The sequence below is a fragment of the Carettochelys insculpta genome, chromosome 11 (assembly GCF_033958435.1).
Source record: "Carettochelys insculpta isolate YL-2023 chromosome 11, ASM3395843v1, whole genome shotgun sequence".
NCBI lineage: Eukaryota > Metazoa > Chordata > Testudines > Carettochelyidae > Carettochelys > Carettochelys insculpta.
Window position 1 is genome coordinate 7,274,362 of NC_134147.1, and position 126,741 is coordinate 7,401,102.

The following is a 126,741-nucleotide window of genomic DNA, read 5'->3' on the forward strand; positions in this document are numbered from 1 at the left end:
TAAAAATCTGTGGATTTATTTCGGGTTTGATCCCTTTTAGGGGGGGGTGGGGCTTGTGCATGTCTGCATTGCTCTCCAGGAGGATGGTAACCCCAACTCTGTACCTTGACAGAGGGAGACCAGAAGATCTGGCTCAGCAGTGATGGGGGACTGCCCCAAAGAGCAAGGTATGCAGCAGTAGTGTAATGGGGAACAACTCCAAGGGGGACTTCTATGACCACACCTCAGCACAGGTTAGTTTTCCCCAAGAGTTTTCTGAATTGTTTTAATCATGCAGTAGATAGCCTGTCTTCATTATATTTTGACCACTTGCAAATGTCAAGTAGTTTCTAGAAGAACTATTTTTTTTAAAATAGTTTATTTTATAAACTCCATACTAACATCTGAAAGTTGGTTTAAAAATCCATCTACAATTTGATATTTTAGTAGATAATATTTACACAAAAGCAACTGAGTTCAAGTTTTCCTCACTTGGGGAAAGAGGAGTAACTGTGTTTGTGATTCTTATACCTCAGGTAAACAGAGCCTTTTAGTCTTCCCATTCCTCTTCATTCTCTGACCCAGTCTCCTCACCTGCAAAAATTAGTTTTAGAGTATACTAGTGACTCATACAGAGACAAAGACTTAGGAACTACTCTATTATAGCTAGTACCTTTAATTTATATTGCAACCTAACTAGACAGGCATGTTTTCCCATTGCCATCTCCCAATACTTAAATTATAGTACACAACTCATCTAGTGATTGCTTATAAACTTAGCGATCCCAGGGGGATCTAGTGCCTTCAGGACTGGACAGGTTTCAAGTTTATCTCCAAATGATTCTTCCTGTCAGCTTGAAAGTCACCAAGTCAGATCACAGTAGAGCTTCATGGATTTAAATGCAATATAGGCATAACTTTACAAGCTAACTCAGTATGCAAATTGCCCATCCAAAAGGCAGGGAGGGAGGATAAAGCAAGCACAAATTGGTATACTAGTTTAGAGAGCCTTCAAGTAGTCTTTCCCCTAGGTCAGAAAAGAAGTTATTCACCGTAGTAATGATGGTTCTTCGAGATGTGTCCCCATGGGTGCTCCACGATAGGTGTCGGGCTCGCCCCGGCGCCGCAGATCGGATCTTTCCAGCAGTTTCTGCCGGACCGCGTATGCACTGGCGCTCGCCGCTCCCTTGCGCGCTCCCGGCCACGTGTGCGATCCGGTCCCCGCCAGTTCCTTGACCAACCAACCGCCTCGGATGCTCCTGAAAAAACACTAAACAGAGATCCGAAGCGGGGAGGATGGGCGGGTGGTGGAGCACCCACGGGAACACATCTCAAAGAATCATCGTTACTACGGTGAGTGACTTCTTTCTTCGAGTGTCCCCGTGGGTGCTCTACAATAGGTGACTACCCAGCAGTAACCCAAGAAAGGAGGTGGGTAATCGGTTTATGTGCAGCTTGCCCCCAAAAGGACTGCTGTCGAGAGGCGGGTATCCTCTTGGAATACCCGGTGTAGGGCATAATGCTTGGCGAAGGTGTCATAGGATGACCACGTCGCCGCTCTGCAGATGTCTGTTAGCGCGATGCCCTTGAAAAAGGCTGTTGATGCCGCCACCGCCCTGGTAGAGTGAGCCCTAGGTGGGGCCAGTAAAGGGGTTTTCTGAAGTTCATAGCACATCTTTATGCAGGACACAATGTGCTTCGAGATTCTCTGTGAAGAGAGACCCTCTCCTTTTGACCTGGGAGCGAGAGAGACTAGGAGTCTGTCCGTTTTCCGGAAGGACTTAGTCCTGTCTATGTAGAAGGCCAACGCCCTCCTCACGTCCAGGAGATTCAGGCGTGCCTCCTTACTGGAGCTGTGAGGCTTCGGGTAAAACGAGGGTAAAACTATTGGTTCGTTAAGATGGAACTCTGAAGAAACTTGGAACAAAGGCTGGGTGCAACCTTAAGGTTACCGCCTCCTGTGAGAATACCATGCAGGGCAGCGTTGCCATCACTGCTGCGAGCTCACTCGCCCTGCGAGCTGATGTGATTTCAAGAAGGAAGGTTGTCTTTATCATAAGGAGACTGAGGGAAACTGTGGCTAAGGGTTCAAATGGTGGTCCCGTTAGCGTGCTGAGCACCAGGTCCAAGCTCCACGATGGTGGAAGCGGTTTCCAAGGGGGGTACAGGTTTACCAGCCCCTTCAGGAACCTGGTAACAATAGGATGGGCAAACACCGTGGGCCCTTCCACCTCGCCGCTATATCGGCTTTTCGGCATGAAGAGGACCTTCAATGAGAATAGGGAGAGCCCTCCTCTCGAGGTCCAGTAAGTATTCTGGTATTACAGGTATAGGCCCATCAAGGGGAGCTAATTGCTTGGTAGAACATCATGCAGTGAATCGAGTCCATTTCTGCTTGTAGGTCTTCCTGGTGGAGGTCCTTCAGCTACTCTCCAGGACTTGTTGTACTCGCTCCGTACATGTACTCTCTAGGGAGCTGAGCCATGGATTAGCCATGCTTGTAGGCGCAGGCCTCGGGGGTGTGGGTGCACTATGGACCCCTGGGCATGAGTGAGCAGGTCCGGCGCCACCGGAAGGGGAAGCGGTGGGTGGTCCGACATGCGCAGAAGCAAGGGAAACCATTGCTGTCTATCCCACGTTGGGACTACTAGGATCAGGTGGGCTCTCTCCCTCCTGGCTTTCTGCAAGACCTTGTGGATGAGCACTGTGGGGGGGGGGGGGGGGGGGAGCGCGTAAAGCAGGGGGCCCTTCCATGAAATCGTGAATGCGTCCCCCAGGGACCTCCGTCCCAGTCCTGCCCTAGAGCAGTATTGGGGGCACTTCTTGTTGTGTTGAGTGGCAAACAGGTCTATCTGGGGAAACCCCCATGCATGAAAGATCAGTCGTAGCAGATCGGAGCGGATCTGCCACTCGTGTGTGAGTGCGAAGCGCCTTCTCAGCTGGTCTGCCTTCACGTTGTGAACGCCTGGTAAGTACGAGGCTTTCAACGTTATATTGTTGGCGATGCACCAGTTCCAGAGCCGGACTGCTTCCGCACATAGGGCACGGGATCAAGCCCCTCCTTGTCGATTTATATAAAACATGGTGGAGGTATTGTCTGTATTGATCCCGACTACTTTGCCTTGTATGTGGTCTCGAAAGTGTTTGCAGGAGTTGAACGCTGCTCTGAGCTCCAGTATATTTATATGCAGTGACTGTTCCGTAGGGGACCACAGTCCTTGCGTCACCTTTACACCAATGTGTGCTCCCCACCCTATGTGGGAGGCATCGGTAGTGAGAAAAAGAGAGATTTGTGGTTGGTGAAAGGGTACCCGTTAGCATGGTCTTGGGGTTTACCCACCATTGTAGGGATCTGCGCACCTCTGTCGTGGGCGACACCACCCTGTGGACGGTGTGGGATGCCGGCTTGTAGACGCTCGCCAGCCAACGTTGCAGGTTACGCATATGCAATCTGGCATTCTGTACCACGAACGTTGCCGCTGCCGTGTGGCCTAGCAGCTGCAAGCACGTTAAAACCGGCACCATGGGGCTGTATGTAATGACTTGCACTAGGGAGCTGATGGCACGAAAGCGAGCGTCGGGTAGATAAACCCTTGCTGTGATAGAGTTTATGCGTGCCCCTATGAACTCTGTGTCTTGTGTGGGGTCGATCTTTGACTTCGCAAGGTTGATGACCAGGCCGAGCGATGAAAACGTGTTTGCTGTTACGCGTATCATGCGTAGCACCTCTGCCTTCGAGGCCCCTTTCAGTAGGCAGTCGTCCAGATATGGGAATATGAATACCCCCGGTCTGTGCAGGTAGGCTGACACCACTGCCAGGGTCTTGGTAAAGACTCTGGGGGCCGAGGAGAGGCCGAATGGCAGAACCTTGTACTGGAAATGTTCTTTGCCGACCATAAACCGGAGAAAGTGTCTGTGCGCCGGGTGGATCGTTATATGAAAATACGCATCTTGTAAGTCGAGGGCTGCAAACCAATCTCCATTGTCCAGTGCCACGAGTATAGAGGCGACTCTGATCATCCGAAAACGTTGCTTGCGCAAGTACCGGTTGAGGCCTCGAAGATCTAAGATGGGCCTCCAGCCTCCTGTTTTCTTCTCTGAGGAAGAATCGTGAATAAAACGCTTTCCCCTGGAGTCGCTCCGGCACTCTTTCGACCGCCCCATAAGCATCAGGTGGTCCACCTCGTGCTTGAGTTTCGCCTCGTGGGAGGCATCCCTGAGATGAGGCCTGGGCGGAGGTCTTGGCGGTGGGAGTGACTGAAAGGGGATCACGTAACCCGTGGCTATGATCTCCAATACCCATTTGTCTGTAGTGATCTTTTGCCATTGTGAGTGGAACGGTCGGAGGTGATGATGGAACATTAATTGTGGATGACATTGTGTGATGGTAGTAATAGTGCAGCCCTCGACCTGTCCGTCAAACTTGCTGCCTTTGGGCCTGCCCCGAGGATGCACGGCCCCGTTGGGAACGTCGCCTAGGAGTTCTATACTGTTGTTGCTGTTGATGCCGCCCTTCGTCGTAGCCCCATTGGTACTGAGCACGCTGAGGTTGGTACGGGTATCGCCTTTGTTGAGGGTAATACTTTTTCCTTTCTGTATGGAGGGGTATAAATACCCAGGGTTCTGAGTGTAGCTCTTGAGTCTTTACTGGAATGAAGGACCGAATCAGTTGACTCTGCAAACAACTTCTGCGTGTCGAAAGGGAGATCGACAATTTTTGCCTGCAGATCCCTCGGGATACCCGATGTCTGGAGCCAGGATTCCCTGTGCATGACCACTGCCGTAGCCGTTGAGTGTGCTGCCATGTCCACTACGTCCAGGGCGATCTGGACTCCTGTCCTCGAAGCTGCATAGCCCTCTTGCATGATGGCCTTCAGCACCGGCTTATCTTCTGGAAGTGAATCCATGAGAGAAGTAAGCCTGGAGTAATCATCGAAATTGTGGTTCGCTAGATGTGCTGCATAATTTGCCACTCTCAGCAGCAGGGTGGAGGAGGAGTACACCTTTCTGCCGAATAGCTCTAGCTTCTTGGCATCTCTGTCTGTTCCCCCCGCTTTGTACTGGGAAGTCTTCGATCTCTGCTGAGACGATTCTACCACCAGTGAATTTGGTTGTGGATGACTAAACAGGAACTCCATGCCCTTTGCTGGGACGAAGTATTTCTTATCCGCTCTCTTGTTTATAGGTGAAGCAGAAGCCGGAGTCTGCCATATGGTGGTAGCAGACGCCATGATTGCTTTGTCGAGCGGGATAGCGATTTTGGACGAGGCCGGAGGCCTCAGATTTTTGAGGAGCTTGTGGTGCTTCTCCTGCACCTCTGCTGTTTGGATGACTTGTGTGAAACCCACCCTTTTTAACAGCTCCTGAAACTGTTTGAGGTCATCCGGGGGGGCAACATCCCCGGGGGCCGTAGCCTTGTCGGGGAAGGACAAGGAGGAACCACTAGGGTAGACCTCCCTTGAACTCTCAGGCTCCTGCTGTCAGTGGTACACCCTCTCACTGGAGGCTTGCAAGGGAAAATCTCGGGCTTCCAAAATCAACTCCCCCTGAGACAACTGTGTTTCTGTCCCCGTCTGTGAGTGCCCACGGGGATACTGGACAGTCGAGGGGGACCTGCCCCTGGGTGTCTGCCTGTGGTGTCTATGCCCAGTGTGATAAGGACAACCGTGGCAGCACGGGCATGGTTCCTGGGATGGAGACCTGGACCACTCTCGAGGTGCATACCCCCGATGTCTGGGGGAGCGAGATCGTCTGGATGACTGAGACAATGGTGAAACTGGTTTGTGATAGTACTCCAGGGGGTCAAATCCCAGAAAGGGCGAGGGTGGCCCGAGCCATGGTGACGTTGGTTGGAGGAACGGAGAAGGAGGCTCTGGGTAGGCTGGGGGAGACCCATGTCTCTTGGTTGGTGTTTGCAGCATAAGGGGAGGTCTTGTTGAGAGCAGCCCTGCCCAGAGAAGGGCTGCGGTGCCAGGTTTTTGCTGCTGCCTTTCCCTCCCCTGCGGGGCTGGCTCTGCCCCTTCCTGTGCCGGGGATCTCGGCCCCGCGCTCAGCACGCTTATCTGCGGTGCCGTGCGGATGGCCTCCTCCGGTGCCTGCAGGCTGTGTGCCTGTTGGCCCTGCACCATTGGCGCCGCGGGGGTCTGTGCCGCTTGCGGCGGTGCCGCCGGTTCTGGCGCTTGCCTGGCCGCCGCTCTGAAGGCTGTGCATGCTGGCTGCTTAGTAATCGGAGGCTCAGCCTCTGCCATGTGCGCTGCTGCTTGTTTGTGAGTGCGGCTGGGGGCTGTGTGCTACGCCCGTCCCGCTCGCTGTGGCCACCGGCAGGGATCGGGCTGGAGAGAGCTTCCTCCGTTTCTGCACCGAATGGGTGAGGGACACCGCCTTCCTTTTATGGAGCCCTGTAGGTCCCTCCGATTGAGGCCTCTCTGGCACGTCTGGCTGGAGGGCCTTATCAAACAAACAGCAGCATTTTCAGCCGCATTTCTCTGTCCTTTCTGGCTCTGGCTGTGAGCTTTGCACAAAAGGAGCATTTCTGGGTAACGTGCGATTCCCCCTGGCACCTAATGCATTGACTATGCCCATCAGAGGCTGGCATAGCTTCGTGGCACGACTCACACTTTTTGAATCCTGAAGAGGACATCGCGGTGAGTCTTTGAGCTGTTAATAGGGTACTTAGCACCTTCTCTATGCCTGTTCCCCTCTCACGGACCCCAGCCTGCTGCGGCAGGAGGCCTACTGGCCTTCATGTCCCTGCGTTGCCTCCGCTCCTCCTTCTCTTTTACTAAGAACTTTCTACATATGTTTTTTTTGTTTTTTGTTTTTTTTTTGCAACAAACAAACTCTGAAACTCTAACAACTCTAAATACACTGACTCTGGCTGCAGCCTGAGCAGATTCCGTCTGCAGCTGATGGCGGTTAAGAAGGGACCGGATCGCGCACGTGGCCGGGAGCACGCAAGGGAGCAGTGCGCGCCGGCGCATGCGCGGTCCAGCAGAAACTGCTGGACAGATCCGATCTGCGGTGCCGGGGCAAGCCCGACACCTATCGTGGAGCACCCACGGGGACACTCGAGGAAGAACCATAGTTTTCAAATATTTGCATTTTGAATCCAGAAAGGCTGGTTCGTGTTTCCCTTCTATAAAGTCAGATTTGTACTTGCAAGACCTCTGCATTCTCAAAGTTAAAAAATAGTAGGGACACTTAAGGACCTAGGTGGAGCCGGTATAGATTATATGCAGGAAGAAAGAATTAAAGAGTTTAAAATTTCTGAAGCCTCTTGGTATTATAAAGTTGTACTTCAATGCTGTGATCACAATGGCAGCCTTGAGGGAATACAATACATAGGCCAAGATGTTCCTGGACCAGAGAGCTGGTGCCACTTGCTTGCCATGGCAGCCCCCTGCAGGGGACCAGGGCCAGACCACTGGCTTGTCCTGGCAGAGTCTCCCCATACCCCTCAGCAGGAAGGAACCAGGGGAGCTGGGGTCAGGGGGCTGGCTAAGGTGGCAAGCCAGGGAGCCACACTTGTATGGCCAGCAAGGCATGGATAGGGCTGTTGGCCTCCCCAGTCCAGCAAAATCCCTTGTTCAGGCCCACTGAGCTCCCGAGGGTGCCAGACCAGGGAAGTACATCTCATAGTTTGACTACAATGTCGTCACTCCTGGAACAAGTTGTTTAGAGCAAAATCTACTGTTTTGCCAAATTTTGATGTTTCCTCTAATACTGGACTACGATGTAAGCTTTTATTTAAAAAATTCTGGTCTATGGGTGATTTCCCAAAGCCACACTAACCTCTGTCAGAGGACAATAAATTGAGATAGTAAACCTTTTCAGAATCAAGCTGAAAGTATTCTAAAAATAGTGCCTTGATGTTTCTCCAGCTACTATACCAATAGGCATTGGTAAAATTTCCTAGTTTAACAGGAAAAGCATCAAAACAAATGTAAGCAAAGAGAAAAGATAAGCATACCTGAAGAGTAAAGGGTTTGATATCTCTTCTGAATAACATCCCTAAGAGCAGCTACTATTCCTCCATCATTAGGTAACTGTGGTGATGTTGGACTTAGAGTCACCTGTTTAAATAAATTAATAGGAGTGATCATTTAGCTTTATAATGGAGCTATGAATTTTGTGATCTGGAATCATAGGATATTATGGACATTGGATGAACATGGACACTCTGGTAAGAGATACTGTATTAGAGATTAGCAATAGGCAAGCCTGCCCTTTCCATCCACACCATGTTCACATTCCTGTCTCCATTTTATAGAATCCTTGATACTGTCCCTGAACAAGGCAAACAAAACCTTAAAAACAGTAGCCCCTGCAACTTCAAACTTTTTGTTGTCCAGTCTCCCCTAATATACTAGGTGCTACTAAGAGTGATCATGAAAGATGTCTATGCAGTCACTGCCTAGTAAAATTAACACATGAACAAATGTTTTTTGCTAAGGGCTTTTTAGGCTAGGGAAAAAATTATTGGGATGAACATTCCAATTGATGAGCACAGTTCTGCCAAAATATTTCACAGGAGTGTATCAGTAAACTAACACTGAGGATTCTGGCTATTAAGTCTAAGAATTCTTTAAACAATCTGTTAAGCATTCCCAGGTCATCCTAGGTGGATAATAAGGATGCCTCATGCCGTGCCCTGTTCGTTGTGCCACAGCTTACCCTCATCCAGTCCTAAATTGAGGTGGAGTCTTACATCTAACCCTTTGCTGGAAAAGACCCTTTTTTTGTAAGCATGGCATATTTGGGGCAAGCAGGACTCCATCCCAGAGGTGGCTCTGCTCATCTCAGAGCCTGATCTGCACTGCCCAAACCACCTGAGGGCATGCAAGGAGAGGGACTGAGAAATTCAAAAGCTGAACCATTTCCCTAGAGATGAAAGCAAGCCAGTGCACCCCAGCAAGAAGCCAGCTGACTGGGGCACTCAGCTGAGGGAGTGGTAGGGGGGTTGCCGTGCTCCCAGTCTGACTCCAGGCTTCCTGCAGGATACCCTGCTCAGCAGCAGGCAGGTGAAAGGGGCTGGCTGAGAGCACCCCCTCTGGGACTGCCCCAGAACCAAACTCCCTGCTTTTCCCCCCACCCCCACCATTTCAGGATGCTGCAGCCCCACATCAGGTTCTCATTTCTTTTCTACTTCCTCTAACTAGGGAGAGAGCAAAGTGTTGCTCTGGGCTGCCCAGAAGAGGGGCAGAGAAATGCAGCCCAGGGTAGAGGAACACATAGGTGGGGCACATTCCCCTCACTCCCCCAGAGTGAGGAAGAAAAGCAACAGGGACCTGGTATGTGTGACTGCAGCCCCCTCACTCTCCCCCCGGCCCATCTCCCTGGAATAGCACTTTTGCCTCCACACACTTATCTAGCCCCATGCCCTGAATCCTGCACCCTCTCCATCCTAGGCCCTCTTCCTACAGGCCTACCCACTGAGCAACCCTCAAATGGTTAAACATGTGAGCTGGATGTGCAATAGGTCTGGCTCCCTGTAGCTGTGCACGTGATGATGTAGAGACAACTGGCTGATGCCATTTTAAAGATCATGGCCACATCAGCTGCGGGAAGTTGGCCACATCCTTCCTGACTGAACTGACATTGTCAGCTCTGGCCTTCCTTCTGACTGGGGCTCCCTCCTTTTCATAAGCCTGTATAATTAGACCTGCCTCTGGTATTTCCCTCACATACATCTGATGAAGCAGGTCTTTGCCCATGACAGCTTAAGCTCCAAAAGTCAGTCTAAGGTGCCACGTGACCTTGTTTTTCGCAGACACAGATTAACACGGCCATCCCTCTGATAAACGCCTCTGCAAACTCATTGCAATCAGAGGTGATCTGTGATGACTGAGGAAAAGACAAATATAGTGTCTTTAACCACCCCCTCTCCCGCACCCCCGAAAAAGGAAGGAGGATCTGGATAACTATAGATTAGTCAGCCTCACCTCAGTCCCTGGAAAAGTCATGGAGCAGATCCTCAGGATAACTTGTAAGAGGACAGTCAGCATAGAATCCCCCCCAAGAGTAAACCACGCCATCTATTGCTGACTGTGGCTATGAGGAACATGGTAGACATGAAATACCTTGACTTTAGAAAGCTCTTCATATTGTCTGCCACAGCATTCTTGCCAGCAAGTTAAAGTAACATGGCCTGGGTGAATGGGCTACATGGGGACCAGATTTAGATTGTCAGGCTCAACCCGTAGTTCAACCAATGGTTCAATGTCTAATTGACAGCTGGTATCAAGCAACATGCCCCAGTTGGTGGTTCTGGGGCTGGTTTTGTTCAACAGCATTAATGAACTGGATGATGGGATGGACTGCACCCCCAGGAAGTTGATGGGTGACATTAAGATGGGGAAGGAAGGGGTTGATATGCTGGAGATTAGAGCTAGGGTCTAGAGTGGCCAGACAAATTAGAGGATTGGGCCAAAAGAAATCTGATTAGGTTCAACAAGAAATATTGAATCCTTCATTTTAGGATTTGAGAACCCCGTGCATTGCTATGGACTTGAGAAAACCTGGCTAAGTAGGAGTTCTGCATGAAAACCTAGGGACTGCAGTAAATGAAAAGCTGGACAGGAGTCAGTGTGCCCTTGTTGCCAAGAAAGCTAACAGCATATTGGGCTGCATTAGTAAGAGAACTGCAAGGAGATTAATCACTTCCCACATATCCCTCTTTGGTACTGGTTAGGTCATATCTGGAGTATTACATCCAGTTTTGGAGCACCCACCACACAAAGGTGGAGGGCAATATGCAGAGAGAATCCAGCAGAGGGCTACAAATTAGGGGGCTGGAGCACATGATTTATGAGCAGAGGCTGACGGAACTGGGTTAGTCTTAAGAGATGACTGAGGGGGATTTTGATAGCAGCCTTCAACAACCTGAAGGTGGGGTTCCAAAGAGGATGTTCTCAGTGGTGACAGACAGAAGGAACAGTGGTCTCAAGTTGCAGTGGGGGGAGGGGGATGTCTAGGATGACTATTAGGGAAACCTACTTCACTACTGGGCTGGAGAAGTACTGGAATGCTTTACCTAGGGAAGTGGTGGAGTCTCCATTCTTAGAGGATTTTAAGGCCTGGCTTGACAAAGCCCTGTCTGAAATGATGTAGTTTGGGTTGGTCCTGCTTTGAGCTGGATGTTTGGACCAGATGACCTCCTAAGGTCTCTTCCAACCCTAACATTTCTAAACGATCCTTCTAAAGTAGCTTACTGAAAGACCACATCATGAATTCTGCATTTAGCGGGGGGGGGGCGGGGCGGGGTGGAAACAACCCACACATCATCTCACAGTTTTGCTGTTAGCCTAGAAAAAGTACTTCTTAAATATGGTTTTAAAATTATGTGCCATTTTACAAGAGGAAGTTTAACATGCTCATACAGACTGGCTAATATGAACCTTGTTTCACCTTCCTAGTCAACCAAGTGTGAAATTGCACCTTACATTCAACACTTCACTTTGCATTACTTGTGATACATTAATAATACTTCATATGCTCATTACTATGAATTAGTATTGGTTAAAAAATGCTTACTGATTTCAGCTGGATTCCCTTTCTGATCTGGCCCATTAGATCATTTTGATTCATAGTGGGGGTCTTTTCAGTCTTTGTTTCATGCAACTGTTGTCTTCTCAGACCAAGAGTCCCTTGCAGACTCACTGGTGATGGCTTCTTAGGAGACAGAGATGGCACTGGAGGTGATGGTGCAATGACAACTGCAGGGACTTTCCATGGCGGTAACAGTACCTTTGATGTAGAGGGAGGTGCTAGTTGAGTTGTTTTGAGTTTATTGTCTGCTCTTAGAGCCGAACTAGAATTTAGTTCAGTACTGGGACTGAAAGTCAACATTTGCTCTGAACAGGACGTGGCATGAAGCAGAGGATGAGAAGTAGATCCTGAAGATGTGGCTGTAGAAAAAGAAGCTATACATTAAACTTAAGAACATATCTGTCTCAGACATATTTCATAGGCAATCACTCTCAGCAACTACCCTCTAGCAGTTTTCAGCTCATCAGAAATCTTGGAGCGAATGAGGCACTTATACCCTATTATGCAAAAGGGTAATGATGAGACATTACACAGCCCAAAAGAAAGGGCCAGATATCCAGCTATTAATACTCTTAAAAATAGCCAGTCTACTCAGGTGCCTAGAGCAACACCAGGATGTTAGCCACCCTGCATTCTTAGGAAGCTCAAATCCAACCTTTGGCTGCATCTACACTAGCAAGTTCTTTCAAAAGGGAGCTATTTTGAACAATCCCACAGAGCGTCTACACACAAAAAGCATTCTTTCAAAAGTAAATCAAAAGCATGCAGTGCTCCTTTTGAAATCGCTCGTCCTTTCCCATTTCAGGAAGGGCACCCCCATTTCCAAAGAAAACGTGTAGATGCACCACAGGCCCTTCCCCCCCCCCCCCCGCAAAAGTAATCCTCATGGGGCCTGATTCTTCCGTTCTTTCCAAAGAGCAGGGTCTGCATAGATGCTCTCTTTTGAGCTGCTTTTGTGTGCGTGGACACGCTCTTTTAAAAGACGTTCTTTGAGAAGAGCTCTTCTGGGAGGGCTTCTGTCAAAAGCTCTCTAGTGTGGACGTAGCCTCTGATACTTGCTTACCCTCACCTCCCTGCATGCTTTCAATGCCTCTAAGTATATTCCCTATTAATATGGAAGAAATCTTCACTTACTTCAGCTTTATCATCCAGGAAGTCTCGTTTTACTTGCTTTTGTAACAAGGCAAAGCTTACAGAGTCTAGTACAAAGAGGGGCAACCTAGGCTAGTAAGTGGGCCTCCATCTCAGCAGAACACAAGATTGTCTCCCAGGACAGTGTAGTTTTGCTAACTGCACTTGGATACCTAGAATTTACAGACTGAAGTATAGCCGCATTTTGGCTGCAGAGGGAGTACAAGGCTCTTCCAATGTTGCATACAAACAGCATGCACCTCACTTCAGGTGCATGTCACTTTAACACCAATAGGAAGAAAATAACTGGGTGAAAGCCAGCAAGATCTGGCAACCCTGTGCATTGACAATGGTAAACAAAGGGTCCCCTGGGCCAAGCACATAATCAACAGGCCACAGGCTGCCCGCCACTGAGTTAGTACCTCTCATCTGAACCTCTTCCCGTAAAGCTTCTATTCCTCCTTTCCTCTCAATTGTTTTAAAGATCTTTTTAGAGGTTCTCTTGTTTTTTAGATGATCCTCTGTTATACCAGCCTGAACAAATAGCTTCTTCAGATCTGAATCCAAGATGGCCTGTAAGATGATCAGTAGAAGTCAAGTTTAGTTCTCTGCTATCACAAGAGTAGCTTCTTTCAAAATTATCTCTCCCCCCTACCCCCACTGAGGGACCTTCAACAGTCCAAGATTAATGTACTTTTGTTTCCCTTCCTGAAGTTTGGGGGCGGGGGGAGGAAGAAGAAGAGTACAGTTTGGAGAAGACAATTTCAGCAACACTGTTTCTTCAAAACTCCAGCAAATGTCTCAAAATTTAAGTTAACAGAAGTTGGCAGCTACCTAGTACAGAACCTGTTTTTCAAACTGAGTATTTCTAATTAGTCTCCAGATTGCATTGAATGCAATACAAGTTGGTTAAAGCTTTCACTAAATAAGATCTGTTTGCATTCTGCTGTCTTATTTTAAGACAACTAAAAAAAAGCATAGCTCCACACTGCATTTTTAATAAGTTCCTGGAAATAGTGGCACTACTTTATCCAATAAAAAGTTTAAATAACTATGTATTCTTGCAGAGTCCTTTATTAAAAGCCATGTATTGGGGGAGGGGGAAAACCACCTTGAAATGTGATGTGTTAGTTCATAATAGCCATCTATTGTTTCTTGTACCTTTCAAATAGGTTCAAAGAGCTAAGTTAAAAGTGATTCACTACCCAATCTAAAGTGGACTGGTTTTCTGTAACAATATGCCCTCAATCCATTTTGGCCACTCTTCAGCAAGACAGAAGATGCCTTTCCATTTATCCCTAGGCCTTTCCTGAGATGTTGGACATGATGATAATGATCAAACTACTGAAGTGTTAATTCTAGATTTTCCAGTTGTTCCCCACAAACAGAAGTATTATCAGTTGATAGTTGTATTGGTTAGCTAAGACAGATAATACTTACAGCAAATCCAGTTTGCCGACTGCATCCCATATGGCCCAAGTGCCTATGTAGAAAATATTTGTTCATGTGAGCACAGAAGTTTTAGTAACAGTTTTAAGTAAATTAAAAACCGCCATATACCTCACTTGAGACATATTGGAAATATACTAGGTGTCAGTTTCACTCCAGTTCTAGTATGTTAAGGGTAATGTATTTGAAATGATCATAGACACTGCACCACATTTCCCATGCATAGAAAATAGGAAGCAGCCTTAGGCAATGTAAAATTGTTGCTTCAGGAACAGTTGTAAGCAGAAGTTGAGATTGTGTGCCTATCCCTACTGCGTTTACTGTACTTTAAGTGGCAAATGCTTTTCCCCCAGAGCCTAACAAGTCATCCCCCCCAGCCACCAACGTTTAAGTAACATACAGGGCTTGTCAAGCAACAGTCGCAAGTTGCAATATGTTTAGTCTTGCTTGGATAACATTCTAGTACAGGTTGAAACTCTTGTACAGCACTCTTTTGTCTAGCAACATCCATAGTCCAGAGAAACCCAGCTGCACAGAGTGTCTGGCTGGTGAACTGCTCCTGGTGCAGGGAACCCTAGGGTAGAGGGGAGCCATGCTGTAATTGGGTAGCCCAGTCACTACCCCTGGTCTAATAGACTATTTCTAGGCTAGGTTGTGGGTGTTAGACATTTTATTACTATTAGCAATCTGCATAAAGTATAAAATTTATAAGGCAAATTCCTAGCCCTTTTCTCAGCTACACAAGACCAGTGCAGAATAAGAAAAGGAATTTTGGGTATTTCTTAGTTGTATAGAAAAAACTGATACCCAGACAATAGTTATTTTTGTTCCACTGGATGCTCTACTGATCACCATAAACCAGCTTAATATTTCAAAACAAACAAACAGATCTTTCTGCACTTACTTGAAGTTGCTCGGATAACTAATATCATCTTTATTTATTTTGTTTCTTTTGTATTGTCCTTTCCCTTTAGTCTTCTCTTTTGTGACTCGAAAAGCATAAATTGGAAGCTGTGAAATTCCAGGGTCAGGAGAAGTTAGATTTGTGTGAGGCACAAGGAATGGTGAAGGCATCTCAAAGATGGACACTGAAAACAATGGAAGAAAAGTTAGCGGATATGTTTTTATGGAATGAGTATTTACCTCTTAAATTCATTAATTTTAACAATCCCTGCTAAGTCTGATATCAGGATGATTGTATCTTATAGCATATTAAGTAGTGTAGACTTACTAAATATTAACAAGTAAAAAAAAAGATTACTTCCACGTTTGAAACACACACTACTACTTGTGTTGGGTTTCAACTCTTTTCATCTACATATTCTTTTAATAAAGTGTAATTATTTATATAATTAGCTCCCTGTTACTAGGTTCAGGGCAGGAAGGGATATCATCTATAATTTTGATAGTAAAAAGGGTTTGTTTTTAAACAGACTACACATTTTTTGTTATGAGAACTTGGCCGGGTGAGGGGGGGGGGGGGGAGTGAACCAGTTACTACCACCATTGATATTTCTATGTTGACAAGTTATTATATCTAATAATAAAACAGAATCCATACATACAGAAGACTAAGTCTAGCACTGCTCACCTCCCTCCCCTCAGTGTTTTTCCCCCCAAATGTTAAAAGGATAAAGATTATCTACTTTTTTTTTTTTAGTATAAGTTTAGTTTACATGCAACCCTTTTTTAGTCTAAATTTAATTTAAATGCAATGCTTATTAGAGATGACAATTACACCACAAGAAAAGAATGCTGGTAGTTCTTAAACATGTTTTTCTTCCACAAACATACAATAAAGTCTTGATTGTAGAATCAGTAAGGAAAGCTACTTTCAAAAACCAAAATATTATATTCCCTCTATTATCAGTTCTCATAGTTAAAAAGACAGAATAATCCATTATCTATTTTCATTACCAGAAAAAGCAATAGTTCTTGAAAAAAGATTATATTTCCCCCCAAACAAAGTCACACTAATAGTCTCTAAACCTCTGATTTTCCTTATTATTTCTTTGCTGTAGTAGATGTCAGGTCCCAGTTTTCATTATATGGGGGTGGGGGGTGGGGGGTGGGGGGGGAAATAAACCACTAAACAAGATAATCTGCCAATTTCCTGTAATAACCAATCTCTGTCCATTACTAATGTAGGCCCTAATCTTGCAATTACTTACAGATGATCTTAACTTTAAGCATGTGAAGAATTCGCAGAAGTCAAAGGGATTACTCACATGCTTAATGCTGAGCATCTGTGTAAGTGTTTGGAGGACTGAAGCCTTTGTGTAACCACATTGGCGTGAATAGTAAAATACACCTATGAGATGAGGTTAACCAATATGTGTAATTGGTGCAAACTACACACACACAAGTGGTTTCCATTTAGAGAATCAGTAAATTAGTGTGATATAAAGTATTAGATGCATGGACAAAATATTGTTCTGTGGGACTTATGACAATCTATTCTTACTTTCAATCACACTTATATAATCCAATCTGAAAGTACTACAATATTCTTCTGTAAAGGTCTATGTGTAAGTTTACTAATATAAATAGGCCTACTGACTTGCATAAATATTTATAGAGAGGTGCTGAATCACACACGTATCTCCAAGTATGGAGATGTCAACCAGTGGTAGATATGGTGAGTATGCCAGGGTTTACCAGATGACGTATGGATTAGTTCAATTTTCAAGCAGGGTCTGAAGCTTCATATCAGTTGCATATGGATCATTTGTTTGACTTCTTAGCAATTTTTATTATTTATTTTACAAAGGGCCATTTCCATGTGCCGTGGTCAGTTTTCCCTGTAAAAGTTTCCATCAATAGGTGGAATAAATTTTGTTGTGTGCACCAAGTCATGTGCAGATGTGCACCACCATAGAAACAGATGCTTCTGGCTGTGAGCACTCTGCTAATCAGTTGAGCGCCCTGAATTTCTTCTGGGCAGCCACCCAAGTGCTCAGCTTACAGGAATACTGGCCATGACACATTAGAACAATACTCTTGAAAAAGCATCCAGAATTACCCCCAACTAGACCCAGTCTTGCAAACTCTTCTGCGCATGAGTAACTTAACTCACAAGAATAATCCCAATTACATCAACAGAAGGACACACATGCGCATAAATATTTGGAAGATCAGGGCCCAAAAGTTCAAAAGAAGCCACTGATCTTGTGATTTGGTTTTTGGGCGCCCAACATGATCTGGCTTATGCCTGATTATGAGAAGTACTGAGAACTGGTAGCTCCCTTTAATTGTAATATAAATGTCTGATCACATATACCTTTCTATATAGCTGCATAGCCTGCACGCAGCATTTACAGCCGCTCAGAGATCAAAGTAAAGAGCTAACCTGTGAAAGTACTCAAATACTTTAGTAAATATGTAAAACAGAGAGGAAAAGACCTGTTTACTGTACAGGAGGAATACAAAACAAGTAAGCCCCTGATTCTACAAACACCTACACGTAGGATTAACTTTAAACATGAGACTAAGTTCTTTGTGCTACAAAAAATCCGGCACCCTGGTTTACATCTCATACAAAAAGTCATTAAGCATTATGGATAACATGAATCTTTTTATTTTAACCCTTTGGGATGACCCAACAGCAGGAGTGATTGTACCCTGTACCTAAAAAGGGGACAGAAAAGCTACTAACATTTTGCAGAAAAAGAAGAAAGAAAATTTTGTTAAGCAGCAAAGACTGTGAAAACTGTCAATGATAGATTGAGAGGCTCACAGCTGGGACTCATTAGAAATAGGGCCTTATAAAAGAAAGTGTTTAAGCCTTTTCTATCCTTTGGTTTCAACAAATTCTAACTTGTATTTGCTGAAAGTTATTGTTATTACAGTTATTGTACTATTATTGTTTAACGAGAAAATTTACAGCTGATTTCTGTAATAGGTACAAAACTCTGTATTTGCTTCATGTTCCATTTTACATTTTTGGTATGAGAATACAAGGGGTATATTCCAAACTCCATCCCATAAATGACTGCTTGTGCTGTTGTTTATGTATAATTTATCAAATGGGGTTAAAAAAAAGTACTCAAAAATACATCATACATAATTTAGTCTAAAGTATCCTAATGCACTAATCAATCAAGCTTCTAGGGTCAGGTAAACAAACTCAGGAAGATTGCTTCCAAAAACGCATTCTGTCTGTTCATGTCTTAACTATTTTTCTTAGTGGTAACTTCTCACTGTTTCCTTTTTACTTGCTGCTGAAAATTATGAAACTGTTTGTGGAAATCCTGCAATAGTTTTTATGTTGTACTACATCCTCTCAGTACTAAGGTTCATGCTACAGCTAATCATGTTTAGCAGAGATGTCAGTTCCCCTTGTGACAGAGGTTTCTATAAATCTCCTAGATTGGTGGTTGGCAATCTGCAGTGCCACATGCAGCTCATTAAGGACTTCTTTGAAAGTACCTGACAGGGGAAGAGATAGCTCAGTAGTTTGTGGACTGGCCTGGTAAACCTGTGGTTGTTAGTTCAAGCCTTAAAGAAATCTGCCTGGGCTAAACAAGCATTTAGAGAAAAAAAAATCCCCTAGGGATGTTGCTTTTCCTTGCCAATAGGGCAGGGAACTAGACTCCATGATATTCCAGCTCAATGAGATGTACGTTATTATTATTACTATTATTATTGCAAAGTTTAAAAACAAAACCTCCTGATTATTTTTGATAAACAGTGAACATCCTGCAGTAAACATGTATCACATTACAAATTGTTGTGTGTGCATTGTACTTAAAATAGGGGTTACAAAAAGTATGGTTTGATGTTATTTGTTAAGGACCATCTTGTATTCACATGCATTGCAGCTCCTGAATTATTGAGGTTTTTACTGAATTATAAAAAGGCTCTTCTTGCTGTTTTTGTTGCTGACCCCATCCTAGACTGTCAGTAAGCGAATGCAAGATTCTATTAAGCCAACGTACTAATATGCAGAGTAATATTATTTTTTTCTAAAATCATCTTGTGATGTATCTTGGAGAGAGCAAAAGATTAATTACTCTTTATATTCCAGAGAGAAAGCTCTTTAAAGACTAACAAAATAATTTATTAGCTGATGAGCTTTCATGGGACAGACCCACTTCTTCAGACCATAGCCATACCAGAACATACTCAATATTTCAGGCACGAAAGCTTATCACCTAATAAATTAATTTGTTAGTCTTTAAAGTGCTACTAGACTGCTTTTTTGTTTTGATAGTACATAGACTAGCACGGCTTTCTCTCTGTTAGTATTCAACATGCAAGGGACTACATTTAGCCGTTTGGAATGGAGATCTATCAACTACATGAAAAAAACACCTCGCCCAGATCCAGACAGACATCATCTTTCTCCCCAAATGCAAGAAAATGGACACGGTGCCCAACAGACTGACAGTGAAAAACCCACTACAATCAACATACTACACAGACTACAGCGAACATCTATGCCACACGCTCTCTAAGAAACTGAGGAACCACTTGATCAAAATCCTTTACAATAAACAAAAGATGATTAAAAATGAACTCTGAACTTGAAATCCTCAACAATAATCTGGCATCCATGCAAGACCCCACAGAACAAGGCTTTACTTTTACTAGACCAGAAATTTACAAAACATACTTCCACTTACTACAAAAGAGAAAAGAGAATAAATTTTCTAAATTACTTCACACCTCAGGATACTACAACTACAACAACAACAGCTCAACTTACAATACTGGTAACCTTTGAAGCTACCAAGTCAGCTCAGCAGAAGAGTCTCTCTTGTCCCACGGTCTTTCCTTCTGCCCCACTTCCTCCACGAATGTAATACAATTCTGTGGTGACCTTGAAGCCTTCTTTCACCGCCTCTGTCTAAAGGAATTCTTCCAACACACCTATGAACAACAGTCTGACTCTCTCGACCCCCCCCAGCCAACACCAAAAGAAGAAGAACTCTGTGTGGACTCCCACTGACGGTCATAGCATAAGTCAGGATTTCTACATACAGTGCTTCCGCAACCATGCTCAGATTGACATTAAACGCAAACAATACCAAATGAGACACAATCTCAACTATGCTGAATGCTATGCTGTCCAGAATCTCAAAAATAACCCAGACATTATAATCAAACCAGCTGATGAAGGGGATGCTGTTGTCATGAATAAGTCAGACTATGAATAGGAGGCAGCCAGACAACTCTCCAACACCAAATTTTACAGACCTCTTACTGCTGATCCCACTTTGGAATTCCAAAAGAAATTACAACTACTACTTAAGGAACTCCCTGCTGCTACGTGGAACCTTATTCACTCAGACACACCATCTGAGCCCTGACCTGGATTATTCTATTTACTTCCCAAAATCCACAAACCTGGAAGCCCCAGACACCCTATCATTTTGGGTATGGGCACCCTTACCACCGGACTATCCAGTTACGTGGACTCCCTCTTCAAACCCTATGCCACCAACACTCCCAGCTATCTCTGAGATATCACTGACTTCCTGAGGAAATTACAAAACATCGGAAAAGTTCCTGACAACACCATCCTTGCCACCATGGATGTAGAGGCTCTGTACACTAATATTCCACAGCAAGACGGATTACAAGTGATCAGGAATACCATCCCTGATGTCACCACAGCCAATTTGGTGTCTGACCTCTAACTTTGTTCTCACCCACAATTATTTCCGTTTTGGGGACAATTTATACCTCCAGATTAGTGGAACTGCTATGGGCACCTGCATCGCCCCACAATATACTAATACATGTATGGCTGACCTGGAACAATGATTCCTCAGCTCTCGTCCCCTATTTCCCCTCCTATCCTTAAGATACATTGATGATTTGGACCCATGGTATAGAGACTCAAGAAGATTTCCACAGAGTCTTTAACAATCTGCACCCCACCATCAACTTATGCCTCGACTACTCCATGCGAGAAATACGTTTCCTGGACATTACAGTACAAATCAAGGATGGCCTGATCGGTACCACACTCTACTGGAAACCCACGGATCGCTGTACTTACACACTTCTAGCTTCCATCCTGCACACACAACCAGATCCATTGTTTACAGTCAAGCCCTTAGGTACAATCGCATTTGCTCTCATCCTACTGACAGAGACTGAAAACTACAAGACCTTTACCAAATATTCATAAACCTGAACTACCCACCAGGAGAAATAAAAAAACAAATCGACAGGGCCAGATGAATACCCAGAGACCAGCTACTCCAAGACAGGCCCCAAAAAGCCAAGAACAAAACACCACTGGTCATTACCCTACAGCCCACAACTCAACCCACTGCAAAGCATTATTAAAGACCTACAATCTATCCTTACTCAGGATGCCACACTCCAGAAGGCCCTAGGTGACATGCCTGTTCTCTCCTACAGACAACCTCCCAACCTTATGAGCATTCTCACCTACAACCACAGTTTATACCGCAGGAACACCAGTCCTGGAACTTTTCCTTGCAACAAAGCCCGTTGCCAACTTTGTCCACATATCTATTCTGGAGATACCATCACTGGACCTAACTGGGTTATTCACAGATCACGGGCACGCTTTCGTGTTCCTCAGAGAAACATTGCTAGTAGATCCAGAGAAGTGATTATTCCTCTTTATTCGGCTTTGGTGAGGCCGCATCTGGAGTACTGTGTCCAGTTCTGGGCCCCCAATTATAGGAAGGATGTGGATACACTGGAGAGGGTCCAGTGGAGGACACCAAAATAATTAGAGGGCTGGAGCATATGACTTATGAGGAAAGGTTGAGGGAATTGGGACTGTTTAGTCTGCAGAAGAGAAGACCGAGAGGGGACTTGATAACAGCCTTCAGCTTACTGAAGGGAGGTTGCAAAGAGGCTGGAGAGAGGCTGTTCACAGTGGTCATGGATGGCAGAACACAGAACAATGGTCTCAAGTTGAGGTTGGAAAGGTCCAGGTTGAACATTAGGAAAAAACTTTTTCACTAGGAGGGTGGTGAAGCATTGGAATGGTCTACCCAGGGAAGTAGTGGAGTCTCCATCCGTGGAGGTGTTTAAGTCTCGCCTCGACAAAGCCCTGGTGGGGCTGATCTGATGGGTTTTGTCCTGCTTAGAGCAGGGGGCTGGACTCGATGGGTTTTTTAGGTCTCTTCCAGCTCTATTGTTCTATGATTCTATGATCATATATGCCACCATGTGCCAACAATGCTCAGATGCTTTGTATATTGGACAGACTTCAAACTCTCTTAGGCAAAGAATTAATGGGCATAAAACAGACATAAAAATACTCCTAATTCACAAACCTGTCAACCCAGCCACACAGGACACTTCTGGAGGCTAATAAATTTGAATTAAGAACAAGATGCTTCCACACTAACCTTGATTCATGATTTTAAATTTGAATTTCATACTAAACCTGTCCCATAATATCAGTATTTTGTAATCAGTACTATGGCTTAATAAATCAAGTTAATAGTATTAACTGTGAAGACAGTCACATTTTAATATCGAGCTAACGCCTTCAAATTCTATTTTATCTCGTAGTTTAGACACAGCCTCAGTGGTTTCTGGAAACTGAAGTACTTTAGTGCTTGTCACACTAGCTACATAACTAGTCTCGAGGAGTAGCCACGTTAGCCTGTAACTTCACAAATAGTAAGCAGTCCTGTAGCACCTCGGAGAGACTAACAAATGGTTATGAGCTTTGTGGGTAAGACCCACTCTTCACATCCACTTTAACTCCAATCATCTGAAGAAGTGGGTCTTACCCATGAAAGCTCATGAGCTAATAAATTTGTTAGTCTCTGAGGTGCTATGGCCTGTAAGCTTTCGTGCTTATTTGTTCTCATAACTGTTTGTCTGGATCTGAATTTTTTCTTTCTCACATGTTCCACTTCTGTCTTAATCCTCGATTCTGCATTCATCTGCCTGAATACTTCACTGTCGTGTAGAAGTCCACTATTCTGGTAGGAACATGTAGCAACCTAAGCTGTGTTTACTTTTCCCAGTTATTTAATGTTTTAGTTCTTAATCTTCCTTTTTTAAATACCATTTTCCTATCTGGGTGGGGTTGTTTCTTTTGCTTTTTGGAAATCTAGTGTTGAGTCCCAAGAATGGCGTTAAATTAAAACATAAGCTGCTGGTTTTTGGTTTCATGTTTCATTACAGGGAAAGTTTGGTTGTGATGTCATCAGAAGTTCAGTGTTCACTTCTACCTTGATTGATGACAATTGACCCAGTTTTGCTCTGTATAAACTATTGCAGGACCTCATGTGCACATCTGCTAACAGAGCTGTAAATAAAGGGGGTGACATAAAGCTTATACTGGGAGCAATTTTATGAACACTGTAGGTGACTGAGTCAGGGTAAATTATTCTATATAAGGTTAATAACATTTCCTAAGTGACTATTGGCCTGTATTGTGGATTTCATGTCCTGTTTTTCCACCAATTTTATTTTTCATAATTAAAAATCATAATGATGGAAGCCAGACTGAATTAAAGGATTCTTTGGGGTGAGGGGAAATTGTAAAGCAGGCAACTGCTACTTTTTTCAATTTCTTCTCTAAGGCTATCTCTAGATTGCAGGGTTTTGTTCCCAAAACCCGTGGAGCATCCAGATTACAAAGTGCATTCGGTCGACAGTAAATCAACAGAACAGAGCACTTTTGTCAATGGCTAAGGTTACGCTGATGTGAACCGCAGGCAACAGTATGCAAATGGACAGTCTCAAAAATGCAAATGGATGCTTATTTGAATATTCACTCACTGGTACATGCTGCCACCGGCACTAAAAAGGCTGTGTGAATGTGATTCTGCCAGCAAACCTGACCCCCTTTGTCGGCAGCCTCTTACACCCTGAAAAAACTCAGGCATAGGAGGCTTCTGACAAAGGGGGTGGGAGGTTTCACTGGCAGAACCACTTTTACGCAGCTTTTTTGTGCTAGCAGCAGTGTCTGCCAGTGAGCGAATATTCAGATGACCCTCCATTTGCATTTTTGAGATTGCCTATTTGCATACCGCTGCCAGCGGTTCTCATCAGTGTGACCTTAGCCAACAGCTGTATACTGCTCACCATGAGGAAGAATACTGCTGTCGACAGAGATCTGTCCACCAACACAGGTCTGGGGGACCTTCTGTCAATGGAAAAGGCCTCTGGGATGCCACCCAGGTGCCCCAGCAGGCACCCTGTCCACAGCAATCAGCGTGCTATGATTACTGCCTCTGGCCTTTCTTAAGGCCACAGGGAGTCCAGGGAACCCAGTGGCAGGAAGCTGAGAGCCTGTGAGCAGCAGAGCTACCATCTGCTGTGTTCAATGCCCTTGCAGCTGCACCTTTCCGACAGCATTGCCCCCATGGCTGAGCAAGAGGGAGCAACCTCAGGGCTCCCAGCACCCTCACCGGGGCTCCAAGAGGTGGGCCCCAATCCTGGTCCAGCCCACTGATCGAGGGCCTCCTAGATCTCTGGGTCAAGGAGGAAACCTCCCAAGACCCCCAGGCCAGGCAGTGAAATGGCAACATTTACAGCTGCACAGCCACTGCCCTGGCTGAACAGGGGCACCCCCGCCACACTCTTCAGGAGGTCAGGGCCAAGGTCCAGGAATTGCAGCAGCGGTATGTGTGGGCCTGGGATGCTGTGTGATGCTTAGGACAGGACCAACTTCCTGCCCCCACTACAGGGAGCTGCACCACGTCTTCGGGTGGGGGGACTTCACCCCTTTACCTCAGCCTTGACATGGGGCTTCAGGCCCCCCCCCCAGCACAGCAGGAGCCCCCAGAGAAGGAGGCGGCAGCCAAGGCTCAGCCCCGACAGAAGCCAGACTCAGAGACCAGCAGCCTCATCCTGGTGCTGGACCCAGCCAGACCACATCCTGGGCATCCTCTGAGCTGGGTGAGGATCCCTCCAGTGAGTACCCTGCACATCACAGAGCCCAGGGCGTGGGAGGCAGGCGCAGAAGGGACATGCTGCAAGTATGGCTCAGCCAGGACCTCACACTGCAGTCCCAACAGGTGAAACCAGGCACAGTGGTAGTTTGTGCCACTCGGACCCAGCAGACCACCCTGGGCCCAGGTGCCATCCTGCTGCCATGCTCATGGGAGACTGGATGAGCCCCAGGAGGAGGGGGCTCCCAGCTCCTTCCACAGCTAGAAGCAGGCTACCCACAAGGATGCCAGCCTGACCCCGGACACACCAATGATCGCAGCACCTGGCACATGGGCACGTCCATGGGCAAGAGGCAGCACCCACTCCTGCGGGCAGCACTGTGAGCACAGCTGTGGGGGGGGGGGCTCAGGGAGGGCTAGGCTGCTCCCTGCTCACCTGCCACCCATGAGAAGGCCCCCTGTGGGGTCTGCCAGTTGGGGTGGGGGCATCACAGTGGTCAGCATGGTCCCAAAGGTACCACAGAGCCACCATGTGGCAGGGCCCACTGTGTAGGCCATGTATGGCTTTGCTCCTGGGACATCCTTGTCTGTTGGCATCGTGGGTGTTGGCTGCTGCTCATGGTGAAGAGGCAGGGTCATTGCGTGAATGACTCACCATCCCTCATTGCCTTCTGTACGGCTGGACCTAAACTATCCAAAGGCTGGGCCATCACCAGGCTGCCCCCAGCATCGGAGGCAAGTCCAGGAAGATCTCATGTGGCAGCACATCACCATCCTCCAAGACATCCACAGGACCATGGCATGCCACCTCAGGGTCAATGTGAAGTGTGGGTTGTGGGCATAGGACCAGTTAACGTCCTGCTGTGACACTGTCACCAGCATCTGGTGGGACATGCTGTCCCAGCCGCCCACATCCACTCCCACCACCCTGCACCGTTCAGCCTGGCACTCTGGACCCCACCTACTCCAATGGGCAATGGCTATGGCCCCTCCCTGCTCCCCAAGGCCCTCCCTGCTCTGCTTGCCCACCCAGACCCTGCTGCAACCACTACCCCCCATGCATACCTTCCCCTGGTCTTGGTCCCAGCCAAGCATCAACAGGGGCCCTGAACCCGTGATGGGAGGGGATTCCAAGGCCGACACTGCTTCGAGTCTGCTTCTCCTTGAGTTTGTGCCCCCGCATCCAAGTTCTGAGGCCTCCTTCCCACTTTTCCAAGCCACCTCCACTGTAAATAGTTATGGTTGCACAGCACTTCTTTGTACATAGTTAGGATTTGCACCGTTTTTGTTTTGCACACCTGTTTCTTTTAAATAGTTTTGAATCACAATGTTTTTGTTTTGTACCATTTTTATTTTATTCATTAAAACCCACTTCATTGTTCGCTGCATGTATGCCCATCCTTATTGTGTTAGGGTCAGGGAAGGGTGAGGGAGCATGGTGGGGATGGGGTAGGGCTGTGGGCCCAATGACCCTGCTGGGAGGGCCTCCTGGATCCACAGCCCATTCTGAAGAGCCTGGTGGATAGCAGCTGTGCCCAGCTGCTTGTAGGCATGCCCCTCATGGCCAACGGCCACCCCCAACCCTGGGAGGAAGGCTTCCTCCTTCCCCTCCACAATGTTGTGCAGGGAAAACAAGCCCCCACAACCTGGTGGATGTTGACTCCCCCATGTCGCAGCAGGTAAGCAGGAACCTGAACCGTGCCTTGAGGTGGCCAAAGGTGCACTCAGTCTGCATCCTGGCACAGCTCAGGTGGGCACTGAATAGTTCCCGGCTAGGGTCCAGGTGGCTAATGTACGGCTTCATGGACCATGGCATGAGTGGGTAGGCCACGTGCCACACGATGCACAGTGGCATCTGTACATCTTCAACGGCCAGCTCATGGCAGGATACATGCCTGCCTCCAGCCACCACCACAGGCTGGAGTTGTGGAACACGGAAACATCATGTGCCCAGCCTGCCTGCCCAATGTAAATGTCTGTGAACTGTCCACAGTGGTCGACCAAGGCCTGCAGCACCATGGAGTAGTAGCCCTTCCAGTTGCTGTACTTGGCTGCACTATGCTCCATGGCATGGAGCAGCACGTGGGTCCTGTCGATGGCCCTGATGCAGTTTGGGAAATCCAGAGTGGCGAATCCGACCATGACCTGGTCAAGGTCTCCTAGATGGATGACCCTCCACAGCAGGATCGTGTTGATGGCCCTCGTGACCTGGAGAAGGAAACAAATAAACATACACAACAGGTTCTGAAGAAGGGAGTAAATGGGCCCTTGGGAGGGGAGACCCCAGCCACTTCCTGTCTGCTGACCCTGAACTCTGACCCCCCTTGAGACCACTCCCCTAGTAGCAGGGCTGTATGAGGGCAGGACAGCACAATCCCCTGGAGACAGGGCTCCCCGCCCCCCACTCCCAGTTCAACCCTCACAACCCTGATTCCTCTTCCCAACGGTCACCCTTTGGCAGGACACCCATCCCCCCCACCACGCAGGGACCACAGACTGACTGTGTTTTGCCTCCATGAGGAGGGCCCTGACAGTGGACCTCCCGACTACAAACTGGTTGCCCACCAAGCAGTAGCTGTCCTGGGATGGTGAGCTTTCGGATGGTGATTGCAACCTGCTTTTCCAGTGGGATGGTGGGCTACAGCTGAGGGTCATGTCTCCAGAGGGCAGAGGCAAGACAGGCATACAGCTCCAAGAAGTTGGCCTTCCTCATGAAGAAGTTTTGGAGCCACTGCTGGTCATCCTACTGCTCAATAACCAGCCGGTCCCACCAGTCTGAACTGGTGTGGTGCCTCCAGAGCCACCTCTGCACAGGGGGAGGGGTGTGCAAGTCCTGCAGTCTGGGTGCCATCTCCAAAGGTGCTCCCAGGCTCACCCTCAGTGAGGAACAGGAAGAAAGCCAGAAAGTTCAGCCCCAGTATGTCCATGTGGCAATGGCAATCCCAGGGGCAGGTCCAGCAACATGGCACCCAGAGACCAGCTGTGTTGCCTGCAAATGCAGGGCACGCATAGTGTTGCTTGGAGAGCTCTGCTATCCCTTCCAAGGGTAAGCGAGCCCACAGCAGGGTTACAGAACGGTTGTCTGGAGTGGTCCCTTATGCATCCATCTCTGCAGGGCTCCAGCACCAGCTCCTAGAAGGAACGGGTGACCTGCAACCCTGATTGACTTTGTTCCAGGTGGTGGTTTCATCAAGAGAGCAGCCGGGCTATCTGGCCACTCCCTGTCAATGGAACAGATTGCTCTTTCAATTTGCTTTGCTGTCTGGACATGCTCTGACAGCAGTTATGGTGCAAGATATTTTCTGACCCGAACTTTGGCTGACAAAACCCTACAATCTAGACATAGCTTGAGAAAGATAAAGATGTGGTTTATATCTTTAAGAGATATCCAGCCTGACTTTAACAAGCTACGTTGTTGATCAAGGCATGTATTTTAATAGACGTTACAAAAGAATTTGCAGTTACTGCATTTAACATAGATGTCTTTTAGTGTGTGTTAAGACCATTTGTTTTTCAGACACTCAGCAGCAGATTGAAAGTAGTCCTCCTGCAACAAAAACACTTCAAAAACAGACTGCAGAGAGAAACTGCAGAACTACAATCATTTGCACATTTAACACTGTTAGTTTAGGACTGAACAAAGACTGGGAGTGGCTGGCCAATTACAAAAGCAATTTCTTTTTTCCTGGTGTTCAAACCTCTACATCATCTGCTGGAAGTGGGCCACATGTTCTCTGACTGGATTGACTTCATTAACTCTGGCCTTCCTCTTGATTGGTATGCCCTTCTTTTCGTGTATCTGTATATTTATACCTGTCTCTGGAATTTCTACTCCAATGCATCTGACGCAGTGGATCTTTGCCCACAAAAGCTTATGTTTCAATACGTTAGCCTATAAAGTGCCACAGCACTTTTTGATGTTTTTGCTGATACAGACTAACATGGTTACCCCTCTGATACTTGTTTTTCAGTGTGACTACCTCACAAAGGCCATGGCTACACTAGCACCCCCATTTCGAAAGGGGGATGCTAATGAGCCATGTTGGCAGATGCTAATGAGGCGCTGCCATGCACATGCAGTGCCTCATTAGCATAATGGCAGCTGTGCGCATTTCGAAAATGCCGCTTTTGAAACACGTGCTGCCCGTGTAGACGGGGGCCTTTTGAAAGGACCCCCAGATTTCAAAAGCTCCTTTTTCCCATTTGGTTTTGGTAAGAAGGGGCTTTTGAAATTCAGGGGGTCCTTTTGAAAGGCCCCCGTTTACATCAGTGGCACGCATTTCAAAAGCGTGACTTTCAAAACACGAGCAGCTGCCATTGTGCTAATGAGGCACTGCATATGCGTGGCAGCACCTCATAAGCATCTGCTGAAGTGGCTCATTAGCATCCCCTTTTCGAAAGGGAGGGGGGAGTGCTAGTGTAGCCACAGCCAAAGTGGCTGAGGTATTTTTAATCCTTCCTAAAAACAGCCAGGGTTGATGCAGCATTTTATTTGCTATCTTATCTGGGCCACATGATTTCTTGATTATGAGGAAAGTGGTGGCCTCTTGTGGGGAAATGTGCAATCCACAGAAATAGAAAAACTGCAGCTGGTATATGCAAACATTTTCCTGACAAGCTCAGGATCATGACTAGTCCAAGCAAAAGGATTCTAATGCTCAATAAATGTGAACAGAGCTCATAAAAATGGCTGCGTTTTTATAGTTATAGGAATAATATACATTATCCCCAAATCTTGCATGATTTCAAAGGTCCAGACATATATACTTCTCCTTGTGAACTGTTAAACTTTTAACTTTCCTCAAGCCTTACTCATTAGTATGCATCACTGACACTGAGCACTAAATGATTATCAACAGTGAAGTGAGACATATTATTTGACTGCTAGCGGCAACAGAAAGTTTAATATCTTCTCTGAAGAAATGGGCACATAACTCTTCTAATCATTTTACATTAATTAGACTTGGCTTAACTATTTAAGCCCTAAGGTGACATTAGTTAAGAATTAAGACTGATCAGTCACGACCAGCGAAACAGTTTTTATGTAACAGAAAATTCTCAATCTTGTATTGAACATACATGACACTGAAATAATAAAATGCTAAGTACTCTAATACATCATCTTACAATGTTTTCATATAGATTTTGTAAAATGTGAAACTTAGAAGTCAGAAGAGCATGAGTTTTTTTCAGAACCTGAGTACATTAGAGTTTTAGTAGTGACCTTTATACCTTTCACCTGTGCATAGGAGGACTTAACAGGATTCTTCCATTCATGGATGTGATCTGACTAAGCTAGTCCCTTAATGGTGAATCTTTCAACTGTCTTATATCCCTATAAGATCTACATTTTGAGGTCCATGCTGAACCAGTCCTGTGAGGTATTGAACTTCCTCCACTTAGATTTGCTTCAGGAAAAAAGTGGTTGTCTAGTGCCTCACAGAATGGGATCCTATACGCTAGATATTGATCTCATACAGTATGTTAAATCAGGATTAATGCCACTAAATTTAAGTTAAGGGCATGTATACAAATGGTTTGAGGACAATCAAGTCCATTGTACGTAAACTGTCTCCTTGATAAAACTAGCAGTTAGGTGGAACTGGGAGATGCTGAGATTCTGGATTTAGACTGAGCCAAAGTGAAGTAGGAAAACACTAAATGGTGGTTCTCAGGATACATGACCACTTATCTGCAGTTGAGGATGGATCTCCTTGAAAAATTGTTTTTCATATGCAGAAATGTATATAATAGTCTAATAAAAGACCCTGGCTGGTCCCTGGAAATACTTGCAGCACCTAGGTCAGCAAGCTGAAAAGACTGAGGGATATAGGACATGAGTCGCCCATTACATAGGGTGTGTCAATTTCTCCTCCCAAGGAGAATCTTAGTACTATTAACACAGGAACCCTGATTTTCTCCAAATGTTTGTTTAAGCCCAATCTATCTTTTGTACTATCCATACGCCATCACACAGTTATCTCAAATTTCAGTTCAGTGTCTTTCCCCCCAAGAACTGTGATATTGTTCCTGTCATAGCAAATGGAGTTGAAATTCAGCTGGATCCTTCCCCACTTGCACATGTCCCTGTTTCTCTGCCTGGCTCCCAGTCAGTTTATCCTCTTGCCTCCATGCAGACTCAAATCTGCATCCCTGCCCCACTTGTTTGTATCAGTCTGCTCTCCCGCCTACTCCACACACTCTCCCTGCTTCACTACGTCCCTATGCAAGGAGCCAAGCAGTTCCTTCCTCTATGCTCTCTACTCTCTTCTGATGCCCAGCCCCATCTTGGCCCCTCTCCCAAAGCAACAATGACAGGGAAAATCCAGTATTGTCCCTATACCCTGAGCTAGAGGGCACCTGTTCAAATCCTCTGTGTGGATAGTAAAAGCATCAGGGAGTCCAGTGACACATGAAAGACTAACCCTTTTATTACGGCATATGCTTTTGAGTTGCAGCCAACTTCATCAGATGCATGGGGTGAAAGAAAAAAAGAGTAGGGGTACAGAAATAGGGGTGTTACATTAGAGCTAATTCACAAGGGGAGCATATGTAAAGTGGAAAATTACTTATTTTAATGACAGCCATTCCTACCCTATTCAAACACATTGTGATGATGTCAAATTTGCATATGAATTCCAGCTCAGTAGTTTCACTTTGCAATCTGTCTTTGAAATAAGAATGGCAACTTTCAGGTTGTAACTGTGTCCCCGGAGGATAAAACGTTCTCCCACTGTTTTCTGTACATTATCATTTCTAAGGTCTGATTTGTGTCCATTTATTCTGTTGCATAGAAACCGTCCAGTTTGTCCAATGTACATGACAGAGGGCCATTACATGATGGTATATATCATATTAGGAGACGTGCAGGTGTATGAGCCTCTCATGTGGTTAGGTCTTATGGTATCAATAGGACAGATGTGTGGGCAAGGGTTTGTTACAGAGGTTCGCGCCTGAGTTAGTACTTCTGCTGTGGGGCGTGTGCTTCAGATTTGGCGGGTGGGGGGCTGTCTCTAAGGGAGGACTGCCCTGCCTCCAAAAGTCTATGAGAGTGAGGATAGTAATCAAAGATAGGTTGTAAATCATTGACATGGATATATATATATATATATATATATATATATATATATATATATATATATATCATAGAGCTGAAAGAGACCTCAAGAGGTCATCAAGTCCAGTCCCCTGCCCTCAGCAGGACCAAGCACCATGACTGACCCATTCTTTTAATCTATTTCCCCCAGGCCCCTAAATGGCTCCCTCAAGGGCTGAGCTCACAACACTGGGTTTACAAAGCCAATGCTCAAACCACTGAACTATCCCTGTATAGGAGAGGCTTTAGGTGGGGACTGTCGGTAATGGCCATTAGTGTTTTGTTGCTTTCTTTGTGGAGTATGTCCTGCAGTAAGTGACTTCTGAGTAACTGCCTGGCTCTGTTAGTCTGTTTCTTCACTTCTCCAGGTGGGCGTAGTTTTAAGAATGCTTGGTAGCAATCCTGTATGCCATACATCAGACATCAAGAATGATGTGACATGCTGAGAGAGCAGAGTGAGCTGGAGCTGTGTTACTCCACCTCCTCCACCACTGCCAGTGAGTGAAGGGGGGGATAGACCTCTGCTATGAGTGCCAGCTTCCCTTCCCTCCTGATACTTCCCTCTGCAGACCCTCAGGGTCTCTGGCCCCTCAAGCTGCTGACTGGCCCCTTCCACCAACAGCATCCAGTGGGGCATGTGCCCCCCACGTCACCCCTTCTGCCTATAGTGGAAAGCCATGTTTTCAGTTTCACAAGATGCAGTAAAGAAGTGCAAGAACAGGTAAGTTCTGGTTAAAATATTTCAAGTAAGCTTTCATAATTTGGCTTTATTTATAACTCAAATGGCCCACTGCTCACACAATACAGTGGGAAGATGACAAAAGCTATACAGCAAGTAAGATGTGTCAGACTCAGTGTTCCCTCTATGTTTTTCCATCCCAGGATGGAATAAACTTTGTTGTGTGACAAAGCATGCGTGGCTGTGCACCACCAAAAGAAACATATGTTGCCCACTTTAGGTGGGTGTGGGTGCTCTGCTAATCAGCTGAGCAGCATCTTAATCTCTCCTGGATGGCTGCCTGAGCTTTCAGCATACAGGGAACACTGATCAGATTGACCATTGCCTTGCACATCTCTTATTCTGTAACAGAACTGTAAAACTATGCTACCAGATGAGAATGGTAATGTTACACTCACTTTGTTCAGATGTAAATGAATTCATACAGCGCTAGACAGTGCAGAATAAGTTCCTACAGGAACAAACTTCACTGTAACGTACTCTGTACTGGACAAATTAAATCAATCATGTTCCATGGGGTCTTTGGATTTGTATATTGAAACTAAGCCACTGAAGTTGTTGGGGGCTGGAAAGTATATACTGTTACAACAAGAAGTCCTGAGGCACCTTATAGCCTAACGTATTTTGGAGTATAAGCTTTTGTGGGCAAAGACCCACTTCGTCAGATGCCCACGAAAGCTTATGCTCCAAAATATACGTTAGTCTATAAGGTGCCACAGGACTTCTTGTTCTCAAAGATACAGACTAACATGGCTACCTCTCTAATATACATACTGTTACATGTATTTTACCATAACTTACTACTGTTGATTTTTTCACCTTCGATTAGTAAAGGTTGTATAATGCTTTACATTTGCAAACATCCACGCATGCATCTTGACTTTCGTGTTATATACCCTCACTCAGCACATGAGGAGAATGACTTTGCGAGGATGACAGCTAGCTTTGTAAGTACTGTACATAAAAATGGCCATAGTGGTTGACACCAATGGTCTATCTAACTCAGTATCCTGCCTTGAAAAGGGACAGTACCAGGGTGTTTAAAGGGAGTTAACAGGACAGGCCAACTATTGAGTGTACTCGTTCAGTTCATAATCACAGTCAAAAGTACAGTAGTGCCTTAATTTCCATGAGGGTTATGTTCCCACACACCCTCATGTAACTCGAATTTCATGTAAGTCACGGGGAGGGGGGTGTTTTCCCCAGCATAACACACATTCTGAAGCCAAGGAAGCAGCAGGAGCACCTGGAACTCCTTTTGAGAGGTAAGTCCTGGGGTTGGGGGGGCAGTTGGGCAGGGTTAAGCCCAACGGTGGGTTGGGGCTGTGGGGTTGGGCAGTTAAGCCTGGGTTGGGTTAGCGATGCAGGAGGGAGCGGGGTATGGAATTGAGCCAAAGTCATATGTAGAGGTGCGGGGAGCAGTTGAGCTAGAGCCAAGTGTGGGGGTGGTGAGCTGGCCGTGGGGAGTTTGAATTGGAGCTGGGGAGAGGGTGAGCTGGAGCCATGTGTGTGGCGGGGGGGTTAAACCTGGGCAGGAGAGGGGGTTTGGGCCAGAGCCATGCTCAGGTGCTGAGCCAGGCCACAGCAGGGTTTGAACCAGGGGTGGCGGAGGTTGAGCTGCAGCCACACGTGAGGCGTGGTGAACTGGAGCCAAAGTCGGGTGCAGCGTGAGCTAGAGCCATGTGCGGATGGTGAGCGGGGCTGAGAGGAATTCAACTGCAGCTCCACAGGGCCGGGGCGGTTGAGCCAGGGCCAGGGGGAGCAGGATTTGAGTTGCACTTAACTTGCCTTAATACGAGTTAAGCACAACTTGAAATTGCACATTTTGAGGGTTTACTGTATAGAGGTATTCAGTGAATGGGGTTGCATCCTGGCCCATCTTCACTTATAGGCTCCATGAATTTTTTCTCGTTTGTACTTTATGGGCTTCACAACACCTCGTGACAACAAGTAAAACAGGCTAATGGTGGATTGTGGGAAGAAGTGCTTATTAAGGTTTATTTTGAACCTGCTACCTAATAATGTTCTTGAGTGTGACGCCTGGTTCTTGTTATGTAAATGATATATAAAAGTTCCTTATTCACTTTTCCCACACCATTATTTTGCAGACTTCTGTTTTTGTCCCCCTACCCACCCTTGTTCATCTTAAAAAAGAGATTAACAGTCCCAGTCTTTTTAATCTCTTTTCAAATGGCAAATGTTCCATATTTCAGTCATTTCTGGGAGGCAGGCCCTGCTCAGAGTATCTGGCAATAACAGGGTTGATACTGCAGAAACACACATTTCAGAAGGGTGGTACCAGAATACCCTGTAAGGAAACATATTGGTACCAACATACTCTGCACAGACAACAGGAACACACTGACCCAGGTTCAGAATATGGTCAGGATGACAGCATGATGGATAGTGGTATTTTGATCAAACCACCATGTAGATGGTAATGAGTGGAGTCTGGGTACATCAGAGTAGCACCCTAATATGTCAGGAGTGATGTGTAATTTGTATCTGTGGATAAAAATGTATCTTAAAGGGTCTGTGTTTGTTAGGCCTAGGAGGGAATGGAAAATCCAGCCACTGACTGAGCTCGTCCATTGCTACTAGCATATATGCGTTTGTGTAACTGTAACCATTGAGCTAGACACTAGGCCCATGCTTTGTTGACAATAAACTTGACCTGTACCTTATCCGATTTTTGTGATGGTTGGAGGTTTCTCAGAGTCTGCTGTGTGGGCTACCTCTGCAGCACTGGGCAGCACACAGAGTGAACACGTGCATGCAACCGAACAGGTCTCAACATATGACAGAGCAAGATGTCTTCAGATGCTTTTTCCGCCCCCTGTACATCCACTGGAAATCTATTACACTTGCTGGAATCCTGCACCATTTCAGAGACCCACTTTAACTATTCAGTTGCTCTCCTTATGAGAGAAGTGGCACAGCTATTGTTTCACTGCTAGTTCAGAGAGATGGTTGGCTGAAGGTTGATGCATGCTCTATCCTTGTTTGAGCAGAGTTTCCAGTGATATCTAGGAAATTCTGTAGAAATACTCAATGGAGAATAAGGGACACTATTGCCTCAGCATGCAATCAACTACGCTCAGACCCATTAGCACCAGTGGAATTGCATACTGAGGCCCAAATCAGGCCCCAGTACCAGTTGCTGAAGGGAGTAGTGGAGCGGACATTGAATCTGAAACCCAAATGTGTTAATTACTTTGTACTCTGCTGGGCTTCATCAATGCCATAAGTACCTGTATCGATTTTTGTATGGTTCCCTCTTGCTCCCATGTATATTTAACAATTCTATATCTAACAAGAAAAGCCAATGAAATTCCATGTTCTCTAGTACACCAGACTTCTGGCAGCCTAAAATCAGCCTGTAATGCCTGCAAAGATCCTTTGGCTGCCATTGTGATGGCACATGTTCTGAGACCAAGCATGTTTCATCATCATCATCAATAACCGTGGGCTCAGCGCCCGTTGGTGTCTGATGTCTCTCTCACTATTTCCTTCCATCTTTCCCTATCCAGTGCAGAGTGGCTTAGTTTCTGTAGACTAGCTCCACACTAATCTACTACATCACCTGTCCATTCTCTGTGGGGTCTGCCTCTCCTATTCGAACCATCCATTATGCCAAATACAAGGGTCTTGATTTTTCCATGTTTCCCCACTATTATATCAATGAGTTCTAGTGGACTAACAGTTTAGACATGAAGCTGTCCTGTGGCATCTTGGACTAACAAATGTATTAAGTCATGAGGTTTTGTAGGTAAAACCCATTTCAGAAACTCATGGCCTAATACATTTGTTAGTCTCTAAGGTGCCACAGGATTGCTTGTTTACTGAAGTTACAGAAGTCAAGACAGCTTAGACAGGGAGAACGGCTACACTGGTTCAACAAATCCTTCCAGTGACATGCCTGAAAACTCCTATCCACTCTTCAGGCACTACTTTATAACTTACAATTGCTTGATTACCTGTCAAGCTGGCTGCATATAGGCCTAAGATACTGGTGGTAGTTCACATCTGCAGCCTCCCAACAATGTTCATGACAGGTCTGAGTGTTGCCCAACTGTCAGGTTGAAGACAGCTGCCTTTTGCAGCTGTCTCATCCTTCCCTGATACCTCAGTCTTTAAAAACAATAAACTCTCTGAAACAAGCATAATAAAGCATAGTTTGAACACCTACCTTTTAAAAACATTACAAATTTCTTTTTCTTTGAGAGTTAATCAAAAAAAAAGACAAATCAATAGCTGGTTAGCAAACCATATGGCCACTTACCTCATGCATTCACTTCACTGGGATGGCTGTAGCTGTCTAGGCCTTGCCTCAGCAGTGTCTCACTTCTGAAATCTGAAAGAACACAGCAGCACTGTCATCATCAAACATGGTATAAAATCACTTACATTTACCCTACTGCCCCACTTTCCTCTTCAGAGACAGTACATTCTCTGTTGCTCTATTGCACTATGTGGTGAAGGAGACAGCAACACACTAGTTTAGCTAGGGACATGGATCATTATCACCTGCAATCAGAGTATTAGTCGTCTTCCTGCACCCGCAAAAGAGAAACACTGGAAAAATATCAGAGGGGTAGTCATGTTAGTCTATATCCGCAAATACAATGAGAAGTCCTGTGGCACCTGACAGACTAACAGATTTTTTGGACCTTTCCTGGGCAAAGACCCACTTCATCAGATGCGTGCCACAAGACTACTGGAAAAATAAACCTCTGGTACAGCAACAAAATAAAGCACAAGCTTCTCTTCAAATAAAATAAAAGCCAGTTATTTTTTGTGAGGGAAGAAATAAATGAAATCAAGTGCTGCACTTCGAGAACCAAGCCAAAATTGTCAGTGCTGACAATGATGCACACTGGACCTCATGTCCCACAGGCAATCTAGCAAGTACTCTAGAGGGAGCTGACGAGCCTTTTCCATGGCATCTGCTCTGCTGTGTATTTATGTTTGCATCGCTGTTTGTGGTGACACATGCACTTTTTTGTTTCCAGGAAAGAACTGACATGTTCAGTGTGTAATGCTGACAGACGTGGGTATTCAGCAAAAGGGATTGAACCTGCAAGCATAGGGGCTAAAACCCTATACTCTACCACCTTGGGCTAAAGGATAGCTGTCCCTCTGCCACGCTGTAGAGCCCAGACTTCACTCTCCCTAGCACATGATCTCAGTGCCTCTGGGGTTACGTACTTCCCTCAGATGAGGAAGCACATCCCAAGCTTCTGAGATCTTCCAGCAGGTCACCTCAGCCAAGCCCCCACTTGTAACACTGACAACCCCAGGTCATCAGCAGAGGGGATTAAACTTGTAACCCTAGGGGCTAAATCCTTGTGTGTTACCACATGAGCTAAAGGCCAGCTAGCCGTCAGCAAAGGCTGTAGAGCAAAGACTTAATTCACAAATGTAAAAAGCAATGGTCAAAAGGTCTAAATAAAAGAAACTATAAATCTGAGGATTTCTTCCCATTATGTAGCAAATTGAAACCACAGTATTCTTCATAAAGGAAATATGTATCTTAAGTAACTAATTCAGTTAGCTTTCCTGATCAATAGGACAGGGTATAAACAGAGCAACAGCTGACATCACATCAGTGTTTCCTACTACACAGGTGGCTAGGGACCTGAAAGTTCTGAGAAACGGCAGCAGGAATTGAAACCTCCCAAACCACAACTTCAGCGAGGTTCAGACAGGGAATAAAGAGCTTTCTTTTTTAGAAATACAACTACGAAAAGAAAAGGGCATTTGAAGCTGCTGCCACACTCTTCTCTTCTAGAGGCATAAACACTAGCCTGCTAAACTCAGGGTTGTGAGGTCAAGCCTTGAGGAGGCCATTTAGGGGTCTGGGGCAAATATACTAACAAAAAAAAAAATCTGTCAGGGATGGTGCTTGGTCCTGCCAAGAGGGCAAGGGACTGGACTCACTGACCTCCAGAGGTCCCTTCCAGTTCTATGAGATGTGTAAAAGAGGAACAAAAACACAGATGGCCTGGCGGAAGGGAAAAACTCTCTCTGCACACTGTGCCTACAAGGTGTGCAATGACTAAGTCAGTCTTAAATCTGTCTCTAAAATCACAACACCCTGTTCCAAGTCACTGCAAACTAGTAAATGATATATGCATCTTTTTAGAAACAAGCCAATTAATGCCCATTCAGTATTTTGGAAACTACTGAAATTAATCTACAAAATGGGTCATTTGAAAAAATCAATATACATTTGTTAAATATTAAAATAAGCAAATCATGGCATTAAAAACTTTGCAGTTGTAAAGAACACCAATAGAATTGTTAAATTCACCAGCCATATAGAAGCAGGCACTGCAGACACTCGTGGCAAACTAAATTAGAATTTGGGGATTTAAGGTTAGCCCAGAGGCTGTGCAACAGGAAGACAGCCTGAGTACAGGCTGATCATCTCTAATCTGGAATTCTCTCATCCAGCAACATCTATAATCTGGCATTATTTTAGTTAGCCGGATGACCACTCATCATGGGTGTGGCTAAATTTCCTGTGATCCCGTAAATTTGTTTACAGACACCAGTCCAAGATCTCACAGTTCTGTGCTGTTACTTAGCTTTAATTTACCCCAAATGTCTTCTAAGAGCCCAGTGAGCAGTGAAAGTGGTGGTAATGTGCTAGACAATATTCACCTCCCATAGCCCAGCAAATTCACTTGCCCAGCAACAGTCAGGTCCCAAAGGTGCCAGATGAGAGAGGTTCAACCTGTATTAGAAGTCTGATTTAAGGCAGAACCTGCTTATAGAATTTTGAAAAAAAAAAACCAAAAAAAAAAACCACAGGGCTGATACTGCAGAAATACACCTTGCTAAGAAGTGTTTACAAAACACCTTCCAATATTAAATGGTACCAGAATATTCCAATATCAAGGCTGGTACAAAAACATTCCTTAAGGATAACAGAAATATGCGAATACATCTTAAAAGAAAAGGTCAGAATGACAGAATATAATAAACTTTTACTTAATCCAACACATGCAAGGCAATAAGTAATAATCCATCACCTCAAGAGGTAGTAATTATATCAGAGGCACAGCATTAACTTTTGCATACTGAGGTGTAAAAATACTCCTTGGAGAGATTATCGTTGTCTGGCCTAGGGAGGAATGGAAAGATCCACAGTTCAGAGCTGGCTTGTTGATTTGGGCATATGCGTATGAGCGGTCTGATGAAGTCTGCGGAATACAGCTGTGGCCACACTTGTCCAAAATTTCAAAATGGCCAAATTGGAGGATACTAATGAGGAGCTGAAATGAATATTCAGCACCTCATTAGCATGCTGCCGGCCACGGCACTTCAAAAATGCCACTTTCGGACACGCGTGGCTCGGATATGCGGGGGTCCTTTCAAAAAGGACCCCTGTGTAGCCGAGCCACGCACCATCAAAAGCAGCACTTTTGAAGTGCCGCAGCTGGCAGCATAGTAATGAGGCGCTAAATATTCATTTCAGCACCTCATTAGTATCCTCCAATTTGGCCATTAGCATAGCTATTGCAAAGGTTTGGCCAGGTGTGGCCACAGCTTACTAGTACAGTACGTTGTCACCAATAAACCTGGCCAGGTGCTTTTGTCCCTTAATGGAGCTTAGTGGTCATTGGCCAGTTCAATTGAGGTCTGCTGTGCTACTGTCTGTGCAGTGCTGGGGCAGCACACAAAGAGAACACACACATGCAGCGCCCCCCCGCCCACCCCAAAAAAAAAAATCTATCAACATCTAACCCTGTGATTCTCGAACTTTTTTTTCCATGGACCACTTGAAAATTGCTGAGGGTCTCAGCAGACCACTTGATGTTTCCAAATGTACTGTTAGCTAACTATTGTAAAGCACTTTGGGTAAAAGTGTTATATAAAAAATCTCATCTGGACAAGTGATTTCCATTAAGTTTTAGCAGTCTTTTGGGGAGAGACTGAAGGAGCTACCAACCTGTGGCTGGAAGAAGAGCTGTCTCAGCGCTACTGGGGAGGAAGCTGGACAGGGAGGCTGGTGGAGGAACAGGTGGAAGGGGCAGTGGTGCAGCTCACCAGAGCCGTGGAGCGGGAGGCAAAGCAGGAGGTCTGAGGGGGCAGGGGTCTGGGCCCACCAGAGCCAGAGGAAGTCAGAGCAAGGGGGAGGCCAGGGGTTGCAGGGGCTGGGAGTAGGGGGAATGGGTTGGGGGAATTGGGCTGCAGGAGCAGGGGAGAGGATGTGTCTGCCTGAAGCAGCACTGTCCTCTAGCCGCATTAAGCACACCCACACACAGCATAGGGCACTACTTAATTTGGGGGCAAAGTGATGCCCCAAATTTAGTACTTCCCTACACAACTGCATACTTCGCCTAGGAATGGCCCTGATGGGGAACCCGTGGCCCACAGACTGGTTCAGGCCCCCAGCTTCTGTAGATCCGGCCCTGCAGGCTGTTGTTTTCCCCAACACTCCCAGGCAGGGCAACTGCAGAACAGAGAAGCTAGCGTATGGGCCTGCGGAGTTTTTCTCCACTGCTCCCATTGGCCTGAAATTGCAGCCAATGGGAACAACTGGGGCGGGGGTTTACCTGCAAGCGCAGGGCTGCATGGACTTACGTTTTTCCCCCCACTGCCTGAGCACTGTGCCAAGTAAGTGCCACAGTCCCCTGCCCTCTCCTTTGCCTAAGGTGACCGTATTTCCCTAGGCCAAATACGGAACACCTGGGGGTGGGGGAGGATGACGCCTTCCTGGCACCTGAAATACGGACTATCCTGACCAAAACAGGACAGATGCTCACGCTACTTATAAAACAATGACAATTATATCAGAGTCCTGTTTGGCTGTTGCTCTTCAGTTCCCACCCATATGTTATCACACTTTCCTCTCCATTTCACTAGAATAAGTAGCATCCCTTGCATAAATCCCTCTTTAACAGCTATCCCTGTCCAAATCCCGTGCTCCTGCACACCTGTCAGCTTTCCCCGCTGCCCCTAGCTTAAAAACTCCCTTGTGATATTATCAATGTTACCTACTACCCATCTGGATCCATTTTGGTTGAGGTGGAGCCCATGCTTTCTGTAAAGACGCTTCTTTCTCAAAAGATTCCCAGTTCCAAATAAATCCCTCCTCAAGCATCCATACAAGGAGAAACTGCAGTCCTGCCTGTCTTCATTTCAGAGAATACTAAAGTAACTTTATAACTGAAGGAAAACAAGGTTGAAATGGGCCTTTTTTTGTAATAAGGCAGCTAAAACAGAGGCCCAATTGGTTATTTATGTAAGCAAAGGCTGCATGAATATACCAGTAATAATCTGGGGAATTCCACAAATTTATAAGAAAAGAAATTCCTATCGATTCTGATAAATTCTGTGATTTCTAGTTTATATAAATGTACCATTTAAACTTCTGTAAATATTCAACATGATAAATGTGAAGTACTCTTAAACACATCTGTCCTAATGTATTGTAATTCAGGACCAACTAGATCCCTACTATAAAAGAATCATAAATTACCTTCAGTTTTACTACTGAATTTTGCAGAATGAAGCATTGATTTGCACAACCTTTCTGCTGCATTGTACACCTGGTGCCTGCCTTATGCTCACCTCCTGCTGCCCAGTGTATCTGCACACAATTTGCTTTCAAAATACAACACTTCTTCACATTTTGATTTCCACTATGATTCCTTTTAAAATCTTTACAATGCCAGTTAACAAAAAGCAGTGAGCACAGAAAAGTGACAGCATGTTTCCCATGCATTTCCAGGTTTATGGTGACTCAAAAATGTTCTCACTCTTGTCACCCAGATCCCCGGTTCTTTACAATACAGGCCTTAGGGGAATTAAGGAGTCATAGAAATAAATTATTTTGCAAGTGAAAAGAATGAATGCTTTCCGTGTTCTTTCATAGGGGTTTCCTAAAATAATAACTGCAATGCCAGCTCATAATATTAAAGCCTCCTAACCCTGAAAAATATCCTCTCAAAGTTTTAAAAAATTACTCGCAGGATATTTATTACTTGCTTACTAATATTCATACCAAATATTCACACCAAACTGTTGGATATTACCAGAATTTATAGTAAATAAAACAGGACACAAAATCATTTGACCAGACACTCCTTGGTCTATATCATTCCAGACAAAAACATGATTGTCCCATCTGGAAAAGCTTCAGTAATTGCAAGTTGCCATAAAACACACGTTAAAACTGAAGTCTTTTTAGTAGACAGCTATTAAGATAAAAAGCTTTTCCAGATGCTCCGCGGCTCAGTAGGAGGCTACCCTGTGGGGGCTGCCACCCTGTGGACAGGGTGTGAGTGTGTGCTCCCTGGCTTGAGGGGGGGTGGCGGCTGCAGCTCAGCTACCCCATATGCCTCAGGGCATATGCCTGACAGGTTTTTTGGGCCACAAATCCAAACAAGGTTCCCCAGCCCCAGGTTAGAGAGAAATTGTTCTCTCTCCATTTTTTTCTTGTGAACTGTAATTTTCTACACACAACCCAGAGAGACAGTCAACTAATCTTGTTTGGTCAAGGTGAAGAAGAGGGTAATTCCAACTAAAGAACACATTTACCTTTAACATGACAGCTTAGGTGAAATATCACTTTTCAAAATGAAACTCCTTGCTTACATAAACTAATAAATCAATAATTGCTACAGGCAGTGGGAGAATGGGGGCCCTACTTCAATATCTAGGGCTGTGTCTACATTACCACCCTCCTTCGAAGGAAGGATAGTAAGTAGGGTGTTGGGAGTTTACTGATGAAGTGCTGCCGTGCATATGCAGCACTTCATTAAGCAAATCCCCGCCCCCGCAGCAACTTTGAAGTTTTAAACTTCAAAGTACCAGTACGCGTCTAGCCACGGCTCACCCGCCGGTACTTCGAAGTGCCGGAGCAACTTCAAAGTCTCTTTCCTCCTCCTTAAAACTTTGAAGTTGCCGCGGTGGGAAATTTGCTTAATGAAGTGCTGCATATGCAGCGCACGACTACATTAGTAAACTCCCAACACCCGACTTACCATCCTTCCTTTGAAGGAGGGTGGTAGTGTAGACAAGCCCTAGTATGAATGTAAGATGGCAAGCCAGAACCTCCTTCCCACTGGTTCTGACAATGACTCCACATTGAGTACTAATCACCTGAGCCTTCTGCCTTATTTCCCCTATCAAAATAGTTCACAATTAAGCACATCATACAGCTGCTCAGAGGACTAGTACATTTTCCAGAGTGTTTGAGGGTCATCTTTGTTTTTCGCATTTCTCTCAATAGAAAAAGAAGTCTGGCTTTTTTTTTTTTAACCTTGAAGAAATAGGCACTCAAAGGCTAGATCGATACTACTGCAGAACATGGACCTGCTCAGAATTGATCTTCTGGGGTTTTATTTCATGCATGCACAAAACGGCACGTTCCAAAGTCAAAGTCAATCCCAGAACTCCTCGCAAGTGGAGACAATTAAGGAAGGTCAATGGGAGAAATGCTCCTGTCGATCTTTTTCCGCACAGACAGTGAAGTCAACCACTGATGAGTCGATATTAGCTATGCAATTGGCATAGCTAAAATTGCATATGAGCTGTGAACTTCTATGCCTAGTCTACAGAACAACAAGAAGTCTTGGGGCACGAAATATCTGGTAGTCTATAAGGTGCCACAAGACTTCTTGTTGTTCTCGAAGCTACTGACTAACACGGCTACCTCTCTGATAGTATGTCTAGCATAGACATAGCCTATGGCACCTAGCTAGAGTATAAGTGGATCGTGGTTGAGAATCACCCATAGTAGGCATCCTTCAGTCTGCATAGACTATGGATCGCGCCCTTTAAAGTTTCAATTGAGGACTTCATTTACAGCGTCTGTTGTGACTATAAAGACCCACACGAGAGTGACAGTCCTTGCTGCATCTCTTGCAGATGTAGTGGGTGTCTGGCAAGTCCTTATTGTGCTTTCTGTGCACTCGCTTCTCCTCTGCTAGCTGTCTGATCTTCATCTCGCCCTTCTGAAGGCCCTTGTGTAACCCCTGCCTCCATCTGCTGCGGTCGTCTGCTAGATCTTCCCAGTTGTCCAGCTCGATGTCTACCTCTCTGAGGTCTCTCTTGCAGACATCTTTGTAACGCAACCGGGGGCGTCCGGGAGGTCTTTTGCCAGAGGCTAGCTCACCATACAGGATGTCTTTTGGAATCCTTCCATCGTTCATCCTGTGGACGTGGCCAAGCCAGCGGAGTCGACGCTGCCTGAGGAGGGTGTGCATGGTTGGGATTCCAGCTTGCTCGAGGAGGGCAGTGTTGGTCACTCTGTCCTTCCATGATATTCCAAGGATGCGCCTGAGGCAGCGCAAGTGGAAGACGTTCAGCCTCTTTTCCTGGCGGGCATACAGGGTCCAAGTCTCGCTGCCATAAAGGAGGGTGCTGAGGATGCAGGCTCTGTAGACTTGCATTTTGGTGTGAGTGTACTGCTGGATCGGTTCTCCAAAGCGTGCAAGGACTTTGGGCTTACCATCAGCCTAAAGAAGACGAACGTACTCAGTCAGGATGTTGCTGAATCCCCATCAATCAGCAGTGACAACTATACGTTAGAGGTTGTCCACGAGTTCGTTTACCTAGGGTCCACCATCACTGACACCCTGTCGTTGGACACTGAGCTAAATAGGAGGATCGGAAAAGCAGCCACAACTCTGTCCAGACTCAGCAAGAGAGTGTGGAATAACAACAAGCTGTACACTCACACCAAAATGCAAGTCTACAGAGCCTGCATCCTCAGCACCCTCCTTTATGGTAGCGAGACTTGGACCCTGTATGCCCACCAGGAAAAGAGGCTGAACGTCTTCCACTTGCGCTGCCTCAGGTGCATCCTTGGAATATGGAAGGACAGAGTGACCAACACTGCCCTCCTCGAGCAAGCTGGAATCCCAACCATGCACACCCTCCTCAGGCAGCGTCGACTCCGCTGGCTTGGCCACTTCCACAGGATGAACGATGGAAGGATTCCAAAAGACATCCTGTATGGTGAGCTAGCCTCTGGCAAAAGACCTCCCGGACGCCCCCGGTTGCGTTACAAAGATGTCTGCAAGAGAGACCTCAGAGAGGTAGACATCGAGCTGGACAACTGGGAAGATCTAGCAGACGACCGCAGCAGATGGAGGCAGGGGTTACACAAGGGCCTTCAGAAGGGCGAGATGAAGATCAGACAGCTAGCAGAGGAGACGCGAGCGCACAGAAAGCACAATAAGGACTTGCCAGGCACCCACTACATCTGCAAGAGATGCAGCAAGGACTGTCACTCTCGTGTGGGTCTTTATAGTCACAACAGACGCTGTAAATGAAGTCCTCAATTGAAACTTTAAAGGGCGCGATCCATAGTCTATGCAGACTGAAGGATGCCTACTATGGGTGATTCTCAACCACGATCCACTTATACTCTAGCTAGGTGCTAAATATCATTTGCTTTGTTTCCACAAGGTGAGAAAGTCTCTGTTTTCCAAGGCCAGTTTCATTGCTGGCCCCGTCTTGCTTTCCCAGTGCTCAACCTGGCATCAGATCTGTGAGCTTAGTCTGCAGATACTTATCTGCCCCATTGACCCATCTTTACTTGCTTTCTAAGCTAAAATGCCTGCTAAATAATAAAACCAGCCTGGGCAGGACAGCTCTCCTCATCACAGGGAAAACGAAAAGAAAAATTAGAAAAATTGCTTTTACGTGTGGGTGCTGACGGGGGGGGGGGTGGAGTGTGTGTGAAGCGGTTACCATTTATATACAGCATTTCCAGTTTGATTTCATAGCTCTCAGCACCCCCAATACACAAACTGTCCCCACATACCTGCTGCTCTCCCTGGAATCCTGCACCCACCAGCCCCAGGACGGAAAAGGCACTAAGAGGCAGTGCTCTGTGGGGTCCCCACGCCTGTGGGACTGGAGCCCCTGGCAGAGGCAGGGTCCTGTTCCTTCCTGCTCTAATACGAGCAGACATACTGGTCAAAACAAAGGTCCATTCAGCCCAGTATCCTCTCTGCTGACCATGGCCAATGCCAGCTGCCCCGGAAGGCGTGAACAGACCAGATAATCATCAAGTGATCCCTCTTCTGTCACCCACGTCCAGCTTCGGACAGAGGCACGGGGGGCGGGGGCATCGTTCACACCCCGCATCGCTGACAGCCAATGATGGCCCTAAACCACCATGAATTCATCTAGTTCTTTTCTGAACCCCGTTAACGGCCCGGACTCCCCAGCCTCCTCCAGCCACGAGTTCCCGGGAAGAAAAATTTCCTTGTGCCGCTGTTGGAGCTGCTGCCCCTTTAATTTCACTTGCTGACCCCAGGCCTCGGGTTCTGGGAACAAGTCGGTCTCGCTCCCTTAGTGACTCTTCCCGCCAGCCGCGATCTGCGCGCCTCGCTCGCTCCTCCCTACGCTGACAAGTCCCAGGCTCCTAACTGGCCCTTCCTGTCTATCTCTCTGCTCCCTCCAATGCGGCCGGCGGGCGTCCTCCGCCTCCAGCGACCTCCGCCAAACACTAACGCGCCCTCGGGCCGGCTGCCAGGCGAAGGTGGCTTCGGCGGGGGCCCCAGGGCCCGGGCTGAGGCGGGAGGAACCCAGGCATCCTGGCGCCCACTTCAGCCCTCCCCCCATCAGGCCAGGCGGGGTGGGGCGGGGCTGCCCGCGGCGCCTCACGCTGGGGGGCGAGGGGGGGAGCCGCCGTCACAAGGGGCGGTGAAGGGGGCGCGGCTCCTCCTCCCCTCAGGCTCCGGCGGCCAAAGGCCGGGGCGGTGGGGCGGGTACGAGGCGCAGGGGGCGTTTCCCCGCCCGGTAGGGAAAAGGAGTCTCCAACCCTCGGCTGCCGCTGCTCCCGCAGGGAGGCTCCATGGCTCCCGCCGGCGGACGCGGCCTCCTGGCCCTAGGCGCCCTGCTGCTGCTGGGGGGCGGTAAGTGGCGTGGCGGCCGGGCGCGCCGGGCGGGGGCAGCGCCGGGCTGGACACCCCGCACGGGGGAGGGAGCGCAGGAGGCCCCCCTCAGATGGGGCGTTGTCGTCTCCCCGCCTTGGGAAGCCCCCTTTGAAACGTCAGCGCCCCTCCCCACCACCACCTCGCGCCCGGGCGCGGTGAGCTCGTGCCAGGGCTGCTGGGCCTCGGGCTCGCTGTGGCCTCCCCCGCCGGGCTCTGCCCTGCGAGCCGGTGTATTGCCCGACAAGGCCGCCCGCCGGCATGTGCTCTGGTGGGGTGTTGTGACGTGCGAGCACGCCGGGCATTGCTGTCTTTCAGAGTTGGCGGCCCCTGCACCGCGAGCTGATCCGCGTCGGTGGGGGCTTCCCTTCGTCGTCGGGAGAGCTTGTTCTGAGGCTGGGGGATCACCTGTCGGATCTGACTCCCTGGCAACCTCTCCTTGGCTCGGGGGCGGGCATGTCTCATCCTCTGGTCCAGGGGGAGCTGTTATCTGAGGCTGAGGCTCAAATTTGACTCCCTCAGAGCCTCTCCTTTGTCCTGGAGACAGTGCTCCTGTCCAGTGCCCCACCTTCACACACGCTAGACCTGCACATACAGGGCAACCAGCGCTTACAAACACCTGCTTCTTGGTACAGCACCACTACTGTTCACACCCTCGCCAGACACTCAATGCCACCAGCATCTGCATCTGCACGTGCACACTGCCCATAGGCACAGCACCAGCATACACACCCTACCTTTATACTCCTTTCACACGACATTAACACCTCCACACACACCCTTAGCCCTATACACTGCACCACCTCCCACATTACTATCTTGGCTCTGCACCCAGTGCTGTCAACACACCCACTCACCTCCTGCCCTTCCCCATTTCCTTTGTGGCCTCACTAACCCTCACTGCAAGCATCTGCTAGGGGCACAGTCCCAGTTGAGGCAGGAGAGACAAGGGTATGGTGGGTACACCCCATACAGCCTGCCCAGCCCCCTCTCCCCTGCCAGTAAGCCTGGGGAGGAACCAGACACAGCCCCCCCCGCAGCCAGCATAAGCAGTGTGGTGTTATTGTGATTGCTATTTATATATTTTCCATTTTTCTACAAACTATTATGACTATATGAGGGGGTGCAATTTTTACATTCTTGCCTCAGGTGCAAAATTATGTAGTTAGGGTACTGTTGCTTGTCACAGAACCTGCTACTGTAGATAGGAGGAAGAATTTTTATTCTGGAATAAAAATGAGTTTCTTCTGCTCTAAGCACATCAGCACAGAGCGCTCACCTGAAATAGAGGTTTTGTTCAATTTCCCTCAGTAGACAAGCCCTGGATGTCATCTCTTTACTGTTCAAGTTAATTAGCTGTGTGCGCTTAATCATCTGTACCCACCTCTCTATCAGTGCCCTGCTGCTGACCCAGGGAGAGGTAGATCTGCACAGTAACAGGCCGGGCTTTGCTTTTTCTGCACTGCAATGTTATATTTGTGATCTAAGGGATAGGCAGCTGCCATTTTGTGATACACAAGTGATGCAGCCTATGGCAGGCAATACACACTGCTCTGTCTCCCCTCCCACCCATAAGAATTAGTTATTTATTTTTGCTTGTTTGGCTTACATCTCAAAGAACCGGAGGGGTAGTTGTGTTAGTCTGGATCTGTAACAGTAACAAAGGGTCCTGTGGCACCTTATAGACTAACAGAAAAGTTTTGAGCATGAGCTTTCGTGAGCACAGACTCACTTCATCTTGCAGCATCTGATGAAGTGAGTCTGTGCTCATGAAAGCTCATGCTCAAAACTTTTCTGTTAGTCTATAAGGTGCCACAGGACCCTTCGTTGCTATCTCACAGAAGTCATTCACTCTTGAAAGTGGAGGATCATTCTTCATATTTGGAGAACCATGGCTGGCCCTGGTCTTTGTGAAGGCAGGACTTCTATCTTTGGGGTTCTCAGGCTGGTCGATTGCATAAGCACTAAAGTCACAGTGAAATATGCATTAAAAGAGAGGATGATGATGACTTGAGGTGAGGAAGGGAGCAGACCCCAGGAGAAGATAAGTGCCAAAGAATTAAAAACACCATTTTTGTACAAACAAAAAGCTGACCTGATAAACTCTCTCTCTCCCACACATATTACCAAAACCCCACATTCCCAGTGTGAATGCATGTCCTTTGGACAGCGATCAGGGCCTGGCATGTCTTAGACCAGTTGTCCCCAACCTTTTTACTAATACAGCACACTTCAATGAGTCAAACAATTCAATGGCATGCCCTCTCTTTTTCAGCTGACTCGGTTGGTGATAGATGTCACCCCTCCCCGCCAGCCCATTGAAGCATGATGCCTGTATTTAAATGACATCCCACTTCGAGTAGGCTCCCTCCTTCACCCCTTGCCACAGCAGTTGCAGGGGGCCAGCACCTCACCTGCCCATTCAGGCCAGAAAGCAGCATTTCAGATGCCTCCTGGCATGAACAGGCTCAGCATTTTCCCTCGCGGTGGCTGTGCAAAGAGCCACTGGTGAGGAGGAAACTGATCAATCCCATGCCAGCTGGGATTCAGGCAGCCTGGCTTAGGGTCATCGATTTCCACCCCTCCCCCGCCCCATGGTGGCCTTGCGAAGAGCCACAGCAAGGGGAAAATGAGGAAATCTCATGGCACAGTGGTTGGAAACCATGGTCTTAGGCCTTCCCAATATACATGAGCTATGAGCAGCTGGGAGACAGACTGCAGCCAGGGTACAAGCCAACTCTCCAGGAGCATTGACATGCCAGGATGAGTTGGGTGATGGGTGTCAGAGTCCAGAAAAGAATATGTCCCGCAGTGCCCGGGCGTGGCAGAAATCATCCAAGTTATGAGGGTTATGCTGGCACACACTGGGATGGCAGGACTGCTGGCCTGGGCTTGAGAAGAGTCCCTTGGAAGCAAGCCACTGGAATGCCACTAGGATGGATGGCTCTAGCGACCTGTAAACAAGCTGAGATCTGCGGAGAGCAGGAGTTAAACTTCTGATTGTCAGCTCCAAGAAGTGAGAGCAGAGGAACTGACCATAAATATTCAAATTCAAACACAAATGTTCATTGAAGCAACACCAATGAGACAGTCCCCTGCTGCCACCCCTGGTGCTCAAATGGGTTTGGCTTGGGGAGAGGGGCAAGCCGCTCCTTATAAGGACCCACAGGGCAGCTCTGTCAGGGAAATATTGTTGTGCACACAATTTGCAAGGAAGGATGGCACTCCAGCCCAGACCCTCCTCTGCCAGTGGAACAGGTTGCGGCTTGAGGAAAGAAATCACATGCTCCACCATCGGAGGAAGCTTCCTTCTTTACCTTCTGATGTCCAATGAGGGTTGAAAATAAAAGATTAACCACCCTCAGCTGAGCACTAGCCCAGGCTGGGAAAGGGGCCAGGACTCTCTTGTCAGCTCACTGTACCCTCCCAGCCCATCAACAGGAGGCAAATCAAAGACAGTGTCCAAACTCTCCTGAACGCTCGGCTGGGCTAGCGAGCAGGAGTGACACCTGGCTGCTATGCCACGCCAGGGCCAGCGAAGATGTTTGATTCCTGTCCTGCAAGATCAAAATTAATCTGTGGGCTAAGCAGGTGGATCTCCATTGGCTTCTGTGGAGTTGCACTTGCTTAGACCAGGTTGGGATTCAGGTTGTCATGTACAGTGTTCCATGTAAGATGAGTGCTTGGGCTGCCACCCAGGAGAGATTTAGGTGCTGCCCTGCCGATTCGTAGAGTGCCCAAAGGTTTCTTTCTTCTGGTGGTGCACAGACATTGGCGCACATAAAATAATTCTGCACATGGATGGAACAGATTAGAGGGAATAGTGGCCAACACCTAAGGGAACAGAGGTGATTTTCTGCTGTTGCAATAGTTTTGCAGCAGAGAGCTTAAATAGTGTGTCTAGAGATTATTATGCTTGCTGGTTACCCTCCTGTGATCCTCAGCTGTCTGTGGGAAAGGGCTGGATGGCAAAAGAATAAGAATCCAGGTTGGTGTCATAAAGAGATTGGCGGGACCTAGAGACCTCTCTTGGGGAGGTGCAAAAACCATGGTTGATTTGATTCAGCGCCCAGTGCAAACCCCCTGCAGAATTGTGTATCTGCTTGTGAGTCCACATGAACAAACCAAATGCATCTAGCAAACACACAAATGTATTGTACATTTATCTATAAGCTGTATGAGGAAATGCAGCCCAGGCAAGAAATAGGAGTACTAAGTTCTATTTCCAGCTCTGCCACTGACTCTCTGAGGGGCCTCTAGCAAGTCATTTATCCTTTGTGTCTCAATGGCTATGTCTACACTAGCCCCAAACTTCGAAATGGCCTAGCAAATGGCCATTTCGAAGTTTACTAATGAAGCGCAGAAATGCATATTCAGCGCTTCATTAGCATGCGGGCGGCCGCGGCGCTTCGAAATTGACGCGCCTCGCCGCCACGCGGCTGATCCCGACGGGGCTACTTTTCGAAAGGACCCCGCCTACTCCGAAGTCCCCTTATGGGGACGAGCCGCGCGGTGGCGAGACGCGTCAATTTGGAAGCGCCGCAGCCGCCCGCATGCTAATGAAGCGCTGAATATGCATTTCAGCGCTTCATTAGTAAACTTCGAAATGGCCATTTGCTAGGCCATTTCGAAGTTTGGGGCTAGTGTAGACACGGCCAATGTGTTCTTTCGTAACTATTTTCATTTTTTCCCCCCCCAGCTGGCTGTGTCCGTAGTGCATGGTGTGATCCCGAGCCACAGGAAAGTCCCTGCCCCGGAAAGGTGCCAGGCTAAGAAACAGACAGGCATAGGGTAAAATAATTAAGGTGGTTAATTAACCATGGTAGGTAATGTATTACTTCATACAGGCTGAACCTCTTTAACCCAGGACAGTCTGATCCATCAACATCTGTGGGCTGGCAGAACAATGGATGTTTCTGGACCAGAGAGCCGCAGCAGGAGGCAGTGCTCCCTGTAGGCTGAGTGATTGGGCAGCTGCACAGGAGAGATTCACGTGCCACCAAGCCGATTTGCAGAGCTCCTGCAGCCACCCTTAGTGGGCAGCATGTGTTTCTGTTGGTTTCAGGGCTTGTTTAGGTGTCATTATCATGCTCCACCCAGCTCTTCTGCTGGAGAATGGGCAGGGCATGAGGGCTTCCCTGCCACCCCACCAGTTCAGTTAGGGCTGTGGTGGAAGGAAGAGCACTTACCAGAATGAGTCGCTGTGTTGCACTGAAGCTGCAGCAGTGATGAAAAGGCCTTAAATAATTGTCAGTGAGATGAATATCCCAAGTATTAAATCCCTGTGGCACAGGTGTTGTAATGGATTGAGTCCAAGGGTTTGATTTCAGTGATGGTTAGAAGTAAGGATGTTAGATCTCACGTAATCAACTAATTCAGCACACTAGAACCCCAGTGTACACGGTGGGTGAGCACCTGGCCCCTCTGTGGAGCTGGTGGGGGTTGTAACCCCACGACTCAACTAGCATGAAATTTGACTTACCTGTGGTTTCATAGAAATGTGACCAGCACGTCAGTTGGAGTTTCAGAGTAATAGCAGTTGAGTGACATGAGGACCATCAATTGTAGGGTAAACGTTCTATTATAATGTCACATGAAAAAAATTAAGAACAGAATTCCTTGCCTTCCAAAGCAAACTTGCTTGCAAAGCGATGGAGGGTCAATTTGCCCAATTTATTCATTCCTTCAGGGTAGACGTTACTCTTCAGATAGGCCAAAACATTTACAATTTTTTCTTCAAAAGATTTGCCTTTTGATTCTGCATAGGAAAAAAGCATTCATTACACACAGTAATCAGGCTTACGATGGTAAGAGAGTGGTTCATAAACTTTTTAAATGCAAGATCACTTCTACCGAAATACTCTTGTCCCATATTCCTTCATACCTCTTCCACAATGCTTTGCCCCTGCTCACTCTGTACCTGCTAATTCCTTCCCTCCACACTCTGTCTGCCTTTCATCAGGCAGGGATAGAATGTGGGTAGAAAACTGTGGCATTAGGCTTATGGATTTGGAGTGAGAAGAGGGCTCTGCCGACAGCCAGGTGCAGGGATAGTGTTGGAAGAAGAGGTTCGGGACAAGTGAAGGAGTTTGGTTACAGGACAAGGTTTATAATTCTGGCATGACTTCAGGCTGCACTTAAGCCCTGGAATAGTAAGGCAGCCTTGATCTCGAAAGCATCCAGCAAAGTTCCTCCATCCCAAGTCCTGTTGTGCGTCCTCTCTGTTCTTCAAAGTAAGGCAGGGATTCCCAACCGAGGGGCAGCAGGCGAGGGTGTGGTTTTGAACCAGGCAGGGGGTGGCAAGCAGGGGGAGCAGTTTTGAACCAGGCAGTGATGAGTAAGTTGAAGCCTGAGGGGTAGCTTGGGGCTGTAAGCAGGGGTTAAGTCTGGAGGCGAGGGTGGGGTGGTGTTTTGAGGCTATTTTGTGTTCAACCCCGCCATTTAAAAATTGTCATGTGGCTCCCAGTGAAAAAATCGTTGGACACCCCTGCCTTAAGCATTACAAAGACAGCTGTGATATTTCTGGTGATCCCAGGCAAGCCACTGAATCCACCCTTGAAGTAATTGTCACCTCTCTTCCTCCCTCCTCTCCTTTTACTCCCCTGTCTTCATCATTGTAAGCTAGTGAGATGACCGTACCACCACACAGGAGAGCTAGCAGCACAAAGATGTGATTAAAAGGAAAAGAACGTGTATTTGGACAGAATGCATTCAGACAAGAACTTGACACATATGGAAAAAACAAATTACCTGCCATAATGATATCCTCTACAATGGAAGGAATGTTGGTTGAGCAGCAACTTTACTAACCCTGAACCAAGCACTGGTATATTGTGCTCCTTTCTGCCTTCTGCTGATCTCCTGTGACCACAATAAATCTCTTCTTCCTTACATGGCAATTTTCTGTTGTCCAGGTAACAGTTCAACCTGGACCTGTCTCCTATCCATCCTTCCCCAATGTTGTCTTCAGGCTGGAGTCAAATCATCATGTGCTGGAAAGTGAATGTTCACACCCATTGTCGTCGTCATCATAAACAACAGCCATGAGATCAGCATCCATTGGTGTCTGATGCCTCTCTATTTCCTTCCATCTTTCCCTGTTCAGTGTGGAGTGGCTTAGTTTCTGTAGACTAGCTCTGCACCAGTTTACTTACTATATCATTTATCCGTTCTCTGTGGGGTCTGCCTCTCCTGTTTGAACCATCCACTATGCCAAATACCAGGGTCTTGATTTTTCATTGGTCATTCATCATACAGATATGCCTGAATATCTGTATCTTGCATTATACAACCTTCTGCAATAAGTTCTCTTTTAGCTGTATCTTCCTATACAGACTCTTCCTATTTTAGACTCTAAAAAGTTTTATACTTTTATTTTTGAATGAAGTTTTTGGACATAATTCTGCATTTGTAAGTTCAACTTTCAAGACAAAGTCATTGTACTTGTACTTGAAAAATACTGATTTTTTTACAATGCAAGTATTTGTAATGAAATAGATATAATGTTAGCACTTACATTTAATATTCAGAGTAGTGATGGTTGTACTTCTGTGCACCCATGTGTAACTCCGATTTCACACAAGTGAAAAGGCAGAGCTGGGAACCAGGTGGCTGCCTGGCTCCCGGCTCCCCTGCCTTGTCGGAGCCACTTGGGGGAAGTCGGGCAGAATCTGCAGTGGAGCCACTGTCTGTCTGCCTGGCTTCCCCCAGCTGGGGGAAGATGGGTAGACAGTTGTGCCACCCCGGCTTCCCTCCAGCTGGGAGAGCCAGGGACTAGAGAAGGGAACTGTCAGGGGAGCAGTGCTCCTGCCAGTCCCCAGCCCCTGGGAACCCCAGGATTTCCACTTGTGTTTAACTTGAGTTAAGCACACATCAAAATCATGCACATTGGGGGTGTACTGTATTTGAAAATGCAGAAAACATCCAGAAATGATATAAGTAAATGGTATTCTATTGCTTAAAAGTGTGATTAATTGTAATTCATTTTTAATGGCTTTGTCAGCCTTAGTGAAAACCTTATAAACGATTAATCTAGAGACAACAAAAATCATTCAGTAACAAGACGTTCTCCCCTCTGCCTACAAAATGTTCATCTCTGGCCTTCACCACACTAATAGTGAACACTAAAGTATGTTGTGAAACTTGATAAATTATAAAGCCTTTTGAAATTCTCAGATGCAAGGAGTGAAGTATTATCAGCCTCCAGCATGTGAGCTGCCCAAGTATTAAAGATGATCTTAAAACGGGAAGAGGGAACTCAAACTACCTTTCATGTGTTAAGAATGTGTTAAATGTATGCAGCTTTTTAAAAAAAAAAATTAGGCATGCAGGTCTCTCTTACCCTGTGAGACTATGAAATGTAACTGTGAAATTGATTACACAAGAGACCTGACTTAAAATCCTTTGTCTTCTCAACTACTCAAATTTCAGTTGGATAATATGAATTGCCTATGTCGGTCCAATAACTAATAAAAATTGGAGAAAAATTATGATTTGGATAAAGCTCAACCATCCAAAACCTTCAGTTACAATAGGAAGGTTTACAGAACACATCTGAGATCCCCCCAGCCAAAAGAGAGGAAACCAGATGATCGCTTCAGAAGTATAATAAAGACAATATGTAGGAAAAAACATACTATGAACCTTTCCTTCTTTATACATCATAGGAGGAAAAAGGATCACCATCAAACAAAGCATACAATTCTTGCAGATCACCAAACCCTGGATTTACTGAAGTCAATCTTTTGGTCCTTTAATTCTGTAGGACTGGGATTTGCCCCACAGTTTTAAAAAAAAAAAAAAAGCTGCAGCTCCATGTGACCATCTTAATCTATAATACATGTTACCCTGATGTGTCTTGTTCATCAAATCACATAACTGCAAAGGTTTTATAATAGTTTTGTCTTTTAATTTTGATTTTTAGCATGCATACAGCATTTTTAGAAGAGCCTTGGTTGACTGGTATACCTGGTACTGTGATACTTCAAAGACAGTGTGGTATCTGCTAACAGCCATTGTGATGAAAATAAAACCACAAGAAATGTCTATAACTTTATTTTCAAGTAGTTTCCTCCTTTATGTGCATGAGAGAAAAGGTAGCTTTTTTTCAAACAATCTTGATTGGAGATAACCTTCAGATTTTCCATTTATATAATATGCTAAGAACTCTTTTTTTTTCTGTGGGAAATTGTAAATTTTGAAGACAACTGAAATAGTATTTATTTCATTCTGATATGACACTAGATGAGCTGACAGCTAAGGTAGATTCATCTAAATGTGTTTGAGTCTTTAAATATCTGACTGTTGGCTATTTCTTTATTTTCAGCTTTTGGTGAATATTGTAGGTCATACACAGATTCTCATGGACGCACATATTCTGAAAAATCCTGCCCACGCTTTTGCTGTGGAAACTGCCTCTACCGATATTGCTGCCTGGATTGGTCAAATAAATTTGGAGAAGATGAACAATTTATGTGTCATCTGCAAGGCAACAGGTACGTGAGAAATTCAAGTGTGTGAGATATCTGCATACCAGACTATAGTAGATAAGTGTATTTATAGTTTTGTGGTTGGAACAGAGGATTTGAAGTAGGTCCCAGAGCCGTAATTAAAAGTAGTTTAGCGCCCAAGACAGGCAACTGTATTTGTACTCCCAATTGTGTTCCACCTCCATGGCTTTCTGCACTGGAAGGCTGTCCCACTTGTCCAATGCTGGTTACAGCCAGGGTAGGTCATACTGGTTCTGTTCCTAACTGTCTCTCTGAATCACGGACTTCTTCAGTAAGCCATGTCATTTGTCTCCGTCAGTCCATGTGGTAGATGGCTAAGCTGAGACACAAACGCTTGCCTACCTGACACAATTGTAGAATTTGTTGAATGTGTGTTTGAAGGACTAACTGTCAGCCTCAGATGAAAGCAGTGGAAGAATTAGTCTTTTTGGAGTATAAAACAGTTGCCTAACACTTCTCAAACATGGTGAAAAAGGGTTCTTAAATGCTTGATCTTTGTGTATAATGTTTGTTGTACCATAAAACAAAAAAGAGAAGATAGCTGTCACTTTGCAAAGATAATTTTGTCCGTTGTTCTAGGCCAGTGATTATTATGTAAAGGGGGAACTGCAAAGAATTAAGAATTAAAATAAGTTGCTTTTTAATGCCGTGGCAGGTTTTCGCATGTGTGCCGTTAGTTTCATTTCCATGAGTCAGGTTTCAAACATTTGGGGAAGAACTGCTTGGGAGAATCCAAACTGATGTGCACATCACTCAGCCGTATTAGTGTGTATATGCAAAATGAGGAATTCTATGGCACCTTTAAAAACTAAACAGATTTATTTGGGCATAAACTTGTAGGTAAAACCCACTTCATGAGATTTATTATTTTACCCACAAAAGCTCATGCCCAAATAAATCTGTTTAGTTTTTAAGGTGCCATAGAATTCCTCATTGTTTATGCCCATCACTATAGCTTTTCACCTTGAAAAGGATTATGCGTCTTGAGAATAAGAACACCATACTTGGTATGACTCTGGCATTACTTTAAAGCAGGTGGGCAACTTGTGGCTCCTCAGGGTTCTTTGTGGCCCACAAGATGTTTTATCGTTGCCCATGTCATATTCCATTGGTTGCTATCAACAGAGTTTTTTTCCTAGCAGTGTTACTAAAATGACACGGATGACGCAGGTGAAGTGAAGTGAGTGCTGCATGCAAACCACATTGGCTTTAAGAGCCATGCACTCCCTCTGCACTGAGTCAAAGCGCTGCCCTGGTTCAACTGGCACACCCTGCAAATTCTATGCTAGCTCAGTTAACAAAACTACCCTATCCCAGGAGAGCATCGTGCTTAGGACAGTCTTGCAGCTCCCCTAAGATGGAGGGCCACTCATGCAGCCCGCTGACTAGCTGAGGTTGCCCATTGCTGCTTTAAAGCAACATGTGTTTCCATTAGGTAAGCTAGACCAAACTGAGCGTGAAAATGGGAATGGAAATTGTACAGGGCTGGATTAACCTTTAGTGGGCCTGGTGCTAAACATGTTTGTGGGGCCCTATGGGAACAATGGAGCATGGCAAGAGAGGGTTGGTCCCTGGAGCAAGGGAGGGAATAGCTCAGAAAATAGAGGGTTGGCAGGTTGTGAGTTCAGCCCTTGAGGGGGCCTTTCAAGGGGCAGGTTAGAACAAATAAAATAAAATAAAATAAAATCTGTCAGGGATGGCGATAGGTCCTGCTGTGAGTTCAGGGGACTGGACTCGATGACCTCTCAAGGTCCCTTCCAGCTCCATGAGATGTGGAAGGGGCTAGCCAGAGGCCTGGCAGGGGCAGCCTTGTTCCCCCCCTCCCCAGTACAAGGCCATTGTGTACAAACCAGCAGTTGTTGGATGCACAATGGCCGACCTGGGCCTGTGCTGCCAACATTCCCGATACCATGTCACTCATTCCCTCTTCTCAGCACTGGAACATTCCCCCCTCACAATTCTCTGTGGCCAAAGCCCCTGTGCCTGTTATACCCAGCACCCCCCAGCCCTGCCAACATGCACAGTGCCCAGCACATCACCATTTATGCTCAGTGCCCTTCTGCTCAGAGTCCCATGACAACTGCCCAGCACCCCATACAAAACCCCACTCCTTAGTGCCCCAACAGAGAGAGGTCATCTCTCCCAGAGACCTACTCTTTCTTACCCTGCCTCCTGGCCACACTCAGGAGCCCTCCGGGAGATGACTGTCTGCCAAGGGGAGCAGCAAGTGCAACTGGGGCTGGTCCTGGGGCAGGGAGAAAACCTGGCCCCTTGGGCAGTGGTGTGATTCCTGCTGCACTTGCTGAGGACCCACTTGCCCAGAGCAGCCCAGCCAAGCCTACCCCACCCCGACTTTCCAGTGCCCGACTTGTTGAGACTGGCCAGTCTTCTTCATCTGTCCCATCTAGTTCAGCTCTACGGAGACAAGTTGTGGGAAACAGAGACTCCCTGAAGCTGGAGGTGCACTGAGGTCCGGCCAAGGAAACAGACAGAAGCTAGGGGGTGGAACCACGGCACTGAGGGGAGCCCTCAGCTGGCTGGTGGGCAGGCCAAAAGGAGCAAGTGTTAGGCAGGGGGGTGGGAACCTGCAGGCTCATGAGATCTAACAGAACAGTACAAGCAGAGCAGGATGGGGTCCCTTTATAACATGGCCACAGCTCCATGGCATGACTGGCACCATTATAAACCTCCTGGCTTTATATTTTTTCCTGTTAGCACACAATATTCTTTTGAGTTATAGTACTTCTGGGAGTAGGCAAACTTTCTTGCATGTACCTAGGACACCCAGAAATAATACACTGACTTCTAAAGGTGGCAACAAGTTCTGTTTTGGTTGGACTGGCCTTTCCCTTGGGAAAAGTGTCATTGAGAAGGTACGGAATACTTAATAAAATCTTAAATTCCACTTCTGAGGTATTTTTGTCTTACTACAGGATATATGAACCCATGAGGGAAGACTCTTTGAATATACATTCACACTTTGATGAGTGGGAACCTGGGCCCAGGTAAATGATTTAAGGCTTAAAACGGTTTTTTCCAAGTATTTTATTAATGTGGTATATTCTACATGCAAAGTGAAAATACTAATAAGTCATGCCACAGCGTTTTCGAGAACTGTATATTTTAGTTTATGTGAAGAAGTAGGGAGAGGAACTGAAAGATGAAATTGGCATATTATTAATTGAGGCTGTAACCTCAACAGTATGTAATTTTCTATCTTGTTTAGTGAATGGGAGTTTTTCTAAATCATTGTTATTCTTATACTAGATTTAAACATTGGATGAATTTTTTTCACCTATAGTGGCTAAATTTAAAAAGCTTTCATTTTAAGAGTCTAATTATTTCTGACATGCTGTACAAAGAATAGGGAATACTTACAAATCCTGTTATACCTCTCACCCTGGTAAAAACTAAATATGCTTGCCTGACTACCAGGGTGTTTTGTTTGTTTTGTTTTGCTTCAGGTTTATTTATGACCGTGCCCATAGGAGTGTTAAGTAATATCTAACATGCTGGACAGAATGTGGCACAGTGGGGTGCCAAGGCAGGCTGCCTGCTTACCATGGCCCCATGCCACTCTGCAAGCAGCCAGATGCTACTTCAGTGCCTCTGCGTGTGCCTTGGGAGTAGGGAGGCTGCAGGGTTCTTTGTGTTGCTCACACCCATCCAGCATGATTCACACAGCTCCCACTAGCGGGAAGCTGGCCAATGGGTGCTGCAGGGGGAGGATCTGCTGCCCATGCCCACAAAGGGCATGGAAAGATGTGGCAGTGGCATCAGCTGGCCACTTCTGGGAGTGGTGTGGCAGTATTGTGTAAAACCGCTTGTGGTAAGCACCTCCTGGCCATAGCCTGCACCGCACACCCTCTTCTGTACCCCAATTCCTGATCCTGGTCAGAACCCCCTCCTCCACCAAGATGTGCTCCCCAGCCCTCCTCTGCTCCTGTTCCTCAATCTCTTTCCCCAGAGCAGAGGCTCCTCCTGCTCCAGATTTCCGTCTCAGACCCCATTTGAGGAGCAGCCCACCTGCTCCCGCAAAACACTGTTGCCCACCCAGGTCTAGTCCATCCCAGCTGCAGCCGTGAGTTTGTTTCATTGTCTGACAACATGTCCCACATAGATGTGAAAAAGCTCCTGCTGTGGGACACTCACTTTTCTCTCTCTGCTGTTTGGGGATCTCAGTACATTAGCATGGTGTGTTTTTAAGTTTGCCTGTCTGTTGGCAGGCTGCTGCACTGTCTCCCCCTGGGCTTTGCTGGGACACTTTCGCAGCACAGGCTCTGTTTCTCCTTTGATAGTCCTTCATCTACTGGAGTGCATAGCCTTGCTATTCTGGGTCTCAGGGCCACTTGATTTGTCTGAGACTTTTTAGGGCCTTGAACACAACCTTTTGTGAGTTCAAACCTTGTTAACACTTTTCAGGGACATAGGGAAAATCTGGAAACTGCAGGGGGTTCTGAATATACGATTTATTTAGGTAGCATAAGAAATACACAGATCCAAGCAAGACAGTGTACACAAACACACTTTTTTTTTCCTGTTTCCTCATCACCCTTGGACATTCTTTGGATGTAAGCCAATGTATTCTAAGCAGTCCTGAGTCCCTGTGAAGTCAAGGCTTCTCCTCTGAATCATAGCCTCTCACTTCCTATTCTAGGTTAACTAACTCTTTTTCTCTTCAGCTGGGCACCAGTTAAATATACTTGCCCCCCCCACTAAAAAAGCATGCCTCACTCTCTCCTTGGCTCTGTGAGTTTCGAAGTTCCACCACCACCACCTAATTACTTTGTTCTGAGGCTGGGGATTTTCCATTCTCCAAACTCAACCTTGAACAGAGAAGCTGGAGACAACTGGTTTTCCCCTAGACTTCTCCTACTACTCCATTGCTCTGTGTGAGCCGGAGTTGACCCTTTCAAAGATTTATTTATAGACTGCTCTCGATTGTGTTACCACTTGTGGGACCTGTAATCCAACAGAAAGTTTAAAAGAGACAGGGCCACAACTAGCTCCAAATTCAGAGTGGAATTTGAAGTTCAACACTAACAAGCTGAGGTCCAATATTAAACAGAATTGTAAGTTAAAAACAAACATGGTGTTTTGGTTTAGAGAATCTGCCATCACCATTTCAGCTTGCCTTTCTCTACCACATCAAATATAATCTTCATCCTCATCTTCAAGACTTTAAACTCAAGCTCTCTTAGTGCTTTTTCTTATTATCGTTATCTACTTTTGCCAGAATCATGTCCATGCCATTTTTTCTACTCTTTTATATGTGCAGGTTGAATCTCTCTAGTGCAGAAACATCCATGGTCTGGCATGATTTTTGTTATCTGGATTTCCACTTATGGGTGTGGCCAAGTTTCCTGTGATCCCATAAAGTTTAACAGCCACTAGTCCTGGCTCTTTGTTCTCTGCTGTTATTTGCCTCTAATTTACCCCTAAATATCTTCCAAGAGCCAAGTCAGCAGTAGAAGTTTTGTTAATGCTGCTAGACAATATTGACCTCCTGTGCTTCAGCAAATTCTCTGGTTCTGCACCAGTCAGGTCCCTAGACTGCTGGACTTGAGGGGTTTAACTTGTATGTGTAATGCCCTCCCAGTTCTAGTTAGTCTCGCGCTCTCTCTTTTTGGGCCATATTATTGACCTTAATCAGATCCCTTCTTTCATTATGTTCTTGAGTAGTGAGTCAATTTTAACTAATATTTGATATACAGTGAAAGTTTTATTATCTGACATGGGAGGAACAAGCAGTGCCAGTTAATAGAAGAATTAGAATATGATAAAATGCATAAAGTATAAAACAGTATACAGGTACTTGCCAATCCAGTAGTAGTACTGCACTGCAGAGTGGTTGGTTTCTTGAAGCACTTAGGTGTATGCAGGTAAAGTTTTCTTTACAATAGGTTATCTTATGACACCTCATATGATTGTGGGCTGCCCATGGCATACCACCAGGTCACTAAAAATACACTAACATTAAAATTATACTGAACATAATTTACATCTTTGATTCAGAAAGCACTTTGAGGTCGTTCAGTGCTTCTGAATCATCATTATCAACATGAGTTATCATTGCAGATGTAGAAGGCATAGGAGATTGAGCTATCTCTGTAATGACCCTATGACTCACTCTGGACGCTACTTTTTTTCAGCTTGCTTGCTTGTCTTCTGCCTCTGTGTAAAAGCAGAGTGCAGAACATGCAATTGTGTAACTTGCTGGGCAGTGTACCGTCCCTGTTATTAGATAACAGAAATGCCATGTAATTGTGCTTTCTGGTTCACTGACTGCCAGATAAGAGCTTTTTCTGTACTTAGTAGAGCCATGAAGGCTTGTTCATACTTAAGCAAGAAAGTCACATGATACAGTTGTATAAAACAGTGAGGAGGGCTGTGATGTCTGAATTAGTGTAACCCTTCTTCCTCTCTCTCTCTTAGTCATCACATCTAAAATTGTTTTAAATGCTCCAGTGCAAGAACATATTTTTTTTTTAAATTTCCATCTAACAAGAATTTTGATAAGTTGTCATGGGCTGCACATTTCTACTCTGTTAATGGAGGGAATGATGGGTTTAGGAGGGAGCTCCAGGCTGGTACAGAATATGGGGTCTTGGAATGAGTCTGGGTGGAGGAGACAATTCTGATCTGGGTAGGGGGGTTGAGGTGCTGAAGAGGGTGTGAGAGTGCAGACTGTTAGCACAAGGGACTACTAGCCCACAGGGCAGTGCCCACAGTGCAGGGCAGGCTGCCTGTCTGCCCTGGCTCCATGTACCATGGCGTCACACCTCCTCCATCTCTCTGCACATCCTGTTGGGGGAGAGAGGCAGCAGGTCTGCGTGTGCTGCTTGCACCCACAAGCACTGCCCAGCAGCACCTGTTGACTGGTTTCTGATCAAAGGGAGTTTTGAGGACAGTGCTGAGCTGGAACAGAGGAGTAGTGTGGGGCCATGGTACAAAAGCAGCCTGTCTGAGCGCCCTGCTGCACCGCAGGTCAGACAAACGTTAGACGGGCCAGATCTGGCCTGGGAGCTGAATTTTGCTAAACTCTGATCGGTAGTAAAATGCGATGGAAACAAGTTATACCATAAATTTTGCAGCATCTTTCCATCTGGGGTGGGGCGGGGTGGGGTGGAGGGCTGTCATGGCTGTCTGTCCTATAGACAGGTGATATTTTTCTCATTAAGAGGACAGATAGTAAATCTGGGGGAATGTAAAAATCACTTAATCTTCAGCCAATCTATATTTAATTCAAAACAAACTGTTTAACAGATTTTCCAGGGCTCTGCTGAGATTACAGGTAAAGAAGCTCCACCAAATGGGAGACTTGTTGGAGACAGCCATTCATATGCCTCAGTTCTTTGCTCCTGTCACATGGTAGTCCCTGGGAGTACTATTTGGAAAAGCATGACCCCTGATAATTTCTGCCTCTCCAGGATTGTTTGGGATGGGGCAGCTGTGTTCATACCAGGCTATAAAGTCTTGAATAGCAGCTCTTGTTATAAGAGAAAATGAAGAAATCTTAAGTATTGAAAATTCCAGAGAGAACTAGTATTGACTATACGAAAAAGGGTAGTAGTTAGCATTTCTTTTTGAATTTGTCAAGGGTGATATCAATGTGTAGATTGAAAGATGAGTGAGAGATGAAATGTATTTAAACAATTATATATGTTAGCGGAGGTAATCCTATTTTAAGAATATTTAACGTATGGCGTAAATAAGGTTCTTCTTCGAGTGTCCCCGTGGGTGCTCCACATTAGGTGTCGGGCTCGCCCGGCGCCGCAGACCGGACCCTCCAAGCAGCCCCCGCCGCACCGCGCACGCGCCGGCACGCACCACTCCCCCGCGCGCTCCCGGCCACGCGCGCGATCCGGTCCCCGCCAGTTCCTCTTAACCGCCGTCGGCTGCAGACGGAATCCGAACTAGGCTAAGGCCAAGTAGCGTATTCAATGACTTTAACTGTTTTTCTTTAAAGTTTTTCAAGTACTTAGGCTACTGCAAGTTAGCCGGTTGTTATTTTTCAAAAAAAAACAAAAACAAAACAAACTACAAGCGGGACAGCTTCAATCTAGTCCCAGTAACAAGCGCCGGAGGCCAGGAGCATCGGGCCGTCAGCCCTCCTGCTGAGGCAGGCCATCGGACGGGGAAAACAGCACAGGGAAGGTGCTAAGTACCCGCTTAACAACTGAAAGACTCACCAACAATGTCCTCTTCAGGATTTAAAAAAATGTGAGTCCTGCCCAGAGGCGATTAAGGAGAGACAGGGAGATGCGGCTTAAAATGCTGCTTTTTGATAAGGCCCTCCAGCCAGACGTGCCGGAGCGGCCGCAGCAGGAGGGACCCTCCGGGGCCCATAAAAGGAAAGCTGCCTCCCTCACTCCATCAGCGCAAAAACGGAGGAAAGTCTCCCCAACCCGATCCCTGCCGGCAGCAACAGCGAGCGGGACGGGAGGAGCGAACAGCCCCCAGCCGCAGCAACAGCTGATCGGCGGCGGCACGGAGAGCCACGTGGAAGCGGCTCAGCCTCCGATAATCAGCCAGCCGCCCCACACCGCAGGCAGGGCGGCGGCTTAAAACTGCTTTTCATAAGGCCCTCCAGCCAGACGTGCCGGAGCGGCCGCAGCAGGAGGGACCCTCCGGGGCCCATAAAAGGAAAGCTGCCTCCCTCACCCCATCAGCGCAAAAACGGAGGAAAGTCTCCCCAGCCCGATCCCTGCCGGCAACAATAGCGAGCGGGACGGGAGGAGCGAGCAGCCCCCAGCCGCAGCAACAGCTGATCGGCGGCGGCACGGAGAGCCACATGGAAGCGGCTCAGCCTCCGATAATCAGCCAGCCGCCCCGCACCGCAGGCAGGTCGGCGGCTAAACAAGCGCCGGTACCGGCGGCACCGCAGGCAGCGGCACCGACCCCCGGGGAACAGGCAGTGCAGAGCGCACAGGCACGCAGCCTGCAGGCACCGGAGGACACCGCACGTGCGGCACCGCCCTCGAGCGTGCCGAGCTCGGTGCGGACGGGGCCGGGATCCCCTGTACGTCAGGGGGCGGAGTTACCTCCTCAAGGGAGGGGGAAGGCTGCACACAAGAGGAGGCATTGCAGCCCCTCTCTGCACAGGACTGTGGAGTTGCTTTCTCACAGCCCTCCGCTTATGTTGCAGACTCCAACCAAAAGGCAGGGGTCCCCCCTAGCCTACCCGGAGCCCCCTTCTCCATTTTTTGCAACCAGCCTCACCCTGGCTGGGACCACCTTCACCCTTCCTGGGGTTTGAACCGCTGGACTATTATGCAAAATCGCTCTCTCCAGCCCTCCCCCAGACACAGAGGGTACGCACCAAGGGAGTGGTCTAGGTCACCTTCCCAAGAACAGTGCCTATACTGCCATGGTCGCCCCTACCACGCGGGGCATAGACACCATCGGCTATCTACTAGGGAAAGATCCCCACAAACGATCTCGTACCCCCGAGGGCAATTGCGACCAGGGACAGAGACTCAAGCATCTCAGGGGGGACTGGTTATGGAACCCCGAGATTTTCCCTCGCAAACCTCTAGTGAGAGGGCGTACCATCACCAGCAGGAACCGGAAGGGTCCAGAGAGACGTACCCCAGCGGTTCCTCGCTCTCCTCCCCGGATGAGGCTACGGCCCCGGGGGACGTCCATCCTCCGGACGATCTCAAACAGTTCCAAGAGCTGTTTTACGAGGGTGGCCTTCACGCAAGGCATCCACACAGCTAAGGTGCAAGAGAAACACCATAAGCTCCTCAAAAATCTGAGACCTCCGGCCTCCTCCAAAATAGCAATACCGCTTGATGACGCAATCTTGGAGTCTGCCACTATGATATGGCAGACTCCTGCGACTATTCCGCCTGTCCACAAGAGAGCGGAAAAAAAAAAACTTCGTGCCGACAAAGGGCACGGAGTTCCTGTTCAGCCACCCACAACCAAATTCCTTGGTGGTGGAGTCGTCGCAATGTGGGGGAACAGACAAACATGCCAAAAAGCTAGAGCTGTTGGGCAGAGAGGTCTACTCCTCCTCCACTCTACTGTTGCGAATGGCAAATTACGCAGCGCATCTAGCGAACCATAATTTCGATAACCACATTAGGTTAACCTCCCTCATGGACTCACTTCCAGAGGGCAAGAAACCAGTGCTCAAGGCCATCATGCAAGAAGGCTACGCGGCCTCGAGGACGGGAGTTCAGATCGCCCTGGATGTTGCGGACTCAGCAACAGCGTCCCCAGTACCACAGGGGTTACGAGCAAGGGCGACATCAACAGCACCAGCAGTACAGAACTCCCAGGCGTCGTTCCCAACACAGCCGTGCGTCCTTGGGGCAGGGCCAAAGGCCACAAGTTTGACACACAGATCCAGGGCTGCGCCATCACTACCATCGCAAGGTCGTCCGAAGCGGTTATTCCACCATCGCCTCCGACCATTCTATAACCAGTGGCAAAGGATCACCACAGACAAATGGGTGCTGGAGATCATAGCCACGGGGTACGCCATCCCCTTCCAGTCGCTCCCACCGCCGTGACCTCCACCCAGGCCCCACCTCCAGGAGGCCTCCCACGTAGCGAGGCTCAAGCAGGAGGTAGACCATCTCGTGCTCATAGGGGCAGTGGAAAGAGTGCCGGAGCAACTGCAAGGGAGAGGGTTCTACTCGAGGTACTTCCTCACGGGGAAAAGACAGGAGGCGGGAGGTCCATCTTAGATTTTCGAGGCCTCAACCGGTACCTGCGCAAGCAACGCTTTCGGATGATCACAATCGCCTCCATCCTTACGGCACTAGACGATGGAGATTGGTTCGCAGCCCTCGACTTATAAGACGCGTATTTTCACATAACTATTCATCCGGCTCACCTACGATTCCTCTGGTTTTTTCATGGTAGGCAAAGAACATTTTCAATACAAGGTCCTACCGTTTGGCCTCTCCTCGGCCCCCAGAGTCTTCACCAAGCCCTTGGCAGTGGTGTCAGCCTACCTGCACAGACAGGGGGTATTTATATTCCAGTATCCGGATGACTGCCTACTCAAAGGGGCCTCGAAGGAGGAGGTACTACGCATGATATGCGTCACAGCAGGCACGTTCTCTTCGCTCGGCCTGGTTATCAATCTGACAAAATCAAAGATAGACCCCACGCAGGACATAGAGTTCGTAGGGGCACGCATAAATTCTATTACAGCGAGGGCGTATCTACCAGAGACTCGTTTTCGGGCCGTCGGCTCCCTCGTGCAAGTCTTCACCTTCAGCCCTACGGTGCTGGTTCTGACGTGCTTACAGCTGCGGGGCCACATGGCAGCAGCGACGTTCGTAGAACAGAACGCCAGGTTACACATGCGCAGCATGCAGCGCTGGCTGGCGAGCGTATACAACCCGGCAGCACACACTGTTCACAGGGTGGCGTCGCCCACAACAGAGGTGCGCAAATCCCTGCAATGGTGGGTAAACCCCGAGAACCTGCTAACAGGGGTACCCTTCCACCAACCACACATATTGGTTTTTCTTACTACAGATGCCTCCCTCATAGGGTGGGGAGCACACATGGGCTAAAAGGTGACGCAAGGGCTGTGGTCCTCCACGGAGCAGTCACTGCACACAAATATACTGGAGCTCAGAGCAGTGTTCAACGCCTGCAGACACTTTCGAGACCATATAAAAGGCAAAGTAGTCGGGATCAGTATAGACAATACCTCCACCATGTTTTATATAAATCGGCAAGGAGGAGCTCAGTCCCGTGCCTTATGTGCAGAAGCAGTCCGGTCGTGAAACTGCTGCATCGCCAACAATATGACCTTGAAAGCCTCGTACTTCCCAGGCGCTCACAATGTGAAGGCAGACCAGCTGAGCACGCGTTTCGCACTCATGCACGAGTGGCAGATCCGTCCCGATCTGCTGCAACCGATTTTTCATGCATGGGGTTTTTCCCCAGATAGACCTGTTTGCTACTCAGCACAACAAGAAGTGCCCGCAATTCTGCTCCAGGGCAGGACTGGGACGGGGGTCCCTGAGGGACGCCTTCGCGATCTCATGGAGGGGCCCCCTGCTTTACGCTTTCCCTCCCACAGTGCTCATCCACAAAGTGTTGCAGAAAGCCAGGAGGGAAGGAGCCTGAATGATCCCGATAGTCCCAACGTGGGATCGACAGCAATGGTTCCCCCCACTCCTGCGCATGTCGGACCGGCCACCGATGCCCCTTCCGGTGGCGCTGGATCTGCTCACGCAAGCCCAGGGGTCCATAGTGCATCCGCACCCCCAAGGCCTGCGACTACAAACGTGGTTAATCCATGGCTCAGCTCCCTAGAGAGCACATATACGGAGGAAGTGCAGCAAGTCCTAGAAAGTAGCAGGAGGACTTCCACCAGGAAGACCTACAAGCAGAAATGGACTCGCTTTACGGCATGGTGTTCTACCAAACAGCTAGCCCCCCCTTTTTGGTGCCTATGGCTGTGATATTAGAGTATTTACTGTACCTCAAGAGAGGAGGACTCTCGCTATCCTCGTTTAAGGTCCACCTTGCCGCCTTTTTGGCATTCAGACACGGAGAGACAGGGCACATGGTGTTCGCCCATCCCATGGTTACTGGGTTCCTCAAAGGGCTGGTAAACCTATACCCCCCTCGGAAACCGCTTCCACTTTCGTGGAACTTGGCCCTGGTGCTTAATGCGAAAAGGGGACCACCGTTCGAGCCTTTGGCCACGGTTTCCCTCTGCCTCCTTATGATAAAGACGATCTTTCTTCTCGCAATCACGTCAGCTCGCAGGGTGAGCGAGCTTGCGGCAGTTATGGCAACGCCACCCTGCGCTGTTTTTTTCCAAGGAGGCGGTAACCATACGGCTGCATCCAGCCTTTGTTCCTAAAGTTTCTTTCTGAGTTTCATACTAACGAACCTATTGTTTACCCTCGTTTTATCCAAAGCCTCATAACTCTAACAAAGAGGCGCGCCTACACCTCCTGGACGGGAGGAGGCACTAGCTTTCTATATAGACAGGACCAAGTCCTTCCAGAGAACAGATAGACTCCTAGTCTCTATCGCTCCCAAATCAAAAGGAGAATGTCTCTCTTCGCAGAGAATCTCGAAGCACATCGTATCTTGCATAAAAATGTGCTACAAACTCAAAAAGACTCCTTTCCTGGCCATGCCCAGGGCTCATTCCACTAGGGCGGTGGCAGCATCAACAGCCCTTTTTCAAGGGCGTTGCGCTAAAAGACATTTGCAGAGTGGCGACCTGGTCATCCTGTGACACCTTCGCCAAACATTACACCCTTCACAGGGTATTCCAAGAGGATACCCGTCTGTCGACAGCGGTCCTTTCGGGGACAAGCTGCACATAATCCGATTACCCACCTCCTATCTTGGGTTACTGCTGGGTAGTCACCTAATGTGGAGCACCCACGGGGACACTCGAAGAAGAAAGAAAGGTTACTCACCGTAGTAACGGTGGTTCTTCGAGATGTGTCCCCGTGGTTGCTCCACTACCCGCCCATCCTCCTCGCTCCGGATCTCTGTTTAGTGTTTTGCAGGAGCATCCGAGGCGGTTGGTCAAGGAACTGGCAGGGACCGGATCGCGCGCGTGGCCGGGAGCGCGCGGGGGAGTGGTGCGCGCCGGCGCGTGCACGGTCCGGCGGGGGCTGCTTGGAGGGTCCGGTCTGCGGCGCCGGGCGAGCCCGACACCTAATGTGGAGCACCCACGGGGACACATCTCGAAGAACCACCGTTACTACGGTGAGTAACCTTTCTATGTTAACTCTTAACCCGGGGTGGGCAACCCAAATAGCAAAAAGAGCCATTTTTTCCAATTTGGTAAAAAACTATAATTCAAGAGGTGCCATGCATGTGAATGTGAGATGGTCCTTAACAAATAATACTTTTCGTACACCATACTTTTTGTAACCCCTATTTTAAGAACAGCACATACACAATGCTTTGTAATGCAATACATCTTTACTGCAGGAGATTCCGAAACTTTTTACGTATTCTATTTCCTCACACATTACATGTGTGTTTGTATCACTGTCTTCCTGACTTTCAAACCCAAGCCTTCTCTCTCTCTCTGGAGGACACTAGGGGGAATTAGCCAATGTTCAGAGATAACATATCGTTTGCCATTTAGGTGTGAGTTGTTCATTTTTGGGCTTTTAGACATTCCCTGTTTGTCAAAAATAATCAGGAAGGCTTTTTTTTTTACTTTGCAGTTACAGCATCAGGAGCCACAAAGTCCTTAAAGAGCCACAGATTGCAGACCCCTGAGTTAATTTGTAGGGACTGAAGTAACCCACAGCAGGTGGGAGCGCCACAGGTGGGGGGTTTGCTCTAGCCAGCAGTCCTGATCTGCAGGAGCCCCACAGGCAGAGACTGCTCCAGCCGTACTGGAGTGCCCCGGCCCACAGCGGGATCTGCAGGGCTGGAATAGCCCTTGTATGAGGTGGCCTGGGATGTGCCACAAGTGGGGAGGCAAAGGTGCTCCCACCTGTCTGTTCCCCACCCCCCATTTAATCAGTTAACCAGTTAATTAACAAGACTTTACATCCCTATGTCTAAACTTAAGGGATGTACCTAGTACATACAAGATGATGTGATTACAGTATTAGGCAGCAAAAGTTTCTTTTCCAACTCGAAATAGGCTGAAGTAGGGTGACTTTTGATAAATAATCAAGAAAAACTGAATCTCTAAAAATGTGGTTAAGGTCTTTGAGATTTGCTATGAAAATAAGAAAATGTATTTTCTTCTCTTTTATTCTGTATAGCTCTGATACTCTAGTGTAGTAAGACTTTCACTGTTGCCCCAAAGATTCAGTATTCTTTAAAAACCCACCCTGGCAACTATAGGACTGCTGTTAAATTATGGAGTATATTTTGAGTCATACAATGTCTACACAAATATTTGATGCTTATCAAATCTATTAGTGTAGAGAAAGAGCTTAAGCTCCCTATAAAATGTCCCAAAAATTAACAAGATGTTTGGCAGCTTGTAAAGTAATATTTTGTCAAATGCATGGAGTCTCTCTGCATCTGACAAAGTAGTTTTTACCCACAGAAACTTATGTCCAAGTATAGATTTACTTTTATAAGGTGTCACAGGATTCCTCATTGTTTTTGCAGATACAAACTGGCGTGGCTACCCCTCTGAGACTTGTCCCAAAAGTTTAGAGCAGTAAATCTTCCACTGCTCACGTTGTTACTACTGTAAGCATCTATTATTTAAGTTAAAAATAAATCCTTAATTCATCCCATAGTTATTTGAATTATGATCCGTGAGTTTTTTGGAAAGACAGGAGGAGATGGAGAAAGAGGGACATTGTGTGTTGACATTTTTATTACCTTCATTTTATCAATATTTTCTGAAAAGATACAGTTTAGTGGGGAAATCAGCTAATATATTAACTTCAAAGAATTTGCTGAAATATTTATAACTCTGTTGCCTTGTGAACAACTTCCCACAAGAACATTATTTGGAAAAATATATAACACTGGTTTAAAAGATGGCTTTATGATGGAAGATGGGTACTGTCTTACCCATAGAGAGGGTATTTGCTTTCCATACTGATGCTTTGCTTTATTTTTTGCTTGAACACGGTGGAAAAGATCTCTTGTAAAGGTTCCAGCTGTACTCTATGTATTTTTGTCACTATATGCTATGAAGCTAGTGTTTAGTTATTCTATGCAAGCCTCCTATTTTATCAAAAGAAAGTAAATAACAAAGGAAGTGTGCACAAAGCTGTTGCTGAAGCATTGTGGTTTATTCTGAGCAGCTGCTCTATTGAAAAAGCAGCAATAAATTGAAACACAAGACTAATGACCACATGAGATAGTATAACCATAATTTCAGGTAAGTACCTTTATATTCGTGCACCTAAATAGTGAATAAGGCTTTTGCTTCAAAAGTTATAAAATGGAAGATGTTAACAGGCTATTCAGAGTTACTGTTTCCCTTCTCTTTGTGATTTGTATTGGGGTTGAAAATAGTAGATATGCATCCTGTGGTTTTCAGTGAGCTGTATCTAATGAGGTGTACATAGACTTCTGTTTTAGATTTTGTTTTTATATTCACAGTTCAGCTTTACAGTCTGTTTTGTAACTTTGACCATGAGCTAACTGAAATGAAGAAATTAGGCAGGGCTAATAACATGAACTCTGAGCAGCACTTACATTAAATATGCGTTTGTGTGGAGGTGATGATGGGGAGAATGAAAGTGACAACGGCTATCTTCCAGCATCTGCACTTGACTGTCTACCACAGCTAGCAGCTCTTTCGGAGGAGCGGGAGGTAGCGTGCAGCACATGAGTATTATACATGTTGTTAGTCTGTCTTTAAAGTGACATTAGAGTTCACAGGGAACACTGTGAAGTGGGAAAAGGAAAGTTAGGGATTTTGCTCTTTTGTTTTCCCTTCATGGAAACTTTGAAGTCTCTCTCCCTTTAAAATTAATGGCAGCACCACCACTGGCTCAAAGCTCAGCATTTTCCCTTCCATTATCTCAGTTGCTTGATTAGGTGGAGGGATTAAACCCTGGTTGTTCACAGTTCTATCTGGGTTTCTCTGAGCTTGATTTGTGGCTGGCTTGTCAACTAAGAGGCAATTGATTACAAGTTTAATCATCTGTTTCACTTATGTGACAACAGTTTAAGCTATTGCAAAATTTCTAGAATTTGAAGGTTGGGAAAAAATCTTTCTTCCAGTGAAATTTCTTTCTGTGGGCTTAATTTACATGATTCCTCCGTAAATTAGGAGAAATGTGAACTATTTATTTTGGATGTAAATTTTGATTGAACAGGTATTTAAGGAAACTCTTAAAAGTAAACAGTCTAATCTTCTGTACAGCAATCTGGAGATTTTTTAAGACCAGGTTAGACAAACACCTGTTGGGAATGATCTAGCTAATACTTAGTCTTGCCATGAATGCTGGGGTCTTAACTAGATGACCTCGAGTTGTGTTGCTTAGATACGTGCAGTTATGTTGCACAGCTAGAATTGACTTATCTGCAATCCACTTACGTGGCCATCTACCCAGAGGGAGGTCCATGGGAGAAACTCTACATCAACCTCCCTTACTCCTCGTGATATCAAGAAGCACAGGGGTTGACATGCCTAACCCAGACAGCTAGATTTCATGCATCTCTCCGGTGCGTGAAATCAAATTCCAGAACATCGACCCTGAGCTGGTCAATGATCCCGGCAGTGTAAACATACCCTCAGTACCTCTCTGAAGCCCTTCATGTGGTGTGTTACGTGCAAAGACCTTAATTTTTAACATGAGTTACTTTCACTTTGTTTAGTTTGGAAAAAGAAGATTAAGGGGGGACATGATAGCGGTTTTCAGGTATTTAAAAGGGTGTCATAAGGAGGAGGGAGAAAACTTGTTCTTCTTGGCCTCTGAGGATAGAACAAGAAGCAATGGGCTTAAACTGCAGCAAGGGAGGTTTAGGTTGGACAGTAGGACAAAAGTTCCTAATTGTCAGGGTGGTCAAACACAGCAATAAATTGCCTAGAGAGGCTGTGGAATCTCCATCTCTGGAGATATTTAGGAACAGGTTAGATAAGTTTCTGTTGGGGTGGTCTAAGCAGTACTTGGTCCTGCCATGAGGGCAGGGGGCTGGACACGATGACCTCTCAAGGTCCCTTCCAGTCCTAGCGTTCTATGATTCTACCTTTTGGTTACTCTTTACAAAATATTTTGCTTTTTGACATCAGGTACTTCTAATATGTAAGCAAGCAGGTTAAATGTGAATGTCTGAATTTGCAGTTATTTTAACAGACAAATGTAATTACTGGAAAACAGTGGACAAATTGAAAGGGTTGTGGTGTTTAGAAATGGGCATATGAACAGGGAGTTCCTTTTACAAAGAAAAAGGTACTGTGCCTTTAAGAAGGCTTTTCTGAGCATTGAGGGAGGTGTGTCCAAGGAAGCCTGCTGTGTCTGTCTGCTTATGTCACTGTGAACAAAATCCGGAGGAGTTTCAAGAAATGAAATTCAGTTTTATTTCTAAGTGAGGAGAGAGCCTGACGACTGTAAGGGAAGAAATTCAGGGAGAGGCTTTGGATCCGAAGCTCTTAAATTAAATTAAAATGGGGTAAGCTTGAATCTTCCTTGTGCAGACATGTCTTCTCCCTTGATATGAAAGGAGCCCTGTGGATTTGCTGTATAACAAATGAGAAAACAGTCATACAGCATAAAGACATAGTAGCTAACCAATTATTTCAAAATTTCCAGCTGAAATTGATTAAACAAAAACAAGGTATAAACATCAAACTTAAGAAAGAAGTTTGCTTTAAAAATTAAAATATTTTGAAGTGGTTTACTAAGGATTCCTGAGCAATGACATGAGGATTTTAACCCTTGCATAATGTTTAAGTATAATGTAGATGGAAATAAGATTTCTAAAAGTGTAATTAGTTTCCTATCTAGAATAAATAGCACAAGTGCTCACCAGTATGACATCCATTGATATTTTATTTTCCTGTCATATCCATATATATTTGTGATCTCTAAATAACTTATATTGAAAAATGCAGAGTATTAAATTCTAATCGGTACATACAGTATCGGTGATAAGTCAGGTATTGCGCTTGTAGATATGAGTTTTGTGTTGTCTCATTAGTGAAGATGTATGTGTGTCAGGAGTAAGTGTTCTGAATTTGGAGATTCAAATACAGGCTGAACCTCTCTAGTCTGGCACTCTCTTGTCCAGCATCATCCATGGTCCATCATGATGATAGTTAGACGGATGACCACTTATGGGTGTGCCCAAGTTTTCCGTGGTCCCATAACGTTTGTTTACAGCCACCAGTCCTGGCTGTCAGTGTTCTGTGCTGTTATTTAGCTGTAATTTACCCCTAAATATCTAGGAGCCAGTAAGCAGTGCAGGCTTTGGCAATGCTTCTAGACAATATTGACCTTCTGTGGTCCAACAAACGCTCTCATTCGGCACTGACCAGGTCCCAGGGGTGCCACAGTAGAGAGGTTCAACCTGTTGTCTATTCTTGCCAGTGTTTACATTGTAGAAACTTACAGCCCTGACATATACTGTGAGGTATAATGTGTATGAGTAGTCTCATTGAACATATCTTATTTCAGAGTTTGAAGGCAATGGGACTGGTGGTAAGAGTTACAACTCACAGTAAAATATTTTCAGGATTGGTCCATAATCTGAATTTACATATCTCAGAAACTTGTCCCAAATTATTTTCAGATGGCAGATCTTGTGTGTCAAACACGCATTTTAGTCCTACTTTTATTCCCTGTGTGCAACAGACAGAAATACTATCCAACAGTTTTAAGGTATATTGTACCATAAAGGGATAATTATATCTTTGAAAAGGAGTAAGTATTTTGTTACTACTCGTTCTCCATTACTTTGAGCCTGATTTTGTTGGCAGATGTAGGCCAACACCCATTAATATAAGGAAATAAAAAGGAAAATAAGGAGCTTTTGAAATAAAAGTCTGATAAAAACATACAGTGACAATATAAAGACATTACGAACAAGGATTGGGTGTAAGGTGGGATGGTAACTGACTTGATTCCCTTACTTCCATAGACCCAGGAGTCCATCTGTCTGTCATGAGTTAAAAGACTAGTGTGGGATATGCAACTTGGAACAGAACCTCCTTTCCCTCACTGTGGGTTAGTCTAATACGTCCATAGGCCTGATAAATTGGGATACAGGTCGAACCTCTGTCATCCAGACTCTCTTGTCCAGCAACATCTATAATCTGGCATGATTTTAATTAAGACCAGGTTAGAAGAACACCTGTTGGGAATGGTTTAGCTAATACTTGGTCTTGCCATGAGTGTTGGGGTCTTGACTAGGTGACCTTGAGTCATGTTGCTTTGATATGCGCACATATGTTGTGTAGCCATGAAAGTTGATTGAATTATGTCAATTCTAGCTATCTGCACAGAGGGAGGGCCAAGTTTCCCATGGTCCCATAAAGTTTGGTTACAGCCACAAGTCCTAGCTCTCAGTGTTCTCTGCCATTATTTAGCTCTAATTAATCCCTAAATTTCTTCTGAGAGCCAGTCAGCAGTGGAAGTGTTGGTAATGCTGCAGGACAGTATTGGCCTCCAATGGTTCTGAAAAGTCTATTGTTTGCCACTGGTCAGGTCCGGAGGGGTACCGGATTAGAGAGGTTCAACCTCTACAATCAGCGCTATTGATATGGGGCATTTGTCCTGCAATCAGAGTTGTTACTTGAAGGGCGCACTCTTAGCTCACGTGTCAAGCCGATCTGCGGCCTGTTTGTTTGCAATGCCCTTCTCTTACTGGCAGTCATAAGAGAACTGTCTAGCTACAAGATACTGATGTTCTTTTCAGCTTCTAAACCACAGTAAGATCCACAAAAAGAAAAACCTTTAATAGCATCTCTCCCAGGAAGCACGTGGCTGCAGTTGCAAGAAGGAAGGTGTCTGAGACCACCTCTGTATATGCAAATATGAAATTCAGAACCTCTCCCACAATAATGCGGTAGAATTCAGTGACAATTGAGTGAATTAGAATAGTTTAACTGATCTGATTCCAGTTTTCTCAGTCTGCGTCTACACTACAAGATAAAATCAATTTTATTAAAATCAATTTCTTAATGCTGGATTTTATCCATTCGATTTTGAGCATCTTCACTGTCCTACGTGCTCCCCACAAAATCAACTTACTGCTGCCACACACAAGTAGCTTAAATCGAGTGCTGGAGCAGTGCATTGTGGGAACCTATTCCACAGTTCCCTGAGCCCTGTTGCTTTCTGGCCCCACAAATAGATGTAGGTATATGATGCCATCTTCCCACATTTCATTCCCCTCTTTCCCCTGCCATGTTGAGTATGTTTAAGTAGATGGGGGTAGACACTGAAACTGTGTGCCTAGACTTTATTTTGGGCTTGGATACTGATTTACACCTTCTGAGAAAGAGGATCCTTAAGTAGACACAGGTGCTACACTGAAACTCGAATGAATCATCAGTAATGGACCAGGGCAGCTAAAATACAGTACGCTTTTGACAGCTGTGAAAATCATGACCGCCCATGGAGGCGCTCTCAGGAACTTGAATCTGGATTTAGGCCGCCTACCAAAGAAGACCCTTATGTCTAAGTAGACATAGTTGCTACACTGAAACTCGAATGATTCATCAGGCTAAAAGACCCCAGACTACAGCCAGGTTTGCACCTGGAAAGAAGACCCTTGAGACAAGAATATTCCCCACTGCAAGCCTTACTTCAACAACTGTGGAAATTGTATAGCTAATACATTGCCTTCATTGAAACAGGTATGGCTTGGGGTGGCTAAAAGATCCTTGGCTACAGCCAGCCCCTGAAAATCATGACCACCAAGGGAGATTGGTGGCTAAAAGACCCCCAGCTACAGCCAGGCCCCGAAAATAGTGACCGCTGAGGGAGACATCCTCCAGGCAGTTAAAAGACTCCTGGCTACAGCTAGGCCCTGAAAATCGTGACTGCTGAGGGAGACATCCCCCGGGCAGCTAAAAGATCCCCTGCTTAAGCCAGACCCTGAAAATTATCATCCTGGCACCTTACGTAGCACATCCTTTTATTGGTTCGGGGTCAAGCCATGTGATGTGGCTGTGCGCAGGAATGTTCGAGACTGTGTGGCACCTCCAGGAGCGGGAAGGGAGGGGATGTGGGGGTCAGGACAATATGTAAATAGCTGAAAAGAAGTTTCTCATACTACCAGACAAGCACGACCCCCACCCATAGCCTAGCTGACATGTAGTATGGGGGTCCAGCAGCTGGCATCAGGCAGCGCAGGAAAAAAGGCAGCTATCAGGGGTATACATGGAAGCACAGTCCCCACAGCTTGCAGGTGCCAAATTGTAACAGTCTTCCTGCTACCTAATTCCTCCACGCTTGAGAGCAGTGGAGATGTAAGAAACCAGGGCAGAGAACTGTGGTGCAATGTGTGAGGCACATATGGGACGTCTGTGGAGGCTAGTGTATTAGACTAAAAGACATGCTGCATCCTCACTACCCTTCATTCGGAATTTTAAATTTGAATTGAACTCTACACCCGTCAGGTTACTATGATTTTATGATTTCAATATGGCGATTTTTAGTGGTCCATAAATTGAGCTAATGGAATTTACCGTGAGGACAGGCACTTGGAAATATCGGGCTAACTGGCTTAAAATTGATTTTTATCTCATAGTATAGAGACAGCCTCAGTGGTTTTCGTGGTTTTTTTGTTTTTCCTCCAAGGCTTGGAAGTTGAATCTGGATTGCCTGTGACTCTCCCAGTCTCTCTTCTTCTGCAAGTATTGTTTTAAAACTTGAATCATGTCCACATGATTTAAAGCAGTGATGGGCAATTTGTGGCCCTCTGAGTTTCTGTGTGTAGCCTGTGGATCCCGTCTGCTCCCCTCCCTTTGCACCACTCATGCGCTGGAGCCCTACAATTCCTGTTCCTCTACCTCCCTCCCAGCACTTTCGGAGGGCAATGAATATGCTGATTTGCCCTCCGTCCCAGCTCCTACATCTCCCACCCAGAGCTGCAGTGCTGCAAATCAGCTGTCAGCTGCTCTTCAAGATCTTGGAAGGAGTAGGAGGAGTGCTGTGGTGCTGTGAAAGTGCAGAGAGGTGTGGGGTGGAGTAGGAAATGTGGCTCCCAATGCACAAGAGGCACATGAGGGAGGGAAGGCAGCTGAGGGTGTGTGCCACAGGCTAGTCTGACCCACTGAAATGAAGGAAGGACACTCACATGGCCCACTCCCTAATCTTGGTTGCCCATCGCGGATTTACCCCGTCAGTTATACACAGATGTCAAACCAAACACAACTCTCATAGCCAATGTTATAACAAACTAAAATTATATATTAACTAGAAAAAAGAAATGAGTTACTTACAAAAATAGTCACACAAATGAGTTGTTATTAGCTTTAAAAAGGTAATATAAGCTTTTATAACAAGCAAATGTGTATATGTTTTTTAGAACTGACCCATGTTAAGCAATTGGGGATTCGTTGCTTTTGCTTAGGAATCGTTGCCTCTCAGAGTCCAGCCAGCTTCAATAAACCTGTTCCTTCTGGTCAAGGATTTTTATTCCTCTTTCTCACTCCCTCTGCTGTCCAGCTGGGAAGAGTTCATGAATATTTCCCTCCTTCCTGGAGGGAGTAAGGAGTGCAACCAACATGGTCTGTCCTTTGATGCTAGTCTGCCTCAGCATTTTACCTTAATGCATGCTGCTTTTCCTGTTTGAGTTACACAATTACAGAAGCCAAAAGTGCAAATGATCGATATAATTTATAAGCAGGATTAACACATGCAGTATCCTGCACTCATCCATAAAGTCTAAACATATTTAACTTTACCAATGTACATGTAAGCCAGACTGATTTCCAACTGTAGGGGTTTTTTTTGTTTTTGTTTTGTTTTGTTTTGTTTCCACCCCACCCCCCCACTATTCATTGGGGATGCAGCTCATGATCTGAAGCATCATAGGGTGTACAGCGCCTTCTGAAAATTAGGCCCTTATAAAGTGTTGTCAAGTTAGGTATCCAAAAGCACAACTCATAATAAAACTAAATGGAATTAAGATTTTCAAAAGAGCAGGAAAATACAACCACATAAAACCACCAGTCAGGAGAACAGAGCATGAAGAGTGTAGTACCCCTCATAGCCTAACACAAATGTGCAGTAAAGATGTTCTTTGCAGTGTGTTCTGATAGTTTTATATCAGTGGTTGCCAACCTTCTTACACTCAAGATCACTTTTGAAATTTAAGGGCAACCCAGAATCTAACTGCAAAGGGGTGAGAGGGGAATTTCACCTGTCATAGCTGCTCTGTCTTGTCAGTACTATGTGTTGTAGTATTGAGGTACACATGTTAGTTTTCATCTGGAGTTCAGAAAACTTACTTTGTGCCAGTGCAGAAGCTTGTTAGGTCTGTTTAGATACCTTAAATGTAGCTGAATTGTGCCTTCCAGAACTTATCCAGAGCTTAGTTGTCCATACAAATGGTTTTGGTGTTGGTGTTTCTCATTTTACATTGGATTTAAAAGCATTTTGGATGTGTAGGTGTCGTAGGTTGTCCCTGCTTGTCTGGAACGTCGCCAGTGAGCACGTCACTATCCTGCTGAAACATGTAGGGTTACTCATTCGTTACAGGCAGATGATTTATTGCCCCATCTTGAAATACGGGAAGTGAGAGTGCCTCTGAAAGAGAAAGGGCCCTAAGGAATTGACTGAGCAGGCTTCAGGAAGGAATGCTAGGAAGAGGCACGCCTTGTAGGGGAGACTAACTCTGGATTTCATTCCATTCTGAATTTTTTTTTTAAACAAAAAAACTAAAAGTTATACTTTGTTTTTCTGACCAATTTGTATGAACTATATGGAGCAGCAATGATGAGAAAGCAACCACCTCACAGTACCACTTGAAGAAGATAACTTTTCTCACACACATATGAAGGGTGACTCAATTTGGATATATAAACTTTTCTTTTTAATACCCACTTACACCAGTCACAATCTTAGTTCCTTTGTGCATTTTACTTCTGAATTGCTTTCTGCCTTCATGCCCATACTTACTGCCATCTTATTCCATATTTTTGTCTGAATCCATAACTACGTGTAATCTCTATCATTCCCTTTAAAATGTGGGATCGTCTATGTCTATCAGCTCTGTATTGTCTGAGCTGCACCATCCAAGGCAGACATCATGTTGCTTTACGAATATATCAATGACAAAGACAGTCTGCAGATTAGAGATACAAGAAGACGTGTGCATAATAATACTAATTCTTCCTCGAGTGTCCCCATGGGTGCTCCATGATAGGTGTCGGGCTCGCCCCGGCGCCGCAGGTCGGATCTTTTCAGCAGTTTCTGCCGGACCGCGCATGCGCCGGCGCGCACCGCTCCCTTGGGTGCTCCCGGCCGCATGCGCAATCCGGTCCCCGCCAGTTCCTCTTTAACCGCCATCGGCTGCAGACGGAATCCGCTCAGGCTACGGCCAGAGTTAGCGTATTCAATGTTTTAAAAGTGTTTAGAGCTTCTTTTTCAGTCTTTAGCTTAAGTCAGCTTGTTGTTGTTTTCAAAAAAAAAAAAAAAAGAAAAGAGAGTAAAAAGTAAAGTTTTTACAGCCTTAGTAGCAAGTGGAGCAGCGGAGGCCCAGGGACGTAAGGCCATTAGGCCTCCTGCCGTGGCAGGCTGAGTCCGACAGGGGAACAGGCACAGAGAATGTGCTAAGTACCCTATTAACAACTCAAAGACTCACCACAGTGTCCTCTTCAGGATTCAAAAAGTGTGCGCCATGCCGCAAAGCGATGCCGGCCTCCGATGGGCACAAAAATGCTCCTTCTGCGCAAAGCTCACAGCCAGAGCAAGGAAGGACAGGGAGATGCGGCTGAAAATGCTGCTCTTTGACAAGGCCCTCCAGCCAGACGCGCCGGAGCGGCCTCAGCAGGAGGGACCCGCAGGGGCCCATAAAAGGAAAGCTGCTTCCCTAACCCCATCAGCGCAAAAACGGAGGAAGCTTCCACCAACCCGATCCCTGCCGGCAGCCACAGCGAGTGGGACGGGTGGAGCGCATAGCCCCCAGCCGCAGTCACAGCTGAGCGGCGGCGGTGCAGAGACGCACGTGGCAGAGGCTGAGCCTCTGATAATCAAACAGCCGCCCCGCACCGAGGGCAGGGCGGCGGCCAGGCAAGCGCCGGAACCGGCGGCACTGCAGCTAGCGGCACCGACCCCCGGGGAACCGGTGGTGCAGAGCTTGCAGGCACGCGGCCTGCAGCCACCGGGGGAGACCACCCGCGCGGCACCGCAACAGAGCGTGCCGAGCACGGCGCAGACAGCGGGGCCGAGATCGCCGAAGCGGAAAGGGGCGGAGCCAGCCCCACAGGGGAGGGGAAAGGCAGCACAGAAAACCCGGCACCGCAGCCCTTCTCCAGACAGGGCTGCAGGGCTACTCGCTCTAAGCCCTCCGCTCATGCTGCGGACCCCAACGAGGCGGCAGGGGTCACCTCCAGTATACCCTGAGCCCCCATCCCCGTTCCTACAGCCAGCATCACCATGGCTTGGACCACCATCGCCCTTCCTGGGCTTTGAACCCCTGGAGTACTGCCACAAATCAGTCTCTCCATTATCTCAATCACCCAGACGATCTGGCTCCCCCAGACGCAGGGGGTATGCGCCTCTAGAGTGGTCCAGGTCTCCATCTCCGGAACAGTGCCCGTGTTGCCATGGTCGCCCCTATCATGCAGGGCATAGACACCATAGGCATACTCCCAGGGACAGATCCCCCCAGACGGTTCAATATCCCCGAGGGCAATCGCGGACGGGGACGGAAACGCAGATGTCTCAGGGGCAGTTGATTCTGGAACCCCGAGATTTTCCCTTGCAAGTATCTAGCGAGAGGATGTATCACCGTCAACAGGACCCAGAGGGGTCCAGAGAGGTTTACCCTAGCGGTTCCTCGCTATCTTCCCCTGATGAGGCCACGGCCCCAGGGGACGTCCATCCTCCGGACGATCTCAAACAGTTCCAAGAGCTGTTTAAAAGGGTGGCCTTCACGCAAGGCATCCAAACAGCAGAGGTGCAGGAGAAACACCATAAGCTCCTTAAAAACCTGAGACCTCTGGCCTCTTCCAAAGTAGCTATTCCGCTGATGAAACAATCATGGAGTCCATCACCACAATATGGCAGACCCCTGCGTCCCCTCCGCCTATAAACAAGAGAGCGGATAAGAAGTACTTCGTCCCGACGAAGGGCATGGAGTTCCTGTTCAGCCACCCGCAACCAAATTCTCTGGTGGTGGAATCGTCTCAACAGAGGTCGAAAACTTCTCAGTACAAGACAGGGGGAACGGACAAGATGCCAAGAAACTAGAGTTGTTCGGCAGAAAGGTCTACTCCTCCTCTACCCTACTGTTGAGAATGGCGAATTATGCAGCGCGTCTAGCGAACCATAATTTCGACTACTACTCCAGGCTGACTTCCCTCATGGACTCGCTTCCAGAGGACACAAAGCCGGTGCTCAAGGCCATCGTGCAGGAAGGCTACGCAGCCTCGAGGACAGGAGTTCAGATCGCCCTAGACGTAGCGGATACGGCAGCACGCTCAACAGCTACGGCAGTGGTCATGCGCAGGGAGTCCTGGCTCCAGACATTGGGTATCCCGAGGGATCTGCAGGCGAAGATCGTTGATCTCCCCTTTGACACGCAGAAGCTGTTTCCAGTATCAACCACAGCGTCCCCAGTACCACAGGGGCTACAAGCAAGGGCGACATCAACAGCACTAACAGTACAGAACTCCCAGGCGACGTTCTCAACAGAGCCGTGCGTCCTCGGGGCAGGGCCAAAGGCCGCAAGTTTGACACACAGATCGAGGGCTGCACTATCACTACCATCGCGCAATGTCATCCGAAGCTACTATTCCACCATCGCCTCCGAACTCAAGCGGGAAGTAGACCATCTTATGCTTATAGGGGCAGTGGAAAGAGTGCCGGAGCAACTCCGAGGGAAAGGGTTCTACTCAAGATATTTCCTCACAGAGAAAAAGACAGGAGGCTGGAGGCCCATCCTAGATCTTCGAGGCCTCAACCGGTACTTGTGCAAGCAACGCTTTCAGATGATCACAGTCGCCTCTATACTTATGGCACTGGACGATGGAGATTGGTTCGCAGCCCTCGACTTACAAGACGCTTATTTCCACACAACTATTCACACAGCTCACAGGCGTTTTCTCCGGTTTATGGTAGGCAAAGAACATTTTCAGTACAAGGTTCTGCCGTTCGGCCTCTCCTCAGCCCCCAGAGTCTTCACCAAGACCTTGGCAGTGGTGTCAGCCTACCTGCTCAGACAGGGGGTGTTTATATTCCCATATCTGGGGAAAAAAAAAAAAAAGACTGCCTATTGAAAGGGGCCTCGAAGGAGGAGGTACTTCGCATGATACGCGTCACAGCAGACACGTTCTCTTCGCTGGGCCTGGTCATCAATCTGGCAAATCAAAGATAGACCCCGCACAGGACATAGAGTTCATAGGGGTACGTATAAATTCCATCACAGCAAGGGTTTATCTACCAGATGCCCACTTTCGCGCCATTGGTTCCCTCGTGCAAGTCATCACCTTCAGCCCTACGGTGCCGGTTCTGACGTGTTTACAGCTGCTGGGCCACATGGCAGCAGCAACGTTTGTGGTACAGAACGCCAGATTGCATATGCGCAGCATGCAGCACTGCCTGGCGAGCGTCTACAAACCGGCAGCACACACCATCCACAGGGTGGTGCCACCCACGACAGGTGCGCAGATCCCTGCAATGGTGGGTGAACCCCAAGAACATGCTAACAGGGGTGCCCTTTCACCAACCACAAATATCGGTTTTCCTCACTACAGACGCCTCCCACATAGGGTGGGGAGCACACATGGGCGAAGAGGTGACGCAAGGACTGTGGTCCTCCACGGAACAGTCACTGCACATAAATATACTGGAGCTCAGAGCAGTATTCAATGCCTGCAGACACTTTCGAGACCATATATAAGGCAAATAGTCGGGATCAGTACAGACAATACCTCCACCATGTTTTATATAAATCGGCAAGGAGGAGCTCGGTCTCGTGCCTTATGTGCGGAAGCAGTCCGATTGTGGAACTGGTGCATCGCCAACAATATAACCTTGAAAGCCTCGTATTTACCAGGCGCTCACAATGTGAAGGCAGACCAGCTGAGCAGGCGCTTCGCACTCACACACAAGTGGCAGATCCATTCCGATCTGCTACGACCGATTTTTCATGCAGGGAGATTTCCCCAGATAGACCTGTTTGCCACTCAACACAACAAGAAGTGCCCACAATACTGCTCCAGGGCAGGACTGGGACGGGGGTCCCTGGGGGACGCATTCGTGATCTCGTGGAGGGGCCCCCTGCTCTACGCCTTTACTCCCACAGTGCTGATCCACAAAGTCTTGCAGAAAGCCAGGAGAGAGAGAGCCCGAATGATCCTAGTAGTCCCAAGGTGGGATCGACAGCAATGGTTCCACTTACTCCTGTGCATGTCGGACCGTCCACCGATGCCCCTCCCGGTGGCGCCGGATCTGCTCACGCAAGCCCAGGGGTCCATAGTGCATTCACACCCCCGAGGCCTGCGACTGCAAGCATGGTTAATCCATGGCTCAGCTCCCTAGAGAGCACGTGTACGGAAGGAGTGCAACAAGTCCTAGAAATTAGCAGGAGGTCTTCCACCAGGAAGCCCTATAAGCAAAAATGGACTCGATTCACTGCATGGTGTTCTACCAAGCAATTAGCCCCCCTTGCTGCGCCTATACCTGTAATACTAGAGTATTTACTGGACCCCAAGAGAGGCGGACTCTCCCTATCCTCGTTGAAGGTCCACCTTGCCGCTATATCGGCTTCCAGACATGAAGAGGAAGGGCACATGGTGTTTGCCCATCCCATGGTTACCGGGTTCCTCAAAGGGCTGGTAAACCTATACCTCCCTTGGAAACCGCTTCCACCTTCGTGGAGCTTGGACCTGGTGCTTAATGCACTAACGGGACCACCGTTTGAACCCTTAGCCACGGTTTCCCTCCGTCTCCTTACGATAAAGACGACCTTCCTTCTTGCAATCACGTCAGCTCGCAGGGTGAGCGAGCTTGCAGCAGTTATGGCAACGCCACCCTGCACAGTAATTTCCAAGGAGGCGGTAACCTTACGGCTGCATCCAGCCTTTGTTCCCAAAGTTTCTTTAGAGTTTCATATTAACGAACCTATAGTTTTACCCTCGTTTATCCAAAGCCTCATAACTCCGACAAAGAGGCGCGCCTACACCTCCTGGACGTGAGGAGGGCGCTGGCTTTCTATACAGACAGGACTAAGTCCTTCCGGAAAACGGATAGACTCCTAGTCTCTCTTGCTCCCAAATCAAAAGGAGAAGGTCTCTCTTCTCAGAGAATCTTGAAGCACATCGTATCCTGCATAAAAATGTGCTACGAACTTAGACTCCTTTACGGGCCCTGCCTAGGGCTCACTCCACTAGGGCGATGGCGACATCAACAGCCTTTTTCAAGGGCGTTGCGCTAAAAGACATTTGCAGAGCAGCGACCTGGTCATCCTATGACACCTTCGCCAAGCATTATGCCCTTCACAGGGTATTCCAAGAGGATACCTGTCTCTTGACAGCGGTCCTCTCGGGGACAAGCTGCACATAAACCGATTACCCACTTCCTATCTTGGGTTACTGCTGGGTAGTCATCTAACGTGGAGCACCCACGGGGACACTCGAGGAAGAAAGAGAAGTTACTCACCGTAGTAACGATGGTTCTTTGAGATGTGTCCCCGTGGGTGCTCCACCACCCGCCCATCCTCCCCGCTTCGGATCTCTGTTTAGTATTTTTCAGGAGCATCCAAGGCGGTTGGTCAAGGAACTGGTGGGGACTGGATTGCGCACGCGGCTGGGAGTGTGCAAGGGAGCGGCGCGCGCCAGCGCATGCGCGGTCCGGCAGAAACTGCTGAAAAGATCCGACCTGCGGCACCGGGGCGAGCCCGACACCTATCGTGGAGCACCCACGGGGACACATCTCGAAGAACCATCATTACTACGGTGAGTAACTTCTCTTTTATCAATGTGAAAAGCATGTGTCAGTTAGATGCACTCCTTATGAAAAGTCACGTTTAGTAGCTTCAGATGAACATTGCTTATGCTTCTCTAAACCATCAGTACCTTATTAATCTTGCATTCACTGGAAATTATGCTTTGACATATCTCTTTACCATTAAAATTGAGATTTAAAGCACTTTGGTGATGAATGGCTAGGAAGCAGGGCTCTGTTTCCCATTTTGGTAGTAAATGGCTCTGGGGATGAAAGAGTACAGTGAACCCTCTATTTTTACAGACCTCAATTTAGTGGATTTTGGGAACAATGGATGTCCGCCAGCTCCCTCTCCCCGTTCCTGAAGTCCTCTGGGGTCTGTAAAATCCTAACACCCCCCCCCCCCCCCCAAAAAAAAAAACAAAAAAACAAACATACAGCAAGGTCACAACATTTTGCTAACTTAACTTTCACTAATTTAATTATTCATGGATGCTGGCCTCCCTTGTGTGGTACTGGGAGAGGAAGGTGTCTCACCCGGCCCCTCAGTAGTGAGTCTTCCAAAGCCCCCTGCCATCCAGCACTCCTTACTGAAGCAGCCTGAGTGAAGCGGTTCCTAAGGAAAAGCCACCCCCATGCGAGACTCCTTCCAAGGACATACCCCGATGTGGGCCCTGTGCTTCAGCTGCTACATAGATTTCATTCCCCCTCCCCCCACACAAACATTTCCAGATCCGGGGACTCAGCCATCTCAACGTGCACCATCACACTGCGTGTGCTAAGGGAACACGGTCATTGGGAATGCCGCCCTTGCGAGTGAGTGGTGGGGGTGGCGTGAGACCTGCTCTTGTGCTGGGCCTGCAGCTCCGGCATGAACAGTGTGGGGGAGATGGGGCTGTCTTTGGCTTCCATTTCTGGGCTGTAGGCAGGGGGTAAAATGATACTTGTGAAATTCAACATTCACGAGGGTTCTCAAAACCGAACCCTCGCAAATGTTGCAACCCTACTGTATGGTAGGGGACTTACTGCTGCCATGGCTTGGAGGAGTCGCCCCTCCTCTGCCAGAGCCGCCACACACTCCTTCCACCAAGGGGGAGGGCGTGTACATCGGCAGATGGCACTCGTGGTGCGAGGAGCGTGTGGTGGAGGCGGCTCCTCCAGGCTGTGCAGCAAGGTCCAGCAGTTCCAGCTGGATAGTGGGCTCTGGTGGTTCCTCCAGTGGTGGGAGGGGAGGACTGGGCATGGGGGAGCCTGGTGGGGCTGGGCAGGTGGGCAGTGAACCCTGGTATTTAGTGGGCATTCAGAAATAACGGGCACCCCTTCCCCGATTAGCCCATTAAATTGAGGGTTTACTGTAGAACTGCTGCTATGAACGCCCCAGGAATGGAGTTGTTTGGAGCTCTGAAATGTTGGTAACTGTGAACCAGACTTTATGGTGCTCTTTACAGCCGACATCGACTTCATACAGATTTGAAACTTTACAATGTTTCCGTTGGTTTGTGGTTTTTTGTTTTAAAGTAGTTTAACACAGGACTGTACTATATATGCTTTGTGGGGAAGGGAGGTGTCTCTGCTGTTGCCTGCCTGTGTACTTTCAGTTCCAAATGAGCTGTGTGGTTGGCTGATGAGCTGGTAACTGGTGCTCATAACTCTGAGGTTTCGCTTTATGGGCTTCTGCTATCTTGTGAAAATTAGTACAGTTGCTTGGTGCTTTCAACTTTCCATACTTTCGTTTGTCCAGTCAGTTATTGCTACACTTCAGTGGCAGTGAAAAGTCCCAGAGGGACAGCTGTGTTACTCTTTCTCTGTGTATAAAAACGTTAAGTAAACATAAAAAGAGGAGTGCTGGAGCATGTAAGAGGCAAATGGATTTATCAGATCTGATAAAGTGGATTTTACCCACAAAAGCTGATGCCCTCATACTGTGGTGTCTAATACAGTTGCCGGTCGCCACATGTGGCAAATAGAACACCGTGTTGTGGCAAATGCAGCTCTTGGAGCATGGGCCGGAGCTCAAGCCCCTGCTGCAGGGCCCTAGGTAGACTGTGGGGCCAGGGCTGGCATCTGAGCCCCTGCTGTGGAACATGGGGCCAGGGCTGGAGCCCCTGCAGGGCAGAGGGGTGGGGAGGCCTAGATGGGGGTTTGGAGGGTGCAGAAGTGAGGCCATGTAGGGTGCTGGGGACGGCTGTGCCCAGAACCCAAGCACCAGAGGTGGCTGGGGACCACAGCTGCCCAACTCTTTGAGCACCCGGATAGGAGCCTGGAAATGTTGTGGCCACACAGCACAGGGTGCTGGTGATATCCAGAGTCCCACTGCTATCCAGCCAGTCTGTTATAAGAGTGCTGCGCCAGGACACACGCTTTCTTTCGCCTTTGGGGAAAAGGGAGACCTGGGCTTATAAAATCTATTCAATCTACCAGTATTTACTGGGGCTCTCTATGTAAATTAAGCAAACATGTCCACAAGCAGCTGTTCATGTACTAGCCACCTGCTAACAGAGCATTACAATTTACTTCTTGAATTGTAGCAAATGTGGTATGTGAATATTACTATGACACAAATCTGGTTTCCACTTTGAAAATTCTGACATTTGCTGATGGTGAACCAGAAACAAAACAGGTGTGCGTTCAGTAGTAATGGTAAGCCTACGTGCTAAACAGCGAAACTCTGCATCTTTATTAATGAAACTGTTTTAAGTGGGATTATTAGACTTTTAAAAGTATCACTGGCACTTGGATGGTACATAGAGGTCAAAAGGTCAAATTTCAGCACTCTCTTTCAGAGAGGTTGCTGACCTCTGGGCTAGGACATGTCTGGCTCTGAGAGAGGACATTTATATAAGGCGGGGGGCTGGGAGTGCCTGGCTCTTGGGATCGGGGGGTATACGTTTACAGCAGGGGGGTGGGGGTGTGAATGTGGCTAATATGGAAAGACCACCACAAGAGTGGTGATCTTTGAATTCGTATTGAACACCACTGCCCTAATACATTCATAGTTTGTAACCTGCTAAAGTACCCCTAATCTTTTGAGTGGTGGAAGATTTCATATGCTTTATGGAAGTATGCTTATGAATATGTATAACTTGAAAGTGCATTATTCAAAATACTGCTTGGAACAGATCATCGGAAGAGTTATAATCTGCTGAATGTGTATCTTTGTGTGCATATATTCCTGTACTTGAAGTTAAAAATATGAAGTACTAATCTTTGTTATTGATGTAGTAATTACTAATTGGGAGTCATTAACAGTGTTTCAGAAATCTGTTGTCTTGTTGACAAGAGTAACAACAAGAAGTCCTGTGGCACCTTATAGATTAACAGATATTTTGGAGCATAAGCTTTCATGGGCAAAGACGAAGCAGGTCTTTGCCCAATGAAAGCTTAAGCTCCAAAATATCTGTTAGTCTGTAAGGTGTCACAGGACTTCTTGTTGTTTTTGAAGATACGGAATAACTCAGCTACCCCTCTGATAATTGATTAAGAATAGTAATCTGTCAATGGGTTTCTTTTTCCTGTGTGTCAGCCCATAGGAGAGGCCCAGAGTCCCCACAAGGATATGTGTTTAGGTCACCTGATATGGGAGTCCATCTTCACTTTAGTATTTTAGCACATGGAGGAACAGGGGAGACTTGCACCTCACTTCAGATGCATGTCACTTTAGTAATACAGGTGGGAAAAAAATGATGCAGACAAAACAGAAGAATTGGGTGACCCTGTGCATGGGCAATGGTAAACAACATGTCTCTTGGGCCACACACACAATACCAATGGGCCACATGAGGCCCATAAACCACAGGTTGCTCATCACTGATTTAAACCCTAATTTGTATAGTTAATAAAACTTTTGTGTGTTGCTAAACCCCATGTAAATAATTGTCACGGGTGGGGCAAGCAGCTGTGCAGATCTCTGTCTAAGAAAGAGGGCAAACAAGATGAACTTACCCTGTATAAAACTTTATACAGAGTAAGATGAATTTACCTTGGTTTCAGATTCCATTCGGGCTGTGCACCTTTGTGCTGAGGCAAGTCCCTTTAACTGAGCCTGCTGAGAGCAGAGCTGTCTCAGCATCTATATTATACTGCTGAGGGCTGTGCCCTTTTCTCTGTGACAGTACTGGAAGAGGCTGGAGCACCTACAAGGGCAGATAAGTGGGTACAGTAGTATTTTCAGCACATCAGGTGACAGTGTTTACACTGGAAGTATTCCTAGACACAGTCCTGATCAAGATAAATCTGTTATGTCCCCAAAGGACTTCATGTAAACAGATGCATTTAGTTTGAGCTTTCCCTTTTATAAACAAAAACAAAAAGAAGAAAAATGTCTGCCACAGAATGTGTACTTGCTGAGGTTCTGTACCAAGGTTGTTGCCTCTTGATGTTAAACTTCCTGAGTAAAACCACAAACTTAAAGAAGATTCCCTCCCAAACCTGTTTATTGCATTTGATGGCAAAGAAATTGTGCTGTAAGTTAAACATTGCTTTATGTAGTAACAGAGGTAGCATGTTAGCCTGTATTCTAACAACACAAGCCAGCAGTCATGTGGCACTTTAAAGACTAACAAAATAGTTGATTTAGGTGATGAGCTTTCGTGGGACAGACCCACTTCTTCAGATCTATAATCTGTATAGACATAGATCTGAAGAAGTGAGTCTGTCCCACAATAGCTCATCACCTAACAAATTATTTTGTTAGTCTTTAAAGAGCTACATGACTGCTTTATGTAGTGTTTCTCTTCTTTGAAAAGCTTCTGTGTCTCAAAAAATAGTAGTTACATGCATCATACATAGGACTGATCTTTGTGTATATGAAAGTGAAGTCTGCTATTTTGGTGGTGAAATCTGGATAACGTTATCTATATTTACTTCTATATTTGTTAAAATAAGACACGTAGTACATTATGTCAGAGTACTTGTTTTGCACAGCTGGTTTGGGTTTGTGTGTGAGTGATCCTGGCTCCTTTGCAATTACAGCTTGTGACAGTGAGTTGTGTGTTGAAGGTATGGGTGTCAAGCCCAGTGTGTGTATTTCTGGAATAGGAAATCTGGATGGTATGTAGTAATTTCCTTCAGAGTCCACATAGTCAAAGGTAATGGCTCCAAACTGGCTGTGCAAGCTGATTAGAATTTGACAGTGGCAGGATAATGTCTATTAAGATATGTAATTGTTGTGGGGGGGAGACTGTGTGTTTGCATTATATTCTCCCTGTATATCAATTAGTTCACTGCTTTGTTAGAATTTGTTGCTGCTACAAATTGTACTCAGTCTGCGTATGATATATCGTTTGACACCCTGAGTCTGTGAGCCATGGAGAGTTACAGCATAGAGATAGAAAAGGTGAAAGTGCTTCCCTGAGAAATGAGATCTAATGGGGCATGTCTAACTGCAAAATTGAAGATCGGCTACGCTTCAGTTACCTCTTGAGTTTGTGATGAGTGACAGTGGCTCATTGCCAAATAATACATCGGTTGCTGTGTCCGCACAAGTATTGAGCACGCTCATCTGTGGCAAGGGGATAGCCCATTGTTCTGTGTGCTGTAATAAGATGAGATTGTTTCACAAGGAGCTTTGAGACCTGGCTAGAAGTAATAGCTTGTCCTTTTGTCTTTTGACAAACAGATTTACTCTTTCCCAAGACTTATTTGACTTGATTCTTGCATCCTGGAAGGTCTGTATATGCATATGTGCAACTGAGAGGTCAGCTCCGAGAGATTGCAGTTTTTCTCTTTTGTGTCTTTGTTTTCAAGTTGTCTCCTAAGGCAAGCTTAGGAGCTCAGAGTTATCCCACAGGGAGACATCCCAAGTGTATCTTCTTGGGCCCTAAAAAGGGTCTTTTCCTCACTTGGGTGGTGGCAGGTACCTTCCAGGGCCAGGGTGTCTGATCGTGGGAAGTTTTTTAAGCAGAAGTGTATAGAGGTAGGGTATTTTTAAGATCTCTTGCGGGCGGTTACTTTCTGCACTCAGTGCACCAGAGTGGGGAACAGCCTTGACACATGCAAATTCTTACCTTAACAGTTGTTCTAATAATCTCTTTGGTAAGCCAGGCAGCTTCCTAGCTTGGGCCCAGTCTTTCGCCTTGTCAGTTTTGGATATTTCCAGCAGGCATCTTGGGTGGAAGTGGGTATCTCCTGGTGTCTGACAATGACCCTATTGTTTCAGTTTTGCACCTTTATATCCCCATTGCCAGTTCCAGTCCCAAAACTGACAGCTGTGGAACCTCCATTCTTATGCCCTTCCAGCATGACTGTGAACCATTAACCATTCTTAAGAAAGTGATTATTATTCAACCAATTATGCGCTTACCTTATAGTAATCCCATCTGGGTTGTATTTCCATAGTTTACTGACAAGGTCATGCAAGACTTCATCAGATGTTTTACTAAAATCTAGATATACCATGTCTAATGTTTCTCCCTTATCCACAAGACTTGTTATCCTATCAAAGAAAGCTATTAGATTGGTTTGACATCATTTGTTCTTTACAAATCCATACTGGTTGTTACCTATCACCTTATTATCTTCCAGATATATGCAGATGAATTCCGTAATAATTTGCTGCATTATTTTTCTTGGCACACAAGTCTATAGTGGTCTATAGTGTCCTGGTTGTTTTTATTTCCCTTTTTATAGATGGGTAGTATTTCCCTTTTCCAGTCATCTGGAATCTCTCCCAACTTCCATGACTTTCCAAAGACAATAGGTAATAGCTCAAATACCTCATCTATCAGCTCCTTGAGTATTCCTGGATGCATTTCATCAGGTCCTGGTGACTTGAAGACCTCTAACTTCTGTAAGTAGGAAAGAACTGGAGCGTTGTCTCGTTGTTCATTTGTCTCTGAATCCTGCAAGTCCTTTTGTACGCCATTCTCAAGGTATGATTTTATATCCCACCTTACTTCCTTTTGTTCTTTATTTTTAGCAACCGTAGTCTCCTCTCTGTGGGTGGTAAGGAGACCACTGCAAATCCATGGATATCTGCTCTATATCTGTGGGTATCCTCAGGTCATATTTTTGGACACAGATCAGATGTAGATACACATTTTTTTATCTACAATCCACAAATGTCTGAAAATTTTCAGGATAAATTTCTGCAGATGTGGATGAGGATACTAGTTTTGTATCTCTGTGGGGCTCTGCTAATAAGGATTTATTTATGTACCTTAAATCTCCAGTTACTGTTGCATCTCCAACCTCCTGTTCTAAGCAAAATTAATTGAGAAAGTAGTAGCCCCCCAAGGTCCAAACAATATGTCATATCAGCTAAGAACTAGATAAATTCAGGGAGGATAGGTCCATCAATGGCTATTAGCTAGGATGGGCATGGACAGTGTCCCTAGCCTCTGTTTGCAAGAGGCTGGAAACAGGCAAATGGGTGTGGACTGTCCCTCTTTTCTTCAGTGTCTCCAGGAAACCACTATGGGAGGGGGCAGCATGGGCTTTACATCCATTCCTGTACAATGTCAGAATGCTCTTGAATGAAGAGCAGCTGGTTCAAATGGAACCCAGCCAAAACAAAAGTGATACTAGTCAGAAAAGTGAAATGGCCGAGATTTCTTAAGCCAGCTGGGAAGTGTTGACAGCCACTTTTGTCAAAGTGATGGGAAGTCTTGGCTTGGATGACCATCAAGTTCCAAAAATGCCCTTTTACCTCTAACTTGCTCAGAAGCTCTGGGCTGGCCTACACTACTGCAGTAAGTTGACTTAAGTTGTGCTACATCAGTTATATAAGTAACATAACTGAAGCTGAGATCGCTTAAGGGTCAGTACAGAACTGTGTTGACAGGAGTTGCTCTCCTGCTGACTTACCTTTCTCTCCTGGAGCTGGAGTACTGGAACGTTGGGGGGTATCGCCACCAGACCCATTAAATTGACACCATTGCAGTGATTGCAGCAGTGCAAATTTGTCACTAACTGTAGACGTGGTCTTTGTGTCTTTGTCCCAGAAGAGAAACTTTCCACATTAATCAACACATTTGTGCCTTCCAGGCTGGATTACACTCATCCCTCGCTATACAAGCACAGTTGGTTCCCAAATTTCTGCTCATAGGTGAAAACTCGTAAGAGTGACACTAAATTTCCATTAAAATGCATGTAAAAGTCTCAGATTCATTCCAAGCGTTTGTAACTTGACGTAAACCAGTTGAGTTTAGGTACTTTTCTGATGTATTTGAATAGTTTGGCACCAGAAGTAGGATATAGTATATGTATGTAGAGCAGGGATTCCCAACCTATGGGTCAGGACCCAAACATGAGTCCGATTAGATTTGTTAAGGATCACCAGCTGGGCAGTTCCAAGCTGTATGTGGCTGTTAAAGAAGCCATTTGCAGTTTCTTAACACTGCTGCCTCACTAGAGATAGCAATTACCTTATGCCTAGGTGCTGAAATCTTAACACTTGAGTTAATTGACTTTAACGACTGTTACCTGCCAGGAGCAGGAGGGCTGGGAGAGCTGCCCAGCCTAGCAGCCCCAGTGAAGAGGCTGCAGGAGGAGGAGGAATATCTAAGGCGGGGCTTGGTTTAGGGATGCGGGGGGGATCTAAGACTGTGGGAAGTTTGGGGCTGCCGAGGGGGTGTAAGGCTGGGGGCAGTTTGGGGGTGCTGGGGCAGGATTAAAACCTAGCTGAGGATGAGGTCTGCAGGACGGGTGGGGAGGGGACTAATACAGTAAACCCTTGAGTTACCCAGGGGCTGTTCTTGCAATCCCTGCATAACTCAAATTTTCCTGCAAGGGAAGGGGAGCCAGGAACCATAAAGTCTGGTCATTTTCCTGGCTCCCAGAGTGGTAGGACCTGGGAACCGTGGGCAGGCAGGTTCCAGTCTCCCCATGGCTGTCAGGACTGGGAAGCTGATCACTATGTGGCTGGTCAGTTTCATGTTCCCACCAGCGCAGGGGAGGGAACCAGGCTAAGAGCCTTCTTCCTCTCTTCCCCAGCCACAGGGCTGTCAGACAGCTGCATGTCTGAGGGAAGGGAGGGAGAAGGCTCCAGCTGCGGGTCTCCCCACCCCCCGCCAGGGACCCTACGGCTGGCTCATATTAGCGGGGAAAGTTCACTCGTCTAGTGAACATGGTAGGTATACGTGTCCCTCCTTTTAGTGAATACTCCTAACTAAAGTACTTGCTAAACGAGGGATGAGTGTACTGTAATCCATTGTATTTGAACATGAATATGCACATGTTACAAAGGCACCCAGTTGGTTCAAAATACCATTGCCCAACTTCTCCATGTTTCATGCTATTGTGAAATGTAGCAGGCCTGTGTTCAAATCCCTCCACTGGCACCCGGTCAGCTTCTGACATGATCTTATGGTCCCTTTCCTAATTTTCAGTGCCACTGATGGATCAAGCTTCAGCTAAGTCTGTAGACAGTATTTTGATCTCCGAATCCCTGAAATCACTGCTCTGCTCTGGGACCATGCTGATCAGAAAGGCTGGAAAGAAGGATGTGGAGACTGGGACAAAGCATTCTCCGGGAAAGGATCTAGAAAGAGATAATATTCCAGAGGAAAGGAAGCAAATCGATAGTGTGACCATCTTTAGGAAATATTGCAAAGACTTCCTCTTTGAAAAAGCCTTTCCACCATAAGGGACTTTCACAAATCCATTCCTGAACTGCTCCGCACCTCAAATAACATTATCCCTTACAGAGTTCTGTCCCTGTACAGGGGAGAGAGCCAGAGACAACATGAATTCCACATGGGACTTAGTGATTTTATGAGGTAGGAGATCAGACTATGGTGCTGTGCGGCGACATAAAATGTCTAAGATAAATAGCAAAATGAAGCCGCTCAGAAGCTCCCTGCAATTGAGAAAGCTGAATGGATCATTACAGTAATGTTCTTGTATTTTTTAGTGATTTATTGATGGGTGGGTGTGGCCTCCAAGCATTTCTGGTACACTCTTGATGCTATTAAACATAAATATTCATGAAGCACTTTGGTAAGAGACATTGTCAATACATTCCTTACAACATAGAACGAATCCCAGAATGGTTTATATACTTTAAAACTACTTTTAAACTGATTTTTGCTGCAGTGCTATGGCTTTTTGTTTTGTTTATTTTGAGGGCCAGTTTGTAGTATGAAATACTAAAGATAAGCTCTCCTTGGCCATGATGGAGAAAACAGGTATGCATAGTCAGCTTTTACAGTGGGAATTACAATAAGCAAGTAAAAAAGATAGAAAAGTTATTGGTGGATTCCTTCGAGGTACAATATGCCATATGGAAAACTTGTAAAATGCCTTACATTTCTATAGATTAATAGACAAGTAGGGCTGAAAGAGACCTTGAGATATCAAGTCCAGCCCTTCTGTGCTAAAACAGACTCAAGTAAATTGAAACCATTCCTGATAGATGTTTGTCCAGACCGTTGGTAAAAACATCCAGAGATGGGGGATTCCACAGCCTCCCACCTTTATAGTTAGAAATGTTTGCTGCTGTCTAACTTGATGTAGATTAACTCCTTTGTTGCTGTCCTACCTCTAGTTAACATGAACTATTGATCAAAGCCCTCTTTATAATAGCCCTTTAAATGTTTTAAAGACGGATATCAGTTTTCCTTCATCCTGATCATCTTTTGTCAAGACGAAATATATCTAATTTCTTTAATCATTCCCCACAGTCTGGTTTTCTAAACCTTTTAGCATTTTTGTGGCTCTCCTTTAGGCTCCTCAGTTGAGCCACATCTTTCCAAAAATGTGATACCCAGGTTTGGACACACTAATCTAGCTGAGGCTTCACTAGTAATGAGTAGAGAGGCTGACCACCTCCCATGTCTTCCATAAGACATCTCAGAATTATATCAGCCTTTTTCACAAGTATATCACATTGTTGACTTACATTCAACTTGTGATCTGCTTTAAAACCTATACGCTTTTCAGCAGTACTGCCACCGAGCTAGCTAGTTCTCCATTTGTAGTCATATATATTTGGTTTCCCTGTCCCCCAGGCATAGGACTTTGTACTTGTTATTGTATTTCATCTTGATTTCAGACCACTTCTACAATTTGTCAAAGTTATTTGGAATTCTAATCGTATTCTCAATAGTACTTGCAACCCTTCCCAGCTTTGTGTCATCCACACATTTTGTAAGTATACTCTCCATTCCATTATCTAAGTCATTAACAAAAATATTGAATAGCATTGGACCTAGGATTGACCCCTGTGGGCTCCCACACTAGATATGATCTTCAAGTGTGACAGCTTGAACTTTGTTAATTATTCTCTGTATGGCTTTTCAATCACTTGTGTTTATGATATCATGTGAAAGTGTGTCAAAAGCCTTATTAAAATCAATCTATATCTTTTCTACTGGTTCCTGCCATCAAAGAAAGAAATGAGATTGGTTTCGTATGATTTGTTCTTGACAAATCCACGTGGACTATTTATTATAACACTTATAAGTAATTAGAAATTAATTGTTTAATAACTTGTTGCAGTATGAGCCAAGAAATTGAAGTTAGGAATAACTTGTTGCAGTATGAGCCAAGAAATTGAAGTTAGGATGATTGCTCGTGTGACAAGGTGCCCCCCTTGTCCTACTGAGGCCTTACGCCTCTCCCTCTGGCTGGAGGGCTTAGGTTGCACCCACCTCTGTTGTTCTGGACGGCTGGTCAGTCTCTTTCCCTCCCCTAGGCTGTGTTTAGTCTTACCTTGAAGGTCAACGGCTGTTACACAATTTTTGGTACACCAATGCGTACCAAAAATCAACTTTGCAGCCATTGACTTCAATGCCTGTCTTCATGGCAGGTTAACTGGAGTGCTCCTCCCATTGACCTTCCTTAATACTGTGCTGCTCAGGAGGAGTTTCAGGTTCAACACTGACCGTGGAATGCGCCATTTGCACAAAATGGCACCCTGGAAGATCAACCCAGAGTGGTCGATCCTCTCTGGTAACTGTACGTGTAGCCCTACTCACATCCAGGGCTGTCAGCTTTGTAGTGGGAGGGAAGCCCAGGCACTTTCTTTCCCAGCTGTCTTTACAAGTACTCCCTGCACTCGTTCTCAGTGCAGTCTTCTCCTTCTCTCTTTCTTAACTGCTCTCCAATCTCCTCTCTCACTCTCTCCCCTGCTTGGTTCAATGGGAGGGTTTTTAAACCCTTGCCAGCACACGGGCAGTCAGATCAGCTGGCTCCCATTACTTGATTGCAGTGTTTTTCATCTGTGTTGCTGCTCTAGCTGCTTCCCTAACTCAGGCTGTTGGCCTGAGGTGCCCTTCCCGTCTCCCTAGCGGGGTCTGCCTGCCTGACCATGGCATACGCTATCATTCCACAGGTCCCCTTTGTTCTCTTTTTATCAAAGTAAGAATACTCGTACCTTTTTAAAATGGTTGACAGTTTTGACTCTTTTTTTGAGCGAGCTCATTTGTTGAACTGAGACTTGTACTCATTCATAATTTGTTCTTCAAGTAAATTCTTACACACCTTTTGTATAAACAAGCTATTTCCCTTAATATTAAACTACAACCATATTTTAAGCTTGCCATATGTATATCGTAAACTTTCATATCCGGCAGCCCCGGGACTGGGAGGTTGCTGGATATTCAAATATTCTGGATAACACAGAGGCATGCCTAGCAATGCATAACACTATAGAACAAGAAGATTAGATATTAAGAAACCAAACAACTGTATGCAGAGTACTTTATTTACCAAAAACAGGAGCATTGTACACTGTAAATATCTACTGTATTTGCTGCATTTATTTGTATTTCACTGTATTGTACTTATGGAAAAGGTAACTAAAATTGAGTCATGGTTAAAAATTCAGTTATTTGAAAGTTCTGAGTGATAGAATGCTGGATACGAAATAGTTTACTGTATAGTGTTTGCCTGGGGAAAGCCTCATGGTACACTAGCATTTCATACTATTTTTCCATTGATGAAATTCTATCATTGCCTCAGTAAAAGTGGCTACAGGTTGAACCTCCTTGGTCTGGGGGGACCACAGATGTTGCTGGACAACAGAGTCCTGGGTTTGAGCAGTGCAACCTGCATTGGTTTGCATTCAGCCTTTCATTTTCCTTTCTCGAAAACTGAGCACTTGTTTCTTGCCTGAAGGGAAAGCAACAGGAAATGACAGCGAATCAGTTCAAGCTGTTCATAACAGTATTATGTTTATTTTTGCCCGTGTGCATGTGTTGCAAGACAGTGTAAGTCAGTGTTTTAACCAAAAGATGGTTTAACATAGAATGGTTGTAAATCGACAGCCCTGGACTTAAGAGTCAGAAGTCTTTGTTTGGCTAATTTGGCAGTGGAAATAAACTTGTTTAAGATCAAATATGAATGATTTTACTTTTCTCCTATTCACAAAGATGTTAAAAAAAAGTATGGGTGGAAATCCTGTTTAATGGATATATTTCCTTTTTGATTTTTTTCCCCCTCTTTCTTTCCAACCATCATAATTCGAGAGGTAAAAACTGGACCTGAGTAAAACAGTGGCTTGTTTTCAGAGGCTTGAAAAACATTTTATAATCATTTCAATTAAAATCTTTAGCATTTCAGGTTGTAAAGAAACTCAGAAATTCATATAAAAATTCATGTAAAAGCACAAAAAATTCCAATTTTGATTTTATGTAGAAATATTGTGATGCCACCAGCTGTTTTGTGCATTTTTCCTAGTACTTTAAATTGACACTTATCTCCTCAGAGATTTGCAGAATTTAGACAAGCAGTTTGAGAGTTGGTTTCAGTTTAATCCAGTAAGTTGTTCACAATTATGGTAAAAATTCCTGTTCTCCAAAGAAAATGGTGTTCAGAAAATGATATTGAGTTACAGATTCTACTTGCAGCTAAAATTGGCCAAGTTGCCGACAAGTTATATGATTTGTGAAAGTGAGGGAAGAAGGTTGGTCTTGTAAGATTTTTGGCTAGGAAATTCTCTGCCTGTGCTTTCCGTGTGACATACCACAAGCTGCATGACCTCTTTGTTTTCCCACAATCTCACAGGAATTTAAATTTGTGAAACTTGTTTGTGAAATTTAAATTCTTGAATATTTTATAAAGCTGTTTTAAGACCCTCAAATGGAAGCAGCTATTTAAAATGTGTACACTTAAGCCCTACAGTTGGTGAGGCTTTTTAAAGTAGATGCATTAAAACTAAACCCTTGTGACAAAAGTATAGATACTCAGACAGAGAATCTCTGAAATATTTTAGCTTCCAACACCCATTCAGGTAACATTGGTAATAGTTGAATACAGTGGGTGTGTCTATGCTTGCATTCCTCTTTTGAAAGTTGTATGCAAATGAGGTAAATTGGAAATGCAAATTAGGTATAAATTTGCATATTTGCCACCTCATTTTCATATTCTAATTTCAAAAAGAGCTTCTTTCAAAAGAAGAAAGCCAGTGTAGACGCTGCTCTTTCGAAAGTAACCCCATCTTCGAAAGAATCCTTCTTTCCATTCGAAAGAATCCTTTTTCCCTTTATTTAAATGGAAGAAGGATTCTTTCGAAGATGGGGTTACTTTCGAAAGAGCAGCATCTACACTGGCTTTCTTCTTTTGAAAGACGCTCTTTTTGACATTAGAGTATGCAAATGAGGTGATATGCAAATTCATACCTCATTTGCATTTTCAGTTTACCTCATTTGTATGCCTCTTTCAAAAGAGGAATGCAAGTGTAGACACACCCACTAAGTAGCAAACTCTGGCATAGAATACTTAAACTGTTAGCTTACTGAGCTAAATATGAAGCCTGAATAAACCTTCATTTGTGTGTATGGCCAACACACCCAGGTCATCAACAGGAAGGACTGAACCTGGGACCTTGGCTAAAGGGCTGTACTCTACCACATGAGCTGAAGGCTCAACGATCTCAGACAACTTGTCACTTCATAGCGAGATCAACAAGCGCATTGGAAAAGCCACCACAACGTTCTCCAGGCTGACGAAGAGAGTATGGGCTAACAATAAGCTCGCTGTACACACCAAGGTGCAGGTCTGCACAGCCTGTGTTTTGAGCACCCTGCTGTACGCCAGTGAAACATGGACTTTGCACTCAAAACAAGAGCAGCAGCTCAACCATTCCACATGCGCTGCCTTAGGTGCATACTCGGTATCTCATGGCAGGACAAGGTCCCCAATAGCGCAGTGCTTGAGAGGGCAGGCACCACCTCCACGTTCACCCTTCTCAAACAGAGGCGTATGGGCTGGCTGGGCCATGTGTCACGCATGACAGATGGCCGAATACCGAAGGACCTCCTCTTCGGCAAAGTGGTGTCTGGAAAGAGGCCGAAAGGGCGACCTAAATTGCGCTACAAGGACGCATGCAAGTGTGACCTCAGCGCTCTATCAGTGTGAACGCCTGGCATTCGCTCGCCTCAGAGAGGCATGCCTGGAAACAGGGAGTGAAGGAAGCTCTTGTTATGTATGAAACTACCGTGGTGAAGGAAGCGGAAGACAGGAGAGCCCTCAGGAAGATCCATGCCTGTGATACCAGAGCAACATCTGCCTACTGTTGGTCACAGTGCGGAAAGGACTGCCACTCCCAGATTGGATTGTGCAGCCACAGAAGATGCTGCTCGAATCAGTCCAACTGGGGTGCAAACCCATGATCCCTCGGGATCGAAGGATGCCTACTGTGATTGAGCTAAGGGTGGTGGGGTTTTTTTCCTGTTCATATAACAGGAAAATACATTTATCAATAAAGATTTGGGGAAATGGGAAATCAAGCTCTAAGTATTTGAGCCCAATCCATTCCTTTTTAGGTCATATAGAAAACTATTCTTAATAGCTGTTCCTGTCAGCTGACTTGCCAGGGGATTTAGGCAGGTCATAAATTTTGATAATTATTTAAAAAATAAAAACTGCTAGGATGGGTTTAAAAGATCAGCTTTTTCAGTTGTACTCTCTGTGTGTGGTTTATCTTAAATTACTTTTCATATTGACATACTGGGTTTATGCCAAATATTTATCAGGCATTTGAGGTTAACAGTGATTTTGTTTGTGTTTCTGCTTCTTTATTGAGAACACTTGATGGAAGGATTCATCAGAAACATTTAGTCATTTCCAGTCTGTTGCTGTTCCTGCCACCATAGGAATTTTGGAAGAGTAAAAATGCTTAATGCTTGGCAACCATGGATAACAAAGTGCTGTATAATGGGAACTAGCAGATGTACCCAGCATTGAAGAATTTTTTTGAAAATAAAAAATGGACATGGTTTTCTACAACAGTAGTAGTATTTTTCAAAAATGAAAGCTGGAGTGAGGGTACAGGAGTGAGGAGAGGCAGGGAGTGGATGGTCTAGGGTAGAGGGTTGGTAGGGGTACAGAAGTGAAGGCAGGTGGGAGAGGCAGAAGTTAGGGGAGGTATCACAGGATGAGGGCTGGGAAATGGAGGGGGCCATCTGTGTTGGTGAGGGTGACACCGCTATGGTGGCAGCTCCTCCCAGGGGGCCTGAGCAACACTCTCTGGCCAGCTGCTCTTCCTGAGGGCGCCAGGGATGTGTGCTTATTGGGGTTCTTCCTCCTCCTCTCTGGCCAGCAGCTTGTCTGGGGGGTGAGGCAACACTCTCTTGAGACAGACACCCACCTTCTGCTGGCCTCAGGCCTGCAGCTGCTACAGCAGGTCTTTGCTTGGAGTGGTGTCCACCCAGGCCTGCAGTCTATTGTGGAGGGGGGGGAGTACTTTGTGGGCTCACCCCAGCCTCCAGCTTCCTCCCCACGGCTCTGTACTGGTCTAGGGCGGAAGTGCTTTGGGGGCTACCTCCAGCAATCTGCAGTCTGTTTGGGGGGGTGCTCCAGGGGCTGCCCCCCACCTCCAGTGCCCCAGGCAGCCTACAGGCTGGAGGGGACCAGGCTCTGGGGGGCTGCCTGTACTTCCTGATGGAAGAGAGATCCGTGAAGGTGTTCAGGTCATCTGTTTAGAGGATGAAAATATCAACAACATCTCAGGTATGACATTGGTTTTGTGGTGTGTTTTGTTCAATAGTTATTCCTCAGGGTGTCCATGAAGAGGGTGATATACTGGGGAGCCCTTCTGGTGCCAGTGGTTGTTCCCAAGATTTGAACAGTGTGTTTGAATGTAAAATTAGGGATGAGGATGAAATGGATGAGTTTGTCAATATATTTGGAGTGGATATGTGAGTGTTGCAGATGTTTGAAGTAGATGGTGGTGGTGTCCTTATGAAGGATGTTGGGGAATAGGAAGGTGTCATCCTGGTGGCAAGAGTGCAACATCAACAACCTCATTTAGAATGATGGAGTGTGTGGGGGAGGTTGGTTGTGTCTTCAAGAAAACTGGCCCTTTGTGTGAGGAGTGTTTTCAGGATGGTTTGTTGGGGTCCCAAAACTTTTTTAGTGTTTTCTGTATGTGGCATCTATCTGGAATATCTGTCAAAGGCTTGATAACACAGAGCAAAGTGAACCATTGTGGAAATGGAAGAGTTGCTCGTAACAAAACACTGCAACAAAAACAGTTTCAAGTCCTTTGTTGTTGCTTGGCTGATAACAGAGAAGTTGTGACAATAATTGTGCAGTTACCAAAATTAGCAGGGTGTTACAGGTAGCACACTCAATAAATTGAACAAAATGTGTATTACAGGGTGATTTGGAAGTGGAACTTCAATTCGTTCATAAAGTAAAGAAACTAACTTTAACTTCGTCTTCACAAACAGCAGTACATAGCAGCCCAGCTTCTTACAAAAACACATGCCATTTCTTCTTACAGTTCAGAGAAATGACCGTACGTGAATGTGTCACTTTTGTTTCTTCCTTGGATTGCTTTGAGGTACAAAGTATTTAAGTTCAGTACAAAAATAGGCATATAAAAAGGAATCAAGATATCAGGACAATCATATGCAGGCTGCAAATTAGATGTCTTTTTTGAGTGGGACTTTTAACCTCATGGTAACCAGCACAGGTGAGCTATCCTGATGTAAAAAACACAGTAAAGACCTGCCCTCTTCAATTTTACCATGAGGTAAACTTGCTGAACTATATAAACCTATGGAGAAAACATAGAGCTGTTTACTTACTTAAACCCTTGTACTCTAGGTGGAACGTAGGTCATCTACAAATCTCCATTTCACTTTGTCTTGGAACAAAACTTGTAGCTGACTCCAGGAGTACCCCAGTTATTCTTCAGTCTCAGTAGATCTTCTCCATGTTGTCTGAGGTCTTCCTCTTCTGAGTTTTTCTTTTGGGCTCCATTTGAGAGCTTGGTGGACTATGTTGGATGATGATTTTCTGAGTGTGGCCTCGCCATCTCCAAACTTCATTATAAAACTTAAGTGCTTGGTCATTACTGTCTTTTAACCTCCAGCTTAATCCATGCCTGTCAGTTACCCTGAAGTAAACACATCACCTAAAGCCTTATCTTACACTTTTTTTTTAAAGTGAAGTGCTATATTATGACAGTTGGATGGCCATGAATCTGAGCTGAGTTTTACGTATGTATATAACAATGCTGGTGAGAAAGGTCATTGTAAGCTATATAAGCAAAGAGGACAACTCGGACATCAGGGCATAATTTTGTCAGTGAAATCAACCTGTAAAATAAGAGTCAAATCTCTTTTGTCTCTTAAAAATGAATAAAACATGTAGCAAGACTATATGTGAAATACTTGAATCTTCTTGTGCTGGAGCGTTTGTGTGATTGATTATGGGCACAAACAAAATTATTCTTCTCCACGAATAATGGTGTGCTTGACTCCTATCTCCTTTGTTCCTTTGAGTATGTCCTTAAAATATCTCGTGGTGAGACTGTGGTTGGTCCTAGTTTTCACTGGCCATTCACTTAATAAATAACAGTACAGCATCTTTGCTTCAAATTTCACTAGTATTTAATGGCTTCCAGCCTATACGCTGCTGGAAAATTGAGACATGAAGCCTCAAGACTTCGTAATAGGAGCAGAGAGCCTCTCAAATTCAGGTCAGCCATTGAATTTGCCTGGGCTGCCAGTAGTGAAAACTGATCACCATCAGATGGCTATTCAGTTGCCTTTGTGAAAATGGTTGTAGATTGTATGCATCCATTTATTGTTATTTCAAATTATGACCGGAAACAAACCAGGAAAAAGACTGGGAAATTCTTTAGGCAGAAGCTGAGTAATAAAACAGAGACAGGATAAGTCTAAGCATACTCTCATGTTTGTTGGTAAAGTACATTGTTAAAAAAATAACCTTGTTGATGTGCAGCATTTTTTTTAAATCATTGTTGGATGATATTGTGTGAAAATGCCAAATTTACCAGTCTACAGGATTTTTTTCAGTCTTAAGGTCACAAAATGGCCTGAGTGAAAAAGCATTCAGTTAGATTTCAAAATTACAGAAAACAGTAGCAGATCAGCTAAATGCATGAATTTGAACTACTTGGTAATTAAAACATGAAAGGTCTTTGCTTGTTCAACCCAGGTGGTTTACGTATCAATAAAGGAAGGCAACATGGAATGTCAGTGATCTTTCAAAAAAGCTTTTAGAACTGGCAGGTGCTACCTCCACAGGTGCCATTGGTTGTGGTTGCTGGCTAACGGGAGCTGTGGAGTCTGCGCAGGGGCAGGGCAGTGAACAGAGCCTCCCTGTGTCTAGAGGCCACAGGAATCTGGCTAGTGGCCACTTCCAACAGCAGCGCAGAGGTAGGGTGGATCGGAAGTGTGTCTTAGCCCTGGGCCCTTGCTCTGCTGCCAGCTGGACTTCTTGCAGGTTTAGTTAGCTGTGATGTTAAAAGCTACCAGGGTCTGTTCTCGTCTGGGTGTTTGAGTCAAAAACCAGATACCTGACAATTCTAGTTCAATGATTAATGGGGGAATCTACAATTTTATTAATGAAAAAAATTGGTCTTGGGCATCTGAAACTTTGAAAACCACCATCCAAAAATCCAAACATGATTTCTAATTTACCTACTTTGATAACATTAGTCAAGAGAACTTAATGTGAAGAAATGCATTTTATGTCTTATCTGTACGCTTGAAAAATACATGCAAAAAACAATGTCACAATAGAAGAAATTAAGTTGGCCATGTTGTGGTTCAATCATGAAAAAAATTAATGCTTCCTAGAAGGTATAGAAAAGCTTCCTGCTTGCATTTTCTTTAAATAGATTTGACTTCACTCAAGACTGAACCCTTAAATAGCTGTTCACTGTTCAAATATGTGATAGTGAATGATAACTGGCTCAAAATTAGAACTGGAATGGCACAGATTCCTAAATATTTTTCATAGCTGAAGAATGTTATTGTAGGTATGTTGTAATTAAGCTGCAGAGAAAACAGTGTGACTTTCAAGTGCTTCTTCTTTTTCAGTTTTGCCACCTTTATTGCTATAGGGGTCACCATCTTTGTGCTGTTCGTAGTCACTATCATTCTGTGCTTCACCTGTTCATGCTGCTGCTTGTATAAAATGTGTCGGAGGCAACAGCGTGAGTATCCTTTATTTATGTTTTTATTAACTTTTATCTCTATTCAGTGAAGTTTTGTTTTTTTATTGTCAAATTAGCAACATTTCCCTTTTCCCACACACCATCCAGCGGAACAATAAAGGTAAGAATTTGGGACACTTCAAATTCTGATGTAGTTAGGGTGACCTCTGAATTTTTTCTGGACATAATTGTCTATCCATTTTTTTCAAATGCTTTTTCTTTGGTGAACAAAAGATGATTTATTTAAAAAGTCCTCCCTCTGGGAGGCTTTGCAGGAAAAGGACCATGAGAACTATAACAGGGTCCAAACAATGCAGCAATAACTGTGGTTGCAATTACTAGAAGGTCATTAGTGACAGGAGATTGTACAAATCTTCAGAGAATGAAATATTTTTCCTCTTCATCTCTTGCTGCATTAAAACAAAGAATCCTGATGGTCTGTCTTTTGGATTATCACTGAGGAGCAGATTAAACATTTCCTGAGCTAGCCATATTCTGTCAATTAAAGCAGGAAATAAATAGTTGGTAATGAGTAAGCGGTGTTGTCTTGACTACAACTCAGAGAACAATGTACCGCTTTGTAAATCTTAACTGCTAGTTTTCTCCTCTAGACATCCTACTAGAATGTAACCTGAAATGGGAACTAGTTGAATAATTTTGCAGAAACTAAACCTTAAACTAGAATGACATGTTAGCAAAAGAACATTTGAATGTCTGGATTTATGTTGAAAATCTATGTTATATTGAAAGAAAAACCCCACACAGGGACAAACCACATGTCTAACTACTAGTATGGTATTGCTGACCAACAGGACAAGGGAACATTTTAATTAGAAATTTATATTACATTTAGTTTTAATTACATTAAAGATTTTTAAAGCAGTCTTATTAACTATTAAATGATTACAGCCCACCTACTTATCAAAAACTTGCATGTTTGCAGGGTATGAGGATAAAGTGGACTAAAAATAAGTGTAATGGCCTAAATTTCATGCACACAGAAGCCTTGAGCTTTATCTATGGTTCTGGAGTGGGTAGGCAGGGAAAACAGGAATCAAAGTTGTAGTTGTTCAGTTTACAAAACACTGTTTGTAACTGTTGGCTATAAACAGGAATATGTTTTGCTATATGTAACAGTTCAGTCACATAGCAATCAGGCCTAGTAGTCCGGCCATGGCGCCACAGCTCTCTTTCCTCTGCCCATTCTAGACAGGTCTCTCAGGTTGTATATCACAGGCTTCTACCTCCTGTGTTAGCCCTTCCTTTCCACCAGAGGCTTTGTCACACCAGAAGGGCAGGGGTGTAGGATATGGGAGTCCAAACCCTGCCATTCCAATGACTTCTGATTCAGGGCTATAAAGGGGTGTTGCAGTCCCTGTACTAGTCTGTCTCCCCACGTTACAGTCCCCATGAGTCACTCCCTACCAAACTGAGGTTCCCCTGTTTGGGGCATGGTCACAGCCTTTGCAGTAGGTTATAGTTCTGCCAGGGAGAAACATCCTCTTTTTCAGGTATTCTCTTGGTTCCCAGCTCAGGAAAGAAATGGAGAGTTTATGGATAACTGCAGTAGTCTTATCAATACCATGAGAACTCTTCCCACAACTCCTAGTACAGCCTGTATCTCCTTCCCTATTGTCCGTGGGCTACCAGGGACCTTTTAACGGTACCTCCACAGGGACCATGCCCTGCACTTTTTATGGGGCAGTGTCTCCCTAGCTCAATACTGCCCCATGCTTTACTGTTCTTTACTGTGTGACCTGTAAACACTATCACACAGTGTTTGAGGTACTTGGTGAAGCCAGTATGAAGAGGTGACAAATGGCACGGTAGAGAATTAACTCTAGTACACATCTGTAAGCTAAACCGGGTGATAATTAATGAAATAAATGAAATCAAGTATTAAAAGCTGTGAAAATAAATAGCTATCCAGCCAATATGCTGAGTAACAGAACTGTGTAACAAGAGTCAAATGATGCTAGTCTTAACCTATTCCAATAAGCACCAGCAGCAAAGGGTTAGTAACAAACACAATCCATGTATTCTGCTACAAATCTCAGAGGAGCATGTGCATTAGTAGTAATAGCATCTCACTTTTTGTCTATTTCTAGCTGTTGTGACAACCAGAACTGCCACCACCACAGTGGTTCATGCGCCATATCCCCAGCAGCCAGTGGTACCACCTGGTTACCCAGCAGCACCATATCAAGGATATCAGCCTGTACCAGTCCAGCCACAACACGGAATGCCAGCAGTACACTATCCAACACAGTATCCGCCACCCTATCCAGCGCAACCTTCAGGACCGCCAGCCTACCATGAAACCATGGCAGGTAAGACCATAGCAAGGAGGGCAAAACACGTGTGGTGAAGAAAAAAATATTTCTTCTTTCTTACACGGAGCTCACTAGCATCTGTCTTAATTATACACATGAGCCCTACAAGTCTGCTTGCCTGGGCATCCTCTTACTTAACACAGTTGGCTTCCATAGACTTAACACTAATACTTCACAGAAGTGATCTGTTGGTTTGTATTTTTCCCAATGGGATTTTCAAATAAAATGGATGAAAAATATACCATTTGAAACCATTCTAATAGCATGTTGACATTACAAAAATTTAATGACCTAATTTTCAGCGGCATATGACCACTGCAGTAAATACATCACTTGTGTGCTTTACTTCCTTTACTCCTTGCAAGGACCAGGAGTTCCAGTGCCAGCAGGGGTGCCCTGTGAGTTTGATTTAGCATGTCTCTACCAGAGAAGCTAAATCAAATTCTGGAAGCATCAACCGCAACAATGTCAATCTTCTCTGTAGTGAAGATGGAAGTTTTTTCTGGGAGACAGTTGAATGGCCAGGAACCTCAGCGCTTTTGGCTAAAATACATTGTCGAAAGTTACGTAGACATAGATATTATCAGACACAAATTCTGGCTGCCTTGGAAATGAAGGGAAAAAACACATCTGAGCTTAAATTAATTTGAAAAGCATTCAGCTACAATAGTTAAACTCAAAGGAGATGGAGTTAGATTAGCCTGGAGAGGGAAATGAAAGGTCTGATCTGAGGTTGAAAAGGCTTTTCTTGGACAAAAAAGCACTGTTTTTTAAGATGTCTGATTTGAAGGAAGTTGACTTACACTTGCTGAGAATGTTATGCAATGAGAAAAATGCAGTAGTGGAAAACTAACAAAATGTTGCAGGGGGTTGTCTCAGATAGAAAATGTTTAGATTTTTTTTTTTAATTTGTTAAAGAATTTTAATAGGATCAGTTAGGAGATCCTCTCCCAAGAGGGTATCATTTTTCTCAACCAGCTGAGGAATATTCTTTCAGTCCTTTATCTTTTCATCTAATGGCTTATTTTCACCTACTTGTGTGACATTAACTTTTGCCTGTCTCAGTTTGTTGCCCTCTAACCAATGGAGTGTTGGACCTACTTACGAGCATTTGACATGCCATTCACTAATGAGTTGCAGCCTCCAGAGGAAGATTTATTATTTAAATCCCAGCACCGAGCTCAGTGCTGCAAAGGGGAGACAAGCACAGCCTGCTCCAAAGAACTTTCAGTCTCAGTTCTCAAAGTGTCACTGTTTCTCAAGTTATCGCGAGTAAATTTATTCTCCAGCACAACTAGAATGAAATGAAACTGTATCTCTGAATTATGCAGTAGGAACTAGCACTGTCATTGAGAAGTAAATATGGAATGAGAACATTAATATGATACCTGTGGGTTTTTTTTTGCAGCTGGTGCTGGAGTCCCCTACCCAGTCAGTCAACCACCTTACAATCCTGCTTACGTGGACCCTCAGAAGCCTACCTATTGAATGGATTTTCTATTCTGTCTCTGTACATAACTTTTTAAAAGTATACCATGCTGTTTACACCTCACAGCTGTAGCACATTTTCTTAAAATGCAGCCGTCCCTCCTCTCTCCATAAAGAGAGAAATCTCAATCAGTACCTTTTTAGAATTTACTGAGCTCAGCAAGAAAAAAGAATTATCACTTGAAGTTCACTCATACCTCAAGCAATGACAAGAGGAGAACTTGTTCAAATTTCAGTGAGAAAAGGGTGAAGAGAGAATAGTCCCGGTGTAGGAAACAAAGTTGTGTTGTGCAATGATTTGCAAGGTGTTGAAAAAGAAAAGTGAGGGACGAAGCAGACACACACCCAAAGCTGCAGCATTCATCTGCAGGTGGTTATTATGAGATACTCATTGTTCAAAAACTTAAGTAAAATTTGACTTTTCTGTTTGCAAGTTAACATGATGAAGTAAGCTACACTTAGTGTTTTTTTAAGGGAAGTTTGGAATATAATTGCCGTCAGCAGGTAATAGCAGAACATGTTCAAATAACCTTTTTCCCCCACACTCGTTTCATCTGCCTTGTGCCCAATAGGCATGGACTTGATCAACTTCTCCTATTCCTTTCACATTTTAAAACTCAAAACGTGTCAGGTCACTAGGTGTTTTTTCTTCTCTTCTGTTTAATTCCTTGTTCCTGGCCAAAAAGAAAAAAACAGATAAATGCAAAACCGTCTACTGTTTAGTTAAGTGAATATGTCAGAAATCTAAAAACCCAGGTGTGCTGAATGACAGCTATTGGATGAACATTTGTTTGCTTCATCATTGCAAGTTATGACTCCCTTTTGATATTGGAAAAAATATTCACATGGACAGAAACATGCATTGTCCATCTGAGGAGAAAACACTTTTTCTGAAACTTTCAGAAGAGTAGTCTCTGACCCATTGTTAAATCCTTCTTGCTCACATGTGCAGTAGCTACTGTTATGAGGAAAACAAGATGCATCAATGTTCCTGATAGCAAGATCATGCTCTTGACATCTTGAGTGTTCCTTTACATTAATATAGAAACTTCATAAAGAAGATGCCACTTCCAGTAAAGTTAAATCTTGACTACAAAAAAACCTGCTGTACAGCATGTTGAGACCCCCCCACCTCCCAAGATGAAATCCTGCTGCCCTCCCAATTTCTGTTGAGTGTAATGAGAGTTTGGACTATGTAAGGATGGCAGGATTGGCCCCACAGAGGCAAAGGAGTTGAATTCAGGGAGTGCTGCATATGAACGTTTCTCTCTCTGTACGTCCTAAGAGCTTCTTGTTAAAATGTTCGTTTTTATATCCCACTGAAAATTGTAACAAGTGAGGGCATTGCTTTCAAATTTAGAGCTTGTACCAAATCTGTCATGATTTTAAGCATACTGCACACTGTAATTTTTAAAAACCCTAAACTCATGTCTAAAACTTGAAATTAGGCTTTTATTGTCCAGTGATGGCACTGCCATTAACTGTTACATCAGTTAACATTCTGGTTCCATGGATTGAGATGCTCACAGGAGGCTTATCCTGTACTTTTATAGGTTAACTGCACATGTATAAAGTCTGTACAATTGTGATTTTGTTACTGATACTGTTGTTTATCTTGCCTCCTATCTGCAGCATGACTAATTAAAGCTAACTTTCAAAACACCTTTGCAATGCTTCAGTATAATGGTATCGGCCAGTGAGAACAGAAGTTAGCAGGCAGTCTGTGCCTGGATTTTTCACCCTTATTTTGAGTTTGTTTTCAGGGAATTATGCAAATTTGCAGCAGTTATCCAGCATACTGGATAAAAGGCCCTATGCTTTCCTCATAACATGACACAAAGGGAGGACCTGTGCTAATAACATGAAGCCAGAAACCATGCAGAGTGTGCCTTTGCTACTCTGTCAATGGGACATGGGGTAGCACCTTACTGTAAATACAGCACTTCAAAAAATAATTCCTGCTCTGTAGTTTCTACTCATGTGGGTGGCCACTTAATGAGAAATGCAGAGGCACAGTAGAGGGGACCAAGGCCTTCACAGCAACCAGACTAGACAGACAGCTGCCAGGCTAGAGGCTGAAAGAAAGGGACAACTAGTCAGTATAATGACCCGAGTTCCTTATGTTTGGGGGCTCGGATTTTTCACAGTTGTGATCTGTGTGATTAGAAAGCTGTGGCCTCTGCACATTTCTCCTTCCTTCTGCTCAAAGTGGTAACGCCTTGTGGTATTGCAGCATGGTACAAGTTTGGACATAAATATTCCTCTTCAGTTTCCCCATTTAAGGGGAGATCATGGAACAAGGTGAACTTTCTATGTGGTCATATACCCTGCCTACAGGATTCACAGTCCTGTAGTCCTGAGAAAATAGACATAAGGAAGAGCTATTGCCGAGCTCGTACAGTCCAGATACTGTACAATAGACATTGAGGATCATTTCAGGGTGGTGAGAGAGACATGATATTCTAGGAGAGAGGGGTGTAATGTAATTAGGGAAAGATAAGACTCGTGTGGCATCCTTTCTTACTGTATACTTGTTAACATGAGCTGTGTTGTAATGAAGAATCACTTAATGAATTATTATTTCTGGAGCTGGACAGGGTAAGCATGGGAAATGGATGCAGCTGTTAACATTTTCCTGTTTTGCAATGGAAATACTTCACTCAATCTCTGATTCTTGGTGTATAAAGAGTAATCGTCATCATCAAGATTTGTATTGGACCAAACTGTTGTTCCCAGGTTATTCAGTGAATTCTGCTTCCATATAACTTGTGTAGTTAAATTAACAGCATGAGTCCAAATAAGAGCAGAAATTGGCCCATGAAGTCTTATTTTATGCATTAAGATGTCACGACAAAAGTAGCTTATGCACTGCAACTGTCAAACTGATAGTGTTAAGGGAAAAGGAACAAGCTTTAAATGTTTCAAAAGTTAAGCTTTTTTTTTTTTTTTTTTTTTTTTAAATAAACTGGGTAAGTGCCTTTATCTAGAAAATGTTTGATGAATTCAATACAGTAAAATACTCTGTTGTACTAACTTACCATGTAATTCTTGGGTTTTTCCCTCAAGTATAACCTTGCTTTGTAAGTAGTTTGTAGTTAAGTGAGAAGTGTTCAGAAAAACTGGCAAAGTCTGTGCACCTATTTATAATAAATGCAAATGTTTGAAGTATACAGTGTCCATTTTGTTTACACATTATCCATTTGAAAGTTGCTACATTTAGAAGTATGCCTTTTCAGCTACTGGTTGTCTAGTGTGTGACTGTTCTAACATTTGTACTTCTAGTCATCTTGTCTGGTGAACATTGCTCTTGGTGGCTGGTATTTTGGACTTAAGACTGTTAGACAAAAATGGGCATGACAGGGACAGGACAAACTTCCCTTGCCATCATTGTTCAAACAGTCTAAAAGGATCATCTGTAAGGTATTGGAATAGGATTTAAAAAGTTACATTTTTGGCATTTAGCCAACACACTGGGAAAGCCTAGTAAAGATTTAATCAACCCATGGGCTTTAATCAATAGTGTGCCTTGTCTCTTCTATATTAGGACACTTGAGCTAACATGCTTAGCAATCCTTTTTCATCCTTGTGTAAACAAGGCCTATGAGTAAGTGGGGTATAATGACAATAGCTTTTCTGACTGTGCCTAGAAAAGCATCTATCTATCCAAGTGTGGTGGTGATTTTGTAATATGGATGATGTATCCTCGAACCTGACTGTAGACTTCCATTCATTTTATATGTCATTTGAGAAGTCTTGAGTTAATGACAACTGATAGGTCCTGTCATTAAAGTATTACAAGGTTAATAAAAGCCTGCACAAAACAATCTTTTTAGAATGTAGATTATGTAGACAGTTTAATAATCAGGGGTATTACATTCCAGGTGAAATGGGATGAGTGTAGGAGTGTTTCATATGTCGGTTGGTAAGTAGCGTATAGGTGAAGTGTATAAACTTCACAACTTTGTTTTCCACAAATAAATTGTGCTTGTCAGATTAGAGGCAGTCACCACATAATATGTATAGTCCAATCCCAAGATTAATCATGCTGTCAGTAGCTAGTTTGATAAAACAAGAATAGTACTAATGTCTAAGCTGGAAATGATCAAGGTCTACTAAGATGGTAATAAATCAGTAAATGCAACCAATTTTCTGACAGCCACCTATGTACAAAGTCATAGAGCTGATGCTTTTTTCTTCAGTTCTTTCCTTCATCTGTTTATTCCCGTTTTACAGTAATTTTGCTTTTGCCATGTGACCAAAATTTACAAAGGAAAGGGTGCTGCTCCAGTGGCCTCCAGGCATGGTACGAGGAGCAGGACTTGGTTTTTGGTTTATAAACTCCCACCATCTTTCCTGACAGATCAAGGTTCTTTGAAACAATGAACTCCTTTTAAAAACGATAAGCACATATTATACAAAAGAGAAATGCTTTACTTCCAGATAGAATTACTTACCCTCAGCTAGTGACAGTTTAGAGCCCACGGACAAGTGAGATACGTTACTCATATGTGCTCACAATTTTTAACATCTGGTTCTAATTTTACATTCTGCATTAATCTTCCCATAGGAGAAACTGGCACACCTCTCAAAACCCATGAACAGGGGAGAATGGGACACTGAGGTAAAGAATCAAAGAAGCAATTATGTTGTTTTCCCCACTGAGGAAACTTTAGTATAAAAATTTGATGTAAATAACTTGTCAATTTAAACCAGACTGTGATGCAGGGTCTGCTCCTCAAATCAGTTGAAACAAGCCGGTCTGTCAAGCCTGGATAATCCCCCCAACTCACACAAGTCTTAGTTTTAAAAAGTTTGAATCCCTTGAAGAAAAGCACCAGAATTTAAAGACACTGGAGTCCAGCTAGGTCAGATAACAGCAGTAAGAGTCATGCCCCTCTAGGGAGGGCAAGAGCCTGCAAAACCTAGAATAGTGTCCTCTGCCAATTCTCCCCCACCAGTCTACTGCACAGTAGGAAACTGTACAATTAGGCTAAAGATACATTGTGGTTTTTATTTTGGGATACATTTGTGTCTCAAAATAGAGAAACCCCACAGCTAAACACTGTGTTTGAAATAGTAGGGCTACTTGCAGCGCGGTATTTTATTCCCACTAACCCTCGGCATGAGAGAGGTAGCAGGAAGTTCAAAATAGGCGCTTATTTTGAAATAACTTACGCAAATTGTACATTATTTCAAGTTATGGCTACAGTGTAGCCCTAGCTTTGGTGTAAGATTCCCCTGGGGGAAGCCCTCCATTATCTTAGTTTTGGTATCTGCATGTTTTTAACGCCCCAGATAATTCAAATACTTTGTAACATTTGCATCCAAAAATTATAAGATCTGCTTAAAGAAAATCTAGAAATTGCTTCCCAAGGCAAAGTAAGTGAAAGCATCTGCCTTGAAAATTAGGGGCTGCAGTGTTTGTACCCATATGATCATCTTTCCCTTCAGCACACAGCAGCTTTGGTTTCACTGTCTATAGATGCAGTTCATTTGTCTTGGATACTTTTTATGTTGCCCAACAAAAACAGTTTTACTGAACAGGTTCCCTCAGGCTGTGACAAAGGGTCATGGAAAGGCTAATAGGGGCGCAATCACTGTTTCTGAAGGGCATTTTCAACTGCAAATCAAAATCTGCCATTGTGTAACCAGGTCAGGGCCTGCTTTATACATACCCTCTGTCTACATGTGCCCCTTCCTTTCGAAAGGGGCATGTTAATGAGCGGGTTCGAAAGATGCTAATGAGGTGCTGTAATGAATATGCAGCACCTCATTAGCATAATAGCAGCTGCAGCGATTCAAAAGTGTGGCTTTTCAAATTGCGCGCCGCCTGCGGAGACAGGGCCTTCCGAAAGGACCCCCCCTCCCCCCGTTTTTGAACGCCCTTCTTCCTATCTGGTGATGGCCTCATTAGCATTTTTCGAACCCACTCATTAACATGCCCCTTTCGAATGGAAGGGGCACGTGTAGACCCAGCCGTACAGTTTTTAAAGCTGTCACTATGTAGATGGTTGTAGTGCAGTTAAAGATATCATCTCCTCAGATACAGAAGGAGAAAAGCTAGATTATCCAAATTCACTTCAGTATATTGAGGAAAATACCTTGCCTGTGATCTCTGCCCTGAGAAATTTGTCTCTTGCCTAACAGGATTTCAACATGGTCTAGTGTATGTATCTCTGTCATTGCCTACTCCAAACATCTCCTGAAGGAGAATACCTTCCCCACCTAAACTGGCACAGGCTTGTTTCACATAGTTTAATGGAGTACCAAAGCTCTAGCAGAACCCCAATTCACATTCTTCAGAAAAAAGTGTGCGTCAGTTCTTTGTCCCAGAGGTGTTAATTCATGGAAATTAGAACTGGATATGCGGGAGTTTGAAGCATTTTAATAAATACATATTCATCATAATTACATCTGTAGGTCATGGTAAAGTATCTAAAGCTTCATTTTACAATATTTCTTTTCATAAAAAGAGTTCTAAACCCAAACATATCAGTGTGATTACTTTCAATGAGGCACAGGTTGTATTTTTTTTTTTTAAAAGATAGATTCACAGATTTCTAAATACAAACAAGTTAACATTTAGTACTGTATTCACTAGAGATAAGTGACACTACAAAGACCCGGTGAGCGGTAATTTTTGATAGGGCAAGGAGGAACGCCCAAGATTTTGGAAAAGGGTCAAGGCCTGTTGTACTTTCTATGATTTCCACAAATCATTATGTTGGAGGTCACAAGTGAGCTCATTTAAATGAACATTGTATTTACCATCGCCTGCTTCGCTAACTGTCTATTTAATGAGTTTTGTGCCACCAATGTTGTATGTTGTCCACCTAGACTGATAGCAATAGATAATTAGGATTAACAGTTGCTATTAGTCTAAATGTTTTAACCAATGAAACATGATCCCTTATAGAAGATTGTGTAGTATTAAATTGCTTTGCATTTGAATCCATTTAGTGCATCGGGTTCCTGGCTCACCACTGCCAAACTTACCAAATCAGTTCCATTTCTTTCTGCACGGCCTGCGTGCAAGTAGAATTTAAAATGCAAGACATTGAAGCTGTAGCTTTTCTTTTTGCCTGATGTGCCCAACTGACAGAGCAAATTTTCTCTAGCCTGAGCCTGCATAGCTGTGCTAGTGTCTGCATATCATATGTCATCAAGGAGGGGAAGTCAAATCCAGTCACTCAACTTCCAGCAAAAGAAACTCAGAGTTGTAGTCACCATTGGCAACTATACAGACAGGTGGCTGCTGACTGAGAAAAGACATAATCAGACACAGTGCATATCTATTAAAGGATTGGTTTTTGTTGTTGCTCAGTGTCTCATCATTCAGGCCTGTGATGGTACTTGCTGTTGGGGTGAATGGCTTTTCTGGTTCAACACAGATGTAGAGTTTATCCTTTACATGAGGGAGAAGGGGCATAAGGCCTGTACAGTTGCTATACTGTGTGCTCTCCAGCAACTGGCCATTCACTGCAGTCAAGCAGATTTGTTATTTTTCGGCATGAGGAAGTAAGCCATTAGCTTCTAAGTCAATGAAAACAGTATCTCAAGTGATTTTGGGAGATAAGATGCTGCATATGAACTTGAAGTTCTTTCTAGAATGACACTTTAAATTTTCTTGCTCTAAGGTAAGACAAATTGCTTCTTTGTAAACCCTTAAAATTGTCCCCCTAAAAATGAACCGGAATATCAGACCAATCTTCATTTCCTCATCCACTCTAAATGACTGCTGAAATGACTTCACTAAGCTATAATATCTTTGGGTCTAACCCCCTGCTTTCTTTAAATTAATGTAGTTGTCCAAACGCCCGTAAAGGCGTAGTAAAAAAAATCAACTCCACCCTGAGGCTGTGTAGACTGCAGGTGCTTTTTATGAAACTGATGTCGACGGCAGTTTTGTCGACAGTGTGTACATCCAGACTGCAGATCTGTTGGAAGAGATCTGCCAGGGGGTGCGTTCTGTTGACATCCCTGTGACACCTTGTTCCATGAAGAAGGGATTTCTCAGAGGGCTTTTTTTCTGACAGAACTGTCAACAAAAATATGCAAATACATTGTGCAATTTGCATATCTTTCGCTGACAGTTCTCTGCAATCTAGACATAGCTTTACAGAAGATGTCTTGGCACCTCACAGGCACTAATTTCCACATGCTGATAATGTGTTTACATAATAAAACAAATCCACCACCTTTGCTTCTGCCAAAAGATTAACATACAAAATTCTTTAATAAGGAAATCATACCACCAACTATGAAAATAACAAGATCCCATATTTCAGTTTTTGCAAATTTTACTGTGACAGATAAATAAATGATCACTCTCTAACCACATTGCAGAGTTGACCCATAAGAACATTAGAAGAAAAAGTATAATTGCTAAGATAGACAAGTTTAAAAAAAATCAACTGAAAAGACATGTGGGATGTGGACAACCATGTAAATGAATGAGTAGATCTCTGTGATAAAGGAGATTGAAGATACCTATTTGTGTAGCTCAAAATGTTTTCAAAACAAAACCACAGTCATGTATCACTTTAAAGGCTAGCCAAATAATTTATTAGGTGATGAACTTTCCTGGGGAAGACCCACTTCTTCATATCTGGAAATAGCGAACTGCTACAAGGAATGTAACACAAAGATAGAGGAAAAAAAAAGTAAACTGACTAATCAGCTCGGGGTGGGGGGGTTAGGGAGGAGGGAGAAGAAAATTGCAAGTATCTATTAATGTGACTTACATGATACACCTGCAGTAATTTTCTTTTTTCTCCTTCCCACCCTTTCCCCCCTGCAGCTGATTTGTCAGTTTTCATTTCTTTGTCTTCTGTTTGTTAGTTGTCATGCCAGTTCACTATTTCCTGATCTGAAGAAGTGGGTCTGTCCCATGAAAGTTCACTAACAAAATAATGAGGTGGTCTTTAAAGTGATACATGACTGCTTTTTTGTTTTGTGAAGATAGACTAACATGGCTACCTCTCTGTGACTGTTCCAAATGTTTTATAAGTTAGTTACTATATAAAATGGCATTTGATTCTAGTTCACGTTAGAATAATTGAATTCTAGGGCTGGAAGGGACCTCAGGAGGTCATTCAGTCCAGCCCCCTGCCTGAAGCAGGAAGACCCCCAGCTAAATCATGCCAGCCATGACTATGTCAAGTTGGGACTTAAAACCTCTAGGGGTGGAGATTCTGCCACCTCCCTCAGTACCACATTCCAGAGCTTCACCACTCTCTGGGTGAAATAGTTACTCCTAATATCCAAGGTACACCTCTCCCTCTGTAACTTCAGACCACTGCTCCTTGTTCTGCCATCTGTCACCATTGAGAACAGTCTCTCTCCAGCCACTTTAAAGCTCCCTTTCAGGAAGCTGAAGGCTGCTATCAAATCCCCCCTCACTTTTCTCTTCTGCAAACTAAATAAGCCCAAATCTCTCAGCTTCTCCTCATAGGTCTTGTGCTCCAGCCCCTTAACCATTTTCATTGCCCTCCGCTGAATGCACTCCAATGCATCCATGTCGTTTCTAGACTGGGGTGGGGGGGCGCGCAGAACTGGATGCAATACTCCAGCTGTGGCCTCACCAGTGCTGAATAGAGGGGAATAACAACTTCTCTAGATCTGCTGGAAATGGTTCTAATGCACCCCAATGTGCTGTTAGCCTTCTTGGCGACAAGGGCACACTGTTGACTCATATCCAGCCTCTAATCCACTGTAATCCCCAGGTGCTGTTCTGCTGCACTGTTACTTACCCAGCGGTCCCTGGCTTGTAACAGTGCTTGGGATTCTTCCGTCCCAAGTGCAGGACTCTAAACTTCTCGTAGTTAAACCTCATCAGATTTCTTTTGGTCCACCCCTCCAACTTGTGTAGGTCACTCTGGACCCTAGCCCTATCCTCCAATGTTTCCACCTCTCCCCCAGCTTTATGTCATCGGCAAATTTGCTGAGGGCGCAATCCATCCCCTCAGCCATGTCATTAATAAAGATATTGATAACTGTACTGGTCCTAGAACTGATCCTTGGGCCATTCCACTTGAAACCAACTGCCAACCAGACAGTGAGCCACTGACCACTAGCCATTGTGTCCATCCATAAAGCCAGCTTTCTATCCACCTTACAGTCTACGTATCCAATCCACACTTCCTTCACTCATGGCCAAGAATGTTGTAGGAGAACGTATCAAAAGCTTTGCTAAAGTTAAAGTATATCACATCCATTGACTTCCCCATGTCCACAAAGCCAGTTACTTCATCATGGAAGCTAATCAGATTGGTCAGGCACAACTTGCCCTTGGTGAATCCATGTTGGTAAGTGATAAAAAGAGTACTCCCATTTCTTCCTCAATTTCTGCTGCCCTCACTGGTTGCTCAGCTTGCTTTCTCTACAGTACTAAGTTATGCCTTCTACTGAGGAAGGCTTCACCTTCTCTGAAGGACCAAAGGGTTGATATTTGCCCCTCAGTTCTGCTAACCTTTTCTTTAAAGATGGTGACCAGCTTGCACTTGGTACATATGAAATCCCTTCTAGCTTTGGGGAGGAAGACAAACGTAGCACACGTGGTGCAGGTCACAACAACTGACTTGTCAGTAGATGTCACTGTCCGTTTTTCCCTTTCGTCAGAGAATTCCCTCAAATGATACTAGAGCCGCCTTGAAGGGCAGAAGCGCAACAAAACTATAAAAACCAAAACCTAATAATAATAATATAGGGCTCCCCTCAAGGCAAACTCCCAGGCAAACTCTCCAGTTTGCAGCTCCCTGTTTGCAGCTCCCAGCTGGTCAGTAGCCTCTGGCTTTATATGTTTGTTAGCAGGGATCTGCACAGCTTGGAAGAGAAGCATGCTTCCATATTTGCTGGTGGTGGCCTAGAACTAGATGTTATGAGGAGGCAGTTATTAGAGAGATTAATTTTATAAGAAAACAGCTCCCTTGTGATCCCCTAGCCACCTTACTTAATGCTTCAATAAAGGATCTACATTTTAAACATTTTTTTCTTTTTTTTAGTTAAAAAAAATGTAACTTCTTCCTTTCATGGTATTGTGGCATGACAAAATATGGACAGTCCTGGTAACAGAAGAGTTTTCACATCAAGTACATATCTAAGAGCAGAAACAAAGGAAACACATTGTTTATCAATCCTTCGTTAGCATACTCTGAGGAGGGTTGCTCCCCAGCCACCAAGCTGGGTGACATACATCACCTGAGGACAGGGTTAATATTTTATTGTAACTTTGCCTGCATAAAAAGTTTTAAAGGGAGAAAAAGGATCACTTTGGGTGGATAGTTGCTATTCTTAGATATAAGCCTATTTGTAAAATGAGAACTTGCAGCTTCTAAAGGTGAAGAAAGAAAGGGGTAGGAAATGAACTCCACCCTTTTTGTGAAGTACATGTGATCTCGCCTCTCCCCAGCTGCATCTTCATTTACATAAAATTTAGGTACAGGAGCCAAATTAATTTCTCCATTTTAACAAACAACCCAACATTTTCCTGGCATCAGTACAAGAACATTTCTCTTTTTGCCAGTCTTCCAGTATTTTGAGATTGATTGTTTTGAAAATTGTGTGATGTTTACAATTGTCACAAAGTTCTGGCTTAAGTAGATAAAGTAATTGAACACTAACTACTTTTTCTATGTAAGATCATACAGTACATTAACACAAATTAAATGATGTGGAAATCAACAAAGCTGTTGAGAGATGATCTTGTACGACCAAGCACCTGGAAACAGACTGAGGTAGGGCAGCTCCTGCGTTTACCATTTACATGCCAGAATTTCTGGATGCACCACAACCAAGCGTAAGTGCTAAAATGATGTTAGCCTTCTAACTTCCACTCTCTCCTCACCCACATTGGAGTTTTTTTTTTTAAATGAGCCTTTATATGCAAACATGCTAGAAATATTGCTCTAACTTGAAGCTGAGCTGATTCCTTAACTGCATAACTACAGGAGTTGGGCATTTCAAAAAAGCCAAGCTGGTTCTGTGAGACTTCCAGTACAATTCTGAAAGTTGGGATGCTCCGTCCTTTGTTTGTCTCAATGTGAACAGTGTAACTAGGGCTGTCTCCTGTTACATTGTACTTGATTCCCACTGGATAGTTATATAACCCTGCAGAGACTCCCTAGGAGGAGCTGGAGCTGCTCATAACTAATAAGGGGTGTTAGGTATGCAGAGGTCTGCAGTCACTGACTGGCTCACAGTCTTTGAGGCAGCTGGGAGAGGGCAGGGTACTGAAAACCGTTCACAAAAGCAGATACCCAGGGCTGAGAAGAGGGAAACCCTGAGCAGTAGCACTTAGTGACAAAAATGAGACGCTGGGACATGGTGTGCAACCTTCAGGGGACCTGCTCAGACACATTTAACGGATGGGAGATGGGCGGTAATTGCACAGCCCTACCCAAGAAGGGGGAGGGAGTCACTTTGCAAAGCACCATCCCCCTGCCAGCAGTTGCCCAAGGTGGGTAAGATTTGACTCACATACCCACCATGATTCCTACAGAGCCTCCCTGCAGCACCTATGCCAGCACAAGTACCAACAGGCAGAAAGGACTGCAGGCTCCCTGCCCACCCTCAAGCAACTGCCGCTCACAACTGGCCTCGCTGCAGATTGTTGCTGCCTACTACCCCTCCCTTGACAGTAAACACAGGGTAGCAGCAACATGGAAGCGCCTCGTGGACACACTCCTGCAGCAAAGGGGGCTTCCTCTAGGGCACTGCACCTGAGCATGGAGCCCTACTGTGTTAATTTCTGCATGGCTCTCCCCTCCCACCCTTCTTGAGTTACCATCCCTCTGGGGGTGTCCCAGAATCTCAAGGTGTTGAAGATTAATTAAAGGTAAAGTGATGTGACAAAACCTCCAAGAATTCACCCAACCAATGCTGGCAGCCCTACACCTTTTGTGAACAGTACACGGTGTGCTGGAAACCAAGGCAGACGCTGCCTGTGTTAGAGCTCAATAGTGCATGGGGTGCGGGGGTCACCTTCCCCTGCTGCTGCTGGTATCCAATGGGTCCTGGCTGCACCATGCCCTTTCCTCAGGCACCAGCCCCAGTACGCTCTGCCCTGTGCACACAACACAGGGCAAGTGGGAGCAGGCAACGTGCTGCTGTGGTGGTGACATGCAGAAGAGCTGATCTGTGATCATGAGGGTTCACCCGTTGGAGCTGCTGAAATGGGGCAAGCTGAGCAGCCCAGTGTTTCCCCTCACCTCACAGCTGCACTCAGTGAGAGGAAGTTTGCTGTTGCTCAGTCACTGCTGCACTCAGAGTAGGGGAGAGGCGTGCATTTTACTCCTCTGCTGAAAATAAAAACTATATCCCTGTGGCACAACTTACCAGCTGACCTCCACACCGGAGGGGAGGGAAATGGGACTGCTACAGGTAACTGAGGAACTAAAGAAATGGGTAGTTTCAGAGCTTAACTGTTTCCAGCTCATGTGGAGCAACAAGGGAGTACCATCCAACCCCTAGTACCCACAGCAATGGCCACACTAAGTCAGAACAAAAGGTGCCTCTGACAGACAAGGGCCCAGGTAAATTGCTCCAGTGGGAATGAAGCGGTAATCATCATGGCTACAGCTACACTAGAAGCATCTGTCGACCGAGCGCATCTACACAAAAAAGCAGATCGACAGAGTGATCTGCTCTGTTGGCAGAGAGCAGCCAGACTGCCCAGCCCTCACTCGACAGAGCAGCCGACCAGATGCTCTGCAAGCAGGGCTGCCTGGTGAACCCAAAGTCCTCGCTGTCTACAGAAGCAGCTACACTGCACTTCTGTTGACAGAAGCATTATTCCTCAAATTTTCAAGGGATAACACTGTCAAAACAAATGCAGAGTTCTGTCGAGATAAAGCTTTGTGTGTGGGTAGACGCTCCCTGAGTTAACATTGACAGAAGACCCCTTCTGTTGACAAAACCCTCTCGAGTAGACAGAGTCCATGTGATCCAGCCCTTTTCACCATTTGCAGCTTCTGGCAAACAGAAGCTCAGGACACCATCCCAACTCATCCTGGTTAAGACCTATTGCTCAACCTACCTGCCCTGCGCTGATCTAGATCTTTTTTGAACCCTGTTCCAGTCTCAGCCTTCACATTCTCTGGCCAATAGTTCCAACCATTGTGTGAAGGAATATCTCCTTTTGTTTGTTTTAAACCTGCTGCCTATTAATTTCATTGGGCAACCCCTAGTTCTTGTGAGGAGTAAGTACTAGTTCCTTATTTCCTTTACCCACACAAGTTATGATTTTATAGACCTCTGTACCACCCCCTCCTTACTGTTGCTCTTCCAAGACGAAAAGAAGAGGGGGGAGGAGAGAGAACTTTGTCTGCTCATCCCCACCCAGCTTGCCTCATGCACAGAAATACTAACTTGATGCCTTTACCCCTCCAACGGCAGGCAGCTACAAGTGCATTTATTTAAAATGGAAGTCAGGCCCTTGATCTTACAGGCACCTCACTCACCTGGCAGAAGTAGTACATTAGTGCTATAAGTAGTCCGAGCCCCTGTGACTTCCCCAACTAGTTGCTTTGCCAGATTTTGAATGATGTTGGTCATAAGGATGACAACAGAAATACAGAAAGGGTGTCCCACCTGAGAGCTTTCAGCAAGACATGCACTGCTCACACCACCTACTTCTTGCCTTCTCTCCCACCCCCTTCTTGACTGTTCCTCCTGTATACTGTAAGAGGGGTCTTCTCCCTGCCCAGTCCTCACCTCCTCACTCCTACCTCTGAGCCCCCAATTGTCTCATCACTACCCTCTTTTCCAGGGGTTTCTGCAACTGCCATTAAATCCACTCCCCTCTCCCAGTAAGCCAAGGTTCCTGGTTCCCGTACGCACAACTGCCTGTTTTTTCCATC

General features: G+C 45.5%; 2 protein-coding genes across 2 annotated transcripts; one reads left to right on the plus strand and one right to left on the minus strand.

The window, feature by feature from the left end:
- Window positions 1-529: 529 nt before the first annotated feature.
- On the minus strand, window positions 530-25,592 carry LOC142019262 (uncharacterized). The gene is made up of 7 exons (XM_075005883.1): window positions 25,472-25,592; window positions 15,011-15,251; window positions 14,098-14,140; window positions 13,080-13,230; window positions 11,512-11,885; window positions 7,949-8,051; window positions 530-573 (listed from the first exon to the last, which is right to left on the minus strand). Exons 1-7 carry the CDS (start codon window positions 25,590-25,592, stop codon window positions 530-532), a joined length of 1,077 nt encoding a protein of 358 aa, XP_074861984.1.
- Window positions 25,593-47,363: 21,771 nt separating this feature from the next.
- SHISA5 (shisa family member 5) lies at window positions 47,364-114,838 on the plus strand. Its single transcript, XM_075005738.1, has 6 exons — window positions 47,364-47,673; window positions 57,017-57,185; window positions 60,134-60,205; window positions 107,947-108,062; window positions 110,171-110,392; window positions 111,804-114,838. Exons 1-6 carry the CDS (start codon window positions 47,613-47,615, stop codon window positions 111,881-111,883), a joined length of 720 nt encoding a protein of 239 aa, XP_074861839.1. The 5' UTR covers window positions 47,364-47,612; the 3' UTR covers window positions 111,884-114,838.
- The last annotated feature ends 11,903 nt before the right edge of the window (window positions 114,839-126,741 follow it).

Bases quoted from the DNA above. Each gene is read 5' to 3' on its own strand.
- SHISA5 (XM_075005738.1), top strand. From the start codon at position 47,613: ATGGCTCCCGCCGGCGGACGCGGCCTCCTGGCCCTAGGCGCCCTGCTG. The intron at 47,674-57,016 runs GTAAGTGGCGTG...CTTTATTTTCAG, and splicing joins CCTGCTGCTGCTGGGGGGCG to CTTTTGGTGAATATTGTAGG. The intron at 57,186-60,133 runs GTACGTGAGAAA...GTCTTACTACAG, and splicing joins TGTCATCTGCAAGGCAACAG to GATATATGAACCCATGAGGG.
- LOC142019262 (XM_075005883.1), bottom strand. From the start codon at position 25,592: ATGACCCTGCCTCTTCACCATGAGCAGCAGCCAACACCCACGATGCCA. The intron at 15,252-25,471 runs GTACCTTTGGGA...AATGAATTTAAG, and splicing joins TGCCACATGGTGGCTCTGTG to AGGTAAATACTCATTCCATA. The intron at 574-7,948 runs GTATGCTTATCT...TAATTTTTGCAG, and splicing joins TCAAACCCTTTACTCTTCAG to GTGAGGAGACTGGGTCAGAG.